This window comes from Papilio machaon, chromosome 10 (assembly GCF_912999745.1).
Source record: "Papilio machaon chromosome 10, ilPapMach1.1, whole genome shotgun sequence".
Taxonomy (NCBI): domain Eukaryota; kingdom Metazoa; phylum Arthropoda; class Insecta; order Lepidoptera; family Papilionidae; genus Papilio; species Papilio machaon.
This window is the reverse complement of record NC_059995.1, coordinates 6,584,627-6,727,550: the sequence shown is the minus strand read 5'-3', so window position 1 is coordinate 6,727,550 and position 142,924 is coordinate 6,584,627. Positions and strand designations below refer to the sequence as shown.

Sequence of the window (142,924 nt, the reverse complement as noted above, 5' to 3'; positions counted from 1 at the left end):
CTATTTTAAATCTGTCTAAGGAGAATTATGGACCGTTAAAATGAAAAATATAGTTGAATTTAATATGATTTTTCTCACAGAACTGAATGTAGATACTTGTTGATCATAGTACAGAATTATAAAGACAGTTTTCACTGCCGAAGCATCTATATAAAAATAGACTATTATCTTCAAATTTATATGTTATCTAATTTCTCAAATACACAGTGATAATCGATAACTATACATCTCTCCAACAAAATTAATATGTCTCTTCTTTTGATTTAAATCTGAATTGTTTTCATTAAGCATAATAATTACATGTGTTATTGGTATAGAAGTGTATGAGTAGTGTGAGCGGACAGATGTGCTAGTTAAGGTTATGGCTCGCGCGGGACGCGGTCTCCCGAGACGTACTAGGGATATACCTCGTTATCATGTCGATGAAAACTAATGTAAGTGGCTACAAGTATAAATATTATTTAGTGATATTAAGCAAAGAAATGTCAAATGGTTTTGATAAGGCACATTGTAGATGTGAATGTATAAACCGACAAGGATATCTGATCCGGTGGACACAAGTCATACTAAATTATGACAGATCAATAGCGCCCTCTTGACAATGTCAAAAAAGTCACAAGATCCTTTTCGTATTTTGTACGACATTACTAACCACTATAACTTGGCCTCTCTCACCGGGCTAGATATCCTTAGTTGACATGCAGTCACGTAACAAAATATTTGGAAATTGTTTGTTAGAGCTAATGTTATATTTATTTAATTAGTAGTTAAGCTTCTTTGACCCCAAATATGAAAAAGATTACATTAAAACCTTTTTTATTACTACAATTTTGAGTATCAAGAGTGACAGGTGTCAACCATAGAGCTTTTATTGGCGCCAAATAAAGATAACGGACTCTATGATCGCCGAAAAGTGCGGTAACAGCCGCGGCGACACATGTTTCAATTATTCTTATCTGTTATCTTTTTTTTTGGTTATTTCATTTATCATGTTGTCATGCTGTCGGCAGATAATATTACGATCACAACTTCTAACTAAATCTAGCGTACGATGTATCTTTTGAACGAGTAATTTGTTTATTGTAGAGAAAATTTATCTTTTATCTTGTACTAGCTTTTACCCGCGACTCCGTCCGCGTGGAATAAAAAATATGAAACGGGGTAAGAATTATCCTATGTCCGTTTCCTGGTTCTAAGCTACCTGCCCACCAATTTTCAGTCAAATCGATTCAGCCGTTCTTGAGTTATAAATAGTGTAACTAACACGACTTTCTTTTATATATACAGATTATTGATTCTCTCTATAATGTGCAAGGCGTATTTCAAAATGTATAAGACTATCCAAAGAAAGAAGTGTTAAACCAATATGAATATTTGTATCCATAACATACATTTCTTGATAATGTAAGCACCGAATAGAACTTAGTACAGCATTGAAAATAAATCGTTATGGTCATATTACAATTGTCAAAACATATCTAAATAATGAACAACTTTTAAATGTTATCAGTCGGCTTTCACCGACGATCAAGACTTGTGCGCACATCTGCCAAAACACGGCTCTCCCTCACCGCACATTGTTAGAGCTAGTTGGTTTTAAATAAACTGTCACAAATCAAGGGTTACATTATTATTGAATAATGACGCGTAAAATTATTTAAATAATTACAGATTTTATTTTCCTTTACTGACCAAAGATTATAAATAGACAATGCATACAAGACATTATTTTATATTTCAATTAGTACAGTTATTATAATTTCAATAATAGTTCATCCATTTTTAGAAACAAAAGCGTTAGTTAAGTTAGCTACTGGGGTTAAAATAAAAAAAATATTTCTTATACCTAAAGTACCAACAATTCACCAAATATCACCCCTTATAATTTAGAACGTGCGACAAATCCCTAAAAAGACGTCACGGCTGTGTAGAGACGTAAAAAAATTATATATTAGGTCCTTACATATGAAATTGGCGTTTTTCGTACTGGCCACTTTAATCACGAATTTCTCGTCTTTGGTAAGGAATTCCAAATTCAAATTTGTACAGCTATAGACTCATGTATTTGTGGTTCGATGACCGTCATTCATTTGTTTTTTTTCTTCTGTTTTTTTCTGTTTGCGTCACTCATTTTACAAAATGGAAAACTTAAAATATCGCATTATTTACGAGTACGAGTTCCGCCGTGGCACTAGTGCTGCGGAAACGACTCGAAGGGTGAATGATGTGTATGGCGGTCGTGTTGCAAAAGAAAAAACAGTTCGTTTTTGGTGCCAACGTTTTCGTTCTGGAAATTTCGATCTGCAGAACAAGCCCCGTGGACGGCCTGAGACTCAAGTTGATAATGAAGAGTTGAAGGCTATTATGGAAGCGGATCCATTGCAAACCACGTCCGAGTTAGCTGCAGGCTGCGATGTTAGTGATAAAACTGTTTTAATTCACTTGAAGCAAATTGGGAAGATTAAAAAGCTTGAAAGGTGGGTACCTCACGAATTGACTGAAGCAAACCGGCAAACGCGCGTCGACTGTTGCGTTACATTACTAAACCGGCACAATAATGAAGGTATTTTAAACCGAATCATTACCTGTGATGAAAAAAGGGTTCTTTACGATAATCGGAAGCGCTCAGCGCAATGGTTGGATCCTGGCCAGCCAGACAAATCCTGCCCCAAGCGAAAATTAACCCCAAAAAAGTTACTTGTAAGCGTTTGGTGGACTAGTGCCGGTATTGTTCATTACAGTTTTCTCAAATCTGGCCAGACTATTACGGCTGATGTCTATTGTCAGCAATTGCAAACCATGATGGAAAAGCTAGCGGCTAAACAACCTAGGCTGGTCAATCGCTCCACGCCACTGCTGCTTCACGACAACGCTAGACCACACACTGCGCAACAGACGGCTACTAAATTAGAAGAGCTTCAATTGGAAAGTCTAAGACATCCTCCGTACTCCCCGAACCTTGCTCCAACAGATTACCATTTTTTTCGAAATTTGGATAACTTCTTGCAAGGGAAAAAATTCAACTCCGATGGGGCAGTCCAAATCGCCTTCAAAGATTTTATTGATTCCCGTCCGACTGTTTTTTTTAGTAAAGGAATCAATGAACTACCTATGAGATGGCAAAAGTGCATAGAAAATAATGGTTCATACTTTGATTAATTAAATATATTATATTAAAAAATATTCGATTTTTGTTCCTCCCATACAAAACGCCAATTTCATATGTAAGGACCTAATATAAAGGAGAAAAGCGCGCGCAAATTATGAAATATGGCCGCCGCTACGGATTTACGGCGCGTCTGGGCCATAGAGTATTGGGCGATGTCATTAGTGATCGTATTTTATTTTTGCCGGCCCATAGACAATGTTAAAGAATTTCATATACTTTTATTGTCACGTTTTATTTTCATAAGATTTTTTTTTGAAAACATTAAAAGACAATTTCAATACTTTAGTAGACGAAAGTAGAGACGAGAGAAGACGATCAAACAACTGCTACTTAGGCTCTTCGTAAACAAGGCAACGCAAATCTTCGAAACTCTGCGAGTTCAATCCCTAAGCGACTAACGAAATACAACATCATAGAGGTTTGTACACATCGCGCGTTGCCAACATTTCGAACTGTCATTACCAAAACCAGACGCTCGCAACTTGTTTGTCAAGATCGTCGTTAGAAAAGTCGCTGCGATTTTCAAGATGGCGGAGCAAATGTAAACATTTCACATGTAGTCGCTATGGCTGTGTTGACCGAATTGACGACGCGCATCAACGATTCAATCTTGTGTGTACGGAGGGCGCACAACGTGATTCTCGCAACGGAACCATATAGTATTAGTTTTGACGATTTACGTCGCTTGTGTACGAAGGGCCTTACTGTATAATAGACGACTAGCAGAACATGCCATTGATTATTCGTAGACATTTTTAATTTCTCAACCCTAAACATAAGAAAGCTACACCAAAGTCAAGAACAAACTTAAAACAAGAGACGCTAAAAAACAGGAGACATTAATATCAAAAAGCTAAATTATTTAATGTGGTTATTAGAAATTTGCTTTTAAACATATTATAAATTACATAAAACCAATTTTAGTATATAAGTTACGTTTCCACAGCCATATAAGGCTTTAAGCACTAAGCGACTTTTCATTTTCCCCGACGCGCTTTCCCCGCCTCTCGTTTTTATTTATTTTTCATCGCCCCGGGGCCGCGGCGCGATATAATATCGGCCATTTTGTTTATTTTTATGATGATATATACCCAAAAGCACTATTATTTTTTGTAGAATACGCAATGAAGAGGGTGTCTTTTTTAAAGGTACGTTATAGCGCAATCTATTTTAATATTTAATTCCATTTATTTAATAACTTAAATTGGATTGTCTTGGAGACGTCAATTTAAATTAAAAGAAACTTTAAGGTTTTTACTTTAAATATTTCCTACTTCTTTACCCGACCAACAAGAGGGTAACGTTTGAAGTTATGTATGTGAGTTTGTATGTTTCTTTGTGATGGCCTAGAACTTAATAGACTGAAGCGATTTAGTAGGGTCAGTGTCATTCGATTCCTCTTCTTCCCCGAATTGTCATAGGGTATATTAGATTGGCACAAATCTCATGTAGTAAACGTAAGAATTAAACTTTCAAATTACGCCTACGAGCTATGTCCCTTTATTTTTCGTCATCCGTTCGCATTGATCAATTAATTTTCGGTGAATAAAGAACCTTGCTTTTTTGAAAAATAATATTAATTCACTACTAACTACGACGATTTAGTTAATTCGAATATAATGACGAGTTTGAAAGATACATATCTATTTATTGTCGGAAAAGGTGTATTTGCATATGTGAAAGTGCGGGCGTTTGAAATCAGCTCACAACGCGTCCGGAGCATAAAATAAAATTGAATCGCGCAGGTTTTGCTGAAACAAGCTCGAACCGCGAATGTGTACTGTCCTCTGTTCACTATTCTAGTTTGGTTTGCAAAGGATAGGCTTATGCAAGACTACAACTATTTAATTTGACTCGAAGTTTTGGCTTACAGGAGTCTTTGTTGACTTACGTTGACTTAATTATTTTGAGGAATGAGGTTATGTAAAACACAATTACACGTGCATCTGATACTTAAAGTAAGAATTTAATTCTAAAACGTATAAATTATTTAGTTGTAATTACTCACCAATACATATTAGGTCCTTACATATGAAATTGGCGTTTTGTATGGGAGGAACAAAAAGTCGAATATTTTTTAATATAATATATTTAATTAATCAAAGTATGAACCATTATTTTCTATGCACTTTTGCCATCTCATAGGTAGTTCATTGATCCCTTTACTAAAAAAACCAGTCGGACGGGAATCAATAAAATCTTTGAAGGCGATTTGGACTGCCCCATCGGAGTTGAATTTTTTCCCTTGCAAGAAGTTATCCAAATTTCGAAAAAAATTGGTAATCTGTTGGAGCAAGGTCCGGGGAGTACGGAGGATGTCTTAGACTTTCCAATTGAAGCTCTTCTTATTTAGTAGTCGTCTGTTGCGCAGTGTGTGGTCTAGCGTTGTCGTGAAGCAGCAGTGGCGTGGAGCGATTGACCAGCCTAGGTTGTTTAGCCGCTAGCTTTTCCATCATGGTTTGCAATTGCTGACAATAGACATCAGCCGTAATAGTCTGGCCAGATTTGAGAAAACTGTAATGAACAATACCGGCACTAGTCCACCAAACGCTTACAAGTAACTTTTTTGGGGTTAATTTTCGCTTGGGGCAGGATTTGGCTGGCTGGCCAGGATCCAACCATTGCGCTGAGCGCTTCCGATTATCGTAAAGAACCCATTTTTCATCACAGGTAATGATTCGGTTTAAAATACCTTCATTATTGTGCCGGTTTAGTAATGTAACGCAACAGTCGACGCGCGTTTGCCGGTTTGCTTCAGTCAATTCGTGAGGTACCCACCTTTCAAGCTTTTTAATCTTCCCAATTTGCTTCAAGTGAATTAAAACAGTTTTATCACTAACATCGCAGCCTGCAGCTAACTCGGACGTGGTTTGCAATGGATCCGCTTCCATAATAGCCTTCAACTCTTCATTATCAACTTGAGTCTCAGGCCGTCCACGGGGCTTGTTCTGCAGATCGAAATTTCCAGAACGAAAACGTTGGCACCAAAAACGAACTGTTTTTTCTTTTGCAACACGACCGCCATACACATCATTCACCCTTCGAGTCGTTTCCGCAGCACTAGTGCCACGGCGGAACTCGTACTCGTAAATAATGCGATATTTTAAGTTTTCCATTTTGTAAAATGAGTGACGCAAACAGAAAAAAACAGAAGAAAAAAAACAAATGAATGACGGTCATCGAACCACAAATACATGAGTCTATAGCTGTACAAATTTGAATTTGGAATTCCTTACCAAAGAGGAGAAATTCGTGATTAAAGTGGCCAGTACGAAAAACGCCAATTTCATATGTAAGGACCTAATATCAGTTTCCTTAAAAAAAAATTGTCGTTATATTTCTTAAGTCGTGATGGTCTATTTGTATTTTTGTAATATATTGCTTTTATGACATTATTTTCATGCTTTCACTTTTTATTTGTAACATATAAAACACACTTAATATAAATTGTTAAATTTTTCCCTTTTGCATACATCATCCAGACTATTTCGTTTAGTTATCGACCATCAAAATTGTGTCCAATCCGTCTCTATTCGTTTGATCGCGACCTTTTATCGTTTTCATCTACATCAAACTATTTGGCCAACCTTTGCCTATGTGAATATGTAAAACTTTTATATTGTAATTGACTTAAATATAAGTTTTTACAAAAAAGAGAATAGTTTTAACACTATTCAAAGTTTTTAAAAATTACTAAGATAAACTATAATTTATTATGTAGGCCTCAAAATGGCGACTTTTGTCGGGATCTTAACAATTACACACGCAAATTCCATAGTCTAATTTATTACTTTACAGTATCATAGGATTGATCAGTAATTAAAAGAGAGGGCAACACTACTGGCTCGAGTACAGTCATGGAGTAAAGTGCTAATCCCGGTAAATCCCCGAGCACAAACAAGGCGGCGCGGCGGCCACGCGGCAGACACGTGCCCACCCATTACGTACACATTAAGATGATATTTCCGCCATTACTGGCCAGTTATCGCGTTATCTTCGCAATCGGTTCATCCCAGATTTCTGAGCGCCCTGGGAACTGAATGCAGATTTGTTTGTGCTTATATTGCTAAGCTAAAGTTTTTTTATTTTTCTTCATGTCGTTTCTTTTTAGTTACTACTTTAACAAAATTAAAGCATTAGTATATTTCACTAGCTATTTAAAAACCCTTTTCTGAGTTCTTTTCATGAAACGATGTATTTAGACATTTTCTTTAATTAGTACTATATTGAATGAACCTTTATTTCACAGGTTATAAATAGTATAACTGAACAAATATAGAAAAATAAAAAAGTTTACAAAATTATTTAAAACATGATTTTCAACGATAAAAATGAATCGAAAGTGAACAAACCAAATTAAAGACCAAAATAAAGAGGAAGTCAAAACGTGACTACAATAAGAAAAATCGTTTTCGAACCCTGACGCCGTCGAATTACGTAGGGGAGGACTCACTTAAATATGAATCATTTCATTATAATACCGTATTCAATCCGAGTAAACCTCACTTCATGTTGTTATTACAACAAGGGGAATGAACAAACATAAAAATGTATTATAGTCGCCTTAAGCCCCCGTACACACGATAACTGACACTTAATACCATAGAGCGTGACCGCATTACTCTGTGATCTATGGTCCGTGGAATCTGTGTGCGCAATTTTGTCTACGGATCGCTTCTGACTTGTGTCTGTCAAAAAATTGAGGGAACCTAAAGTGTTTCGCACGGAATTGTACCACTTTAGGCAAGTTTAGAAATAAATTTTGAATCTTAAAACGAAGGTTTATGGAACAATATTCTTTGTAGTTCGTTAAAGTATGAGTATAGTGTAACTATAAGGGATAATCGCTTTTATTTCGATGCAGTTAAGGTCTTAAATTAAATAAAAGTCATGATTTGACATGAATATGAAGGGGACTGGGAAGTTTTATGGGAACAGCAAATTCGGCACGTGTCATCCGATGGAATTAGCTGTAATACTTGCATTAATAAAGTGTGAAATTGCCACCGACCGCCCGTGTTTGCTATAATTCCTTATTAAGTTTTTTGAGCGCCCGCCCTCGAATTCTTTCACCGCGGAGTAATTTGCAACTGCTACTTTATAGGTCTGTTTGACTCATTTCTATAGATTTTTATTTATTAAACTAGACTAGTTTAGAGAATCTCTCTTTTATATTTTAACAAAATTAATTAATGAGTTAAAAACAATTTTCACATTGCCGTTTGACGTTAAATACACAAAAATAGTTTATATGTATTACACTAGCTGTCGCCCGCGACTCCCTCCACGAGGAGTTTAAAAAAAACTGAATACATATCCTATGTGTTCTTCCAGACTATGTTCTTCATCAAGATTCGTTGAGCCGCTCTGTAGATACCTTCATACAAACATCCATCCATCGAAACTTCCGCATTTATAATATTAGTAAGAATAAAGTAAAATAAGTTCATATCTATATACTATTAGTGAGTGATTTCTATAACTCGAAGCATTCAATAAATTTCTTTTTGTCGTTTATACAACAAATAATTACACCGCAAAACGCCTCGGAGCGGAACGGTAGGTAGGTACCCACAATGGCTATACGCCGTATTTAATTCCGGCGCGGTTTTACGGTCAGAGCGTTTTATTGATTGCACGATCCAGTCAAGCGAAACGCACCACACTGGATAAACAAGGATTGGAAAAAATAAAAAAGAAAACAAAGATGGCGTTGGTAGCACCGCCCCCTGCCGCGCGCCGGCTACCGTGGCCAAGTGTCATTCTCCACTGCTCCGAGCACATCACTGTGAGATAGCACAGCTAGTGACACAATCAGATCAATTTTAACAGTATCGATATCGATGTTTTATCTGACAAATCGTTAGAAAATAACAGAACATCTACAGTCCTTAATATGCAGCGATCAATATTAAACTACCTATTGTTATCTACTGTAGATGGTACGTGATTTACATGAACCATACATAATTTATAGGAAAATATGTTTTTTGTGGCGTTGTGGAAACTACTAAAACCCTTAAAGTATCATTGAACCCTAACTTTTACATGAGGAAAATAACTGAATCAACGGTATATAAAGGCACAACTAAATTTATCGATATAAATCAAGAACATCCTTTCAATTATTCACGATAAAAACTCAAAGATAACCGGTGAACTAAATCGTTTAATTTTTTTCAGACAATCGTCTTTCAATTCGAAGGTTGGTGATATCCTATCGACTTTATTCAATTTCGACAACTATTCTCATCGATCGTGGTGCGATCATTTCCGTTCCGATGTTTTTTGTCGATATTTTTTACGGTTCGTCTATGTCGATAGAAGCGACCGATTGGTCACGCGCATTCCTAGCGTTGTCGTCGAAGACGCTTGCCTTTTAAGATTTATTTAGAAGCAGTTAGGTGTAACTGTTAGCAATATTACATCCATTAATCTATCGATTTATTGGTTTGGAAGCATTTTGAATTTACACTTCAGTTTTCAATAATAGAAAAAAAATCTCCAGAACTTTATGTCAAGAAAGTCGTATGGAGAATGAACAAAAAGCTGAACTTGGTAAGAAGACAATTCACCCCGTAACAACGCTGTTAATTACGACCCTTTTTTTCCATTTTTACACTTTAAGCGTACAAATTAAATTAAAATCAAAATAATTAGAAAAAAAGGTCAGTTCGCGAGACATCAATCAAGGAAGAAATCATTAGTAGTCACAATTGATGTATTTAACAGGCTCCCCGAGGTGTGTCCCTGCATTAGGCTTGCGTCATCCGGCCGTGCTATGATGGAAACTATTAATTGAACCACTGTCAAATGATGATATCCTGCTGCGAGCAGGATCAAGATCGCAGCGTGACGTCGAGATACAGATAGAATGCACCAGATTTTTCAATGTACGTGACAGTGATACCTTGAATATTTCTATGCCTTCTTCTATCTCCATTAATGTACATGGTATTAGGTACTTTACATGCCAAAGACTTTATTTTTTAATCTACTACTTAATATGTTGAAAATCTTATTTTCTACAATTCTGCCGCACCAAAAAATATTAAGCATGAATTTCACTGTAACTTTGTAAATGTAACTAACTGTTCTTTAAATCATACTAGCTTTTACCCGCGACTCCGTCCGCGCGGAATAAAAAATAGAAAACGGGGTAAAAATTATCCTATATCCGTTTCCTGGTACTAAGCTACCTGCCCACCAATTTTCAGTCAAATCGATTCAACCGTTCTTGAGTTATAAATAGTGTAACTAACACGACTTTCTTTTATATATATAGATAGATGTAAGTAGGTACTTGTAGTAAGTATACACTACGTAATGCGTGTAAAGTATCTATCATAACATAATTTATCAATGAAGAGATCGGTACAACAAACCAAAGCCGGCGAGGAGTCAATGGAACGGAAGCCGGCGGGTCGCGACGGTCGGGTTACACTAACTGGGCCAGACACTTGATAAAACTTGCACACGCAATCTCGCCTCGCCTCCTTTATATCAAACTCTCGATGCACTAATAATTTGCGTATCGATATATTATCGAACTACTAGTAGATCCCTGCGATTTCGTCCGCGTAAGGGGTAAATTATCAGAAAACATGAAAAAAAATTAATAGTCCCATACAAACTTTAACTCTGCACTGTAAAGGTAATTAAGATAAATATTTCTAATGCTCGCGTAACTCTATGTTAAATTTCTAGTCTTTAGTCAAAATAGCTTTGGTCTAGACATTGATATATTAGTCAATCAGATTCATCTTTATATGTATATAGATTAAGTGATGCGAGCGGAAATACTTTATAGTTTTGGAAGTGATTTATGAGGTCGTGGGAGCAACACTTACTTATCGTATCGTAAGTTACGTATCAATTTCCGTTTCACGACTTCGTACTTTGATAAATATATCTAGTTCCATACATTGTATTTCTAAACAAAGTACATGCGTGTCACATTACATAACACATACTAAACCTACTTTGATTTTACAGGCAATACCTAATAGTACAAAAACAACAAACAAATAATAAAAATAAGAATTCTGAATCTGGAAATCAAAACTATTTTAAAAACTGATTTACTGATTCTATTATATTCTTTCGATATAAGAGCTATGACGTCAGAATATTGCGTTGTTTTTTGCTTACTTTCCTCCCTTACATAAGGAAGCCACGAAGTTAAATCACGTGTTAAAGCATCTTTGTATTAAATTTGCATTTTATCATATCGTATCTGCGTGTTAATTGGGAGAAGGTGTAAGGTGTTGTGCGCGGGTTAATTAACAATTGATTAATGATAGGCCGCTACCGGCGAATTCATTTGCAAGAGAATCGGCGCGGAAAATCGATTATTCAATATCGTAAGTGGATAAGCTCGGTGACAGTTCGTAATTGTAATTATAATAACTGAATTATAAACCAACTGGCTGTCGCCCGCGACTCCGTCCGCACGGAATTTAAAAAAAACATTATAAGTAGCCTATGTCTTCTTCCAGACTATATTCTACATCTGTACCGAATATCATCAAGATTCGTTGAGCCGTTCCGGAGATATCTTCAAACAAACATTCATCCATACATCTAAACTTTCGTATATATAATATTAGTAAGATAAATAAATAGTTTCACAGAGAGAAATAAATAGTTTCTCTATAGAGATAGATTCCTAATGCTACTTTATGATAAATCATAAAGTAGCATTAGGAATCTACGCTAAGCGAATGTTTAGTCAACCATTGAATACTCTGAGTACGGAGTATTTCGGCATTGAAGGAACATGGTTTTACGATTCTTAATTACGCTCACCATTTTCATCTCTTAATTATCTTGTCAAGTTAAAAAGTGCATTACTTCATTATTCATTTAATACTTTATTACATTCATGAAGTAAACCTTTTAAGTTTAACCTTTTAAGCATTAACTTGTTAAAATGGTTGATGGTTATTAATAAAAAAATATTTATTCCTCTTCCATTGTAGTCTAAACCCTTGTAGTCTAAACTGTTTGTCCGATGTTGGAAATGTGTCATACGTAATCTTCCCTAAATGTCCTTCGTAATGTCCTTAGGTTATAAGTCCTGATGTCATTTTTAACAGTGGTAGACGCCAGAAACAACATCTGTTGCACGAATTGGTCGGCTCGCCCGGTGAAATACCAACCACACAGAAGACAAGAATGAAGTGGAGATAATTACGCGTTTGTGTTGCCGGAGACCTAATTTTAGTCCTCTTTTCCCACCCTTTTCTTATGAGTTGATGGAAATGGAAAGTGGATTTGACGGAGAAGGGAATTCATAGGAATGATAAATATTCTCTTTATTTGTGTGCCCTCCTCTGTCGATTTGAGGTAGGCAACCTATCTATGGGCAGTGGTCGCTTCAATATTTCGATGAGTTAAGGTGGACGCTAGCTCGTTTGTCGTCCTAGAATGTAAAAAAAACTGACTTATTAATTATTTTTACATTAATTTGTTATTATTGAATAGTTTTATTTCGCCAGATGTTTATCAAATCTAGTCGTAATTATCTAGTAAATAGGAGCATAGATAAATAGGATGCGTTAGATGAATGGATGCATGTGTTTGTATGTGTTTGTATGTGTATGCTCAATGGACCAGATAACGCGGTAGCCGATGTTATTCAATGAGCTAAAGTAATAATTAGCGTACAGATATCTATTGAGGGGCACAAATCATTACTATCGCGTTATATTTAATGTCCAATTATATTTGTTTTAACAATGTTATGCAACAAGTAGTAAAGAAAATTATTCTCTATTCTCGGTATTTGAGCAAACGAAAAAAGTCGCCTCGTTCTTTGGAATTTATGAAACCAAAGAATCTGCACATAATACATTCATGGGATATTTACTAGTGTAGGTACTCTACACTAGTATAAAAACAATTATAATGATTCTATAGCAACGTAGATTTTAAAGCTTATATATATTGAGGAAAGATCTTAAGAACACGGGGGATAAATTACTTCTAAATTGTACTATTCATTTCTAAAAATAAAATGTTTACAGGATAATTAATACGAAACTTTGGATAAACTCGGTTATATTATAATTATTGTATAGCTAAACTGTCGCCTGTTAGTGTTTTATGATGTACATATGTGGCATAAAGTCGTCCCCGGGCGCTGTCGTGTCAAAGGAGCTGTCGGTTACTGCCGCTATCTCGAGTATCTCGGCCAGCTATTGCTCGAGGTTATCGATGTTTTCATTGAACAGCCGTCGCGCTGCATCCGTTCGTTGTGAACACCTACAACATCATGCATGCGTACATTGTAATTCATATAAGGAAATAACAGTTGAAAGTTGTTAAGATAAGTGCAAACTGCAAACGCATTTGCGATTCCTCTGGTATTGCAGATGTCCATGGGCGTCGATGAACACCTTGGTGTTCCCGCTGCTCGTTTGCCCTCTCTTGCCTTCTCTTATAAAAAAAAAAATTAAGTGGCAAATCAATCCGTTAACATAAAAAAACAATTAAAGGCAGTAATCAGAAGAAGGGAGGAGAGAATAGGTGGCTTATTCATCTAGAAAACCTTTATATTTTTGAATTTGTAGTGTTTGTTAGGTTTCCATATCAATCTACAATCTTGTTCTTCAGGTGTAAACAAAAAGAAAAATAATGATTTTAATTATTTGTAACTGCCTGCAACTTCGTCAGGGCAGAATTATAAAAAAAATAGTTTATAATATATCTGCGTGCGTCAGCTGATGCATGAACTTATCCATCCCGTAGAAATTGGTCCAGTCGTTTCGGATATTACCTGGAACAAATGCGGTCTTGCGGACAGACATATAGACAGGCAGTCAGATCAAATACACGACGTGTATAAAATATGATTTTATTTCTCAATGTTACCTACAGACACTCCAATTTTATTAAAATGTATAGATTGAAAGAACTATACATGCACTGAAACATTTACTAACGCAACATAAGTAACATTTTAATTTGTCAAAATAACCGTCATTAAACATAGCTATATAAAGAAACATCAGTTTACCCCAAAATGTACGAAATAGGGCAAATAAAGTCAATCTAGAGACCATTATTTTTCACTATGTGTTGCGACGCTATCGAGAGCCGGCAACCGTAAATCGTGGCCGGGCGACCGCCTCGAGCGCTTTTGATCTGCCTCCACCTAACTTATGTGTCCCTAGTGACTGCTCGACTGGGCCTATGCTGATGTACAACAAATGCTACCTTGTACCCATCTCTCAGTCCGATGTTAGGCTACACAATTACTAGAATCACGTTGTTATTTTCAATTTAATTATAATTTCAAATCTAGTACAACTAATAAAGATAATAATTGTTTATAATTTATAAGATTTATTGGTTGAATAAGTCAGTAGTTTAGATTCGAGAATAATTGCGTTTCAAATGTACACAATAATTGATTTGGCGCAACTAATTAAGTCATGACCAGTAAATTGATTAGGTAGTGGATAGAACTTATTCATGTACAATTTCAGTCTAAATTTATGGCTAAAAATCCATATTTACTAAGAGTCTCATTATCTTTTCTTTGATTAATACCTAGATGAATTCGTTTTCTTAGGTTTAATTAATAACTAAGGTTGCACTGCTTACACTGAGGTAAAAAGACGTATTAATACAGGCAATATATAGGTATGTCATGAAAATAAATCGTGCCACTAAGACAATCCCTTACAACTATTGGTTTATTTCAACACTATGAATCATGTTTATGGGCAATTCCGGAGGTATATTTTGGCAATTCGTTGAATTATTGCACTCCATGTGACTGGGAAGGCGCAGTATTGTTCCTTGCGGCTGTACAACAGCCTTTGTATTCGTCGTGTTATGAAACAGCTTGCTCTAAACCGATTTACTTAAATGCATTCATGAAGTAGTCGTATATATACGTTTAAATTAAACTTTATAAGATAATAACATATTACATTATTAATTTTTTATAAAAAAAAAATTAAAGATAAGTAATCTGTATGAACGAAGTATGTTGTTAAAGTTCACGTGTGTTATTAATGTTGAATATTGGGAATTCCAATTAAAGTTCTTGGTGTTCTTAGGAACAAAGAGATAGGTAATTAATTAATTAAGAAACGACTTAACTCACGGTGCCGTCACCGGACGATCAAAAGTGAGTTAAGCCGTTTCTTAATTAATTAATTATGATGTCTCACGAAAGTTTAAACAATTTAAAGAGATAGGTAATGTTAATTCAGCTGAATTTGATTAGAAACTTGATGGTTGTTTTCTTTATCCGTAATGATGACACGCTAATCATAAATCTTAATAACTAATAAGTATATAGGATAAGAGATAGATAGGAGATAAAAAGATAAGAGCATCAGTGGCTCCGGGATTAAGCACTTGAAATCTGCAGTTCTTGGGTTTGAACACCGCCATGTACCAATGTGTTTTCGATTTACATATGTACATTTATCCGACGTTCTTACGGTGAAGGAAAACATCGTGTTGCAACCTGCACATATCTGAGAAGATATTCAAAGATAGGTGTGTAGTCAATCAACACGCACAGGGCCAGCGTGGTTGACCATGGCCTAGTCACCCCTAACGTAGGGTAGGCTAAAAGCCCCTCGGTGGTGACGTATAGTGAGCTGATGATGATCTCCTTGACTTTGTCCCACCTACGTAGGGTCGGTGCACCAGGTTTCCGTCCGCCAAATCAATCTGTCTGCCGTCATCTCCATTGTCACCCCCTTCTCGATCATGTCACCTTTCACGCAATCCATCCATCTCTTCCTAGGCCTGATGATGATAATACAGGATAATAATATCTAAGCGGCTAAAGTGGTACTATTCTTGAACGTTGTTCCCAATATCGAAATACTTGTACAAAACCCATTGTCATCTCTCTTAAAATAGAAACAATACGTATTAATAAATGTCACTGAATTTTAAGGTGTATTAACCTATGCAAACACATTTTGCATTTTAACACATACGTGTGATCAAACACGTCCGATCGTGTTATACTTAAGGGTGACACAAGATGTCAACCAGAGATACATTATCTGGCGCCATTTGTATTTTGTATTACTTTCTCATTGCGTTTTAACGAACCGAGAATCAAATTAATAAACAAAAACTTAAATAAATTAACAATGGCCGAAATAATGAAAACAAACGATAAGGCAATAACATCTTGTTCCAATAATATAACAACCAAAACAAGCCGAGGTCACGGGTCCCATGATAAGACTCGTGTATTAATTTGCCGGTTCGTATGACGACAAAGTGTTCTGTGTAACGCGACTGCTTCAAATTGATCAACCGCTTTCGTGGTTGATGTGAAGTTTTTCAATATTAAGCAAACAGAATATAGGTTGAAGATTTATTGTGATGAAACTTTTTAGCTAAGTTACTTTAAGTTAGATTTTTTCCATAATAAGTACAGTAAGTAGTCAAAGTAGTTCAAGATTACAGTATATATATTGGCTTATTTGGGACTGCAACCGGCCACTGTATGAGACTTTGTAATTTAGTCAGTTGAGATAAATTATCATGTACGTAAATTCCGAACTATTAATCTCAAAACAAAAGTTTAAACGCTAACCAATATACTACTGGTTCTCTAAGATAAATAATTACATGAGAAGTTCGTCAACTCATTGGTGATTGTTTTAAAGTGAACACGTTATAAACTGAACAGATGAGTCTATGAGATATGAATGTTATTATCTTCAAAAACCCAATAAATAATAAAGAAGTCTCTATACATTTTTTTCAAGTAACCGCCATAGATAATTATGTTTATTGAATATTAATATCGCTTTCGACGCAATTAAAAATGAGGTTGGGAGTGTTTCCAGCTCACGATAAGCGTCACGTTGTTTTGTATTCGCCGACTCTATACTTTGAACAGAGATCAGAATTATCTGGAAGATATTTTTATGTTGCAACGTGTTTCATCACATTATGACAGCGTGTTAGCAAAAATAGTAAGTAAATCACAAGGCTGATGTTGCCAACTTGATATATGATAATAATTCAGAAGGCTAGTGTGATATAGCCCGTAGCATTAATGTATTCTACCAGTACATAACAGTGGTAGACGCCAGCACAAGGACATCTGTTGCAAGAATTGGTCGGCTCGCCTGGTGCAATACCACCACCATACAGAAGACAGGCGTGAAGGCAATTCCGCGTTTCGTCTGATGAGTGCCGGAGGTCTCATTTTAATCCCCTTTCTCTTCCTATCCTTTTTTTTACTAGGAAAGGGTGATAAGGGAAGGTGGATTTAACGAATGGAGGGACCCAAAAAAAGATAACATTTCCCTTGCTATTATCTTTTTTTCGCGTCCCCTACTCCATCGATTAACGGTAGGCCACTCATCTGCAATTGCGTATGTCTATGTTCAGCAGTCTCTTCGCTGTTTCGGCGAATCCCGATGGCCATTTGCTCGGTTTCCACCTAATTCTATAAAAAATGCTGCTGTACAATCCTCAGTGCACAAGACTAATTTGACTTATTTTTGGTGTGATTTAACCAGAAGACTAGTTTTGTACAGCCCTAGGTACATACCAGAAGACTAGTGTTGTCACCCCTAGGTGTTAACAAATGAGAAGTAGCACGTAGCGCGTTAGCACATTACGTTCACGTCGCGCCGTCAACGACAACAATGCTGCGCTACTCGTACAATAGAGAATAACAAAGGCCACAAATCACAGTGCAATGGAGGCGTGGACGTCTTATTTAGTGCTGCCTAGGGTTCAGACGACGTCTTGCCGTTGTTATTGTATTGCTGACTTACCTTGTTAGAATACAACTCATATCTTTTTATGTTCACTGTTATCTTTACCGTAGCCAATACATTTTTTAATTAAATCGTGAAGGATAAAGCCATTGCAATATTACTGCCATGTCAATCATTTCAAGTATACATTGACGAAATAAGCTTTTCTTAGATTTTACTACACTTAAAAGTACTTGGGCGCGATTGGTAAGATTCCTATGAACGACACAGAATCGTCATCGAGCGAAATTATTCGTCAGGCATCTTCCCTTATCTCTCCTCTCTTTTGCATCCAAACAAAAAATTCATTTAAAGCTAACGATTTAAAACCATCTCATTCCGAATATCCTAACCAGATCGCGTTATAGCTCTCTGTGAAAAACGAATGAAAATAATTTAAATAAAGAATGGAAACAGCATCGGCGAGCGGCGATATATGCACACGCTGCGTTGCCAACCGAATAAAAATAAATCAGGCTTGATTTATTTCAGCGGCAATGTCGCATAGCGGCCGTCGCCCGGCGCCCGTTGCCCGCCTGCAGTACCCACCACTCCTGCGACACCGCCCGACTGCCCAACCAAGACACAAACTCATAATGTTCAACGTTCAAGATGCAAACAACATTTTGCACCAATGTTTATACACATAATATCATTTCGTTTTTATTTTAACTTCTAAAGTTAAAACCCATTGGTGATCATTACATCTAAATTTGAGATAAAACATTTTTCATAAAAAAAAATAATATCTCGAGGGAAAAATAATGAAAATATCTATATTTATAGATATTTTCATTATTGTTCATTGTGTTATTTAACACTCAACGATTAACATTTTAATGGAAAATTCAAATCGCATGTCATCCGGTCGCCTGCCGGAAATTGAATCCCGGCTACGTCTCAGTCACTCTGTCGCTTGACCTGTGACGCCTACACTGACACCTGTCAAAGCCTTTGCACAACCATTACTGCGACCCTTGCCTATGTACCTTTAAAAAGACAAAAATATCTAGAGACTTGAATTCTATTTATACTGACAATACTGCAATCCAATACGTAACAAACGCAATAAACTATAAATCCTGATGGATCAATTCAAGAACGCCTATCCGTTGGTCTGACCAAGTCCAGACAATATTGGGGCTCAACACTCCGACTCCGCGGACAGAGCGGTGTGGAAGCAGCTCGTCGACACATCAGTGAAGGCACTTCAAGATGAGCACGACCTTCAATAATGAAGAGTACGTAGAAGAAGAAGAAGACGGTCACACTACCGATTCTTCGACGAGACGGTGTTGATTTGTTACAAAATGTTATTAAAATTCGAGTTAATAAAATAGAAACTTAAAAATCAATTCGTGACTGCAGAGGTCGAGTCGTAACTGATCTGGAAGATAACACTTTGCAGGTCGTTGTTTAGACACTAGATAAAAAGACGTTATATAAATGCCCATCAAAACTCCTATCAATATTACCAATAAATTATCCTCTATACTCTTTAGTGCCAATAGATAAAGTCTCGGGATCAGATCTTCCGTACTCTTCCTTGTGCTAACTAAATATCGAATTTTCATTAAAAATTGCATCTATTTTATGACCTCTTCATTCTTACATTAATTATCTATAATTTTTTGGGATTTATATAAGAACCTTTATGACCTAATATCGGAGGATTTAGTTGCATTAATTAAAGATCTTTTTTATTACATTTTTCAGCATAATATTCAAAGACATTAATGTTATAAGTGGAGCTAAAATTGGTTAATCGATTAAATTATTCCGTATAGCTTAATTAGATAATCACAATTATCTCAAACAATCAAAATAATTCCTTCTCCATGCTTAGCTCCCATGGCTAGTGTAATGAAGACATACTGCGAGGTGCCACGCCTCCTCTAAACAGGTAATTGAGACATTATAGTTACTCTCGGGCATAGCTTGCGCTCCATCGGCGATCCGGAGATAGTACCCGATACATCGGGCCCCGGGTATTTCAAAATGGACGCTAATGCAGACCAAAGATATCTCATAGATTTATTTTAATATGATAAACTATCTCACAATTATGTATTTGATAATATAACTAATATAGCATAACATTTATAAGATACTAGCTATCGCCCGTGACTCCGTCCGCGCAGAATTAAAAAAACTTAATAAGTAGCCTATGTGTTCTATGTGTCCTCAGACTATGCTCTAATTTTCTCCAAATTTCATCAAGATCCGTGAAGCCGTTCCGAAGATACCTTCAAACCAACAGCCATCCATCCATCCATCCATACATCCACACATCCGCATTTACAACATTAGTAAGTTGGTGTTTTCTTAAATGAGGATTTAAGCTATTAAAGTGTATATGATACTGGCCGTATACAAACCTAACGATTGTCGACCACTGACCTCTTTGTTCCACTGGACAGGCTATTATCCGTGGTATTTTGTTCCTAGTTGATTTTCGCCATGTTGGCGCTGTCGGTAATGGTTGAAAGCGGTATTTGAAATTCGAACTAAAAATATACAAAGAATTAGCCGGAAGTAACAGCAACTGGCGCTTTTATGTCAGAATAAATCAAAAGCTATTATTCCCAAGGAGAGATCTATCCAGCGGTTATTTATAAAGAATTAGACTGTCAACATGACTGTCAAATAAAAAGTAAATCTTTTTAATTTGACATTATAAAAAGTTTTCTGAAGACCCTCGGAGTGTAAAACCGCTAGACATTATTAATATAAGAAATATTTTAAAGGTATAAGTTGAAGCAAGCATGGATAATTCTGATACGGGTATATTTGGTGATACGGTAATAGACGGTATATGGTTTAGAGCGAAAAATGATACTGGTTTTCCAACTCCGGGCCAGTATAATCCAATTTATATTCTAACCGGTGTTTTTGGTGGGCTTTTCATTATATTACCATTACTCGTACGGAAATCTCCTAATAAAGTGTAAGAAAATTTCATGAAAACTTTATCATAGGAACTCAATCCTACTATTACTATAAAATCAAAACTTTAGATGGATGTTTGTTGGAAGGTATCTGCAGAACGGCTCAATGGATTTCCATGAAGTGACTGGCTCAAATGTACCATGATAACAAATTCGTATTATTTGACTAATATTATGATTGCGAACGTTTAAATGGATAGATGAATGGATGGATTGAGGGATAGATAGCAGTTTGTAAGAAAGTATCTCCAAAACGGCTCAACGAATCTCGTTAAAATTTGACACAGATGTAGAGCATAGTTTGGAAGAACACATACGATACTAATTAAGTTTTTTTTATTCCGCGCGAACGAAGTCATTGTCAAAACCTTATTATTTTATAATCCTGCTTATTCTACTATAATCTATTTGATGTTGATTTGTATTTTCAGAATTATCAGATGCAGTATTATGCTGTCAATATTCTGCATATGGATCTTGTAAGTTTTAATTTCATAGTTTTCTTCACTCATTAAAAAAGCGTAAACCGTTTCACTTATCTTCCATTTATGATAACAAAGGAACTGTATTCCATACATGAAACCCACGTTTTTACGGTGAATGTAAACACCGTGATGCATCCTGCATCTTGCGAAATAATTCAAGGAGTGTTTGACACACAACCAATTGTTTGTTGAAATAAAACCAATCGGGACCGGCGTAGTATTAAGACCTTGTCACTTAACTTACGGTAGACTTACTCTCGTATATTTCGGATTTGTATGAGGTGATGATCTCAGCTTATATATTATTTCAGCTGGGTAACCGTTTACATAGGACAGATGAATCCTATCATGGGTCCACGGATGCATAACACTACTGTTGCTTGGATTGCTCATGCAAAGGTTATAATATTCTGTTTCTTTTATAATCTCGTTCTTAATTACAAAACTTTGTCACAAGAGCTAAGTTAAAATAAATAAAAAAAAGTCGGAGTCTAGATCCATACAGTCTTTAGTTACTTGGAATCATACATCCATTCATCCAAACTTATTTTATAATATTAGTAAAATTTCGGGGTTGCAAAAATTGTTTTTTAAGATTATTGTTACAATTACAGGGAAATCCATTAAAAGCTTCCGACTTAAAGGATGAGGAGGTTTCGGATTACTAGTAATCCTTGTAAACTACTAATGACAGGTGAGATTTGCTTTTTACACTACTACTAATTTTAGTAATCTCTTAGTGGTTAAATTTATTACTAAGCACTTTAAAAGAAGAGGGTTTTGAATAGAAAGGAAAATGGAAAGAAAACTACGTCTTTCTGAACTCATAATCGTTTAATAATCATTAAATAACTTTTGGTGTAGATTTTGTATAAGAAATCTTAATTTTTTTTACTTACAGGTGACAGGATGATCTCAAAATAGTTGTCGCTTTTATTATTAACTAAACATAATTTCAATAAAACTCTTCTTTAAAAAGTTACTTGACAATTTAATTTAACAATCGTGACTCAAAGATTTAGTTTAAAATTTACAAAGATACATTTGAACATTAGATCCTTCATTGGATTCTGTAAGCCTGTACAATAATATAAAGACTTCCATAACATAAAACAATACTGTTCTTCGTAGTAACTCTTCAGCATAGCAACATTGTATCAAACATCTGTGTAAGAACGTAATAATTAATACCTATCTCTGTATTTTACAGAAGAATAAGAGCCATGTCAATATTGATGTTAATACATGTTTCAGGACAGTGGAAACACAAAAACAATACCTATCAAGCACACTTAACACATTAGACTTGTACCATTTGCTTACCCCAAGTGGCACAAACACAAAGCAATCAAAGTATCCGAATGGAATTGTAATGGCGCGCGCCCAACAGCACCCCCACAACATAGCAGAGGATATCGCTAAAGATCAAAATAACATTTGTACCGAAATCATTTATCAGCGCTGATTCTGTTTCCATTTGGCGTCCCCGCGCCGTCCCGCGCCCCTCGCCCCAGCTTGTTAGCTCGCGAATATAAGCCTATTACTCCTTTAGACATAGAATAGCGATTTCTGTCTTTCACCAAAATTATCAAAGGTTTTAACTATATCTTTTTTTAGTTCTTCACTAACTTAAATCACTATTAATAATTGCCTTAATACGTATTAAACGATTTGCATACTTTAAACTGCATTCAATAAAAAAATGTTGATCAAAAACTAAAAGAAAACATGTAATTTTTTTGTCACTTCTGGTGCCACTTTGTTATGTTTTAAGTTTCTTTAAATCACATTTGTAGTAAGTAAGATGTACTTAAGTGACATAGGCTGGTGGAGAATTAAAAAGAAAATAGTACTATAAATATTAAAATCGCTATCGCTTATGATAGAGTTTCAGCCTCACCCCATCGGACGGCAGACTAATGTGTTCCCGGGGAATAGCTTCTTTGTGGGGAGATCGTCATTAATACTTGTTGGTGACGACGAGACGTTTACATTAACATTTTATACTTGTATTAAACCTCGACGATTGTTATGAATACACAAACAGATTTCAATGATGCACAGCGCAGTTTTAATGTCGAAAAAATTAAACAAAAGTAGAAATTCAATAGAACCACATGTCAAATTTTATGTTTTATGTTTCCGTATATATGGTATACAAGTTTTTTTAGTAAATTTAAGTACGTAGTTTCTGATTTATGAGATAAGAATGGTTTGACACGATAAATCAAAAATGGTTAGGCAATTATCAGTACTTTCTTGTGCTTGTGAAGGTATTTTTATGTTTCTTTAACACTATATTTTTATTTTTAGGTGTTGAAACTGATATACTAAGCTACTATCGTGATTTGATACACGTTGCAATATCTTTTCGTGAAAATAACAAAACACAAAGTTGCAATCAACTATCGCAATTCCCAAAATCCTCGAAAATCCCCATTGCAACCGGTCATCCCCGTGCGTAACTCAATTGACGCGTCGGCTGTTTGCCGATCTATTTTTTTCTGCCCCTCAGCCAAATTCGCGCCATATTGCGACGCTCCCCATCTAAATGATAATTCGAGGGCCCTTCTTACAATAAAAATTATTGCGGCCAGTTTATTTTATTACACTTTGTATTGTATTCAAATACCCGCGAAAAGACAACACTTGTTTAACATTTAACAAATACCATATTAAAGCAAAATAAACCTTATTCCGAGTGCCACAAGATAAGTAAGAAATTTTTCGGCTTACTCATTTTTTTATTACCCCTTTTTTCGATCGGTTGTTTTCTTCTTATAGCTAGTGATTTCTACGTCTTTACCCCATCGGCCAATTCCTTTTCCGATTACGGACAGAGGTTGGCAAATCCTTGGTGAATTTGCTAAGGATTTACATGTTTACAACTATGTTTCAAAAACAGTTTATATGGAAAGAAATATGTTAGATCAGGGTTTCCTTTACTTATTTAATTGGGGAAGGAAACCTAACTTTCATCTCACCCAAAATTACTTTAATAAACAACAAAATTGTCAATTAGAAGATTTTGGTTACAATGATTTAAAAAAAAAATATTGTAACATACTGTAACACTGGTTCTAGAGTTGCCATGTTAGTTTAAAAATCAAATGACATTAATCTATTTAAATAAATCAATATAAAATCGAGCGATGACGAGTAACTTTGCTGGCAGATACTCATTTGGCATTTACACAAAGCGACGTAATAGTCATCAACCGCAAGACAAAGCTAGCCACCCCATCGCTATCTCCCTTTCAGATCGCAATCAGTGCCGCCATGTTTGACGCCATTATGAATCAAATTCCCGCCTTTTTACTTTTTTCCCATTCGCTAGGCACAAGCGTCAGATCTCACAGCCGATAACTTCTTTATTATCCTGGATGATTTTTTAATCTACGTTCGCACTCGGGTTTCACATTAGCGAATGCATTGTGTGTTGCATTAAAATAGAAAATTGTACTTTTTTCAAAGAACAATTCGAATTTACTAGTGTACTTGAAGTTCATAGAAACATTTGTTAACACTAATCTCTTTTTAATTCTAACTTAGCTAACAATGCTAAATACTGCTGGATTGTTTCGAATCGTACGTAACTAGTCACATAAATGAACATTACCATTATAACTGGCTATAGGAAGGTAATTAAAATGAGAGAGATGACCTTAATCGTGAGATCTATTCGGTGTACACAAAGGACGTTGCTTATGGCAAAGCTAATATTTTCCACCACCTTTTGATAGATTAGGTGTTAAATAAACAATTGCCACTTGTTCACTCGAACACAAACATTTAAAACAAAAGACAATCGTAAATATATTTGCTCGAAAACAACTCCCTTGATTATAAATAAACTAAGACGATGTATGCGTACACAATAATGTGTTGCGAATTTTAAAACAAAATAACTCTGTCCGGAAAACTTATGTAATACCGAAGCCGCAGTCCGTGGAGAAAATTGGTATAAAAAGAAAACAAAAGAGTCGGCGACGCAAGTTTCCGAAGTTAGCTCCTAAGTAGATTTTCCAATTTGAAACTCGTTACAAGAGATGGCGGGTACACTTTGATCTTTTTCACTTGAACTCGACACACGATTTATTGGCAAACTTCTACTGCAACTGGAGAATGAAAAATGTTTGATATTTCAGCATTCGCAATAGCTTTTTAATGAATAGAATAACGATGTTATGCAATAAAGCTTCTAGCTCTGTCGGCATTTAAGTTATTGACAACCACCCTCTTCTTATTCAGATTTCATACCCGACTCATCATCATGATTTCAGTCGGTGTTCGACTACTGTTAGACTCATCTATTCCTGATTATTTACCCTCAATTGTTTCCATCACAAAGGTGGGTAAAACAATAGAAAACGTCTAGCTTATGCAGGTGTCAAATTACAATACATTACGGTACAATAATACCATAAAATTTCATCGTTTTACTCCACATTTGTCTACTTTGACTTCATTTTATATCACTCTTGATTTTGCTACATTAATATCGACTTTGCAGTGTAAACACGTTGCCAAGTTAATTATTTGAGCAGCACTAGCGCCGTAATGGCGTCACTTCCGGTGCGGCCGCCATTAATGGCCATTTCCTGTTAACTTCCTGTCGCCGCTAGCGCCACACTGCGGGCTTTTCAAGTGACTTTCGACATCATATTAGGTCCTACATATGAAATTGGCGTTTTGTATGGGAGGAACAAAAAGTCGAATATTTTTTAACATAATATATTTAATTAATCAAAGTATGAACCATTATTTTCTATGCACTTTTGCCATCTCATAGGTAGTTCATTGATCCCTTTACTAAAAAAACCAGTCGGACGGGAATCAATAAAATCTTTGAAGACGATTTGGACTGCCCCATCGGAGTTGAATTTTTTCCCTTGCAAGAAGTTATCCAAATTTCGAAAAAAATGGTAATCTGTTGGAGCAAGGTCCGGGGAGTACGGAGGATGTCTTAGACTTTCCAATTGAAGCTTCTTCTAATTTAGTAGCCGTCTGTTGCGCAGTGTGTGGTCTAGCGTTGTCGTGAAGCAGCAGTGGCGTGGAGCGATTGACCAGCCTAGGTTGTTTAGCCGCTAGCTTTTCCATCATGGTTTGCAATTGCTGACAATAGACATCAGCCGTAATAGTCTGGCCAGATTTGAGAAAACTGTAATGAACAATACCGGCACTAGTCCACCAAACGCTTACAAGTAACTTTTTTGGGGTTAATTTTCGCTTGGGGCAGGATTTGGCTGGCTGGCCAGGATCCAACCATTGCGCTGAGCGCTTCCGATTATCGTAAAGAACCCATTTTTCATCACAGGTAATGATTCGGTTTAAAATACCTTCATTATTGTGCCGGTTTAGTAATGTAACGCAACAGTCGACGCGCGTTTGCCGGTTTGCTTCAGTCAATTCGTGAGGTACCCACCTTTCAAGCTTTTTAATCTTCCCAATTTGCTTCAAGTGAATTAAAACAGTTTTATCACTAACATCGCAGCCTGCAGCTAACTCGGACGTGGTTTGCGATGGATCCGCTTCCACAATAGCCTTCAACTCTTCATTATCAACTTGAGTCTCAGGCCGTCCACGGGGCTTGTTCTGCAGATCGAAATTTCCAGAACGAAAACGTTGGAACAAAAAACGAACTGTGTTTTCTTTTGCAACACGACCGCCATACACATCATTCACCCTTCGAGTCGTTTCCGCAGCACTAGTGCCACGGCGGAACTCGTACTCGTAAATAATGCGATATTTTAAGTTTTCCATTTTGTAAAATGGCGCAAACAGAAAAAAACAGAAGAAAAAAATCAAATGAATGACGGCCATCGAACCACAAATACATGAGTCTATAGCTGTACAAATTTGAATTTGGAATTCCTTACCAAAGAGGAGAAATTCGTGATTAAAGTGGCCAGTACGAAAAACGCCAATTTCATATGTAAGGACCTAATATTTATTTTATCTTCTTCCAAATATTATAAATGTTTAGATGGATGGATGTTTGTTTGAAGGTATCTCCTGAACGCCTCATCGCAACTGGATGAAATTTGGCATGGATAGAACACAAAGTCTGGAAGAACATATAAGCTATTAATTAAGTTTTTTATATTTTCGCGAGGACGGAGTCGCGAGCGAGTTAGTTAGCGAGAAAGCTATCTTACAAACAGCGCACATAATTGAAGTCCCATCCAAAACAATTTGATAAATTATAGGTACTTAACAAATGTTTTAATTGAACTGTAGTTAATTTACGACTTATTCTACGTATAACATTTACGTAAATACATAAATAACAAAGTATTTCTTTATTTATTGAATAAGGTACCTACATGAAAACTGTGACAATGAATTGAAATCCTGCTGACTATAAAAAGAGCTCAGTTAGAATTTACCTTAAACCACACTTGTTAACCTATTTGCTTTCATTACATTTTTTGAGAACATATGAATTTGTATCCACTCGACAGTGGCTAAAGTGAGTTCCGGGCGACTTCCTGACATCCTGACTTAATGGTTCGCGGTACAATGTCATAGCAAACACCGCTAAGTGGCGGAAGCGACCTCTACCGTGCTAAGTAACGAATACACTCAACTAGGTAACATAATACAGATCGAATAAAATAGATCATAAACAGGATGAATGTTTTCATATTATTTTACAGCATGTTAATCTTACTAATATTATAAATGCGAATATTTAGATGTATTGATGTTTGTTTAAAGGTATCTCCGGAACGGCTGCACTGATCTTGATGAAATTTGGCACAAATTGTAGACCATAGTCTGGAAGAAGACATAAGCGATTTTATTAAGTTTTTTTTTTACTACGGGCGGACGGTGGCGTGGGCAATAGCTAGTACGTAATAAAAATGTAGACAATGAATGAAAAGATTGCTGAAATATCAAGACAAATTCGAACGTGGTTGTCTAATGTAGAATCAATACACAAGCATATTATTAATTATTAACTCTTATATATTTTATCTTATTTATTGTGAAAGCTCTGTTATAATTTAAATATTGAACATTGTAAAAATATGAAAAGCGAGCTTCGATGGCTTCGCGGCTCAATGGCGCGCTGCATCGCTCGCAGCGCAGCGGAATTTTAAAAAGATCTTCTAATATTTTGTTACAACCTTAGCTTCCTTGTTTAACAGTTATTAGTATTTTTTAATGTTGTTATTCCTTAACACAGCGCTTTGGAAACAACGATAGTTATTTTAATATCTCTAATATTGTTCAGTCCTATAAACAATAGTTTTATGCGGTTTACGCAACTATTTCTAATTTAGATACAAGGTGAAGAACCAAATAGTTAGTCTGTTTTTAACATGAAATTTGATATCTAAATTTGGAATTCAGAATTCAGAATTTTATTTAAAAATAATTACAATTTCTACTTCCTCACATTTATATAAAAAGTATGTAAGTGAAAAATATTCGTTTATCTTTAAATCTAATTTGTGCATTACAATCTTTAGTTGATATTCATTATCCAAATAAATACATTTAAAACTGTACATAAAATTTTGCAACAGCTGAAAATTAGTCAATAAGCTTTGAATGATAATTGTATCCAATTGAAAAACAATTATGTTCTAGTACAGAACACGAGCGCCACCAAATATTTTTACCACCTAATTATTGCCGATTGAAAATATAAATGTTCTGTAAGCGATGCAACGACAGCCCTCATTATCGCGCTCGCAGTTTAAACTCAATGATGTTAAATGAGCCAAACCACAAAATGCGAATATGGCGCTGGCCGCTTCACCATTATATTGATTTCGACGCCATTAAAACGAACCGGAAATTAAAAAGAAATAAAAACATATTGCCTTCCCGCGCGCACCGAACTTCACCCAATTTGTACATGTTCCGTTTTCGAACGACGACGGCGCCATTTTCATCAAAACAGAAACGTCACAATTGACGTTTGTACTTTTTAAATTCTATACTCTATGGTAAATGAGTTTATAGTTTAAATCATGTTGAAACTTTTTGGTTATAATGCTTGATATTATTCGTAATATAGGGTAGGTAGATTTTATTTGGCGTGCCATTATTGTCAGCATGATATGATTATTATATTATTGGGCGATAAACGGGCATAAAAAAGATATATCGCGCCGGGGCAATCATCTCGAGCGAAGATTACGATGTTATTACACTGTTTCGTGTGGATTTATCGGAACGAGCCGCTCTAATTAGGTTTGTGAAGCGTACACGGGGAGTACATTAATCATCGGCTTAGAAATTAGACGCCGGCATTAGTTGCTAGTTGCCACTATATTACATTAAAACATTACTTTTGTATTAGCCATAAAATCAAAACGAGATGTGTTTATAATTTTTTTTACTAATTCAACAAGATGAACTATCATCGTTAATTAAGCTGATAATTTAATTTGAAAAAAATAATTCTTCACTAATAAAGATTCATGAACTTCACAGCACTTTATTTGAATTTGATATGAAACTACCTGACCTTAACATGTCACGTTTTAAAATATAATCCCAAATTATGAACCGCATTGAGAAGAAAAAGTAAACTCAATTTCATATTCCTGATAAATAATAGTTTCTGACCTTTGTTTATTTTCCTAGTCACCGGCGTGTTACGAGTCAATACCTCGCATGTCGCATGTCACATGTGTGGTGACATGCGACAACACAATTCAATATTGTCACGTAATATTGTTATCCGAAATGTTTTCTTTTTATTGGAGTAATAATAGTTCAGTAGTCTACTTTATACGTTAGCTGACGATCGAAGAATCAAATTGGCAGCTTAACCGCTTACTCAATATTCATCTTACTCTCTTACTAATATTATAAATGCAAAGTTTTGCATAGATGGATGGATAGATGAATGGATAGATGTTAGTTTGAAGGTATGTCCAGAATGGCTGCATGCATCTCGTTGATATTTGGCATAGATGTAGAACATAGTCTGGAAGAACGCATAGGCTACTAATTAAGCTTTTTTTAATTCCGCGAAAACAGAGTCACGGGTGATAACTAAGATAAAGGAAGTTGTATTTATCTGATAAGAGGAATGCATAGTAGATTTCAACTAAAAATACTCAACTCTTTTGCAACGAGCAAATTGCTTTAGCTATACAAATGACTTTTCCACCGGTAACAGGATCGTCCACCAATAAATTGGCGGCAAAATGTGACAGCTTGGAGTACTACATGAAAAACACATTAGACAGCGTAATGGCATTAATGGACGACAAATATTTGCATTGACTCCAATTGATAACGCTCAAGTGCTGAGCCCGGCTTTAGATATAAACTTATTTATTGCGCGCTTTTTTCCATTAAGTACTTAACTTCAATATATGTAATTATGACTTCACCATAGTGACTTTCGATGATATTGGTCACAGCAGTAACGAAACATACACTTATTTAATTTTCACGAAGACTAAAATAGAATGGTTTAGATAAATATCTACTCGATAATTATAAATATTGGGTAGAGTTTGAGATATTTATGATAATATGTAATGAATTATGGGTTTTAATTGTTGATCTTTTACAAGAATAAAATTTATATTCATCTTTAACAAGTTATAACTTTTTTATACGATCGTGAAAGTTTTACCTACTGCCATCTATCATCCAGTAGCAAATATAGAAACATAACGGAAAGCTATCTGATACTAGATGTCGCTGTTTTCAGTTTTAGTTCGATGTTCAAAAATGTTAATTTTTTACTATAGATGGCGTTTATCCCACTAAAGTTAAGTGCAATGACTCAATGACAGCTAAGTTCATACTTGTTCGACAAGTGTTCGTTTTTTTTACCAGATGCATGCAAACGTAGCTCGATTGAAGTTGGTTGTGTTTTATTTTGTTTAATAATTGCGTCAAACGTGTTTTACACCTGTGTCAATTCATAAGAGACATTTAATTTGAATTATTTGTACGGTTAAAATTTTATACATTGACTTTCTTTCTGAGGTGTTATTGTTTAGACGAATTATGTGAAAAGTAAACTAAGTTTTTGGACGTATTGAGGTGTGAAGTGTGACAAAATACTTTCTCGCTTTATCAATTTCGCGCTACTCGAAAAGCGAATTCCCCGAAAATGAGTTAAACAAACTTTTATGAAACTTAAATATTTAGTTTATGGACTACTACAACTTGAATTTTGTGTAATTTTCTGTATAAAATGACAACGGATAGATTTCACAAGTAAGTACACATTTTAGACACTTAAAACTATTTGCCTTACCTGCTTTACAAATAGATAAGATTGTAACAAGGATTATATATCAATAATGCAATCTTTTTTAATATTTTAACTATCTTTAAAATCATTCTTCGATATTTCTTCGAATCAGAAATATTTTCGTTAACTCTGGTAAGTTATTAACCATTTCATGACTAATAATGCCGCTAATCATTCATCATATCTAGGACAGATATCAATAAAATGCGATACGTCATTATTCAATCAAGAAGGAAATAAAACTTTGTTTATTAAATGCTCATTTGGCCAACATGAATGCTCATCGACGTTTTTGTTCTGGTTCTTTCAACCTATATTGTATCTTTCATTGTCATACTGTGTCTGCTACATATCGTAGGGCCAATGGCCAACCTAGCTACCACAAAAGAAAGGTCGAATTTCCACTGCCGATTTAATTTTATTAGTCGAAAACAGATAGAAATATTATTGATTTTTGAGTTCCAGCAGTGGGAACTCACGAAAACAACACCTAATTATATTTCGAATTAATTAATATTGAAAAATGTGTTCTGTGAACCCCTTACTACCTGCGAGACATTTTTTCCATGAAGGTAAAGCTTTATTTACCATTTTTTTTCTGTGTACACAAACAATGTTAAATCTTTCTTATGCTATATTGTGTTAATTAAGCTCATCTTATTAGGTCAAGTAGCAATCAGCTATCACTGAACAAAAAACGTGAGAATTATTTCCAACAAAAATGACCAAGCTTTACAATATATAAAAGGAAATGTCATTGCTCTGATATATTACACTGGTTTATTATAATGTAAAAACAATCAGTGTAACCCTGAGCTGATCTGCACCTGGTTCAATGTTAGGAAGTTCGCGGAAGCGGCAGGAGACACGCTCGGACGATGTTGGTTCAACGCACTGACAACATGATGTGACGTACCGTAATTAACATGTCAGTTTTACTTATTTCTATTTTTGAATTTATAAGTAAGAAAATGGGTTTTTGGTTTTCAATTTAGATCAATTGTCCAACCACAATGCCTTTCCCTATACGTCTTTCTCTTTCTGAATGTAGTAATCCTTATCCTTTGTGAACGCTGTCCTTTTTATACACCTAGTTTTCTATCATTAAAACAAGCTGCAGGATCTTGCTTGCTATTATATATATATATTGAATTGATTTAAGTAATTACTGGTAATCACCTAAAGGGGCCATCCAACTGTATCTAAATATATTTGCTACTCAACGAAAGGTAAGGAGAAAATATCTTGGTTAACAAAACTAAGTCTACGATCAAAACAAAAAAAACTCGAACAACAGAAAAGGTAAAAATAGGTGAGCTAGGCTTTAGAAATCCGAGACGATTTTCACAGACATCCGGACTAACCTGTCTTTGTAGGCAACTTGATATGTGTACGACTGTTTCGGTTTGGTGGAAAAGAAATGAAAACTCGCAACAAACTTGTTAAGGTAAAACGAAGAATCGTTTCTATTTCACTTTAACACATTAGTTACGTCTAAAGTAGAATAGAAGCGTAATATATACGTAAAGATGAATTTTTCTGCTTTTTTTGGATGTGATTTTTCATTTTAACCAGCCTTGTTTAGACATTTTTATAGAATCATAGAATCATTAATTTAATTCAATGCCCTTACAAAAAATAGGGTACAACTGCAAAGAAATGCAAGGGCATCATATTTATTATCAGATGTCATGGTTGCCAATGGTCATAACCTTCCTGTGCTAAGGATGTTGATGTCTCATAAGACAACATAACGATACCAGATAGTATACCTTTCCAATTGAAATTACCGGCTGAAAGGTCTCGTAACTCGTACATCAAGTTGTATTTGATGCGCAGCTCCATGTACACTGATTACCAACATGCAATTAAATCATAAATTAAACAGCCAGTAATTTATATTAATTATCAGTAAGTAATCTAGTAAATTTTAATGACGTAGCTGTAACCACGTATAATCTATTTGCCTTCCCACCTTTATCTTATGCTAAAAGATGGCACAGAAAGATGGAATTGTCGGGGAAAAGGACAGATAGGAAAAGTCTGTTTATCCTGACTTCTACTTTGTTCATTTATACAACACATTTTGGTTATTGTAAATGTCTGTGGATAGAGGTCAACGAACATCTGGTGACTTGTATGCTTGTTTGGTGCCTCCTCGAATAAAAAAGTCAGATCCAGGTTTATAATACGGCAATATACCGCTAAAATGTACAAAAACTTGTCGCCACAATACCAGCATATCGTACCCGCACCTTCACGCTCGCCTGACCCACGTAAAGAGGGTAGAAATTAACATTACATAACATTGCACTTAAAACTTTACGGCCGTTGGTTTAGAAACTAAATTCCAATTGACGTGAAATCGTTATCGTATCGATTGTATGCATTGCCATTGCCAGGTGTCAGGTTGTCAGTTGCCAGGCGATGGTTGCGATGTTGGCAACACTAATTAGGGTTTGCACAACAATGGCTTCATAGACCTAGTTACAACTATTGACGCCTCTTCATAATTCAAAATTTAAAGTGGGTACTAAATTTTATGTGCATACTGCATAAATTATAAATGAATTGATAATGAAATCTAACTTTTTACTTTAGATGGATGAATGGATGTTTGTTTGAAAGTATCTCCGGAACGGTTTAACGGATCTTGATGAAATTTGGTACAGATGTAGAGCATAGAATGGAAGAACACATAGGCTACTTATATTTTTTTTATTCTGCGCGTACGGAGTTACAGACAACGTCTGGTCCAATCATAAGTATTGAATTCTTTTAACGCTCAATGCGTATCTAATCGATTAACATCTTATCATAAAATCAAATGATCCAGGCCTAAGCAATGTATAGATTAAAATCTTATCTAATACTTTTATAGATTTTAATTAAAAAAACTCGTGCACTAAAACAACACCTTTGATGACGTAACATATAGACCTGGTGAAGAAAATCCTAAATTAAATTTTAATCAAAAATAAAAATTAAATTTAAAATCTCGAATAACCTTACAATTATTCGGTCCAGCTCGCATCGTTTCTAATAAAGTAAATAGACAGAAGAATAAAAAAGGCAAAAAAATTAGGAATCTGTTCAATTTTTTTTTTTTTGTAATTTTTAAGTCTCTTAATATAATTAATTATAATATACCAGTTATGCTGCAATGCTTATATTCGCTTTATTGGTGTGTCGGATATTATGATCCAAACATCTCAAGCTAGGCATAAACAAATCTCTGATTAAGCCAAGTCTTTACGCAGATGACTATATCCTGACGAAGGGTTGCTGACATTACATAAAGGAATAGATAATATTTTTTGAATATCAGTTTGTAAGCAGTGTTGAGTTGTGGTCTAGAAACTTCTTTGAAAAATTATTGTAAATTCCGTTCCTATCAGCCATGTTGTAATCCAAATGCCGTTGAAAAGTAAATTAACATGTTCTTACATCTGTTCATTGATTTGGTGCTAAAATACGTACGTATAGTTTAATATTTTAGGTCAATTTCTTTGTTAATAGTACAATAGGCTCTAAAATGCTTTGTTATTTGCTAAAACAATAATAAATCAACTACGTACATAGGTATTTCCTATCGCTACTTTATCTTAATAGATAAGTCAAATTTTTGTTGTTGACCGCCATCGATAATGTCCGTGTTTAGCGAAAAAAATATGTTAATAACACTTTAAATTCCTGACTAAATATATTGATAGAAGCAAATAATCGATCCTTAAAATTTATCTGAAAATTATTTTAATTAATTTTTAGGAAAAGTACAAAAACGGATCGATCGCAACCTTCTAAACTATATTTTGATTTACTATTGCGATGTCCTTTAGATCCCTTATTCAAGCGAATGGATTAAATTAGATCCTTGGATTGCTTTTAACAATTAATCCGCATGTAATTGAAGACATTAAAAATTTTACAACCGTGTGACGTATGTTTGATAACTGCAGTATAATAAAGTTTATAATACTATTCTATTGTAATTTATGTCTTATTCCCTGATAAGGATCAAATATGATACGTAATTAGCTAAAATTATAATATGATGAGTCATTCAAAGAAATAACTTATAATAACTTTAAAAAAACAGCCTAAATTGAAACTATATTAAAAAGCAGTCGTCATAGAAGTGTAATTAAGGTAAACACGATTTATTAAAATTCTTAAAGTAAATTTCCACTGCTGAAATTTATTTTAATAGAACATATTGTCATCCAGATCAATTTTTATATTATAACAATAACGCAACAAGTGTTTCAGCATTTGAAACCCATGGTTATAATAACACGATTTTCTTCTAAAGACTAGCTGTCGCCCGCGATTCCGTCCTGGCGGAGTTAAAAAAAACTTTATTAGTAGGCAGTTCTTCCAGACTATGCTCTACATTTATGCCAAATTTCATCAAGATCCGTTAAGCCGTTCCGCAGATACCTACAAACAATCATCCAGCCATCGCATTCGCATTTATATTAGTACGAGTAGTAAGTTTAGGTTAGGCCGTCATACGTATAGAAACATGATTTCTACTCTCTCCTGTCGATTGTTAAACAAAATACTAATATGTAACACTAACTACAGATTTAATATGGTCTCACTTTTCCTGTGACCTGCAATAGAGCAATAACATTGTGTTGCAGTGACTAAACACAAATTAGAGCAGTTCACACGTGCGCAGTGACGCGCCGTATACACGAACGGTGAAAGTCATGTACAATAGTTTAACTGTTTTATTTTTATTAGCTGTCGCCCACGACTCATTCTGCACGGAATTAAAAAAAATAGTAGCCTATGTGTTCTTCCAGAATATGTTTACATCTGTGCTAAATTGAGCTGTTACGGAGATACTTTCTAAAAAAAAAACAACAATTCATCCATCTAAATCTAAACTTTCGCATTGATAATATAAATATTGGTCACATAGTACGATGTATTTCAACATATTAATTTGGTTCTCATTACATTTTTTTGCCTGCAATTTGTCATTGTTAAATTATTTATTATCTATGTAATTGTACCATTCTATGTCAGTCATTGTGAAGGTAGTTATAAATTTATTACAAATTGTAATCTAAATCTCGCTAGCAGTATTGCTAGATGTTTATCATATAATTTTGTAAACAAGTAAAAATTTTAAACCAATACGACTTGTGATATTTCAGGTAAACAGGGTCATTTCTGACACATTTCAATTTGGGTATTGTGGATACCCATATGCTTACTTTACATAACATTGGACTGTCCCTATTTATCGATGCTCTCTTATTAACAGGGCAGCCAAAGACGGCCTCCTGGACGTGCTGCGAGAGGCGACGCGCAAGGAGTGCAACAACAAGGACGAGTCGGGCATGACGCCCACGCTCTGGGCTGCATTCGAAGGGCACATATCTGCGTTAAGACTACTCTGTGGTAGGGGGTAAGTACCTTCTTTCGCGGTATGCCAGTTTCACAAAAATGTACACTTCTTAATTTAATCAATTTGAGAGCTGTTGATATTTTCATTCAACAAAAAAACCACTGTGGGTTATCTGCACTGTACCCCTGACCAAAGATGATAGATAACTTATGTACCTTTTTCGTGAATACATTCGGAACAAATTTGGAAGAATACGTTTTCACTAACGCTATATTTTTAATGTAGACAATACATTATTTCACTGTCACTTTTACGCAATATCGTGATATGTACCTAACTATAATATACTATCTACACGCGCTGAGCGTTGCTAGTCACTAATCGCATGTTATGTGCCGTGTTTATCTACGCAATATCCTACACTTTCTAAAGCATGTCGCATATAGACGGATTACATTTCGTAACATTTAACACAGAAAAGTACAAGTTTGAAACAATTGCAAGCCAATATTTAGAGATTAGACAAATTAGTAAAGTCAGATATAACTTTTTCTGAATTTATACGTAGACGGTGAATGTTTACTACGGATAATATTGCTTTTTTTCTCTTTATTTTTATAGAGACTTTGGTTCTTATGAACATGTCAGTCACATAGAAAACAACTTACAACATAATTACAAATACATGTACAAGAATATAAGAACAAAAAAACTAATTATTATAACAAGAAAAAGCATTTACAATTTTATAAGGCCTTTAACACCATGCTGCGGACTCCGTCTGCTAGGTCCGACAATGTTTGGGCCAAAGAACACAGAAGTCCGCCAACATTGAGTCTCGACAAATTGTGCTTTTTAAATAATTCTCTTCTCAAATAATATTGCTTGAAACTGTATATTATAGCGTTATCTAAGCTATTGGTGTGGCGAGGTCCTTATTGCTCGATTTCACTTTCATCGCAATGAATTAACCGCTGTTTACGCTGAATTAACTCGTTAACCTGCCGCGTGGGGCCGCCAGGGGTCATGTCGCTTATTGCCAACCGTAAACACTTTCTTTAGCTTGTTGTCTTTTTCTAAACGTGATGTTATTTCTCACAGCTCCAACGCTAGACGTTAGTTTGTTGTTACTTTTTGTTGAATTAATCTGCGAGTCCGAGTTGAATTGTAGTCATTTGTGTGCAATTTTTAAACCACAACGGTTTTGTACACAACTAAGAATACTACATAATTCCACCTGGGATAAACGAAAAACTCGAGTTAGAGAGAAACCTCTATGAGAGAGAAAAATATCGCGGTCCTAGGACTCTCACTTATCCAGTCTCGACTGTGTAATCATGTCTTAATTTAAACGCATCGGATCTGTCTTTTATAATATTTTGACAGTGTAATTAAAAATACCAGCGGCGTGCGGTCTATGAGAACAAAGAACTGAACGAGTTGTATCACCTATGCTAGTGCGGTATCAAAACATTAAATTTAATTTCCTATCCTACACATATTCCCTAACCTACAATTGATATAGTCTTCTTTGCTCATCTTTATTCAATTAATTATAAATTTAATTTCAGTGGAGAGCCAGACAAAGCGGATTATTTCGGCAATACGGCACTCCATCTGGCGGCGGCGCGCGGCCACAAGGAGTGTGTGACCTTCCTCGTCAACTTCGGCGCTAACCCGTACGCGGTCGATGTCGACGGTCACACAGCGCAGGAGCTGGCCGCCATCAACAACCGCGAGGACATCCTGCGACTCCTCGACCAGGCCACTGCCAAGCTGGAAAACACTGACAAGTTAGTTACGTTCGATAACCGACGAAAAGAATTACATTGTGTAAAACTGCCTCTTGGGACTATATTTTAAGATACAATTTAACAAGTTTAGTCGACTATGATTGTAATTTTTTTAGTCGATTATATGTCTTTTGCAAAATTGTCTCGAGAACAAAAGCGATGTCAGCTATTTCTCAAGTCGAAGACCGAGTCTTTAGATAGTTTAACTTTAGTAATATCCTGTGACAATATTAGAAAACAATTGATGAATTGTCAAATATTAAATAGATTTGTAGTGGAAAAAAGTTGTGCTTATAAATAAAATGGTATAATTTTTTTTTCTTCAGAAAAAAAGCGAAATCATTAAAAGAGAAGGCTCGAAAAGATCATGAGAAAATGCAAAAGCAATACGCGAAAAGACAGAGCAAAGCAGAAGTGATAGCGGAGAAGGAATTGAAGAAACTGACCAAAGATTGGGACCAAGGGTATACTGAGGAGGTGTCCACGATGCCGCACCGACCCAGCAATGTGCTCATGGCGCTCAAGCAGAGGATGATACGGTCTACTAGTCAAGGTAAGTGTACAATGACTGGAACTATCAGTTCACAACTCAAGGTAAGTATGAAGACTAGAGTTAGGTAGATAGTGGATAGCAGGATTAATGAACAAAGTCTGAAACCAGCGGCTCCTAGTACAAAGATTACTACTAAAAGAGGAGACAAAGATTGAGACCGGTGGTTCATTAGTCATGATAAGGTGGTATTCGAAATAATTTAGCTCAATGTAGAATCATTGCCTCCCAAGTAGGGTTGGCGACAGGCAGGCGGCCGGCCGTAAAAACTTAAGCCAAAACTTTAAGGTTTAAAACACCTTGTGTGCTGACCCCGTGTGTGGGAAAAGGTCCGGGAGATGATAAATGTAGGATCATTGTTTCCATCAATCTTGGTTTTAATGAAAGTTTAAAAGTTTATTAAGTCACTGTGCGTTTATCTTTTATTTAAATCACCATTCGGCCGTTTTATATTATCTTATGCAAATATCTTCATCAAAATATAATTAGTTATGCGTGCTTAAGAGAAATTTAACGACTTAGAAAAATAATTAATTTGGGACAAGAAAGACTACTTTCATTTTTTTGTTATATTTTATAATTAAGGAAATTTTCCGATTGCCAAAACTACGATAGCCCAGTCAGTAGTTAGCTAGCAAAACTGCCACACGTAATTCACGTGTTTAATCGTCAATATCAGTCGACAGCCCCTTAGTTCTCAATAAATTTACACTAAGTGTACCAATTAACATCTCTTGGTTAGTGAGTGTGACAATTAGGTATGTGTGTGAGTATTTTGTTTAGCTACTAGTGGATATTGTAGAACTATGAGAGAGGAAACATAGACTTTTTATTAACAAATTAAAAGAAAATTGTTTTGAATTTAGTATTAAAATGTTTATTACTTGCAAGGTAACCTTTTGGCGGAGGAACAGCCGCGGCCTACATACAGCGCGCTGGTGGGCACGGTGAGCTCGGGCGCTCGCGGACGTGGCGCTGTATACAAGAAGGCGCTCGCCAGCAAACTGCGCAACGGCACCCTCGGCAAGAGCAACAATAATAACGACGACTTCAAGGTACTATCATGTTACTGGTGAGACAAAGTTGTATCTACTCGATATGTCGCATTGTATTTTACTGATTGTGTAGCAGATTAAAGTGTAAAAAATTAAGGTTGAGGATTTATTACAAAATATTTTGAGTAATTGCGTAGGTGATAACTAAAAATGTAGTAGTTTTTTTTATTTTTTGTCTGTCTGGATCGATTTTGACCGTACATTGACGGAAAGATGGCTGATGCGCGCCAGCATGTTGTAGTATTTTTTAAAAATTCTGCGTTGAAGTCGCGGTCGACCTCTAGTGTTACATATTTGTGTTAGGTGGGCGAGGTGGAGCGCACAGGACGACGCTCGGTGACGTCACTGAGTGGACTGCGACGCGACTCCGAGGTGATGTACGTGGGTACATTCGGCGCCGGCCCGCAGCCGCACCAGCGCGCCAACGTCGCCGACGTCTTCGCTGATACAGACCCACCTCACAAGAGTACGCTCGTCAGGTGAGGACATGTCTCTTACGTCACAGAGAACGCATAAAAAGTACTTATTTAGGCAAAGCGCCATCTTTTGGTTGAAACTTAAATTAATAATAACCATTTTCTAGTCTAAGTAGGTACTTAAAAATATTAAATATTTCTGAGATAAGTTCAATTGTAAATTAAAATAAAAAAATGAAGGTCCGCGAGCCAGCCGGACTTCCTCGCAGCAGTGGCGGGCGAGGACAGCGGGCTGGGGCAGGAGGTGCTGCTGCAGGAGCCCGCCAGCATCTTCGACCGCCCCGGCTTCGGCAGTGTCGCCTTCAGGTAACGATCAGAGACATCAATTGCGGTTGTGAACAAGTACTTTAAGTTGCCATAGATTTTAGAAAGGTGGTTTGATTTTTTCTACTCTTGTTTCATGTGTTTTTCTCCAGACGGTCTATAACAGCAACTTTGAGTGGTCTGCCGGGCGTGGGAGGTCCGGGAGAGGACCTCTCCATAGGGTCAGCTGGTTCTCTAGCACGACACGCATACCAACCTGCAGAGTGGAACTCTGTGCATTCCGGTAAAACTAACTTACGTCATTAAATTTTAGTGAACAATTTGAATAATTTTAGTAAATTTATATAGCCTGGACGTTGTCATCTGATATGTATATGAGCACTAAAATAAGTAGTTAGTGGCGTCAACATATACAATGTTATTTTTAATTTGCAGGAAGCTCAACAATAACATCAGACGAGGAAGGAGAGGTGGAGGAGTCAGGGTACGCGTCGCTGGAGAGGTTCTTGATCGCGTGGGGCCTCTCGCAGTATGTGCACAAGTTCAAGGACGAACAGATCGACCTGGACGCCCTCATGTTGCTTACAGAGAGCGACATGAAGTCCCTAGGCCTGCCCCTAGGGCCCTACAGAAAGTTGGTCACCGCCGTACAGGAAAGAAAACAGGCCCTTTCCCATCCAGGCCCTATTATAGATACAGCTATATAAAGTTTTTAACACTTTAACTGCCACCGACTCACTTGACACGAGTTCACTTTTGAATACGAAATACTAAGATGGCATGGAAGGTGTTTTAAAAGATTAAATAAGGTTTTGAACTGTGTGAAATGTCATTTTTTTGTCATGTTTTATCTGATATTTTTATAAAACATATTTTTTTTAAAAATACATAGGCTTCATTTTTGCATTAAGAGATGAATTTATAAATATTATTGTGTACATGACGTTTTCCGCCAAGATTTATGAAATGTAGATGTGATATACTTTTTAAATATTAATCATTCCATCCAATGTCGCCATATTTAAATATTTTGTACAGATTTAATAAAGGTTTGTTCTATATTTCACGTTTATCTTTTATTCATGTTTAGAACGTAGATATTTTTAAGGTGGATAAAAACAAACAACAAATATTTTACAATTTTTATTTTAGTAGTAATTTTAAATACAAATTCGAATTGAAAATATGGTAAAAAAAAACACCTCACAACTGCACAAATAAATGATACATTTACAAAAAAAAAAACCTAAGATAACTATTCCGTCTAAAGCGTAGAAAATATTTGAACAAAGGTTTCAAGCAAAAAGTTCGATGTTGTAAGGACGGAACTAAATCCTCAGTCAGTTTCTCTTGTCCTTTATTCTAAGACAATATAAAATTATCAAAATATAATACAAATTATGTTCACTAAATCATTTTCCTACGTCTTTAGAAACAAATAGACATGACAATCGATTATAAAAAATACATATTGAACTAAACTAAACTACTTTAGGATATGTATATTCTAAATAATAAAGTAATAGAGTGAGCATTTATATTATCGAAAGGCACTAATCCGAATTACATTCCACAATCACCCGTTACATTCATATGAAGAGATATTATATCTATCAAACATCTTAAAACCTATAATATTTTTGTTCCTCGATAAACTTATGGCGGAGTCGAGTGCTTCGACTTACTCCTAAATTATTTTAAATTCACCCATCGCAATAACATCGATACGTCTCATATTAAAATCTAAAACATTCTCGGAAATAATTTGTTCGAAATCGAATACGTATTTAAATCAGTAAATTCTAAAGGTCCGGTGCCGTTAAGAGTTTCGTAAAGCCGTGCCTCAGAGGTCCGAGCGAAGGTCCCTTTAAAAAGGTCCTTCGAGAACATTCGAGAAGCGTTTCAAACGGATCTTCGCTAACTTTTATAAAATGGTGCCAATGCAAAAGTATTTCGTCATTCAACCAGATTCGGGTTCGCCCATACGAAAGCAGTGTATGATTGTTTTGCAAAGCGAAAGACGAGTTTGATATGGGCTTCATACACTGTACGGCGTTCGATCGAAACTCATAACATGTAATAACCGCGCGTTTAATACATGAACGCTAAGAAAAGATTGTTGGATTTCGAGGTCTTTGTGCCTCTGTTGCGCTTCCACTTGTAGCGATTGACGCGGCCGACGTCATCCTGATAGTAGGAGTACTCAGGGTAGGGGATGTAGGCGCCGGTGACGGGGTCCAGCGGGATCATGATGGGCAGGTCGGTCATGGAGGCGGGCCGCTCGCACGACGACGAGGAGTCGTAGCCGCGGGGCTCCGCGTACTGCGGGCTGCTCGTCTCCAGCTGGTTCTGCGTGCTGTAGCTGCAGGCGGGTATGCTCCGACTCGTGTCCATAGACATGTTAGACCGAGAGCGCACCATCGGCCGCGTCGATGAGAAGTCCGTGGAGATCTGCAGACTCTTGGAGCGCGGCCTGGTCTGCGGCGGCGCCTCGTCTATCCTGGAGAGCGTGTTCCGCCGCACCGGCCGGTACACTTTCTTATCGCCGAGCTTGGGTCGTCTAATTTTACGGTGGGAGTTGAACGTCTCTATGGAGGAGGGGATGGAGGCAGGTTTGTGTGGGGCGTTGTCGGGGGAAGGGTTGCGCGCGGGTGCCTGCGGGGCGGCCGGGTTGGCGAAGGTCGCCGCCACAATGTCCCTCATCTGGTCGTATGCTCAGTAGTTGTAGGGCCCGTACTGGGAGCCGTGGTAGTAAGGTCCGGGGTACGCTTGAGGCGGCGGGTATCCAGCGTACGCGTACTGCTGTTTTTGTGGGTACACTGTAAGCGGACGATTATGTTAGAAGTTAAGAAATATTTGAAAATATGAACGATTCGTCAAAATATAAAACGTATAACAGTTTCATTAAACTGCATGCACCCTGCAAGCTCGTTAGCAAAAGGTCCGTGTATATTTACATTAATATCTGCACGTATGTAAAATGGTATTTAAATGGGATAATAAAAACATGAAACGTTTCCTGTAAATATGATATTATAGATGATAAAGCTGTTTACCAGGCATGAGATACTGCATATTAAGAGCCTCCTCTCTTTCTCGCTCGCCGCGCAAGCAAATGGCGGCCGATGAAAACAAAATGGCCGACAGCAGCGACAGACCGACGCCACACCACGCGACTATGTACGACCAGTCGTACCAAACGCGAGCGTTATCTCGCAATATCTGGTTTATACCAAGATATTCAGCATCGAGGATCGATATGTGTAGGTGCGTGTACAGTATTCATCAATGTATTTTGTGTATGTATGTACAGATATGTTTGTGTTGAAAATATAAATATAGGTTATGTTAATGATGTAGAATGTACAATCCCAGAGAAGATGTTAGTGTTATTTGTAAGTAAAAAGCGTGTTAGTTCCGTATAACATGGGGTAAACCAGATATATTAAGACAGAGCGCGATTATTTATTGATATTTGCGTTAGGGACGATCGTACATTGGTCGTTTCGTTATACGCAGTAGCCACGTTTTATAGAAACATGAAAAGAAAGAGAAAAGCATTTTGTTAGTGTGAGATACTTACACGTCAAACGATTAAGTTATGGTTTAAATAACCCTTTCATATGGGATCTCCTAAACCATAAAGTAAATGGCAAAGCCTATAAAAACCTATATATTTTTTTTCATTTTTTATACAAATATCAAATATAAATACGAAAATATACATCCAGGATCAATAAATACACAAGAAGTCCACCATCTGAAAGGAAAAACATCCAAAACCGTGAAGCGTTAATCAACCACCGAGATGTTGGCAAGATGGCGGCCGCAATGGCGGTCTGACCTGGCATTATGTACTGCACATTATTCTGTTGTTCGCGGCGCTTCTCTTTGCTGAGGCAAATGGCCGCCGAGAAGAATAGTATGGAGCTTCCGAAGGAGACCCCGACGGCTAACCAAGCGAGTATGTACGACCAGTCGTACCAAATCGCTGAGTTGTCTTTTAAAACCTGTCACGAGTTTTGTTACACACTACGTAATATTTACTTTTACTGTTAACAAAGTATCAGAATACAATATTTTTTTCTTTCTTAATTCTAAATGTTTATCTCGTTCATGGGATTAGGTAAGAAATGTTTTACAATTTTAGAGAAAAAAGGAGTGTCCAACAAAATTGTTTTTTTTTCAGACCTGCATAGATGCTTTTGATTTCAACTGTGAAAGCTGTAACTTCTTATTTACTTACTAGCCTCTTAAACTGTCTAAAATTTATTGAAGTATCTATATCTAAGATATAAACTACAACCTGCAACTTTGGTAAAACATGATAACTTACATTGGGCCACTGCTGATAGTACTCCTCACCAACGACCTTCTCCTTTTCGTAAAACTCCACTCCGTGCCACAGAGCCATTGCACCCGCTGACAGCAGACCTGGAAATACAACATAAATATGTCACTGAAAAAAGTTTATAATTTCTAAAAATCTACTTTGATCCAGAAATTTCATCATCTCTCCATTCGATTTTTTATTTCTGTAACACGTACAATGCCTTTTTTGTTCAAATACTAAACTAAACTCGTATGGCGAGTCGGTGATCGTATTAAATTTTCTTATACTTTAAAAATGAAATACTGTTAGATAGAAAATCAACACTGTGCCGGTGTATTGGCGCAACACTAGACATAGTGAAATATCAACGCTTACGTCCCCTCACTACAGCTATCTGACACTTGGTTTTGTTAACTTTAGCGGGCAATTCGGCTCGAAATGATCTTAATGAATAATGTCTAAAAACACTAAAAGAAAATACGGTCTAGATTATTATAAAATTATTTGATAATATTCAAGTTAAATAAAGGGTATAAAAATGGTTTGACGGTTAAATTTAAAAAGGTGCATTCTTGGCAGTCCTATAAATAATTATATTGTAATACTATTGGCGGTGGTTCAACATTTAACAGATTGATTTGAATTGAAGGAAGCAACAGTCATTTGTAACTGATATTTAAGGTATCAAGAATGTTCTTTGAAACACATTCATAACAATTGGTTTCCACTCCCGATATAAAGGTACAAAAAACATAATGTCACTATGAAAAACAAGTTTCGGCAATGAAAACCCACGGTACCTTGTGTTATTAAATAAACTACTTGTATGTTATTAGTATACATATGATGAGTTTTTTCCTTAATTTAAAGAAATTAACTCATAACTGAGTTCTTGAGTATGGAGGTAATATTGTCGGCGGATGTGTATGATAATTATTAATTACAATACAATGCGTGTTATATAAGGTGTGGGCAGAGCTGTAAGCGACTATCTCGATATAAAAGGCGCCTTGAATTATGCGTGACGCCAGAAAATATTTACATCATTGTTAGTCCAGGTTAACTAATTCAAAGTATGCAGTCATCAAATGAACATTATAAAGACTTGACTGTGAGTCCTTGATATTTGTTTTACGTGAAAAATTAAAAAAGTGTGGTTAGAAACTAAAAAATTCTTCAGCATCTCAGACAAAATGAATATCAAATCAGCAATTTACCTTTTTAAGTATAGTCTTAAGAAGTATACGTGTTAAAATGAGATTGTTTGGAATTCCAACGATATTTATAGCCGAATATACCATGAATATTTGATAAGCCAATTATATGTAAACTTTGTTAACCGTTTGTCAAATTAGTGTTTGGTAAATCCCCTTACCGACTTTAAGTGCTGTCGTAAGCCTATTCGTAATCAAGTAAATAGAAGAAGAATAACTATGTAAGAGTGAACAGAAGTAATGTAAGAGACATGTGATATCGCACTTACATGTGACAAGCATGAGTATAGCTGTGGCGGTAATATTGCCAGGGCTGCGCTTCCAGCAGCCGACCACTCCTGTCCAGAATGCAATGAAAAGCACGAGGAATGCCACTATGAACAGCGCCACCGTCGACCGCGCCATATGCAACCTGTAATATAACAAAACCAATGAATAATACAAAAACGAATTAGTTTATTTTATAAATTGTTGAGTGTGCCTGCGGTATTAGTGGCCAGTATGCTTTTTTTGATTGTCCTCTATATAGGACAAGGATATTCCGTCAATGTCACTGGTTGTTTTAAAAAAAAAGAAACTTGACTGCCTGACTGCCTGAAACCCTAGGAAAAATATAAATCTAATACTGTTGACAGGCTAAAACCGTTTAGGTTACAGTGTAAATTATATTCTTTGATGTCAGTCAGATAATAAATAATTTCAGTAAAGACTAAATAAAAAGAGCTGCCTAAAACAAACGAATGGAACGTGCTGTGTATAGTAAAGTGGACGTAATATCGAACATTTTTTACTTGACCCACTTGTTTTTATTCGACGTCGCATTGTACCGTTTGAATGCTCATATATCTGCTAGGTGTCAACTTTGCAAATATATGGTTACAACGCTATCTTAGGTCTTTAACTCAATTGTATTGCCACTTTGCTGCTACAAAAGTGCTTAGAATCAAATGACTTTATAACTGTCGTACAATTTTTAATGAATGAAAACAAATGAATAGTTAATTTAAATACCAATACAGGTACTGTCGCTGACATCGAATGAATAAATTCAAGGACACCTCGAACATCAATTTCAGTTTAGACATAGGAAAGGACAAAAACATAAATATTCCATTTGAGCTAGCACGAATATTTGTCACAATCGCCTTATCTTCATAGTCAATTTTGTAAAAATTAAGATAATTTTTTGGTGTACTATACTCCCGATAGGGGGCGCTACACAAGTTTTAATACAAATGTTGTCGTTAACGATACGTAACAATTGTCACAAATATTCGTATTAGGCCCACAGTACTCTGCTAGTTGGACAATTCTTTTTATCATATTATTTCGATAGCTAATTAGTTTGTTAACAAATGTAAAATTTACCTGTTCATGGCGTCGTCAGAGAATCCTTTGGTCTCGTTGTTCTCGTCGGGTATGAAGTAGTCAACATTGCTGCAGTGAGTCTCCACAGGCGACAGATAGATCTCAACTGGAAACAATAAAAACAAACATCTTATTACCAAATTATATCTAACTTAAGTCAAGCTAACTCTTCAAGAAATATTCACTAGCTTAGGTTCGTTTCAGCAACATTCTATTAACGAATGTGTAGTCATTCTTTCTAAAGAAAGATAAAGTTAGTAGCGGACACAAAAAGATTGGCAATGGAGTTGATTCGTAGCGTAACAGATGCAATAAAAATACTACTGTTTCACGTCATTTTATGTAGTCCTGGAAATCCCCGGTCAAATGGACTCCAGTAAGATAAGTATTATATTTTCGATGTATTTAATTTTTCCTTATAGTTTAAAATGGAATATACGTCTTTATGTTGTATTAAAACATATTTAACTCTTGCCTTTTGACAACAGACAAAAATAACACACATTGTTAGTGTAAACGCGACGTATAAATCTATAAAGACATGTTACTCATTTGCAAGTGTTCAATGATCGCAGTCTATGACTCAGTACTTTGGCATTTATATTGATAATATTCCTTAGTCGAAGCGGATCTTACAAATAAATATATAATTAAATTTAATTTTAGAGAAAATCAAAGTCATTGAAACAAATAACCTGAATTTGGGAGCTGCAATATAATTATTCCGTTATAATTTGCTTAGAGAACATATAGAAAGTACTTAATTAATATGGTAATAAAATATATTAAGAAATCGATCTCAAAAAAAGAAATAAAATATTTAACATGGTAAAAAAAATAATTAAAAAATCAACAATAATTAAAAAAAACAAACGTAATTAAAGACATGTTGTTTTTGCTTACGTTCCGTTAGATCACGCAACTAACAATCATGCCTCTATAGAATGATGAAGCTAAATTAAGGGGAGAGGGGCCAGGGGAGGGGATAAAATACCTGCAGATACAACGAACCAGGAAGATTACAGCCCCAGGTAAACTGACTACGCCCGAGTAACTCGGCACATTCTATAAGGGTCAATGTACACGAGATGTTTTTTATTAAAACACACGAACATAACTAACTTGTACTTAGGGTAATGTGTATGCTCCTTATTAAAATGGCATACTATACACACACAATGTTCCAAATGTTCCAACTATATAATTATCTGAGTTTGAGATTATTGAAGTCCTTTGAATAATATATAGAAAATAAGAAGGCTGTCTATTTTATTAGAGATCCGTAAATTTTAATTTACCTTTAAACAAATACTTATGGCAATACTTCATGAATGTGATTCATGTGTCTCAACTCAACTTCATTTGAATTGACTATTGTTTATAGAAATAAAGTAGTGTAAATAATAGCTGATACTTCAACTTTTGTTCTTGTTGAATACTTGTAAACATGACTGATCAATTAACATCTAGCACATCGAATAGAAAAAAAATTATATTGGCTAGTAATATTACTAACTGTACCTCTATGACACTGGGGTTCGGAAAAGTATACAAACAATTATGCATAGCGACAAAAACATAACCCATAGGTGAGTCAATCAGAAAAAAAACTTATATTTTAAGAATTGAATTAATCAAAACTTAAATCTTCCAAATATACTGAATACTAGCTGACGCCCGCGACTCTGTCTGCGTGAAATTAAAAAAACCGTAATAAGTAGCATATGTGTTCTTCCAGACTCTACATCTGTGCCAAATTTTATCAAGATCCATGCAACCGTTCCATAGATACCTTCAAACAAACATCCATCCATTCATCTAAACATCCGCATTTATAATATTAGTAAGATTATTTAGCAGCAACTTGTTGCAATATTAACTAATACACTACTTGACGATTGAAATCCTGCAGTATTTATTTGAGATGTGAACAGAAAAAGCTAAAACTTTTTTTATTACAGACGTGTCCTGTAAAGGTGACGTCACGCGACCGAACACCGAATAGACACAAGGTTGTTAAATTATCAATGTGCGAATGAATATTCAATTATCAGGCGACACACGTATTGTCCGACTTGGCTTGGTATGCGGACCACTCACATTTCTAAATACTAATCGAAAGGCGCGAGATCTGTCACCATAGAACTGTGTCGAGCATTCAGCGATTTGCATACTCGTAACCATTAATAACAATCATATACGTAGAGGTAACAATACTAGTAATTATTACTCTGTGTCTCTTAACACAGACTCTAACTTACGAATTCATAGTTGCATACAGCTATAGGTTAGTAAGTATAAGCAATGGGTTTAATCCGCCCCTGCATCCCTTTACGACCTGCTGTTAGGTAAAATTTGTATTTTATACATCGTCGCTTGAGAAATTGCAAAACACCATTAAGTTTGGATATCACTATACGCCAAATCATATTAATCCGATATTCGCTTTTCTCTAAAGCAATTAGTAGTTTACGTAAGTGACAATTATTCTTCTAAATGTGAAAGTTTTACATTTAAGCACATATGTCCAATATGGAGTCGTCTCGCTATAAACTATTCCTGAATTAAATTTAGGAAAATATTTTTTTTTTATTAAAGATCATTAAATTATTTTTCACGGCTGACCGAAGGCAGACCTACAATATTATTTTAGTTTATTTTGTTTTATAGGAGTACAAATATTTGTGAAAATTCTATTAATATTAATTGATAAAACAAAAGGTTGCAGGAAGATTTATGCGACCGTTTTCACCTAAAATTAAAGTAAATAATGTATTAATACAGGTACCCTACTAGTTTTGTATGAGAATATAAGCTTCCCAGTCATACCAATATTTCATAGCCAAACAAGACGTAGAGAAAGTTGAAACCACGTCCTTGTTCAATGCGCGTTCACAGTAAGTGTTGGTAATATTGTAAGTATTTGTAGTAAGCTTACAAACTTTAGTTTGACCTATACTGAAGCTAGTTTATTTTGCATTTATTATTTAAGAAATAACTATAATAATAAATATAAAAATATACGTGTATGGCTTCCTTAATTTATTTTCCTGAAAAATAATTCCACAGAAATATACAAATTTGCATAAATTTGTTTACCACCAAACTTGCAGCAAAGAGAAATAAACAAAAGAGTCAATAAAGAGAATTCAAATTATCTTTTTCTAGGAAACCAGTCACTTATTAGATAAAAGAATAATTAATAGAGAAATCAATTACTTTAAAACTTGTATTCGTCGAGAACTGCAAAACATACTACTAACATCTAATGACGTATTTAATATTCAAGCTTGAATCTCACTTGCTATCAAGTATTTAATTAGCGCCTTATAACACTTTCATTTGGCAAAGGAAAGTCAACGGTTACTAAGGTCACATGTCAGACTTTTGAGGTTAACTTGAATGCAGTGGTAAAGTTTCAAATATACTCGTCTCTCTCATTTATTATAAAATAAACGGGGAAAGACTATTACTATTTAATGCAACTGCTATTTTACTTATGGACGTTTTAACATAGGCGCTTTGCTATAACAATTTTTTGTTACCACTGTCCAAGCACTTGTATAAAAACATCTCGTCGAGGGACTCGAGGGAGTCCATGAGAGAGAGTCGCGCTTTAAAAAAAATAGAGAACAATATAGTTAAAACAAGTGTAACAACGTAGCATTTCAAGATAAGGTAAATAATTAACTAAAACAATAAAAATAATTCAAGTCATTCAAAATAAAACAAGAATTTGATTATGAGATATTTCTATGTAGTTAAATTAGCACTGTAATGATATTATTATGCTAATGTACTGCAATATAAAAACAAGTTTTTTTTAATTAAAAGATTTTAACAATTGGAAACAAAAAACAAAAGTATACATAATCATAGGTTATAAGAACATACGAATGCAAAAACGACTCGAGTCGAACAAAACGGCCTTCACTTTATGACGAGGCACGAAGACGTTTATTCCATGTTAATTTTAATATTTGCAAAGTTCCTGTTAAAAATAATTTACAAATTAAATACGTAATGTGTAGAGTGAAGAGTGAAATTATCTTATGTTGATGTTAATCATAATATAATAACAAAACTACGAGTATTAATCTATAAAAGAGGCTTAGGATAAAGCACTTGGTAAAACATATATAAGTTTATTTTGTCGACAAATATAGAATGACACTCATTTATGAAAAATATGACTGCTGATAGAGATGTATGGAAAAATAGTACATACTATGAAAACCCTTCAAGGGACCAGAGCTGGTTGATTATTACTCAAAAATGATCTTTAATTGATTTTTCTTATCACAAGAGACAAGAGTCTTATTGTTTTATTTATTTTAGTGAACAATAGTAATATATAGATAGGTTTTAATTTTTTTTTTTGCTATAGACAGTCACGTCTATCAACAAATGAAACACAAATCTTCTTTTACTACGACTATTTTTAAAACGCAATATTTATCTTCACCAAAATTCTAAAACGACTGAGTCGTACAGTAAAATAAAAATATTACGTACAAATGTAACCAGAAGTTCATCAACACAGACGAAAATTTAAATTTCCTTTGCATTTCTATTGTTTTATGCATGTCTGTTATATACTAGATGGTTATATGCATTATTACGCAAAAAGGAAGTCTTAAACTTTGTACATGTTCTTATGCAAAATTGTAATGCCTTACACAATGATAAATTTGTATATTCATATTAAAAACTGTTAATATGCGTTAAACATGATATATTAAGTCAAGGCTCTATGGACCAGTAAATATGAAATAAAATTTATCAATAACACATATACTAATCGTACATACATTCACATATGTATATCCAAGTGTAGATAACAGGAAAGAAAATCTATGATGGCCGCGTCAACGTCTCACTTTTCCCGCCAACCGACCATTGACCGGTCTCACTTTCGCGCCACTTTTCCGCCTTACTCTAAATGGTCCGTCATTCGCGGCTACACTTTCGACATGTGTACGGGATGCGAATTTTTAATAAGGCACATTTTTAATTGATTTCTCGTCGCCAAATTTGGCGACCTTAAATGTTACGATAAAAGTTATCATTCGTTGCTTTCACTATTTCAAGAGGAATTAAATGCTAACCACCTATTCCAAACACAAATAATATTTATACTTATAAACGTTAAATTCCATCTCAGAAACTCGGAACAAGTTAACACTATGTAAGTATTACAAGCTCGAAAGCAATTGGAACGTGATTTCGTGAATGCCGTTGGCAATAGCCACGGAATCTCTTTGAGATCCAACACACGCTTGCATTGATACGTAATCGGGTTAGCGTGTTGCCGCACCGGCCAAACTGCTGATACAGAGACATTAACTTTAAGAGGGCGAATACTATTACAGCCAGTAGCCGTAACATAACATAGTAGCCCTAAATACTAAAGGTATGCCTTTAGTATTTAGATAGGCGTGGAGCCCCTAAGTAAATAATGATGAAGGGGTACTAAATGGTTCCAGACGAAACAAACTTCTATCGGAAAACAGTCTTCTGGCCATTGATGAAGAACTCTTATCAATTATTCCAATGATAAATATAAATCGGTGTTTGATTGTTTTGAGCCCTAGAATAATCTAGGGTTAGCCAAAAAGATCCGTAGCCAGAAAATTTTGAGAGCCGCTGATCTAATATAACTACGATATATAGATGGTACTTAGAAATTTATTTTGTTAAATAATTTTCTCGTGGAGGTAATTTTCTGCAACAGATCATTAAAATAATTACCGATATATCTATTTATAAGACATGTACAATTGCCTTGCGTGCGGTTGTGCACTGAAAGTTTAATGCCGTTGTACGACCGTTGGTAATATAAAAACAATTCTTACTTACTTCTACTGTCCTCACTTGTTGCAAATATACAATTTGAACATAGAACGCCACATTATTCTAATATGATTCCAGTGTATAAATTGGCTGAGTGTCTATGTGTGTTATAGTAATAGTATATAAACATAGCCGGATTCCAGTGTAACAAGACCTACATGCGGAGCGTGCGGTGCTGTGATGAGTTGTTTGAAAACCGGATTAGAACAACCAGGTCGGTATGAAACTGTCAAACTAAAACCAGTATACTAAATGGGACCGTACGGTACAGAGTCATGCCTGTGTATGACGAATTTAGATAGACTCGTTTACAATATTATTATTTAAATGCGAATTCATTATGGCAAAAAAACTTAATTTGTCATAAAATTTCACACTCATACACATACGCACAAACACATTGCACAAATAAGTATCCAGCTATTTAAGACCCAGAATAAGAGAAGGCATTACCTCCAGTAAAATATGTCTCCAACTAGCTCAGGAAGCAATGCCAAACACTAGTAATCTTTTTTTTTTCATAAAAAAAATTAAAGGCGAATTAAGAATAAAATTAGGAAACAATCAAATCCGACATTTGAAAACGCAAGTAGCCTATAGAAATTCAATGAACGGACACTATAAACAAGTGGGACAAACAAAATTTAATGTAAAGGAGCCTCTTCAACCGACTAACATACATCGGGCGTGAGGCATTCCTTCACGTTGTAGGAACGTTACAAAACTGATATTGGCTTAGAGTCGACCGGCGTTTGCGAAACGCGAACGCTCAACGATTGCTTCGTATATTCGTCGGTTTTGTAATAGAAACCTGTCGATTATCCGTCCATGTAATTGCGGTAAAGAGCACCTGGAAGCTCTCTTTATGAGTTAATACATTGTTGGTCAAATATCTTTTGAGAAGAACCAATTCTGATGAATGTAAAGATCACAATAGATATTAAACTATAGAATTGCATCAATTAATTTACTTCCAACCTGAACTATTAATGAACAGTCATACAAAAAATGGAATTCGTTTCGCAGCAACATAGCTATAATAGACTTCGTACAATTAAACACAAATTCTCATAATTATCCACACTATTGCAAGGAATAACTGAAAAACACTGGCAAACAAATAGCTCATAAAAATCCTCAATACACCACATACGTTTAATACTCGTGTATTAACATTCACAAAGATAAGACATGGTGATTAAGTTGTTATTAACATCGCAAGGTTGAATCCTCACAATGGAACATTTCAAGGATACTACGATCGGTTTATTGCGCTATAAAATACATGTTAAGATCTCTTAGTGCGTAAATATTGACACAGATACCAAACTACGGACGTAAAACACAAACAATCTAATAATGAATAAGTAGAATACATGTACTAACAAAAGACAAGATTTCGATGACGTCAGAGCGGCATGAATCTAATGAAACGAAAGACAGGACTACAGTCTATAACGCTATTGTTAGGACAAGAGTGCATACAATGGCATGGTCGTCCTGTTCTACGGTGAATCTTAGGCCTTGTTCAAACCGAAGCTTGGTAATCACTGATTGCGTGTTATGCTTTAGTCCTTTTACAAAGACTGACAGCATCTACAACTGATTAATGCAACGATGAGCAAGCGACTGATTATCTTTAAATCTATTATATCATTGGACGGTGAAAATAATAGCCGTGATGTCATCGCAATCTTCACAACGGACATATGAATAAGACAAATGTACATCGTCATACAAATATCGCAATAAGAGTGAGGCGAAACAGGAAACCTTTAATTGCAACTGTTGCTCGTTACTTCTTCGAAATCAATGAAATTGAATACACTACCAATATAGGAACATATTACGAACTCTAATTCTTAAATCAACAGTAAGTGCCCAGTTAACTAAATCTTATCAAGACGTCATTTATCAATCGACTTAGAAATTACGATAAATATTATAAATACGAGTACTACTGAAGCTTTAATGAGACCTAGGTTCGAATACGTCAACTGCACCTTTAGGAGATTTATAACGAGACCAGCTGTCGCCCGCAACTCCGTGCACACGGAATTTAAAAAAAAAACTTAATTAGTAGCCTATGTTTTCTTCCAAACTGTGTACTACATCTATACAAAATTTCATCGAAATCCATGAAATCGTTATGGAGATATCCTCAAATAAACATCCATCCATCCATCTACTCGTAAACATCCGCATTTATAATAGTAGTAAGATTGATAAAATTATAAGTATTGTATTATTATTTTTTTTATATTGAAAAAGTTAGCGCTTGACCACGATCTCACCCGACGATATGTATGACGATATATTCACTCTACTCTTGAAGGACTCCACATCGTACTTGGACGGAAAAACTGACGCCGGCAACTTATTCCAATCTTTAGCAGTACGCACAAGGAACGATGGTTCAAACTTTTTCGTTCGAACGCACGGCACGTCAACTACATAAGGATGGATTCCAGCCGTATATCTGAATGTCCGATGGTAAAATGGTTTTAAATTAGTTGATCGTTCATTGTAGTAACAAGGATGCACCAGAATCAGTGACAAGTGGGTAATTGCATTTTGGCTAAAACGATAGTTGGGGATCATTTTGAAACATGTTCTTCATTACGTGTAGATATGAAACGTAAATATTTTTTAAAACATCCAAATAAATTACGTCCCAGCTAACTGAGGCCAGTACTCCGTATAGAATACAATACAATTACGATTGATTATTGACAATTTTACTGAGAGATGGAACAAAGGAGGTAGCCGTGTGACGTCATTTCCTCACAACACATCAATGACATAAACGGTTACAGCATTCGCAACATTTTCTGTGTTCAGACAAAATAATCAACGAAGAGTAACATTTAACTGTATAATTATGCGCAATGTCAGTTGAAGTTCAGTTCCCTGTATACAACCTTTAAATAATCTATAAGGTAATTTTAAGAAGGGTTAGGAATTAAAAGAAGGAGGCAATTAGTTTGTAAGTGTAAGATTGTGAAAACAGGCAACATTACGAAATATTATATATGGTACATTTGGCATATTATATTTTATTCATTAACATTACCTATGTGAAAAGGAACAAATCTAGAACATTCCGCGGCCTCGCAACTACACCTGCATTATCCGATTGGTATGCCGTATTGTTGCTATAAATTGCATATAAATACAATTCTCTCAGCACAAAACAACAACTAGCTTTGTTCGAAATGATTCGTTCATAAATATGTATGTGAAACATTAGATTCTGACGGGTGATTAACCATTGGTTTCTAAGATCAAAATCTCTGTTTAAAACAAATCCTCACATCATATGGAGGAGATTTAAAAAATAAAAAGATGACTGGTACTAAATGATGTATGTCTGCCTAATCATTTTTTTATGATCATCATGAAATGAGTAAATAATGAAATGTCAATTCAATAACCAGAATAACGGTTGCTGTGAAAGTGTGAAGTGAGTGTAGAGTATGTCTATTAAATTGCTGTCTTCGTGGACCAGACCTATCTGGATTTAGTTGTGTAATTGTTAATTCTCAGAATATTACATGTACTTATGTAAAATATTCCACGAAGACAGCAATTTAATAGACATACGGTCACTCGCTGAGTAACTTTCACGGATCGATTGTAAAATGTCTCAATAAAGATAATATTCCGGTTATTTACAAAAAAATGCAGTTAGCCACACCTCATATTGCCTACTCACAAACCACTATCATATAGATTAACTAAAATAAAAGCTCAGACGCATTTTTTGTTTTGTTATAACTTTTTTTAAACTACATACCTTTAAATGGATCTACGAGTATAGTCCTTACTAATATTATAAATGCGAAAGTAACTCTGTCTATTGCGCTTTCACGCCATAACTACAGAACCAAATTTTATGAAATTTGGTACACAAATATTCTGGAGCTTGAGAGAGAACACATGCTACTTTTTAATGCGAAAAAAGGGGGATGAAAAGTTGTATGGAAGTATTGTAATTTTTAGAGCTAGTTTGAAACTTATTTTTTAGGCTGTTGATTCGATATAAATAAATATGACATTCAAAGTATGCAAAAGTTTTACCCTTAAGGGTTTAAGATAATAATAGGAAAAAGCTACTCAAACACGCTATTACACGAGGACAAAGTCACGCGTACAGATAGTACAATGTAACCATATCACTCTAGGTAAATTTTATACGTTGTCAATTAAAGTTAAGTCAATGTCAATAATTAAGCTTTTTAACATTGCGCAATTAGTAAAAAGTTGGTCTTTAGATTAAAAACATTTTACTATAATACCTACCTAATTTTAATTTATGACTGCATCTAAAAAACATATAAATGTGTTTGCAAATTATTTTCACACGGTTTGACTTCGTTAATTACTAAGTCATCAGTTATCCATGTGCTAAGGTAAACAAAGAATCGTATACCTCCGGTTTTATGCAATATCCAGTAACTTTTGTCTAGCTTATGAATGTGCTTAGTAACATGAGAACATAAAAGACACGGCTTGCATTTCTAAACCTTAATAACATCTAACATGAATTAGGTTGTAATATATTTTACTGAAAAAAAAAAAAAAAAAAATAACCTTGTCTACAGATTTGATTTGATTGTAGAATTAAAATTTTCATGATTACTAAGTTATATTGCAATTCTATAAATTTTATTATTTTATTAATCATCAAACTTCTAAGCCTTTCGACATCATAACCTTTGTGTTTACGTATTCTGAATTAAAAAAAAAACGCAGTAAGAGCACATCATTTAACAGATAAAGATTCACATGATGTTGTCACACGGGTTGGAGACCGGTCGTGCTTAGTGGAACGGCGATTTCACCTGCAGAAGCGCCATCGATGCTAAATATCGCCACACTTAATCGAGAAAGTAACGCGGACCGAATGATTTGTAATCGAGAATCGTGTCCGGTGGAATCGATGTATGATCGATGGTAATTGCACCGCTCTAGTTTTTGTGATAGCCATTCCTGTCTCACTCAAACAAGTTGACAGATGACTCATTTTTGAATAATTAAACAATATTTATCAGCTGATATATCTGTCACTTGGTTAAAATTGGACGATATAGAAGTGGTTAATACATGATGATGTAATCCCGGCCACGGCGACTGTCTTCAGCTCCGGTTTTGACGTTGGTGTGCTCGCATGTGGCTTATGTAGCCAATTTTGTTTGCGAAAATCTTCGCACATTGCGGACATGAGAGCACACCGTTCACGTATGTAAGTTCAAAAGTGTAATTGCAAAGGCAAAGTCTGAACACGTGGCCAGCATTGGTGAGAGGCTAGTGCGCCTTCCATCCGGAACTCGCGCATTTTGGTCTCTCGCCAAGGCTGTCCAAGGAAATTTCTGTCGCCCATCACTACCATCTTTGCGCAGGGAGGACGACTCATTGGCCCATACTGCAAAAGAGAAAGCCGATCTTCTGGTATCCCTCTTTGCATCAAACTCGACACTGGATGATAAAGGTAACTCGCCGTCGAAAATCCTGCGCGTTGAGACCTCTATGTCGGATATCCAGTTCATCCAGAGATCAGTGCGTAAAGCGCTGCTATCTCTGGATGTCAACAAGTCGAGTGGGCCTGACGGTATTCCTCCTGTTGTGCTAAGGACATGTGCTCCTGAGTTGGCACCGGTCTTAACGCGTCTTTTCCGGTACTCCTACTCCTTAGGCGTTGTCCCGAAATGCTGGAAGACTGCCCTAATTCACCCGATCCCTAAAAAAGGCGACAGCTCGGATCCAGCGAACTACCGGCCCATTGCCTTAACCCCTTTGTTCTCCAAGATAATGGAGTCTAGCATTAATTGCCAGCTTATGAGGTACCTAGAGGAGCACCAGCTCATAAGCGATCGCCAGTACGGTTTCCGTCAACGTCGCTCTGCTGGTGATCTTTTAGCGTACCTCACTCACAGATGGGCTGAAGCCATTGAGAACAAAGGGGAGGCCCTAGCGGTCAGCTTGGACGTAGCGAAGGCCTTCGATCGGGTGTGGCATAAAGGGCTTCTTTCGAAGCTTTCTTCCTATGGGCTTCCCGAGAGACTATTGGCCTGGATTGCCAGCTTTTTGGAGGGTCGGAGCATCAGAGTCGTTGTAGACGGTGCATGCTCAGACCCTAAACCAATTAATGCTGGCGTCCCACAGGGCTGTGTACTGTCGCCCACTCTCTTTCTTCTGCATATCAATGACTTGTTACATCATAGTAACGTCCATTGTTATGCAGACGATAGTACGGGCGACGCTTTGTACACGGCCCGAGCTAATGTTTCTCGGGATAGCGTCATCGAGTACCGGAATAAACTTGTGTCCGAACTGGAGACCCTTCTGGGTAATATCTCTGATTGGGGGCGACAAAACCTTGTCGAATTCAACCCCAAAAAGACACAAGTTTGCGCGTTTTCCGCCAAAAAAGAACCCTTTGTCGTCAACGTTAACTTTGAGAACACTCCCCTGGTTGCCTCAGCCAGCATTGGTATCCTCGGCGTTGACATATCGAGTGACGTCCAATTCCGTGGTCATCTGGAAGGGAAGGCCAAGCTGGCCTCTAAGAAGCTTGGTGTCCTAGGGAGAGCGAAGCAGTATTTCACGCCAGCCCACCGCTTACAGTTATACAAAGCGCAGGTTCGGCCACATATGGAATACTGCTCGCATCTCTGGGCTGGAGCTCCTAAATACCAGCTTCTTCCTTTTGACCGCGTGCAACGACGTGCCACTCGAATAGTCAATGACCGGGGTCTTACCGACTGGCTTGACTCACTGGCTTTGCGAAGGGATGTCAGTTCCCTTTGTATCTTTTACCGCCTTTACCACGGGGAGTGTTCCGAAGAATTGTTTGGAACCATACCTGCCGCCGAGTTCCGTCATCGCACGAGTCGACAGAGCGCCAAATTTCATCGCTACCATCTCGATGGGTGGCATTCCACAACGACGAGGTTTTCACGAAACTTTCTACCTCGCACAGCCGCGTTGTGGAATACTCTGTCCTCGGCGGTATTTCCAAACAGTTACGACTTAGGGACCTTCAAGAAGAGAGCGTATACCTTCCTTAAAGGCCGGCAACGCATCTGCGATTCTTCTGGCGTTGCGGATGTCCATGGGCGTCGGATCAAATAATTCTCGGTCCGTTGCTCGTTTGCCCCCTTCTCCTATAAAAAAAAAAAAAAAAAAAAAAAAACGTAATTATAGCTGATAGCCGCAGGTGGTCGGGCTTTCAGCTCGTCGCGTCTGGCATCTAGCTCAAGGAGCCGCCGGTTGGTTAATACAAAAGCTATTGTTAAAAGAATTAGGCCATTAAGATGTCCATGTTCATTAGAATGCTTTTGGACAGATTGTAGTTATACATAGACTATGGATACTTATGTAAATAATAATGATGGTAATATATTAACATTATCTAATACAATGAAGTTAAAAATAAATACCACAGATTTGATTTACAAATGTTCTTGCATGATTCACAGTCATTAAATGGTGCGAGACAACAAGCACTTAATCCAGTATTGCCCAACATGTATTGCATTGCCATCCAGTAACAATGTGGATTTCACACACAAACGCACACATACGTACACATACGCAGCATACATACACACACACTTGTATCGACAGGCAGTTTTGACAGTTTAATTCATTAATTTGACATTACGAAAGCAATTTAAAGAAGCCGACACTGCACAAAGTTACTAAAGTCAAGCACGTAATGACTACAAATTGCGTGGCTTAATATTCGCCACAAGGCTTTATAAGTTAATAATTTCTACATGTTATTCTGACATTGGTAAATAGAATTAGTTCCTTATGCTTCAAGTATAATGTTTATTTACATTTTGCCTGATATAATGTTACATGAACATTTAAAATTATTAAATAGACCTTTGCTCTGGCTTAGATGAAAAATAATTCTGTGAGTCTAGCATGAATATTTGTGTCATCCGCCTTCGTATCGTAAACGTTAATGATGTCAAAATTAGTATGAGATTTTTGGTGTACTATTTAAGGCGCTGCACAAATTTTGTCGAGGACGATACGACGGCGACTCACAAATATTCATACTAAAGTTTAGTATTACTATTAAAAACATGTTACGAAATCCCTACAACTTTTTTAATGTCTTTCAATCAATGATATTAAAGACTAGACAACCGCTAAGAAGTTAGTTAAAGATATCATTATTATGGCATATAAAAATACTTTGAATATTCGTAGATTTCAAGGTTAGGTACATAAAATTACCACTATTATATTCTTATTTTACTGATAATTTGTCCAAATTGATAAGTTAGCTTTAGATACTATACGAGAACTAACCTTTTCGACTTAAAACTTAAATGTACAAAAACCATGATGGTATTTGACAAAGTAGGTTAATTAATATCTAACAAAAACTGGTTGCTGTTTATCGTTAGGTTAAATTTCGTAAAAAATACTGCTACGTGAGGTATCAAAATTTACTTTAGCATTGTTTTTCAGGATTGCGTAAATAATATAATAAATTAAAATATAAAGCAAAATTAAAAGTAGGCATGTTTTATTTAAGCCATGTGTAATCCGGAATAAATCTTGTAAAATCATAGTATGTATTCAAATTTTTGTGAGCCTTTAAAAACATTTGATTAAATTTATTTATTTTTTTGTCTACATTTGTGTAATACAAGGTCTAATTGTTTCTTATTTATTATAATAATATTGTTGATGAAAATTATCATGACAATAGTCATTTGGAGGTCAGGGCTGTGACCTCAGTTTAACAAAATCTGTAGGTGACAACCTCTAAACGAATAAATTGATACTCTTTGTCACTTTTTAAGATTTGTCAATGGTTTTTCCGTTCCTTAGGTCACTTATATATAGCGAATCTAGAAAAACTGCACATGCGTTGCTGGCCTTTAAGAAAGAAATAAGCTCGCTTCTTGAAAGTTAAGAATAAAAAGTAAGTTAGATAAGTAAAAATATATGGAGGTCGTTCGTTAGGTTAGTCATTAGTAAGATCGGATATATCCTATTAAGGTTTCTTGTTAATTAAATTATAAGGAAATACACTCTAACGTTAATCGACTACTGTGAAATTGATAATTAAACTGTGACAAGGCAAACTTAAAACAATTAGCGGCAATGCCGATACCATACGACCTAGACATTATTTTGTATATAGTATTATATTGAGGTAAATAAATGAAAACATCAAAGCACAAAATAAACAAACATACCACAACTGAAATTAAAATTTACTAATAGCTGTGGCTGTTGAAATTAAGTTGGTGAGATGTAATTATATTGAAGGTGAGTGTCAAACAATGAGCGATGACGGTGTCTGATGTCTTCTATAATATGATAAGGAAGTCTGAAGGCAAATGCTGGGTCAATATTTGCATAGCCATTTATTATCGTGTCCGAACGTGACATATCCATATGTACCATCAAACCTTGACAACTCATAAAGAATTCATCACGTTTCTATTTATACATACATTGTAGAACTATATGTGCACATGTATAAAATATGATCTGATTTAGATCTGCCGTTAATCGAAACGCCCCAATTTTAATATGAAACTGGCGTGAATTTAGTTTGTTCCATTGAACAATTTGCATCACGAAACTGACACTAACGTTTGCAAACTGGGTTCAATTCGTTTTTATGTAATTCTAGGTAAACATTAAACGATTAAGTCTCAGCATTCCCGATTATTTGAACGTCACACAACGATAAATGTGTTCTATACTAAATAGCGAATTTAAGTACCTCACAAGTCTACAGGAAAAGGAAATGTAGCGCATGCCTAGACGTTCTATCAGCATTGACAATTCATATCCAAATTATGGTAACCAATGTAAGCCACTTACGAGGCATGAAAACAAATTAAAAACTCATTGAAACTCAATTAACTTTCCACTATTCAATGTATGGTAATATGAAAAGGACATGGTTAACATTGAAGCTTGAATTTTCAATAAGGAATTTAAACCTTAAGTCATAGACATCTAGGCTTAAATTACAAGGAATTCATCGACTGCGAGATTTAAATACCTGCCCTGAAGATAATGTAGAGTATAATGAGAGTGTACTTCACCTATTGATGATGTGTAATTTTCTACGCTCAGAAATAGACAACGGCTCTTTAGAATCGCTTACTCTGTGTGTACCTTTCACACCGGTTTGCAGTGAAACTATAGCCGTCTCATATACGAAACGAAAAATCTTTAAAAAAATGAAAGTGCCACTAACGGAATGTTAATTAGAAACGTTAATGCATTTGACTTCCGTATTTTGATACGAATTTTAAACTTCTTGTGCTTCTTAAACTATTTGTTGAATAATCTAAATATTATAGAATAATACCTAAAATGTACATATAGATTCAAGGCACATACAATATTAGATCCGTTAAATTATGGTAGTTCGTCTTTTCCAAATATAAATTTAAACAAATATGTATAAAGTATCAAATAGGGAAAATACCACTAAGAACCACTGTTACAAATACAGTTCATATTTTATCCACTAAGCTATACTGTTAAGCATGCAGTACATCTGCCTTACGAAAACCAACTATACACGCCTAAAAATAAAGCTTAAATTTGCAATGATGTGTATAAAGCAAACGTTATTATACGCTCCAATAGCTTGAGTAATTACCATGCATCTTAATAATTAGAATAAACACTATGGTTTTCGTGTTATTGTAAAGCCATTGGTTAATTAGAACGATGATTAGTAATTCTTGTTAACATCTGAATTTCAATATTGTTATTTCCTTATATTATCACGTATTGGTTACATGCTAGTTAGGTTTAGTTAATTTTTTATTACATTAATTAGAGAGTTAAATATCTCGGGAATTTATAAAAAACAGTGGTGATGGTTGATAACCAAGTCGAAAATTCACAACAAATACACTCGATAAAATAGCGAGCCACATGGAACCAAAATAAAAAAGAGCTCACAAAAAAATCACTTAGGACTTAAAGCCGCACTACACGGATAACTTCAAAAAGTTAACAGAAGTAGCATTGTCACCATTAAAAAATGCTGCCGATAGCATTCCGACTGCTTGAAGTCATCCGCGTACGTCAGACTTTATTACAATCGGGAACTAACCTGTAGGCGGTCTCTCCTTAGGGTAGCAGACTCGGAAAAGGCCCCGGGTACGCGTGTAGAAGTAATACTTGTTGTTGAGACTTTCCAGTATCGCCTGAGAGTTGTCCGTGTTACTCGTCACGTACGACTGAAATAAAACATAAACACGTCAGCAATTCTAGAAGAAACATTAATCCTATCATAGATAAAGTGTTTTTAAAAATTTTTTTTTTTTGAAGATTACATTAATTTGATTTGATTTTGGTATTCTGGAACAGTACTGTCTGAAGTTTATAAAATATGAACGGTAATAATAATAATAAAACCATAAAAACCATAACCATTAAAATGCGCTTTAAAAATACTGGAGCTTGTTAAAAATCTGAAAAACCAAAATTTTACCGAACCCTATCTAATCGTTACCCTTACAACGAAGTTGGGTCTACGAAGGATAATTATAAAACCGGTTTAGTTCCGGCATTCCTGCCTCGACCGAATATAATCGATTATTGAAACCGACTCGGAAAGGATAACTCTACAAAATTTGATTTAAAAATATTTATCCCTACCGTGAGTTTCCACTGCATAAACAGATTGTTGCTTCTCTTACTCTCTCAAAATAGGTAAGAGGACTTTTTTTATAGATTTTTTAGTAGCGTTAAACTGTGTTTAAAAGAAAAGCATTGGTTTATATCAAAAGTCAGCAATGAAAGCAAAATATAACTTTAATTTAGATTCTATTTAACATTTTGTATTTGCTTTGCATTAAAATGTCACAATAGGTGCCAGCCATAGATTGTGTGCGGACATATCGTATTGCAAACAGTTGCAAAATAGTCTGTAGTCAAGTTCACTCACAACTATTTGGGTTAAAGCCAGTCTAAAGCGAAGGCGTAAGGTATGGCGACTGGAACGTGAAATATTACTATTGCCTTCATCAAAATGAGCTTATATTTCGGTATAACAGCGGAAATATTTAGTAGTGAAGTGCCGTTGCGTTTGGTCCTTGATAAAGTGAATGTTAGAATGCATCCGGTCAAACGAAGGTTTATCAGTTCACATCCGATAAAATATAAACAGAAATTTATAAAAACCTGTATAAATCTTTTTATGTTAATTTTCCTACACAGCTGTATTTACTGAAGTCTACATCAGTGAATATACAAATATTGCTGGTTTTTAATACATTACTTATCAGAATTATCCGATAATAAATATATTTTATTTGTTGACAACAAATAAATTGCTTAGCAAAAATCAACTTTATTTTAGCCGTGTTCTTTACGTGGAAAAGAAAGTACAGTGTAAGGAAAGTACATTACGTTGAATAAATTATTTGCTTTCTATACACACGTAATTTGATATAGGTATTACTCATATCATAAGTTATGTTTTGTAACAAGCAAACAGCGACACCTGTTGTATGAATGTGGAAGTGAACCAAGAGGTATGTGGAATCAGGATGTAAAGTAATACATATTTACCCTTTTACGTGTTTTGACGTATTTATAAAACGTAGCTTCGTAAAAGAGATAAAACAACTTACAACTGATAATCCAATTACAAAGTGATCATCATTATATTTACACATTTAAAGATGTCTTAGGAATACACAGAAACAGACGTGAACTGTATTTCAATTCTCAAAATTAAAAGCAAGGCAAAAAAATATTGTAAGGTTTTTTTTTAAATATCATAGTAGCAGATTTTGTTTAATTGACAAATATTTCTTGTACCATTCTCTAAGCTGGAGGCTTTTACTAGGATATGGTTTACCACAATAGACAAATGAAGGGATTCGAACTCTCGACCACGTGTTAAAAAACTCGTACCTTTAACCATAAGACTATTGGCTATATTGACTCATACGTATTTCATATGTATAAAGCAATAAATAATATTCTTGAAACATCCGTTTTCCGTCTCATCGCATTTTAATTATTTCATACATATGCGCATTTATGAGTGCAGTGAACACAGGAAAATTAACTGACGTGAATAAAGTACAGTAATTAAAAATCAATTCAATACAATTGCTATATGATAAAAAGTATATTAGATAAATTAGAGCACCGAGTAATCATGAGAGTGTAGTTTTTTTAATAATTACACAGATGTAGAACGAAAATTGCATATACAAATACTGTAATGTTGCCGTCACGTGTCCTATGGTAACATTAAATCAATAAAAGTCCAGACATCTCTCTTTCCCATTTTTTAAAATTAAAATCTTTCAAAGATACGTCATTTTTACTATCATTGAAATGTTATTTACATCTATGAAATTCAAATCCATTTGATAAATCATACATGCCAAGCAAACAAGTCTGATCATAACATAGTTGGAGTTGTGTACAGCGTAATGGTTGATATTCACGACCAATGACACACGATCTAAGATCGTGTTAGTGACGGTCCAACAAACCGGTTGCAGTGATGACTGACGGTTGGGGAGGGGTGGGAGGGGGTCGACGTGCCTAGGACTGGAATGGAAGGGACAAAGAATAGGTTGACCAGATGTTACTTACGTTTAAAAAATATTTTAAATTCATACGCAAGGTATATAATAAGACTTAATCTTTTTATTTATTTCATTTCTTTTATTCATTAAGGTATTCCTATAACATATTCATATGGTTATTTGGTCAAATTATTTGCTCGAATCCATCATTATTGGATTGAATGGAATTATTAATGCAGGGTGTACTTATGTGTTTAAAAGTTCTATAAAAATAGAAACGTAGTTACACCCTAACCACACTTGTGTCTCTCAGAAGCAACTATGGCATAAGTGACTTATCTTAAAAGGCATCTGTGAGTGATACTATGCAGCTTTCAGTAAGCATTAGAAAAAACAGGAAACATGCAAAAGAATCAAGAGGTTTTTTCATCATCCTTCATTTTTCACGTTATTTATTTTGTTTTATCTGTCTATAATTATTTGTGTTTACGTCATCAAAAATGTATTAAATTAAATATTAGTCTTAGACTAAATCTTTGTTCCAATCCATAAAGTTCACTCTCATTTTCCAGTTCATTCGTGAATATTGCACAGAGCACTAAGTAAAAACAATTTGACATACTTTAATAATAAGCGAACAGGCAAAAATTTAGAACTGTCACACTTAGATGGAGCAATCGATAGTTTTTATAGAGAGACGCAATGAGTTTAATCGAATTCCCACGAGAGATTTACGTAAATAGAACGCGTTTAATTATATTTTGTATCGTAACGTAAGATAATAAAATCCCTTAAAAAAACAACAGCAATCCGAGTGATCAAGCAACGAAGCGAGACGTTCTTTCAACTCGAGTTCATCGATCGTCGTTTTTCTCGTGTTAACTATCGACTTGCAGTAATCGATGAGAAAGTCAAAGAAAGTCGCGAGCACTCATTACAAATTAAAACTTAACATACACGGGGAATCGATATCACGAGAAAAATATCAGAGTCAGTATCTTTATTGATATATCCAGTAACGGCGTAAGGGTGTGGGACGCGGTTGGGCGATCGCCTTGGCCGCTCACGTAACCCTGTAAACCCTGCCGCCAAAGGCATAGTAAAAAGGGGCGCCATAGAAATCTCGCGTAGGGTGCTGGTTGCGCTGCAACCGGCACTGGACTTCTAAACATAATGACGCGTCAGCTAAAGGATCTAATAGTAATTTCGATCACCATAACAACCAACATATTAAACGGCATTAACATAACTTACGGCCAGTAAAAGTAAGTAAAGAATTCTAGAAGAATACTTCAGAATCTATGAATTCTTGAGCTAAAACCTGACCACAATCTCACCTTTCAAATCCATTCTAAACTATCCACATAATCACGAAATAACAATATAATTATAAACAGCTTTAACGACACCTTTTCACTGATGGGGTGTCTAGAAGCAAACAAGTTAATTAAGTATTCGGTCAGTGTCGACACACATCCCACGGCCGACTGTCATTATGTCTACTTGCTCATTGTCTAACAACTTTCGCTATGAGCTTACTTTGCTACTATTTTCTATTTAGCTCTGTGATTTGCGCAGCAACTTAGCTAAGTAAAATTTCCGGTCATCATATAACAGTAAACCTCGAATAAGTTTTTGTGATTACACACCAGACGTATATTTAATAAGTCAAAGTTTCATACAATGTTACTTACTCCCGTTGATATCTTTTATATGAACGAATTGATTAGAAAATAGAGATTACGTATAATGTAGACAGATCTAGAAGGAATTATTAATTTTTCACAAAAAAACTTATGATTTACACGATAATTTAATAAATTAAGACACGTAAAAGAAATGCTGAATGCAGATTATTGCATTAATTTACCAATACTCCAAGGGAGCTTCATTTCAAACTGTATGTCAAAATTATACAAAAAACGGTTTAACGGGTTTTAAGATGCATTGAACGCATACGAATCGAAACGCGTCGGGACAATGGCCGTGATTTGAGGTCAGATCCTGCGCATACGCCGGGACACGCTCACCTTGCAATGCCGACGAGCCAGCCACCCCACACACACACACATCTTACCTGCACAGATATACGCTCACCTACACAAAAACTTTTTACATCGTCTCTGTTCAACCGGACCCGTTTAATGTTTTGTTCTTATTCATGTTAACCTTTTCAAGGCTGAAACAAGGCAGCGCTGCGGTCAAAGAATAAGTTTACTTGTAATTTTCTTTGTTTTGTTCTTATAATAAAATATAATCGCTTAGTATCGTAAATAACAATTTTGATTTACATATCAATACTGTTGCGTTAACAGCTGTAACATGAAATATTATTCTTGTTTTAAATCGGAAATATTTATAATAAAGCAAAAAGTATTTAGCTAAGATATCATTTCTACATCTCCGTACTTAGTATTGTATATACATACATAGACAACACTTTTTAACCACAGTAGACGCTAAATGGTCATCTCTCATTGGCGGGATATAAATAGACAGGCGACACCTGTATCAAGTAACAAGTTGCCCCATGGAAAATATCAGGTTGACTTAAACGGAAACGCATGGAGAACACATGGCATTATGGCTGATAGATAACTATTATGATGCAAACGTTAAGTACAAGAGAGGCTCTTGTTTATTCAAAATATTTAACTAAAGCAAATAACAGAATGACGACTTAATATGTAATTGAAAAATAATTGAAATATATTACTAAATTCCTAGCATGTTTAAATTTATGAAAAAAAGATGAAGTATTAACATTAACTTTGAAATCAGTAAGTAACTCGATTTTATTTCCAATAAAGTAATTACTGCAAAATATCAAGTCAGTAATTAAATGTTAATGTTTTTGAAGCTAGAATATACTCGTAATAGTCTTAAAAAGTGTATTAACATTTACGTATTTATTTCTTCCTGCAATCTTACAATTATTATAAACTAGCTTTTACCCGCGACTTCGTCCGCGCGGAATAAAAAAAATGCACACAAGATAAAAAAGTTCCTATGTCCGTCTCCTAGTTCTAAGCTACCTCCCCATCAATTTTCAGCTAAATCAGTTCGACCGATCTTGAGTTATAAATAGTGTAACTAACACGACTTTCTTTGTATATGAATACGAATGTTCAGATGGATTGATTGATGGATGGATGTTTGTTAGAAGGTATCTCCAGAGCGGCTGAACGGATTGCGATGAAATTTGGCATAGATAAAGAAGATAGTAACTATTATTTTTTTTTTAGTTCCGAGCGAATGGAGTAGGTATCGGGCGACAGCTAGTACAAACATAAATAATTTTTAATGGGTATATTAAGCAGAGAACAGCGTAAGTCACTGATTGCAAATGTCTCGTAATAACATGAATACATCGCCGACAATGACAACGACATCAATGACGTGCTGTACAATCGTGACACCAAGTTTCTCTCATCATATACATAGCTTTGACAAACACGCGATCTATTCAACATATTATGTTGTCATATACATAATTTTAATTACCTTATTTTCTTCTGTATTACACACTAAGAAACGATTAAAGGATGTTTAAGTGTGGCACTTAGTGTCTTTCTTTTCATATTGTGATTAAAAACAAGCTTCTCAATTGTTTTTTCATATTATATTTTGTTCAATGCTTACCAAACAAATGAATATGCATAAAAAAATAAACTAACGTATGTTGAAACAAAAGGCGAAAGGAATGCACGATTATTAAGCGGGAGAGTCAAAGACAATTATGAGAGAATTGTTCAGGAGATAAGAGGTTTAGAAACCGTTGGGTCATCGACAATTACTTTATAGTCTGCTAAAAATGGTGGCCTTTTACGGAAAGCGATATTCCCATAAACAATTTCACTTAACAAAGAATATTACCTGAAAGCTTTTAAACAGGCTAGTATTGGTATCTTTAAATTCTCAAGGCCTATTTAGCCTATAAGTATGTATTTTTATTTGTCTATTTTAATGTAAACATCTTTGGACTTTAATGGTTGGACGAATTCGGAAGATTGATATATCAGCATAGACATAAATTGTTTTTTAATGAATTATTAGATAATATAACAGAATATTCTCTCTGACACACTCAATGTTTTATTAGTTTAGTGAAATCTACTTTAATAGACTCTTAGTGACCATTTCTCATAATACCCTACAATTCAGCAGTCTCACAATTAAATATACTACAAATATAAGACGCTAGGAAGTTGTTAAAGTAAAATATACGAAGACAGAAGTAAACAGCTATAATCGTGAAATGGTATGATTGTAGACGAACGATGTTCATTAGCTACACTTTCCAAGCATTTAAATTCCAAACGATATTTGTTTTGTAACAATTCACGATTTCCCAATTCCATTCGCTTATGCAACAAATTGTTAAGTTTTTAAAGACTACGAGTATAATTAAAAATTATTATGTAAACGCCATATAGTTGTTTCATCAAAGAAGAGAATTTGTCATAAAATTAACTTCCTCTTTGACACTAAAAAAATAATATTCTTGTGTATAAAAGTTCGTAAGGCAGTTTCTAAAGGTGTCAATTTTCGTTGTAACTAATAAAGTCGATTTTAATTACTGGCAATTACGGTCAGCCATTAGCCACGCCAATGACGACATTGCTTCAAAAAGTTTATTACAGCGTACGTACATAATCTTACCTATAAAGAATCTTGAAATTGTATTCATCTACATTTTGTAATGGTTCCAAAATGATCTAGAAGGAAAATAATCTCTTATTTTTGCCATGCTACGTTTAACGGCTATAATTATTGTCCGCTATTAAAAGAACTTCCATATTCATAAATATAAAACTGAGTTTGAAGCAATTGGAGACGAAACAACACTTGTTAATTTCGTAAAACATCTCTCTAATTTTAATTTGAACTCAAGAACCGTCACGCAACAGCTAGGACAGAAAGTTATTGTTAAACTCTGAAACCCAGCAGTATTTCCAATTTAGATAAATTGTATGGTATAATAATTTTTTTTAAATGAAAGAAAGAAATACATTTATTCAAAAGAAAAGGTGTTCATTCGACATGTGCTGCGGCGGGTACCGCAGCGCCGATTTTCAATGAACCCTAAAATATGACATTTTAAACTTAAAACATTTGTTTTAATTTTTTATAATTTTAGCAATACTGTATATTTGAAAGCTTTTCTCACGTTGTAGAATGTTTCCCTCCATTAAATTCATATCATAATACATGGAATAGTCGATTACAGAGCCGGTAGCCGCATCTGATTTTAGAAGATAAAATTACGGATCCCGTTAAGAAGTACAGCTTAAGTGAAAGCCGAAAGTGAGGAGAATGAGAAATTGCGGTAATGCGAACATAAATAACTGTCTGATGGTGAGACGCATTCCTAAAATTGGTGTAAATAGATTTTGTCTCTTGACCAACAAAATTACGTTTGCATCTTGCAAAATGCCTAGAAATGGACAGCGACTTGTTCTAGATATTTTATTTATTTCAGCGGTAACATATATCTTGACTTAAAAGCTTTTAACTATAAATATACTAACAAATCAAATTATTTGTTACAGTACTATAGAAACGGCATAGTTTTTTAGGGCAAAGATAATCTTACTAATATTATAAATGCGAATGTTTTGATGGATGGATGGATAGATGATTGTTTGAAAGTATCTCCAGAATGGCTCAACCAATCTCGATGAAATTTGGTATAGATGTAGAACATAGTCTAGAAGAACACATAGACTACTTATTATGTGTTTTTTTAATTCCGCGCGGACGGCGTCGCGGTCGACAGCTAGTTTAAGATAAACATTAATAAACACATCACAAAAACATGTTAAATATCTACTGATGCTACTACTATATGGTAATGGTGAAGCAATCAGATAGAGAAAATGACGGAAGTCGTGAGAAGTGGGTATCACTACAACCGCGCCTCGAAAGCAGGTAGCATCTGTATAATGACGCATTGTTGTACTTCCACTTGTAACTTGCGCTAATTGTGAGTATTGGTTCTGAAACATCTGTACGAAAACAAATTGTCACCCTCACTTCTTTGAAAATATGTAAAGCCACTACCCACCCACCTTCAAACTGTTCGACTATTCAGTTAAAACTGATATGTTGCGGGATTAGTTTTTTTCGGTAGTGAAAACTTAGGGCTATTGATTGTCATTAATGTTATCATAAGGATTTCTTATATTAATGTGAATTTTATTGCCTTTATTTACCAACCACTTTTTTTTTCTTTGTTTCGAGCACTTTGTAGCAACATAGGATATCAATTATATTAAAAGTTAAAAATTCTCCGTAGCACTGAATCTGAGATTTGTACATAAGATTGTTATTAAGATTCTCAATTGTACAATTTCTTTTAGTTATTCTTTCACAAATACGTTGTAATCCGTAAACCAAATATAATGACATTCTGGGAAAACTTACCTATTTACCGAAGGGACGAAGTTTTTTTTTTTTCAACAAAATGACTTTACCGTTTATTCACGGAATAATCGTGACGTCCGGTCTTTCGGCAGGTAGCTAGGCCACGGAAATGTATCCAATATTTTTTTCTTTCACGACCACACATACTTTTATTAATAGTGTTCCGATATCGGACAATTGTCGTGTAAATTGATAGAAAATTTACATTTTAGTACAGGTGTATCTCTCGCAATAAACATCAGATATTTATTATACGACTATACGACGTTCTCAAGACTTCAAAAATCATCTCAAAATAACTATCGACAGCGACTTCGTCGGTGCGGAATAAAAAAAATAGTTAGTAGCATGTCAGTTCTTCCAGACTATGGTCTACATCTATGCCAAATTTCATTGAGATCTGTTAAGCCGTTCTGCAGGTACCTACTAACTACCATTCATCCACACTTTCGCATTTATAATATCAGTAGAATAAAATTCTATGAAAATTTTAAAATATTGATCAGTAGAAAAATATGAAAAGCTTTTATAAATGTAACATACATGAAACGATAGCAACGTTACCGGTTTTTATTTTGAACGTACGGAATTCTCAGTAACCGTACCTACTGAGAATTTTTTGTTCGTATTTTTTTTCCTTCGTATTCATTTTTTTGTACGTTATACTCATCCAGTGTGCGAAGCTTTTTCAAACAAAATCCTGTATTTCTCGAGGTAATATCGTGTTTTACCAAATAACTTCCTATACGGTGTAAAAACAGTTTAGTGACGTGTGGAATAAAATAAACATTGTATTATCAAATTATATTAAATATCAATACTTATTAAGTCGTTAATTGTCAATCTTTAGGTCCTCATATTATTACATTTCTTTACAACAAACAAATATTAATATTATTAAAAGTTTATTGCTGTCTAAAATGTAGTTTATCAAGATACAAAAATACAGCAAAATTTGTCCTTCAGAAAAAAATAATTAATAATAATATGGGATTTTAATATGCGTCGTACACTGGACAAACAAGATCGGAGCATGTTTACATTAGTAATAAGCGGGGCTTGGTCAAACTTCCGCCGCACACATTCTCTGTCAAATCTTCGTCACTTTCACAATTCGATTTCTCTCGCACTTTACGACTAAAACGCATCATCAAAGTTGAATAATATTCAAATTTCTGACAAATTTATCGGCAATGTCTACCCATTTATGTCAGGCTTACAAATATCACTTATATGTTAAGCTATTCAATCCAGTTTTTCACATATTATAAAGTTTCCGTATATACCTACATATTATTATAATCTGCAGTTATGTTCTACTTATAACTTTACAGTACTTACTTTTAAAGTACTTACTTTACGGAAATATTTGTCATTCTTACGTAATTTCATTCTTCTACGTAATAGGTAACTGCGTACATAAATTATTCTCACTAATTCCTTTTGAAAAAGAGACATGTTTCGTACATGTTCGGTAGAATTACCTTACTCTTAAAAATCCTTACATCTAATCAAAATTATAAGTAACAGAAGATAGTCTTCATTTTGTATGATTCTTCTTGTTCAAACGACTTTTTGATCCTTCATCCATTATTTAAGTTTTAAATTTACTCTACTCTGGTAGGGTTTGAAAAACAAGGTCATATTATTAGAATTGCCCAAATAACATTCCGATGACATATTTTGATTGTGACTAATATACATAATGATAATGACGTAATGCAATCACTTAATGTCAGTCAATAATTACAAATTAACGATAATTGATTTATACGAATAATGATATTATAAGAATAGTTTCATTAAAGTTAAAGAATAGCGTGTGTCTGACCATAGGCCGAATCCCTGACCGCACGTCATTTTTTTTAACTTTTACGGTATTATAACACCTTCCTAAATTATTTTGAAAAATTACTATCTCGTCAAAGACAATTAGTCATAGAGTTGAAGAATTTTATGGCTGAATGTAGTAATGATTTATGAATAACTAGAATCATACGTTGTTAGTGTTATTCAAATCTCTGAATCTCTTATTTAAATGGATGAATCTATTTATCGTCAGCCCGCCAGGTATCTGATATATCTGAGCAGGTACTCAAAGAACATAAAAATATAACAGGCATATGCGCCACAGTCCAAGATACATAAGATCGTAAGATAACAATAGCCCATACAAACACTACAGCTAAGTAAAAGCAAAGATTCTAGTATCGCAAAAAATTATGATCCGCCTCGATCCAAGCAATGTACAAAAACTTTGGTACAGATTATAATCAAATTAAGCGTGAAATGTTCCAATTGTAGCTGTTCTGGGTTTTGTAATTGGAACATTATTGTAGTGATGCGCCTGTGTTTTTGTTCGGGTGTATCGATAAAATCTTGGCATGCTATAACGAGTTCTTTCGAGTGGTTCTTTTGTAAGATATCTGTAGTAATTAGGTCGGTCGTCTTTATCTCCACGTATGGATGCGCAGGAGCGGCACGGTGCAGCACGGTGTGGTACAGTTAGGCACACGTTCGTGTCATTAATACGTGCATATTTATGCGTGCCGTGTCTACTATAACGGTCTCGTGGCAAGGACTCGATACTATGTGGTACAGCAATAGAACCTCGTTATATGATTTTATCGTTTTATCTACATATGCACGTATACAATAAATTATAAATAGTGTATAGATAAATATTTTGATATTTTAACACTTTCTGTTCTGTGAGTTTATTTACACGTTTTCTTTAAAATGATTGGATCACAGAGCTCTAGTACAGTGGTGTTAAAAACAAGTCTTGTTGACGCAGCTTCTCTAGACGAAAATCAAGGCTGTTGCGATTTTTAAAGAAAGTTAAAATCATATGGTAGGATCGCTTTACTATTTTTTTTTTGCATTTGTAGTGTGCGTACACCAGCTCCTCATTGTATATATACTACCCGAAATATTTTTTTTTTGAAAATACCCTCATAACATTACGGTAGATGAAGAATAACATAAGAGAATAAAAAAATATAGAAAAGTAAAATTATATTTACCTGGATATTACTCCGTTTAACTTCAATGTATAACCAGTTGTCTGTCGAAAACGCAATGGCCATCAAAGCAGCAGCCACGATTGCTGTAATGGTCGCTATAGACAGAGTTACCGCTGAGCAAGGCATTTTTACAATCTTTTAAAAGATTAGTTTAGAAGGAGTAGAATAGAGTAACACAATCACAACACTATGTTTATTCGAATAGTTCACCTATGCAGCATTTTTGAACACACCCTTATAGGACGAAGAACACGACAGCACTCTCACAATATAAAAAAAAAAACTCATATGAATGCGGTCATCGCCTGCAGCACACCGTGTTCGCGCGCGACACTTCGCCTACTTCGCTTTGGTCTTGCCTTGTCTTGTCTTGCCGCTCTCTTGCGGATGTGAAACTTTCGAAAGCGAACAACTCCTCCAAGTGGCGGGAATGTTAATTAAAAAAACCAGTTTTGTGATACCAACTCTTAAAAATGACTACCGAATTGGTAGCTTTCTATCTAAGTCAAAATATTTTTATAAACATTGAATTAAAAAAAAAACAGTTCAAAATTGCAAAAATAAAAATTTAAAAACAGCCAAATAATTTTATAAACCTTTAGTGGTTTTAAAACACTTTGAATGTTTTGGCCAAATTTTACTAGAACAATTTCCAAGTGATGACTACATTTTGTAAAATTTACCAAAAACTAACTACCTCTAACTACAAATTTAAAATAAACAAAATAAAGCAACAACACCAATATGACAGACGTCTAAAAGTAAATCGATTTTGTGTTTGTATTTGTCGTATTTGTAGAAAAACCCGTTGTTTTAATTATTACAATTTATTAAATTAAATATGTCAGACAGTAATAATATAGAAAAATATGATGATGTGCTAACATCAATTTTGGTCAATGAAAAATCTATATTGGGATTTCTATCTTCTATTTTCAATTTTTTAGCTCGAAGGTAAGACTATCACAAAAATCTACAACCTTTTATTATAACAAAGTCATTTCAAATTAGTTTAAATTATAAATTAATTTATAAAACAATATATACATTCTTACTGTATATTTAATGAGTTACAAAATGTTGTGTTGTACTGAGTTACACTTTCTATATTCCCAGAACTGATTTCTATTATGTTCCTGAAAATAAATATGAAAATATGGGATTTCCGCCGGGAGTTGCTGAGGAATTAGTAATTAAAGTTTTGCGATCTTGCGATCCGAAGAATTATAAATCCAGTAGCAAACCAACATCGGAGATAAACAATGAAATTATGTGTAATACAGTGGCTGAGGAGATAGAAGTAATTGCTGAAGAGGATTCCACAACCGAAGATGATGAAAATACTAAAGAAATAGCTCATAGTAGTGGTGATTCCTCACAAGATATAACTACAAATGAAAAAAATGATCAATTAAAAGATAAGAGTAAATTCCCCGAAGATTATAAGCCACCAGTGATACCGGTTCAAAAAAACAGTGAATCTTATAATGGAGCTGTGAGGGAAAAGTACACATGGGCTCAGACTATAACAGAATTAGGTATGACTTAAACCATCTCAAATTATGAAGTATAGTACCCCGCAGCAGCAACAATTTTATCAAAAAAATGCTGACTCTCCTAAAACATCAGTTCAAGAACTTCCTCTCATTGTCTTTGAAAAAAAAGATACAAAATGTTTATGGACAGGTGTTTTTTATTCATATTTTGAGAGGTACTTTTGAATTTTTGATATCTTTGTTTTCCAGATATAACTATAAAACTTCCACCAAATACAAAATCAAAAGATTTAAAAGTGGTCATAAATAATGGTAACATTTGTATACAATGTCGGAATGGAGAGGTCATTATAAAGGATAATCTGCCTTATAAGATCAAAGCAAATGATAGTGTTTGGAGCATAAGTGAAGGAAAATTATTAATTCATTTAGGTAAAGTTTAAACCTTATTTTGTTCACCACAGCACAATAAATAATATACAGTGAAAATATTTGGTCAATATTATATTATAGTTGAAATCAGTCACTACTTTTTAATAATATAAGTATTTAATACTTTTAATCTTTTCATTGTTTTCTATAGAAATATTTTTATGAGGAAATCTACAAGTTGTTGCATTATTTTTATCGTTGATTTCATTTTCATTTACGTGCATGTGTTGATAGTAACCACACAATAAATTCTCTCTTGTGATATAATTAAAAAAAAAAACAACAAATTCTTTAGATGTGTCTATACTTTTTTCCTTGTAACTGACATGTTACAGAAAAAGTACAAGAGCGTTGGTGGGATAGATTATTGAGTGGAGAAGAACCGATTGATTTAAATAAGATTGACGCTTCAAGGCCACTCGATGAACTACCCGAAGATCACATTGCAAAGGTAAATTGTATGTTATCAAACTTTAGTGATAAATATTTATTTTTAGTTATTAGTAAGTGTAAAATTTAGTTAACTTTTCAAACTCCCATCCTTTTTACGAAATAACCTATTCAAATATTTATAAACTAATAGTTTTTATCAATACTTTTAATTATCTTTTAAAATAAAAACATATTATCTTAGTATATATTGTATTTGATTAGGTTCGTGAATTGCAATGGAACCAAGAGCAGAAGCTAAAAGGCTTACCAACTAGTGATGAAATCCGTAATATGGAAATATTAAAAAAAGCTTGGAATGCTGAAGGATCACCTTTTAAGGGGCAAGAATTTGATCCTAGTGTACTACAAATACAATAAAATGTATAATTTTTTTGTGAGATTTTTTTTGAAACAAAACATACGCCTGCGTTTTATTTTAAAATCCTGATAGAACTAATTTTCCAACCACACGTCTTTCTTCTATAAGCCTATGAGCCTCTCTTAAAGTGGCAGCATTAATCGGTGACAAAGTTTTGGTGACTGTAGGCCTCAGTGTTCCATTGTCAAACATTTTTGATGCCACCTTCAGAATCTCATGATGTCTTCCTTTGTCTTTGGTGTCATAGTTCATATTTGTGGTCATCATCTCAGATACTAATACTACCTTTTTGTCTTTGAGTGGCTTTATATCAACCAATCCGCTATTATTAACAATAAGACATATTTTTCCTTTAGGTTTGATAGCTTGTATCATGACATCCCAATAAGGATAAGGATTATTATTAACTAAAATATAATCAACTCCATTGCCAAATCCTTTAGCTTTCAGTTGTGGAAGCAAATCTTTTGTGTGATTTAGCACAATTTGAGCACCATTTTTTCTTGAAAACTCTTCAGTTTCGCGACGTGAAGCAGTTCCTATCACTTTGAGTTTCAAATTAGCAGCCAACTGTGTAGCTACAGAGCCAACTCCACCGCCACTGTTTATTATAAGCAGGGACTTGCCCTTATCTTTATGAGTAACTAAAAGGCGGTCGTAAAGTGCTTCGAAAGCTGTTACGGTTGTGAATGGCATGGCAGCAGCTTGTTCAAAGGTCAGGTTTTTTGGTTTTGGACCAATGAATATTTGATCGAGAGATACATATTGAGCATTTGAACCATTTTTGCGTAGGTCTCCCGTAAAATATACGTCGTCTTCTAATTTAAAAATATTTACTGCTTTGCCAGTAGCAACGACTGTACCGGACCCTTCCCAACCAAGAATTCTGGGAAAAGTTTCAATGTAAGGTTTTGGAGCTCTGATTTTTGTATCTATAGGATTAACTGAAATAGCTTTAACTTCTACTAATACTTCATTTTTTTCCACTTTTGGTAGTTTTAATTCCAAATCGATAAGACTGTTCTCATCAGATATTGGCAAATATTGGTACAAGCCGACTGCTTTCATAGTCGGTTGAAATTTTCCTGAAACTGTCGGAAATATTTTCGTCATCATTCCATTTTCTTGAAGGTCAGAGCGACAGTTACTGTTGTATAATGATAATATCAAAGTCAGTAGCCAGCAATAAAAAATCATTGCTTGTAATATTCCCTTTAGTAAAGAGACAGAAAATATGAAAGTACTTTGAAAATTTGTATCTTGAAGATTTTCAACTGCTTTACGAAGACAACATGTGTGTTGTAGAACACTCCAGCTAAGACTAGGCAATGAATGACAAATCACACTTTTTAAATCGGTCAAGTTTAGGTAATTTAGGCGGTAACAATGGATTAAACATACATATAGATAGTCTTACAAAACGCATAAGGCTGGGTCTACACATCAGAGCATGCTTACAGCATTTGGCAAAAATTAAATAATTATTAATTAATTAAATGTCATAAATTAACGTTTCAAGTTTCTAAATTCGCTGATAAATGACTTAGTAAGTTTTGGTGGGTGAAACAGTTTTATGTTTTCGTACATGTCCTTGACTTCAAGATGTGTATACGTTCGTCTACACAAATAAATCAAACTATCATTTGGGTTTTGGGCATTTCGCTGATCTCGAAATTCATCATGCAGTACGAATAAAGGTATGAAGTAGGTATTATATAAAGAGCGAAACCGTTTGAAATAATCACACGGTCAATGTCATGCAACGTTTATGATATCATTTATTTTTAAAAAGGGCATGTTGATGTGTAAAGATTCGCCATCCCTAATCTATATAAAATTGTATTTATGAAGATAATCTGACTCACGTTTGAATGTCTGTACCCACCTTTAGTCTGTTCAAGTCGGTTGAAAACAAACTAAAACCTTTGTTTAAATTCCTTAAATTCATCTGATGTTATGAATTTTTGTAAGAGTCAGAGGTTCGTACAAATTTCACCAATGTTTATAGCGCCTGGTGAATCAAAGCTATAGAATACTTGGATAGATGTAGATATTTCAGCAAATGTTTATAAACAATAATTATAACTTTTTAACTGAACTTAAATTTGGTTGATTTTTAATACTTAGATTAAACAGTGTGATGTCTTTATTCAATAAAAAGTATTATCGTTTGTTACAAAGTTTATTTAATTAAAATCCTGATAGAACCAATTTTCCAACCATATGTTTTTCTTCTATAATTTTATGAGCCTCTCTTAATGTGGCAGCATTTATTGGTGACAAAGTTTTCGTGAGTGTAGATTTTAGTATTCCGTCATCAAACATTTTAGATACAATCTTTAAGATTTCATGATGTCTACCTTTGTCTTCAGTATCATATTTTATTCTTGTGCCCATCATTTCCGATACTAACGTTATACTTTTGTCTTTAAGAGGCCTTATATCTACCAGTCCACTACTGTCGACAATGAGACATATTTTCCCTTGAGGTTTGATAGCTTTCATCATAACATCCCAATATGGATAGGGATCATAATTAGCCAAGATGTAATCAACTCCGTTACCAAATCCGTGCATTTCCAGTTGCGGAATTAAATCTTGGGTGTGTTTTATAACCACATCAGCTCCATTCTTCTTTGAAAACTCTTCTGTCTCGAGACGTGAAACTGTACCAATCACTTTGAGATTTAAATTAGCAGCCAACTGTGTAGCTACAGAGCCAACTCCACCGCCACTGTTTATTATAAGCAGGGACTTACCTTTATCTTTAGCGGATAATAAAAGCCGATCATAAAGTGCTTCATATGCAGTTACAGTTGTGAGAGGCATGGCAGCTGCTTGTTCAAATGTAAGATTCTTTGGTTTTGGTGCAACAAATAATTCATCGAGAGCTACATACTGACAATTTGAACCATTTTTGGATATGTCTCCCGTAAATATTACGTCATCTCCTGTATTAAAAACATTAGTTTTAACACCTCTGGCCACAACTGTACCGGCCCCATCCCAACCGAGAATTCTTGGAAAACTGTTTATTTGAGGCTTGGGAGCTCTAACTTTTGTGTCTATGGGATTAACAGAAATAGCTTTTACTTCTATTAAAACTTGATTATTTTCCAATTTTGGAATACTTACTTCCAGATCGATGAGACTGTTCACATCAGATATTGGCAGATATTTATAAAACCCGACAGCTTTCATAATCGTAGGCAATTTTCCGTAATGATTGGGAACAATTTTTGCCATCATTATATCTTTAATTTCTTGAAGGTCAGCACGACATTGACAAAAGCATAATGATAATGTTATCAAATTCAGTAGCCAGTTAAAAAAAATCATTGCTTATTATTTATATTAAAATATAAAAATTATGTGATTTATAACCTACTTATTATTTTTAAAAACGGTTTAGGTACGTATGTAAACCAATGGAAATAGAGTAACAGTGTTGTTACTCTTATTTTCGCTTGTTTATAGCATGCAATGGAAGTCAAGGCTATAAAAGTGCTATAAAAAAATAATAAGTATTTTATTTTGGAACATTTTCATTAAAACCATTTTTTTTAAACTGTGCAAGAGGTTTAAATGTATTTTTGTTTCGTAAATATTGTAAACCTTAAGCTCCAATCGATTTAAAATATTCTAATAATTAATTTGAAATAAATCGTTTTTAAAGTAAAGGAAAAAGTCCGAAATAACTTGTGACAGTTAAAGTGTTAATTAGTTAAGTTTGGTTACTGGTGTTGTTAGTTGTTAGTTAGGTTAGATGTCAAAAACTGAAGGTTTGTGAAGTTTTAGCGGAAATAAGAATTAATGTAATTATATTGACTTCAATTAATATACGTTTAATAGAGGTCATTGATTAATACTAAAAGATTAAAAGCTTAGAGAATCTACAAATTAAAGTATTGGGCTAAAATATACATTATTGACGGTCGAGTTGGCGATTGTAGCTTTTATGGCGAACACAATTATATCTAAGGACTTACTATCCAAAGTTTAAAGTTGCGGAGAGAGGAGTTTTTATTAAATAAAATCGTACTTAGGTTAGTTATTTTCACTACTTTTGATCTTTGACTTTGACAGTTTTATTTTATAAGTGGTCAAAGGTTTTTATTTTATACAGCCGTAAGCAATGTATGCTACCAAAATAAATTAAAAAAAATACTCTATTTAATTCGATTAAAGTTTTTTAAACCAAACGTATTATTTATTTTAATTTTTATTGCGAAATGTATCTTAAATTGATTAAAAATAATAAAAATCTGACATTTATATTGTTTAATTATTTCATAATTTTGAAGACACGGAACGCAAAACTACGAAGTAGCAAAGAGTATGTAACCATTTCATAGTATACTAGCGAAATGTTTACATACTCTTTGGCATTATCTGTTATGGCTATTCAGTTGAGATTTAAACATACTTTTATGTTATGTCTGTTACTGTTATGGCGTCTCCGAATCCTCGAGATTTAGAATCAGGTGAAGCTGAGGTCATGATACCCGGAACATCTTCTGGGTCAGCAGTACGAAGAATAAATCCGTACTCGGAGGAATTGTTGTAAGTCACATTAACGGTAGTAAATTCTTTGTAAATTTGTATTGTAAGGTTGGATATGAGTCACAGAACCGAATCAGTCAACCCCGACACCACGTGGTACTTTCTGCCCTACCCCTAGAGTGTATATGAAAAGCCGGAGGCGCGGAGGGGGAGCAGCCCCCGCCCGCTGTAACAAGGCGCGGGGGCCTGTGCGAGCCGTAGCGGCTGAGGCTGGTCGCCGAAGGCGACCAAAAAGCCTCAGCTGCGGAGGCGAGTATAGGCACCCGCGCCTTGTTACGCTAGGGCGGAGGGGCTGCTCATCCCATAGCGCCGGAGACGTTGCAAATTTCTTTTGTTAGGGAACCATATTCTGCCCATTTCATATGATTGTTTTAAAAATTAAAATAAATTTGTCTTTTTTTTTAATTTATTTTAGTAAATAATAAATAAATTACAAACAAATGTCAGTTTTTTATTATTTTTAATCAATTTAAGATAATATTTCGCAATAAAAATTGAAATAAATATGTCTTTTTTTTTATTTATTTTAGTAAATAATAAATAAATTACAAACAAATGTCAGATTTTTATTATTTTTAATCAATTTAAGATAATATTTCGCAATAAGAATTAAAATAAATATGTCTTTTTTTTTATTTATTTTAGTAGCATACATGACTTATGGCTGTGGCTGTATAAAATAAAAACCTTTGACCACTTATAAAATAAAACTGTCAAAGTCAAAGATCAAAAGTAGTGAAAATAACTAACCTAAGTACGATTTTATTTAATAAAAACTCCTCTCTCCGCAACTTTAAACTTTGGATAGTAAGTCCTTAGATATAATTGTGTTCGCCATAAAAGCTACAATCGCCAATTCGACCGTCAATAATGTATATTTCAACCAAGTATTGCCATATTCCTACGGTAGCGCCAAAGAGTACAATAATATAAATATATATAGAAAAAGAGAGCCCTCTAAACGATTTTTTTGTCACTAAAAAAACTAACGTCATCTCTCGATGTACTCCATATACCTTAATACATGGGCCACTTATACTTTTCTATTATTTACAGACGACAATATATATTTAAAAGCATTTAGAAATTTATTGCACTTCGAAATTAAAATTATTTAAAATATTGCCGTGCTTCACAGATCATTACTTTTATTATACTTTCGTAGCTCTATTTGCGGTGGATTAAATTAATAATAAAAACAACATTCTTTAGTATTTCTTTTTTATTTCGAAATGCTTATGTTTGTTATAATCGGTTTGAGTCATAACTTTCAATTTGTCATTAACATCGTTATTTATTATTTTGCCACACAAAATCCGATTTATATTTATGCACCAATTGGAAATTACAATGTTTATTGTTGTGCCAACAAAAAAAATCTTTTAATTTTACAGTTTGAGACATTCCTTTTTAAGTAAGAAACACAAACATTTTGAATCTCTTGGAAATATTTTTTTAATGATAAAGAAGGGTAGCACAGCCACTTTTTATCAGAAAAATATTCTTTTGCCTTTATGTATGCATTGCTGCCATGATCAATTCTTGAAATCATGTCATTTCGGCATATTTCACTTCTTTTAACAACTCTTTCAAGACATTATTTTTAGGACTCAGCCACACACATAATTTCTTTGTCCATTATCTATTGTGTCTTCTTCAACAACAATAGTAAAATCTTCCCTTAACGAAATATTTTTTTCTTTGGCAATATAGGAATTAGACGAAGACCCTTCTTTAAAAAAGATATACGTAGAACGTTTAGAAAAGATAAACGTTTATAGGAATAATGTTTAAATGTTTCATGGGGTATATCGAGAGATGGTAGTATTATTTTCGCGTTGAACCACAAGTATGGAAGATTCCTGGGCCTGGGTAGCGCCAAGCCAAAAATTCCAAATACATATAAATGGACGAGCCTCGTGTTGAAAAATAAAATTAACAAAATGTAATTGCTGAAACATTTATTTCAAATTAGGTAGGAATATGATTTCTATAATCCATTATATTATAGTAAACATAATATTACAAGCAGATCGATGTATATCACAGAGTATGCGAAACAATTCACATTATGCAAAATATTTTAGTCATAGCCATTTAGAGTCAATGTTTACGTGAACAAAGTAAAAATTACAATAGGTACAGTTTGATGAGATACGTTCTAATTAAGTTTTAGTTACTATAATTACAAAAGAAATCTTCAAGACCAAAACATTATGAGCATATCGTAAATATAATCTATCCCTAAACTGTAGTCATCTTCTTTGCGTGATACAATGGTTAAAAATGTTTCTTTAAATCTAATTTTATTTTAAAATAAATTGTCACAAAACACTTCAACAAATTTTTATGATGATTTTTCTAATAGCTGCCAAATACACGTACAGTTGTTTTTTTAGGATATGGCAGTTACAATATGATATGAGATATCGATTCAGGTACATGTTATCTCGTGTTTTATTAGATTTATTTTATTTACAAGATATTATTTAAAACACTCGACGTTTAACATATTAATAGACGAAATAATTTTTGCTATATTTTTTCTCAAAGCCGAAACATTTACATACTTGTTTATCTATTTTTTCTGTGTGTTATTTAAATGAAATAGTACTTTACACTTTTAGTATATTCAAACACAATATGTCAACGAGTTCATACATAATCATTTGTAAGGATTAAATTACGAATTACAAGAAATGTATAATTTGTAACCATCAAAACTTTGATGAGTTGAAACGGTTTTTCTGTCATAATAACGAAGTTCTTTCAGCAAAATAAGTTTTAGTTACGGACAAAAATAAGTTATTACATTGTATAGTAGAGTACTACAGTCGCAAAACAGTTTGCTGTTATTCTGCAATATTTGAAATAAAGTTTCCAAGTAAGTATTAAATAAATTCGACGTTGAACACAACGAACATCAAATATGATATGTTCAAACATATTTCTGATAAAACTCTTCAACGTTTTCAAAACGTTTATACATTTATAATACTGTTATTTAATTTAAGAGAACATTTGTGAATATTTCAACATTTTATTTAACATTTTGAAAAGACAAATATATTTTTGAAGATTATACATTTTGAACGAAGATTTAATACATTTTGAAATGTTATTTGCAACAGAAACCTTTGTATATATTTTGTTAACATTCTAAACAACTACACTATTTTTACTTGCGTTTTAAATTCACTTAACTACTTTTCTTTATTAATACATACATACACTTATGAATATACGCATTTTTACAAGAATGATATTTAACAAAAAAATCATTGCTAGTTTGTGTGTAGATTTTTCACCACATTTAATGTATAATCAAAATTACGTATTAAATATCATTATTATAAAAAATCTTATGCAATACCAAGCATTTATTTTATATAGGGGAACCTGTGGTACCTTGAACATGGTTGTACCTTGAACAATCGTTTATTTTGAAAATATCGCGCGCTGTAAATTAATCTTGTCTATCGCATTTAAAACATCATTTGTCCACTCCCGCGTGAAGTTAGTTACGAAACGTTGGCACCGCGTCAGTGTTTATGTAAAAGGTAATTATTGATTTTTTGCTTTAAAAGTACGATAATTAGATAGAACTTTATGCCAATTTATTTAACACGATATTTATTTGTCAAAAACATTTTGTTTGCAATTTGTTCTTTTTTTATTCCTCTATTAAATGCTGTGGTAATTAAAACCTAACATCAATTCAAAGTGTGCTTACGAAGCCTATTATAAATGAACCCTCCGCTGTTGTACCTTGACCACCCAACTGACGTTGTACTTTGGACACTGGCCAAGGTACATCAGGGTAGTTGTACTTTGAACAGTAAATACTTCTTATTGTTTTGAATTTATTTTATCATGTAACAAATATACATTTTGTCACAGTAAAAATGCCGCGGAGCAAAAATAATTTTAAAAGACCTTTATTAGACAGAAATATATTGGAAAATGCTATAAAATTAATAAAAGAGAAAAAATTTACCCTTTATGGTGCATCTAAACATTTCAATATTTCACGAAGCATTTTGAGGCGCTATTAAAACAATGTTTCCGATGAGGGTGTTATGACCGATCTGCATAAAAATCTTTCGGTGAAGAAAGTTTTCAATGAAAACCAGGAAAAACTTCTCGTGCAGTATATAAAAGAAGCAGCTAATCTCCAGTTTGGTCTCACTTTGAAAGACGTCCAAATACTGGCATGTCAATTTGCAAAGTCTAATGGAATGAAGTATCCAACTGAATGGGATTCAAACAAAATGGCGGGGATGTTTTGACCTTCGAAAATTACAAGAAAGCACTTTCTCAATGCCCATCTGACTTGCAAGCAGCTGCATGTCCCTCCGAAAATTTTGGCACCGATCGGTGTTAAGCAAGTTGGATCCGTAACAAGCGCAGAAAGAGGGAACAAGTAACACTAATCGCCGCCTGTAATGCTGGTGGAGGATTCATACCTCCTATGCTAAACTTTCTCTTAATCTCAAAATAATCACAATAATTTAATGTTTAAAAATCGAGACGATTCTTTATTATTCTTGTTTAAGTTTATATATTTGCTGCTTTTTTTTATTAAAAATGTTAACTGAATATTTCACTTCAATATTGTTGATGTAAATAAGTATAATATTTATATATTTAAGGATAAGTTTTCATTGTGATACTTCAGTGTGTATTACCTTATAACAAAAGACTGATACCTAAGAGAATATTTTTGTTAGTTTAATGTTTTAACTATTTTGATTGTTAATTAGTGTTAATATGATAATCTACCACCATTTGCTATTATTAATATAGCAAAAAGTAAACCTGTAATTGCAAATTACAATCTTTTTCTTAATTCAGTCTTTGTGTGTCCAAGGTACAACAGGTGCGGTTTAAGGTACATCCAGTCTGTTGTACCTTGGACAGTTTTCCCTTTTTTCTTCAGAAGCTTAAAACTCTCAACGAAACAAAAAAATCTTTCATTTGATACATGCAATAAGTAATTAAATAACCGATCTTTACACATGTGTATATTTGGTCAATCTTGACCTCAATATTTATTTTTAAAAAATCAAAATGTCAAAAACTGTCCAAAGTACAACAGGTTCCCCTATATTTATTTGTTAGGCACGCGGCATTAAAATTTGTACTAGGAAATATTATAGGAATAAATACAATCTATTTTACAATGACTAGAAATTATACAGTGTTTTCAATAAAAAAAATTATATGACTAAAATTAAAAATTAATCTAGTTACGGAATATCAATTTTTTTTTCAAACTGTAAAAAATGTGGTTGATATTTTGACAAATAGCTTTATACCTATCTTTGTATTGTAACATCTAAATATCCAATTATCAATAGTTTACTATAACAAATTCCACAGGTGGGCACAGTTAATCGAAAAGTTAACTTCGTTAATCGTTAATTCGTTAATTAAAAAATTAACTTCGTTAATCGTTAAAGCGTTAAATTCTTGAAAAGTTAACGCAAGTTAAAGTTAATCGTTAACAGTTAACCATACCAAAATTATACATACTAATTTCACACTTATGTGGCGACACTTGTTTAAAATAGTAATTTGACTATACATATACATTTATAGAAAGTACACATTAGTATTAGAGACAAGTATGAATGCATTATAGTATATTTCATTACTAGTGCGGAAAGCCTGTCATTGCAAAGAGTTTCGACAAATGTCTATAGCTGGAACAAGTTGTAATGACAGTTTTGCACGTGTACTAAACAACTATTTTTGATACAGTTGCGAAAAAATGAAGCAATTTAATAGAACAATAAAAACACAATAAACTCAATAAATCTGATATTGTAACAAATTAGTCTTCATTTTAAAAATATTTGAATGAATCATAAAAACTTCAATTATTATTTTTTTTTGTAAAAACTTCGTGGTTGGTTTTTCTTTTTAACAGACATTATTTTGACAGTTGGGAAAGAGAACGCACGAGTTTGGAAAAGCTAAAGAAAAAGCACGAGTAAAAAAGTGTTTTAATTTAGTTGCTCAAAAAGTGGCGTATTGCAGGGACGAAGAACGTTCGGAATGTGGGCTATTCTCATACTCGTAATGAAATATACTATTTGGAACCTTCTTTTGATTTTGTCCTGTTGGTCACGTCTTTCCCGGATGCTCTGATACATCACACTTGCACGCGAACTTTACATATATCAATTATCAACTCATTCGTTCACCATTCGAGTAGCCGACAGTCGCCCAACATAGCTGAACTTACGAGCGTGGCGTGGCGCGTAATTTAAACAAAATGACAGCACGTCTCCAAGTTTCTAATTTAACGATTAACGGACTTTTATTAACGGAAGTTGAGTTTAACGGAAGTTAACAAAAGCGTTAACACTTTTTGAAGTTAACTTAAAAGTTAATCCGTTAAGCAAAATGTTAACTTCGTTAATTAACGATTAACGGATTAACGAGTTAACGCCCAGCTCTGACAAATTCCTTGTTTAAATATACCCAGTTTATTTACTGTACTGCGTATGCGCAGATGTCATGCGCGCCGGTGCATTCGACGCTGGGGCGATGCGTAGAGTCCCAGATACCAGGGCCGCAGCGCTGACACATGCTCGCCAGGGTGCACGGAATGCGCACCAGCTGCCGGAATTGATGGAGGAGACCTCGAGCCTTACGCAGGATTAACCGACCGTCCATGTACATCGCTATGGAAGTAGATTAGGCGTTAATTAAAAAGAAATGCATGCCGAATGTATAAAAAGTTTAATCGCTTATTATTATGTAGGTAACCCATAGCCCGTTTGCCTCTTTATTCTATAAAAGTTAGTCGTCAAATGTCGTGTTTTATCAGCGAATTTATAGATATGATTTATGTATGAATTATTTCATATAGAATAAATAATCTAAAGCAGTATTAGATAATACGATGGTAAATTCGTAAATTTGGTCTTTGAAAGATGAATTGGGTGAAAGAATGAGCAAGAAACTGTGATCCTTGTGAAAATTTTCGTCAATAACAAAATTAGTAAGAGATTTTTAATGTACTTTACGCCTACAGGGGCGCTGCACAAATTTTGTCGATGATGACACGATGGCGCTAGTAAATATTCTTGTTAGGTCCACTGCTTTATGTCGGTACTAATTTTTGGTATAAATAAAATAAGAGACAAACAAATGAGTGCGGCTTTACCCAGGGAACTGAAGTGCAGTAACATTTCATCTGTGTTGAGATCCTGTGCGATGACGTCATCAGCGTAGACCGCGATAATAGCGAGGCAGAGGAAGAGATGGAAGTAGTCGGTCTGGTAGGTGGCCCAGCATGCCTCCCACATACGCAGCGCCACAGCCTCCGTGAACTCACGCTTGAAACATCTGCAACGTTGTTTTAAAATTTTCTCATTGAGCAACAATCAACAAAATATTCTTGTCTAAAAATAATTAATACTCAATTAGCAAATCAAAGGTTTAGGCAAAGACGTGAACTTTCCACACACGTTCCGCTAACATCGTCTCTTTGCATGTCATTATTATAGTTGCCAAAGACAAAAAATGTATATTGTTTAGTATAGCTTTGTATTGTCTTCGTATTTCTACGCGATTTATTTAACTTCTCTGATCAGACATACTGCCTAATTTTATTAATGATCAACTGAGATAAACTTTCTTAACGTACAATAGTATCCACCGATGACAGAACAGCAACTCCATGGCGTCGACATGCTTCTCCAAGTGTTTGTAGAAATGTGGCAACATTATCCTTATAAGCTCCCGCAAGAAACTCTGTAATACAAATGTATAATGAGCCAACAACAGCTGTAGGATGAATGAACTCATTCTATGCCTTTCTTATTAAAGCAAACCAGTAATCCAGTAGCAAAATAAAAGACATTGAAATTCATATTTAAAAATTCATCATTGTTAAACAAAAGTAGTTCACAATTTAATCAATATGCGCCGGGAAGTAACAGGTCAAGACCCTCAAAAATAATGAACCGAGGAACAAGATGCACAAACTGAGTGCAATAAACATAAGTCAACAACCCAAAAAGGTGGACAAAGAAAAGTGATTTGGGCGCAATACTAGCACATCTCTCTTGCCTCTAAATACCGTAGTCACGTGTAGTGCTGTTTGTGGCCCATGTCTGTATTAAAATGCCTCGCGAAAGTTTTAATAATTAATTTTACTCACAAGGTTGTTATCCATGTCATTGTCGGTGGGCGTGCAGACGAAGATCGCGCGCTGCATGAGCCCCACGAAGCACCAGAACGCCTCTGCCTCGCACTTGATCTCACAGAGCACTGGTGCCAACAGGTCACTCATGCCTTGCGTGTACCTGGTATAAAAATTACAACATAGCACATGATGGAAGCAATACGTTATTTAAGTGCAATTAACTATGAGAAATCTACACTGAGGATCTACCTTAGTGCCCAGTTAACGCTTCGAAAGCGGCAGTTAGAGATAAACGAGAATCAGAAATCTGGACTGATATTAATTTCTCGGCCAAGGCGCATTACGAGGCAAACGTTTAACCTCTGAACTGGCCTAGTTTTAACTCATGATAACTGCAGGAAGGAAATGTTTACTTACCCAAGCACCGGATTGTAAACAGCGTAATTCAATAAAATGTTTTTCATGATTTCAATATTATAATTATTCTCGCCAGCGAAAAATGGATTTCCTCTGTCCGTTCTGACCACGTCTTTTTCTATAACACACTGAACCGTCTTCCAGAACACCGCATGCTGTTCCGGTGTCATTTTCTCCAACCTTCTCTTATTAATTTCTTCGTATTCTCTTGTTCTAATTTGTAATATTATTTCCCTCTCTTCGTACGTCGAACTATAAGGGTAACAGTGGAGAAGAAAAGGCCATACTTCTCTTCTTAATTCTTTGTCTAGACCTCCAAAGAAGACACACTTCCTCAAAAAGAGATCATCTTCTATAATACCTTTGCTGTTCATAATCTTTCCATAGAACAACTCCGGAGTTATTTTCGATACCTTCCCTTCTTCCGGATGCTGTTCTGATTTTTGTACTTCAGGACGACAAACCATGAAGTGTCGATACGGTAAGTTAGGTTCTTCGGAGCCTGAAACATTAAAAAATAACATGAATTCCTACATTATTGAATCTTTGCTTACAATAATATCGAAGAACAGAAAATATTTTAAAACGTACCACGTAAAACACATGACCAGTATAGACCTAGGTGATCGATCTTTGTTGCGATACCTACTAGAGGTTAGATAATGATCGCAGTTTAACATTTATAAACTTACTTGTTTACAGAGGTTGAGAACAAATACGTAAACATCAAATGCTTACAAATAGGATGGTACCTGGTGTGAGTTTGATGTTGTGCAGCAAGGAGTGCCACCTATGAAGCACCTGGGCGAGGTGGTCAAGCCCGCCGTGGTGGAAATGCAGAATCTTGTACTGCGATTCCCGCGACGCCACCACCAGCTGCCCGCACGTGCAGTTGTCATCATTGAAGAAAAGGCGAAGAGATCGCATCTGGCTCAGGTCCACCGAAAACCTGGTTATAATTTTAAAAAAAACTTTTTTTCTTAAATTGAGTACAAATCCTCTGAAAGCCTAGCATTTCTAAAAGAGTTAAATAAACCAATTAACTGTCGCACGAACCTTAAGTTATCAATAAGGGAGTCTCGTACCGTATATTTAGAGTACTTGACATTCACTTGTTCAATTAAAATTAAAAAATACTATCTAACAAAAAGCTATCCTCAATTAAAATGATTTCTCAAAGGGTCCTAAACAAAAAAATATTTTGAGTCTGTCATCTTTTCGTGTCCAATTTTAAAACAGTTGTTGAAAAAAACTTGGCAGACTCATGCAATTTGTGTTGTGACTTTAACGAGGGTACTCGAAAACCGACAACGAATATAAAATTCACGAAAATAATTTGAGTCTTTTTTCGAACAAGATAACTTTAATAACATTTTTTCAACCTACGGTCATATCATATCGTATGGTCAAAATAAAAGCCCTCAAGATATCGAATTTAAGACATATTTTTGAAACAACATAAGTAATATTATTTAAATAAAAAGGAGTTATCGAAATCATAAACACAAACTTAAAAACACATTTTAAATTTCAGTATTACAAATAAATAAATTTAATAAAGATAAGATACAGGATGTAATGATATGCACAGGAATAAAATTAAACCATCATCACAAATCGACGCAGATAACAAGGAAATGTTTTTGTAATTATCGGAATTAAAACGTAACACTCATGTCTATAATATATACGCATAACTAATAATAACTGTTATGATTAAAAATAATTTTTAAAGGTTTATTTAAACTAGATTCTACGACATCGATGACGCAAATATAAATTCTACTTTAATCTAGAAGAATTAAAATTCTCCCTAGTATCTAACTATTTCATAAATGCTGCATAAATTCATGGCATGACGCCTTCTTTCCAGTAATTAAATTCCGAAAGCTCTTAGAATAGTATAAGGCAATAGAGCCGCCTACAAATTAACTGAATATTTATAAGCGACCTGGATATCGAGAATTTTCCCTGAACAATATACTCAAATGAATACTATATCTAACAATTTGGTCAACTGAAGACTATTTAACAATAACGTTTTTTAGACATCATCAAGCTTTGTGATCAAATCTTTGAGAAATTAACGAAAGCTCTTGAGTTCCATACTTCTGTACATCCAGTCTGATTGAAACCAATTCTAATCAATCCAAAAAATCTATATTTCAATAGTTAAGGTTATAAAAAACTTGGGAATGTAGTCTCTTATAACTTGAGCCAATGTCAAAGTTAAAAGTACCAACATACATATGTAAATAGTTTAAAACGTTTTACTAGTTCGTGTGTAATAAGTAGCTTTTATCGTACATATCGATAACGTTTGAAAATTAACTAAAGAACTTACTAACGCTACATTAGCTGACTTATATGTTATCGGTCAAAAAGGAAACGTTCGAGTAAAACGATGATAATGCAAGGAATCCATTCCAGATCTAGTGGGATCCAATAGGATATTTATTGATGGGATCCATTTGGACACCCTGCAACATATGTGTCCTAAATAAGTGTTTCTGATAAATGTAAAATATATATAAAATACTTTATTTTAAACTCTCTCCAGAGTGTATTCGAAAAAATATTTTGCTTGTATTTTCACTCTCGCGACATAGGCTCGACGCTGCACTTCACATACCTAAACTTTTATCCAGGTCACCTTTAGTATATTTAGTTACTATGAAAACAATACCTGTATATTATGATTTATACATTTTAATTAAATGCATTTCAATGTAAAGACATTTTATAATAACACATCATATATTATATTTTGAGTGAAAAGTAACGTAAATTAACTATTTCCCCATTCTAAACACAGTTCGAAACTTATTAAACGATTTTATTTAATTAAGCCTTTTTATAGTTACGGAAAAAGTCATTTGAAACTGTCCGATAACAATGATTTTAATAATCCCTGCGGACTGGAAAGTCCAATTCGGTCATTTTAAAGTACGCATCATGTTGCAGTATTTACGTAATTGCAAATAAGGGCTTGCATCAGCAAATAAAGTCTAGATTTAAAAATAGGCAACATCGTATTACATAATATGATAAATATAATATGATATACGTTTTATGATGGCAAACAAATGTTATTAAATAAAAACATCGCTTGCATTCCTGTTAATTTGCGCTTCATAATTGTTGAATTGTTGAACAACTCAAAATATTTCTTACTGGTTGCTTAGACTTTGAATTCTATTTGGAGTACTTATTTAATTATTATGCTGCCTATCGGAATTCGAATCGAATTGCAACTGTTTATTTTCAATGTTCGGTTCACTAACTTCTGTTACATCAGGGCAGTGATTCTCAACCTTTTTTTTGTTGCGGCACATATTAAACAATTTTAAAATTTGGCGGCACACAAAATAAAACATAAAAATTACCTACTTACTACAACACACTGCATAAATTATGGATTTATATGAAAGCGATAATATTTAAGACTAAATTAGGTAACCGAGTATTTCAGCAAAAAGTTCTATGATACGCCTTTAATTTCTGTTATTCTTGTTTTTTAAATTTTTGGCTTAGCAATTATTATAGTAATTAATATACAAAATTGTTATTTATAAATAAACAGTGCGTAAAAAGTGACGTTTCTGTAGAAGAGCATCTGGAAAGAGCACATTATTTGAAAATTCATATTAAATACGATAAAGAAAATAAAATTGCAGGCAAACATTTAATGAGTATAATCATTTGGGGATCGCTTATTATTATAGAATTATGCTACAGCTGGAAGGACGTGGTCTAGGAGGGCAAAAATAAGGGAAGAATGGAAGGGATTGGAGGAGGCCTATGTCCACGGGGCAAACGGATAATATATATATTATGTAAATATAAATGTATAATAAATCAATTTAAATTAATGTCACGAATATTGTATCCGAATAAAGGCTATATTATATTATTATATTATAATATATTATTATTATAGAATTAACTTTATAGAAGATTCACCTTCGACATTTTATCGGCGCTCGCCGCTGCGGCACGGGGGAACTGTGTACACTGTCCGGGAAAACTAAATTATGCTTCAGCGCCAAGAACTCGGGCGTGCTCATCCAGTTGGGATTGCACTCATCGCACGAGCTCAGCGATAGTGACCTGATGAACCTGTCACTCGACAACGAGTCCGGGGTCAAATCGATATTCTCCACGTTTGGATTAGCGATCGTTATATTAACCGACGTCATTGATTGTGAACGTACGTGGCGCTCGAACTCGAAGATTTGCTCCTTCGATTCATCCTTCTCTAAACGATAACCATTCTTATTGATATCCGAAGATTTTACAGTGGGCTTCGAACTGGATGACATGTCCGTTGTATCATTCTGTGTAAACCGAGTATCTGTCGATTTAATGCTCTGCTTATCAAAGTTGGAATTGAGGCTTGTAGTTTCTGAGGAGTCCGAGAACGCATGTTCATTGTTTGCATCTACTTTTGCCTTCTTCCTATTTGTTTTTTGACACGGTATATCTTTCGGATTTGTCGGTTTATGAATAGTGAGGCCTAGCTCCTCACTAGGACTGCTCTCGACTGCCGATGGGCACTTCTTGAGCGTGGAATTAGGTATCCAATTTAAAAATAGAGTTGGCCGTTTCGAGTTGTTGTGCTGGTCAGTAAATACCTTGGTGGTCACAGTTAAGTATCCAGGATGGTGTACGATATCTAATTCGTGTCGCGCAATCGTTGGAGGATGGACGCAAACATTGTTCTTGCAAAACAATATTTCATTGTCGACATAATCGGGCGGTTCCTCGTTGTCTTCGAAGTCCAAACCTAGGAAGTAGCTGGACGCTCTCTTAATGAGGTCGGGCAGCGGCATTTCGATCACATTTCCTTGTCGCTTGTGGAACTAAAATATCGTGTTATCATTCGCGACGTGCTCATTTGAGCGACGCTCCGTGTGTACTGAGAGCGCGCATGTAAACACCCACACAGCTTGATAAGACGGTATTGATCGGGGCCAAGAGAAGCGCCGGGCGCCGCCGCCGGCACTCGCGCAAAACTCGTTCGAGTGACACCGACGTAATCCGAACCCCGTATTCGGTTATATTAATTAACCACGTTGTAATTGTACTGACCTGACACATGAGTACATTTCATATTACTTCAATAATATTATTACGAATAGGCATATACGAGTAGGTCGGTGGTAGGTAGGTAATTGACATTAGGTATAAGAAAATAAAGATTTTTCAATATGTAATAAACGAAGCAACTAAAAGCTCAACTATGTAAAATTTGGTAGATACAATCAATAGATCATCTCTGTTCATAAAGCAACGTTTTCCCTCATTTTTTTCAAGATTTGTTTCAATAATAAGAAATAGCCAAGCCAAGCACACCAGCAACACGCGTATGAGCGATATCAGTTTTAGGTGTGATAGCATCCTGGGCGAGATTACGGCGCTTTCTGTTTTTTACCATACATTTAGGGTGGTTAACAGGTTTGTGGCACCCATCTCTATCCAGCGCCCTGGGCGGTCGGTCAACCGCGCCCAATCTTAACGCCGGCCCTGCGTGCTAAGCTAGCGTACCATGTTTTAGTCAACCTCAAGCGGAAAAATATTCAAGTCCTAGTTTATTCGATATAAAAAAATTAACGTATTATTATTAATTATTCTTCTTCGTCGCTGGAGTCTTTCCAGACTGGTCGGGGTCATTATGTATCAGCGAACCGCTTCACAAGCCGCCGCCACTCCTCCCTTACTTTTTCTGTCTGTATGTCTGTCCGCAAGGCCGCGTTTGTCCCGGGTAATCCCCGGAACGGCCGGTTTGACCGATTTTGTAGTGAAGTTTTGAATACACACAAATACTATCATGAAAATTTTTGTCATTTTATCAAAAAGTATTTATGATTTAAAATAGTTAAAAACTTGCGTGAAACAAAACAAAGTCCTCATTTTTTGCATTGAAATCCGCACGATGGCGTCTGCGTTGCATAATGAATTGACAATTCTAATGTTTCCAGATAATAATATTTTTCCCTATATTAAAGGAAATAATAAAAAGTAAATTTTTCACATAAACCTCTGTCGATTCAATAGAAATTATGACTACATTATTTACTTTCGTCAAAAAACATACAAAATAATTTTATTCGAATAGAACGATTTTTCCAGGAAAATATTTTTTTAAATAATGGAAAGTCATTGAAATTTTTTTGAAATACCAAAATAACAGGTTCTATAAAAATTCGTAAGAAATTTTTATGTTACGCATCATTACGACATTATTAATCTATAATTTTTGAGTTCTTTGGTACGGAATGGAATGGGATACCCCATCCAAAAAAATAATTTAACCGACGACGTTATTTATCAGTTGGTTAAAACGTTAGGAAAACGCGTTATTTTATTAAATCGTGATTTGGAAAACGAATTATCTTATTGGAAATGTTTTATTACTCTTCCGAGCTCGGGAGGGGTATTTAGTGTCTGGGAAAATAAAATGCAGATACAGGCAAAATTTCGTATGCCCCCTTTGTAGACAGCGCATGCGCCACACATTGCAATCAGCTGTCAGAAAGAACATAATCACGTAAAAAACAAAATTATTTGTGTCCTAAGATAATTCCCGTCAATATGGCGGGGCAAAATCCAGGCTCTCCTACTGATTTTCAATATTTTTACGAGGATGAAGTGTATAAAATCAACAATCGCGGCCAAGTCGTATTCGGTCTTGTACTTGAAAACTACGAAGCGAACTCCAGTGATCAGGAGAGCGACATTGAAACACCTATCCAAAAAGGCGAAATTCGTGTTGTGTGGCACCCTTCGGGAACCGAACGAGTTATTTCTGAAAAATCGGTAAGTAATCAGACAATAGTAAAATACATTGTCCTACAAGTACATTGAAGCATGCTATTGCAGTGCGATTTTAATGACAGATTTGAAAACCGTTACAAAAATGTGAGTTTTGCATAGCATAAGACTGATTTGTATCCTTCAAGGAGCTTTTATAATTAAGGTATAAAATATTTTATGTTAAAATTATAAAGTACCCACATGCATTATAATTCTGTTAATAAATTTAGATGCTAACTTCTGGAAAATTAATTGCATTTACCAACTTATAACAATAATTTAGACACTTGAATTAATAACTTTAGTATTGATTGATTAAATTTTTTTATCACCTTTGCTTGAAGGATTTATATTGTTCCACACAGAATATTATAAACCAGATCTTTTATGTATTCAAATAAATAAGACTATGCAAAATTGTTAAGGCTACTATGTTCCTTCATGTATTACTAATAGCGGGAAGGGATGATATGACTAAGTTATGCAACATCACAATATTAGTGCTGAAAAATTACTGAGAGTTTTTATTAGTTAGATTTGGGCAGTAATATAAATTGTGAAGAATTTCTACTATCTCTTTGTTTAAAAAAATCTTATGGAGATTTAAATATTACAAATGTATTGAGGTGTTCAAAAATTCTTGAAACATCAAATGAGTTTCTGTGCCGAGTGTAGAGGGATGAGTGGAAGGGCACTGTGTAGCATTCAAATGGCATAGATTCACCATAAAGGTTCAAACAGCCCATACTATGAAACCATTAATGAACATGATCAAGTCAAATTATTCATAATAATGATAAAAGCATAACATATTGGCTGATAACAAATTAAAACATATTAATTTGCATTTCTTGAATCTTATAATTCACAAACAATGTGGTTACATTGTATGCTATGTTATCATTGTGTTATGGAAATTCTCTATAATTTAAACTGGTACACACAACATTTGACTCCCACAATGAACATAGGGTGAAATTGTGATCAAATACTAATTTTATATGAAAAGGATTGATAAAGGGCTCAAGAAATACTAAACCACTATAGTGTGGGATAAAAATATAAGGTCTTGGGTTTGATATCTCTATTTAAAAATTGTCATGAACTACCTAGCACAAGCTTAGGCTTAGTTGAAGTGTTGAAAAGAAACATTATTAAATTATTCCCAATTTTTTTTTGATGTTTGTGTTGACCTATATATGTATAATTGACAGGTCGGTCTAGCAGACCGTTCGTTGATGCCAGGCGATGTTGTTCGCCGCCTCATAGCTGGAAAGGACACCCAGCGGGGATATTGCCGTGACATAGTGATGACAGCAGCATTGCAGATTGTAGGAACTAAACATGTGATACCCAGTGTTGCCAGTGAAAGACTACAACCGTTAGAAGAATTCACACCCGATCTAGCTGTGTGCCTTGACTCTTGGGTTGGAACATCAAAGGTGAGCTTGTATGTTAATGATAAGTATTGACAACAAGATACTGGATTTTGGTACGAAATTCCTTACTATGGATGTTACACTGACATTGCCCAGGCTAAGCTGAACCCTATTTTATATGTTAGACCAACCAAGTTTGAAGTCAACTTATATTGAAATTTATCTCCAAAAATATTGAATTCAAATGACTTGTCTCTTGTTATGTATAAATTGAGATATGTATTTTTGTTTAGGCTGTGCACAGTAAACTTCGTCTCGTGTCAGCTGATGGTTCTCGTCTTGAATACCCAGACCTGGACAGTTGTCCATTGGAGGACTATTCCATGAGGCGACGTCGATCCACCCCTTACTCTTCGTCTGAGTTCTACCCGGGGCAGGTTGTGTATGGGCCCTTGGGAACTCTGGATAGTGCCAATTGGCTCCATGTCACCAAGGAAATGAAAGCTGCGAGGAAACACAAAATGCATGACCATAAGGTAAGTTAAATTTTAATTATGTTACTTAATGTTATTGTTAAAATCACTAGTCAGTTATTGAAATAGTTTTGAGTTTTTACATATTTGTTTATTGTGAATTTAAAAACGAAATGTCACTATAATTTGACATTATTTTATTAGACTTTTTTATTTTTGGTGGCATTGCAAAGCCCACATCAGCTCGTTTGATTAAGAAGTTATATGGGTGACAATGTCTTAGTTCACGGTGGAAGCTGTGGTGACTGAAAGTGTCAGCGTGCACTGGCAGTGCCGTGCGCTTTCCACTCTCGTCACTGACTCCAATGCACCGCAGCAGCCCAAATTCCTTGTTGAAGGTATGTTATTGTGGGGTTTTACTACTGTTGTGTGAAAGCATATTGATTTCCGTCTTCATCATCAACCTGCCCTTATCCATATGAAGGGTCGGCAAAGTATGTACTACTCCTCCATACAACTCTATCAGCCATCATATCTGAATTAATACCCTTCTTACGTATATCCTCTTTCACACAATCCATCCATACTTTCTTTGGTCTTCCTCTACCGCATAACATTACAAACAACATTTTATTAAAAATGCTATAATTTTCTCTATATTTTCATTTTTTATCAGGTGAAGATTTGAAGAACTTAAAACTTCTGAACGTGTTTGAACCCTGTACGCTGCAGGTTGGCGACAGAAATTTCCTCACAATTGGCCCCGAAGATACATTTGTTAGTAAAAAACAGTGGCGAAAACATCAAAGTAAGTATTTATAATATTAGGTACTTATATGTATGGTTCTTTTTTTAATTTAAATATTTAGCTTTATAAATTATTTAATTCACCCCATTGAGGTACATATAATATGTACTAGGTCCACGCGGTATTAAGAAAAACATAGTAATCTATGTGTTTTTCCAGACTATGTTCTACATCTATGCCAAATTTCATCAAGATCCGTTCAGCCGTTTCTGAGATACTTTCAAACAAACATCTATCCATCTAAACATTCGCATTTTATAATATTATTTTTTTTTTAATACATTTACTAACATTCATAGACTTATTATTTTGAAATAGTTACTAATAAGCAAAACATTTTCAGGTAAATTCTACAGGAATCTTCGTAAACAGAGCCGGCCAGTGAAAAAACCTTCAAAGACTGATGCAAATTCAACAGAACACATCCCTTCGAGACCTAAAAAGCGTGCCTCTTCACATCGCAAACTTAAGTCCACAGATGTAAGTGTTTTTGGATTCATTTAGAAACCAACATTAAGAATAAAACTCCTTAGTAGACATAGCACTTTTTAAATTTATTTAAATGAAGTATTTTTTGTTACTTTGACGTTTTAATGACAGGACCTCTCAAGGAAGTACAATCCCCTGTGCTAGTTTTGTGTGTGTAAAATTTGGAGACAACATGCACTTATAAAGAAATGTTAGCAAGATAATATGTACATTTTATTTACCTCAACTAGCACAAAAATTACAATTTATTTAGTACAATGGTGACTCTGTCTAGTCCATTATTCTTTAGTCAAAGGTTTGTTATAAGACAATTTTAAGCAGTCATGCAAATATTTGTTAGAATGAAATGGAAGTGGATGGTGGCGATGAGAAGCTGGAGTCGCTGGACGAAGCTCTGAAGGCGGACCTCAACTGCCCCAGCATTAAGATAGAGCCAAGCGCAGATGTCACCATGCCCGTCGGCAGCAGCCAGGAAGACACAGCCACCGAGGAGAAGAATGACTCTGGCATCAGGTAAGAGTCACTAACCTTTTTTATATTTTTTTATTCACAATTTTCTTTCTGTCTTCACAATTATAAATACAGTCGAGGACGTTAATTTCCTACCCATATCGTTATTTTTTTTTAACGCATTAGTACCCAATTATTCTCAACATCACAGCACTGCATCTTCAATTTATAATCTAAAATTCAATAATTAATAATTTTCATTAACACATTCAATGCCACCGACACAATATGACTCAATTTTTTTGCGAAAACTTCGTAGTGGCATACAACGTGTTAACAATACATGTTATATATGTTATATATGTTACTAGTAGATGTTTATTAATATATTTACAATAAAGTGGGCTAAGTAAATCCCACATTCGCAGTCCGGAGCCGAGCAAGGAGGACAGCCAGCTGTTGAATGGGGACAGTAAAGTGGGTGACTCCTGCCTTAACGACGACGACTCTGATAACTGGGAGAATACCAGCAGTGATGGCAGCGATACTGATAGGTGACTGACTACTGATTTATCACTTTACCTTATTTAACACTTTTTTTTTTAAATGTTATATTATCTTTGTTTTCAATTAGTATGAGATTGACGACTATATAATACTAAGCATATCTATATATTTTTTTGTTTACAACAAAGAAAATAATTTAAAAAACGTGAGCCGTCATGGGATACCTGGCAGATGTGAAACATCGTGTGTGTAAAAGTAATATGCGTAAAATATTAATAATTTTTTTTCAAGAACTAGATATAGTGAAAAGTGTTACTTCCCTAGTGTTTTTTAATAGAAGAAATAAAGTGTAAAGATTTTTATAATTTGTTATAGCGGTGCAACGTGGTCATCACGCTGCTCATCCGCGGCGTCGCAGCGTGGTAAACGGTCTCCGCAGCTGGCGGTGCGGCTGTTGCGTGGCAAACGACTGAAGAGAACTGCTCGCCGCGCACCTCCCGCACCACCACCGCGTCTAGGTGACCGCGTTGTTGTAGAGACTCTGCACACCACCAGTCGCGCTAATGTCGTATGGCAGGTATGTACTAATCCATATTACCATATAACACTATTGTTCCAAAGTCCATGAAAGGACTTTTACAAAAAAAATATGGTGTATTTTTTTTTCGAAGTAACAAAGTATTTCAATTTGTTTTTTTTTTTTGCAGGATGGTACAATAGAAATGGGCATACCATCAACCCAACTCTATCCTATTCACCATTTGGACGGTCAGGAATGTTTCCCGGGTGATTTTGTTGTCAGCGGCGCGGCTAATGTTGAAGAAAATCAACAAGTAAGTTCTTTGTAATATGTTATGGCACAATAATTGTTTATATTATATAGGAAATGTTCAAGAAAAAATTTATATCAATACTTCACATGGAAATACTTTGAATGTTGCAAAAATATAACATAAGAAGCTTTCATATATACAGTCATCTTTTTTCGGAGTGGTCGAGTTAAATAGAAATTATGTAAATATGAAGTTACATATTTTATACCTAATAATATGAATTCCAGTTAAAACACAGAGAGTACGGCGTGGTGCAGCGCGTGGACCATCACGGGCGTACGGCAATTGTGCACTGGTACCGCACCTACACCAGTGCTGACGAGCCTGTGTGAGTACACATTCACTCATTCGCGTGTTATCTTTTCATTCACTCATTCATCTTTTCACATTTCATTCGTTCACATTGGTTTTTTTCATTAATTTATCTATCCTAAAAATATACGTGAAATTAATCTCCACAGCGTTTTTTCCACTCATCCTTACTTCTTTCTGTAATTTAGAAACAAGGAATATATTTTTAATTATTTTTCAACAGACCGCAAATGTTGAATGAAAGCGAGATGAGCGTGTATGATCTGAAAGACCACCCGGACTTCCAATATCGACCCGGCACTGTAGTCATCAGAGTCGCCAACTTTACTGGAGAAGACGCCAACTGTACTGCCGGACAGGTTGGTCATTTATTTTGTAATTTATTTTACTAATAAATTATTTAGTTAATTTTAACTTGTATGGTAAATTTTATTTATAAGGTTATCGACAACTTCCCATCGGGTCGCGTGAAGGTGTGGTGGGTTGACGGTCACACCAGCATGTGTTGGCCACAGGATCTCTATAAGGTAAAATTCTTTACAAAATTATATGTCAATCATATTAAAAGGGAATCATATTCAAATGTAATATTAATTTTGTACAGTCACCAACATTTACGAAGATCCTTTTCATTAAAATTTAAAGAAAAAAACTAAATTTTCGAAACTTACTCCCATGTTCGCAGGTCGGGGAATACGATTCTGAGGAGGGTGAGCTGTGGGGCTCTGATGCATCCGGCTCGGAGGACTCCTGGGAGACGCAGAGCTCAGCTCGCGATGAGCCGCGCACGCCCGACGCCGCCCCACAGCCGCCGCCCCCCACTCAGCCCCCACCACACGCCCCCCACGCCCCGCAGCTGCACATCCACGGCAGGAGGAAGATCAGTCTACCCGGTCAGTGGCCCAAAATTTAGAGCATTTTCACCTTCACATTGATTTCATAGGAATACTAGCTCGCCAGCGACTCCGTTTACACGGATAATAAAAAATAATTAGTATCCTATGTGTTCTTCCAGACTATGTTCTATGTCTGTGCCAAATTTCAAGAAGATCCGTTCAGCCGTTCCGGAGATACCTTCAAACAAACATCCATCTCTCCGTTCGCATTTATAATAAATAAATAAGATAAGATAGTAAAGCGTCGGGTTAAGCACTTGCCTTGCAATCTGCAGGTCCTGGGTTCGAATCCCGCCATGTACCAATATGTTTTTCGATTTACATATGTACATTTATCCGACGTTCTTACGGTGAAGGAAAACATCGTGATGCAACCTGCACATATCTGAGAAGAAGTTCAATGATGTTTGTGAAGTCAACCCGCACTTGGCCAGCGTGGTTGACTATGTCTTAGTCACCCCTAACTCAGGATAGGCTCCGAGCCTCAGTGGGGACGTTTAGTGAGCTGATGATGAAGATAGTAAAATTACATTAATTAATTGCAGTGTTGGGCAACAGTCCTAGTGAAGAGACGACCCCTGAGTTGGGTAACAGTGGTACCGCGGTGGTGCTGAGCAGCAGCGGTGTGCCACGTCTGCTGGAGCCGCGTGTGGCGGCACACATTGAGCGCGGCCGTGTTGCCATGCGCCGTCTTGAGGAGATGTTTGCCAAACATCCCACCTTGCAGAGCCAGGAGGTATGTACTACATACATTATGTGACAAATGTATATATAGACACAAAACTGGGAATTGTTTTTACACCGTTATGATGAACTAGTAGTGGCACGCAACTTTGTTTGCGCGAAATTAAAAAAAAAATAGGAATATATATAGCCTATGTTACCTGGGGATAGTGTGTAAGTTCCCAAAAAAATCCAATCATTTTATTAGTCTATTCAATGCAAACAAATAAATCTTTCATATTTATAATATTAGTTTAGAAGATTTTTCTTTAGTGAACCAACTGTTTTATACATCGATGAAATCAGCGATTTGTTAAAGAAAATCTTAATTTTTTTTTTATATTAAAAAAAAATTCAAATTTACTTTGTATTCACCTCGTTTTACCTGTATGTGTTAACGTAAACTTCGTACAACTTACCTACTTGTCAAATACATTAAATATGTGTATATTATTTATTTGACCAGAATTTAATGTTTTGATTTTTATAGATAATGAGAAAACTGTTGAATCTCTACAAAGACTGCCGCTTCCTCGATCGTCTGATGGGCACTTCGTTCTTCCATGAAGATCATTTTTTGGTAAATATGTGTACATAGTTTTTATAGTAAAATTCATCATCAGCTCACTATACGTCCCCACTGAGGGTCTCGGACCCTACCCCAAGTTAGGGGTGACTAGACTATAGTCAGCCACGCTGGCCAAGTGCGGGTTGACTTCACATATATCATTGAATTTCTTCTCAGATATTTGCAGGTTGCATCACGAAGTTTTCCTTCACCGTAAGAACGTCAGATAAATGTACATATGGGATAATGGGATTCGAACCCAGGACTTGCAGATTGCAAATCAAGTGCTTAACCCCTGAGCCATCGAAACTCTGACAATAAAAGTACTTAGTTTTAATTAATAAAAATCACTCTTTCGCAAGTCATATTTATTTCAATTTATTATAATTAAATATGTAACCAGGGTCTACTAGAGCGTGTACGTGAACGTGGTGCTAGTACTCCACGAGCTGGCGAACGTCGCGTGCACGAGCAGCTCGCACGTCTGTTCACGCCGAGCGAGACCAGCGAGACCGCCGAGACCGTGGAGACCAAGGAGACCGACGAGCAGGACTCCGCACTCGACGCTATGATCGTCGACGATGACAAGACCAAAGACCAGAAGCATACTATTATATCTGCTAATGTTACCCTCGAAGCAATGGACGTGAGTTTTTTTTTTTAAATTTCAATACAACATATTAATACTTTGGTGTTTGCGTTATTTTAGTTTTTAAATGTATGTTGTAGGTTGAAAGCAATTCTCTGAAAAAGCCATTGCATTTAAACATTGAGGCGATACAGTCAGGCTCCAGTGCTGTGGCCTCTGAAAATACATCCGCAGATAATGGTAAGTAAATTATTTAGACATTTTATATATATTTCTTCAATTAATATTATTTGATACTAGCTTTTACTCGCGACTCCGTCCGTGCGGATTAAAAAAAATGCACACAAGATAAAAAAGTTCCTATGTCCGTCTCCTAGTTCTAAGCTACCTCACCATCAATTTTCAGCTAAATCAGTTCGACCGATCTTGAGTTATAAATAGTGTAACTAACACGACTTTCTTTTATATATATAGATAGATGTTCAGTACTTTACAGTGTTTGCTCTCAGTTTGTTATCTGAGATATGAGTTAACTAAATGAGTATATTGTATAGTGGTTGGTGAGGCGGGGGTTGTGTCGGGGGCGGGGGCGGGGGCGGAGTGTGAGGCAGAAGGTGGGCCGCGCAATGTGTGCTACAAGTTGTGCTCTCTCATACACACACAGCTCGTAAAGGCGCACGCCGAGGTCAGCCGGTACGTACTGTAGCCATGACAAGAAAACTTTGTCATTTTTATATCATGTAACATTATTAATAACAAAATATGGGAAAATTGAGATAAAAGAAATATACATTTTCAGTTTTTTTTTTTACGCAGTTAAATTGCAAATAAACGTTGATTTCGAATGTATGGAAGCTTTGTATAAAGGCTGTAATTTGTTTTCCGCAGGAGAAGGCCGCAAGAATTGGCCGAATTCCTTAACAACTTAATGAAAAATTCAAACGCGAGCGAAGAGAAGTTACCCTACCACTTTTCAGTGTGAGATTCAATTATATTTTTTTGGCATTTCTTATTTTTTTATTTGTATAAATGGAAATCTGTACAAAATTTTTTTTTTTTGAAGAAAAAAAAATGCAAAATTTCGAATATGTAATAGTACTATTAAAAAGTTTTTTAAAGACAAATAGGTGATATTCAAAGTATTTTTTGTTTTACAGTGAAAATGGTCCTTCGAGTCAGATAGGTAAAATTTTGTTTAGAAGGTTAAATTTAAGTATTTTTTTTGTTGTAAAATAAATTTCATAGTAAAAAATTTCGTGTGATTTTGAACAGATTTCCATATATATTGTTTTGCTATTGTATTTAATTTTCGGTTATACTTACCTTATTTATTTTCAATTTTCACATACAACTGGTACATTTATGTGAAACTTTTTAACTTTAAATGTTTCCATGTCCTTTGATGTTTAAATTTTTGAAATCTCCACTAATATCTTAGCACCGCTTAATTTTTTAATCGATGTTTTTAATTGTTGTGATGAGTTTCATATTTAATACTCGAATTCGCAATACTTATATTAAACAAAGGATAAGTATTTTTTTTTTAGCATTGAGTCATTTTTATATTTCATTAATTGTCTATTTTTTGTGAACATTAAAATGATTTAGCATTTTTTTTTCATTACTAGTTTTCGACGAATTTTTTTTTTAAATCTGAACAAGCACAGTTTTTTTTCTTTTTTTTTATATTTTTAATTTTATTATGACTCAACAAAAAGTGGTAACCTAATTTCTCTGTTTTCCGATAGATTTAGTTTGTTGAAGTGTTCTTACTTCTAGTATTCGTTGCGTAGTTTCATATAATATTTGTTTAATGTAAGTCTTGCGTGCATTAAAATGTTTGTATGTCTCTGTGTGATATTTTCATGGCTTGAATTCATCAAAATTTTATCCCTATGCATTTCGAAGAATTACTACCGAAGTAAATGTACATGAAAACTGTGCGCGTATAAATTATTGATCATTGTTTTGTAATCCGACTAGTTTAATTGCAAATTTATAAATAACTTTAATTGCATGAAGTTGTTGGATGTATTAATACCATTTGGTTTAATTTCATTTGTAAAGTGTAAAATATATTTTTAATTTTAAGTGTATGTCAAAAAGATGAAAAATCATGGCAAAAAACAAAAAATAAAGTCGATTGCGAATTGTATTTTGAAAATTATGTAAATGTAAATTTTGTGTCAATCATTTCATTAGTTAAGTAGTACAAATATACAGACCTAAAATCTTTCTACCTTATATTACTAGCATTCGGTTAACAATAAATAACTCAATAAGTGTTATCGTTTGCGATTTCTGTTAGTTTAATTATACTAGTCATATTATAAACTGTCAGTAAACGAATTGCAAATATTATATGCAAAAAGAAAAAATACTTTCACTGCCACAATTCGTTCAGATATCTTGACTAGTTTTGATGTGCTTTGTCCAAATAAATTGGCAAAGTTCGCAATCGTTCGGTAACATATTGTGTGTGTAAGTGTACGTGTGAGTGTTACCATAAATAAAATCATTGTTATTCTAATCAAAGTTCTAGTACAAACATCTGTCTAAAACTATAATAAAAATTACAGTCAATATGGTGCGCTGGTGGTGAGCATGGCTGACCAGGAGGAGAAGGGCCAGGCCAAGGCTGTGCCAGCTGACGCTAAAGACAACACAACCGCCACTGCTGCTTCACCCGATACCAAAAGTACGTTTAATTATAAAAATAATATTGAATATAAACTTTGCAGTTACTGCTTGAAACTTATTTCTGATGTACTCGCAACGCCCCCCCACCCCATTTCCCTTTAAAAGCTAAAAATGATACAATCCGTACGTTTCAAGAACTAACTTGACTTTTAATTATTACCAGATATGCTGGCAGCGGAGGCGGCGCCCCTGGCAACCGCGGAGGTGGAGGCGGAGGTGGCATGCGGGGTGGTGGAGGCGGAGGTGGATGCGGAGGGTGGTGAAGGTTTCTGCGTGCTGGAGAGTGCGCCCGCCGCGCACCGCTTCCGTCTGTCCATGCTGCAGCCATCAGAGCCGCGCTCCTTCTACTCCGCAGTCAAGCGGGAGATCAAACTGCTCAAGAGTGACCTGCCGCCTGGAGTCAGTATAGCATGCTAGTTAAAATCACCTCCCCTAGAATTTTAGCCCATTAACTTATATATGTAAAAAGTTACGTGTTTTTTATTTATGGTCCTTCTAGCAGGATTTTTGCTTTCATTTTCGAATGAGAGGTTACGCAGTTGCTAAATTTCTTTAAAAAATTATTTAAAAATTGTCAATGATACGGTTTTGTCGTAAAACGTGTCTATTACTCGTACTATTTTTTTTTTTTGACATTTTGCTAATCATTTATAAGTCTCTGAATGCTATGAAGTTTTTAATGAAATAGTAATATATTGTATGTAAGGTGTGGGTGCGCGGGTTCGAGGACCGCATCGACCTGCTGTCTGTGATGATAGCGGGTCCGAGCCGCACGCCGTACGAGGGCGGGCTGTTCGTGTTCGACGTGCAGCTCGGCGGAGAGTACCCGCGCGCGCCGCCGCTCTGCCACTACCACTCCTACTGCAGCGACCGCCTCAACCCCAACCTCTACGAGGATGGCAAGGTATATACACCCTCACACGGCAACCTTAAGTCAAACTAAATTGTCGTAGTCTGCTTGTCAAGTTTTTTTTCTTCTTTTATTTATATTTCTATATAGGTTTTATATTTTAAATAAGGTTATCTCAATAATCACTGACATTGACATGAGTGAATATTGTAACTGATGTGTGTAGGTATGTGTGTCGCTGCTGGGCACGTGGTCTGGTCGCGGAGTGGAGGTGTGGGGCAAGGACAGCTCGCTGCTGCAGGTCATCGTCTCGCTGCAGGGCCTCATCCTCAACGCGGAGCCCTACTTCAACGAGGCCGGCTACGAGAAGCAAAAAGGTCAGCCCTTTTTTTACACCTAGTTCTGTACTACGTAAGTCTAAAAATAAATCACTATCAGACTCTTAAATTTATTTATCGCGTGCAGGAACTCAGCAGGGCAAAGAAAATTCTCGGATGTACAACGAGATGGTGCTCCTGAAGCTGGTGCAGTCGATGACGCGCATGGTGGTGAGCCCGCCGGAGCCGTTCCGCGAGGAGGTGCTGCGGCACATGCGCGGCGCCGCCAGCGCCCTCTGCCAGCGCCTCGAGTCGCTGGTGCTGCTGTCCAGCGGTGCCAGCACCGAGCTGCCGCCGCCAGAGTACCCGCTGCTGCCCGCCTCGCGCGGCTTCTGCCTCACGCTGCGCTCCTCGCTGGACGCCTTCCGCGCCGCGCTGCGCCGCAACGACATCGACGTCCCTCCCTCCGTCTTATAGCCGCTATAGCCGCTCGCCCATTAGGTATACCTCTTTTCAAATATCTTGGCAGCTCGAGGTCATCTGCTCACTTCGCAATGTTCCGAGCCGCCAAGATATTTGACAACGTCAATACGTCACCTCACGTCACGTCACGCACACAAACATATACAGCATCGTAAAGCGCTCCACGGATTTTTTTGTTCTCATCGAACTATTGGGTTTATGCGAGATTAATCTTTAAGGTGCTACACATAAAGTACTTTTTTCAATAGCATTAGAGATATTGTTACTGTAAGACATTTGCATGAGAAATAGAATAATTACACCCTTTAGTGACGGAATTTAGAATATTGGTTTTTAATATCGTGGAGCTGCTTCTTTATAAGACGTTTACGAATGATGGAATAAAAAACAACTTTCAAATAAACCTATAGTCATACATTCACTCACTCAATAATACACTCCTTATATTACGTATAAAGTAATAAATAAAAAAACCTAATAAAACATTTAATCGTGTATATTTTTACATGGTTACATGTAAATGATTAAATCTATTTTTATTTTATTATAACATGACTTTAATGCGTTTTATTTATACATTATAAATAATACGGCATTACTGTATATTTATTGCATTTTGTTATTGTTTAGCTTTGAATGCTCCTAAATTATTAATATTTTCTAATATTCTAGACAAGTTCGTGGAAAAATCCTGATATTTTATTGTCTAAAGATACTTTCTAAGAGTATGCTTTTTTTCCTTTCATATCTGTCATATTGCTGTCTCTTTGTCATCTATGAAGGGATTATAATTGTCCTTTATTCATTTTTACGTAATAATTTATATACAATCAGGTATATATATATATATATATATATATATATATATATTTTCACACCGCTTCTGTTTGTATTTTCTAATTCACATGTCTATGTTAATAATTTCAACTTTTTACGTAATAATCCCTTTTTCTATTCTTTTAATCATTCGTAATCGTCTAAAACAATGCAGTATTTATTTAACTAAATTCTAAAGGGTTATTCATTAATCACGTGGGTTTTTTTTTGCAACTTTTTAACTCCAAACCTTCTGGTAATATGTGATGATGTTTTAGACTACTCCTTAGTAAAATTACATCTTATTTTGCAATTCAAATAATATTTGTTTTTTTTTAAATATTTTTATTCCTTAAATATACGTCATCAGTCAGAGAATCACGGGATATTCTTATTTTAGTCTCTCCTTGTGATGTCTCGTGATTTTTTTGGGAACCGTTTTGAATTTCACGTGATTAATGGACTATTCCTAACCAAAGTATGTGGATAATTTCAGTCGCCGTTTGCGAGGCGTTTCTTAATATATATGTATGTATGTATAATAAAAAAGTCTTATAGTTATAGTATTTATTATGTACTTTTCGATTATAGAAATGAATTAAGATATTTGGAAGAGCGATAAAGGTCTCGGTTAAATTGTCGAAAAAAAAATTACGATTTCAAAATGTCGAATCTGTCTTTCATATTGTAGGTCAATATGTTAATGAACAGTTTATGTTGAGATTCAAAATGCATGCGATTTTTAATTATTACAATATCCCCAATCCAATATACATTCGTAAGTTTTTTTTTTTAATCAATAGGTTTAATTTTATTAATTTATAATTTAAAAAAAAAGATGCTTCTTTTTAATTCAACACAACTTTTATCTATGTATGTACTTATAAATTGGAACCAGTGAAATTTCATGTTTAATTATTATTTTTTTTTTTTAATAAAGACAATTTACTTTAAATGTGGCGTCTAGTGTATTTTATGAAATTTCATTAATAAAAAATTATATAGAATACGAACGATAGATTTTTTTTTTACTTTTTCTAGTTAAAATTAAATTAACGATCCTATCTCATTTTAATGTCTCATAATGTTGCGTATGCGCAGCTCCTACTCAATTAGTTTTTATTTTATTTTATACAATGGCATATATTAATTTATATTGTAGGGTTATGAGGTGTAAAACTATTTTCTTTCATATTTCGGCTCAGTTATAATAATACGCAATTCACTTATATTGTAGTTACCAGTGTTTTTTTTTTAATAACTAAAATATAGTCTATCTTTATTTGGATATTTTTTTATTTCCTGTATGTTATAAATTAAATTTTGTTGCAACTCTAGGTAACGTTAAATCACCATTTTTATATCTGTAAATTTATAATATACAGTAAGTGACAATATTATTAGAAAATATTTAATGAATTTCATGAGTAAAATTAATTTAAAAGTTTTATTTATTTCATATATACGAGCGTAACAATATTTCTTTTCCAACTCAATACATATTAGCTTTTAAATAAATAATAAATTATTAGTTAATTATAAATTTGTAATATTTAAAATTGTGATGCTCGTAAGAAAAATTTGAGCAAAAAAAAACAGTTGTATGGAACGAAGTATTTTGCTTATATTTTTTACAAGCGTGGGAACATAGAAATGGCAACATTTAAGTCGAATCCGAATACATCGCTTGCTGCGGTTTGAACCACGTTGATATTTGTTTCCGCAATTGTGCTTGTATAGCGGTCCGGTCCTCGTCCGCACAAATGTAACATGCCAAAGTCAATTGAGCTATGAAATGGTAAGGCTTTCTGTCGCTTGCGTACGCGATGAGTGACAAATATGTGTAATGATGATGATATAATAAATAATTCTTCAACCTTTCGTGTTTTTTTTACTAACTGTCGCCTGCGACTGTCCGAGCGGAATTAAAAAAAAACTTACTAAGTAGCCTATGTGTTCTTCCAGACTATGATCTACATCTGTGCCAAATTTCATCGAGATCCGTTGAACCGTTCCGGAGATACCTTCAAACAAACATCCATACATCCGCATTTCTAATATTAGTAAGATTATTTTATTACCTTTATCCTGTATTCATTTAAAAGTACGTTTTTTTTATTTTTTTGCCCGACTCACTACATAATTACTCCCTGTATTAAATTATTGTCCGCTATTTTATAACCGAAAAGGATATAAAAATGAAAGACAAAATTACAAACACACAAAATAAACTTTAATATTAGTAAAAAATATTTTCACACTATAAAAATGTACATAAATCAGTCGTTCTTTTAACATTCACCGTTCTAACAAAATGGTTATTCTATCACAGTCTTCAAAACGACAATCACACTTGAAACAACGACAATCACACTTGAAACAACGACAATCACACTTGAAACAACTACGATAAAGCAATTTATTTATTAAAAATATTTTCTTTTTTTTATTGAGTCTTACAATAAACCGTTATTATTTGTTACTAATTCCAATAATAACATGACTTACTATTTTCCTTATTCCTTTATTATTGTACTTTAAACATCGCAAAATGCAAAACAAGCTAAATTTGAACATAAATAGCTATTATGCATAAATATGAACTCCATGGTCTTCTAGTCAAAACTTAATTTAGGCTTTTACAAAAACACATTTCAATATTTCGTTTTTTCTATAAATTCTTATAAAGCTATATACTATCAAAATATATATGGTTTAGAAGTACGCCAGTTTGACGTCATCGAAGCCAGACTACACGTTTTTGTGCATGTATAGTACATAAATTTTTCAAAGGAAAGAGATACAGTTACCTACTTATTTAAACACAACAAAGAAGAAACCAGGTTTTTTTTTCATTTAAGTAACACAATTCTAGAAATCCAATAGAAATAATATAATAATCTTAATTTAAAGTACTTCATTAGACTGAGACTTGATTAATACATATAGTAGTCCCTTACTTACTCATTGGAGAAAAAAAAGACTACAATATTTACTAATAAATGTCACTCCAGTCGAAATACTCTAAACGAAATAATGCTATAAGAATGTACTTTTAGATTTTGGTGTCGTAGGATTTTTTTATTTTAAATTACATTCATATCACACTATGCAAATACATTTATCTTATGCTCTGTATGTTAGGGTCAGAAACTGGGGCGAAAATCAAAGTAGATTTTTAGTAGCAAACAAAATTGAGCTTTATACGATTGCACAAGGGTTGATTTAACTTTGCACGTTTTATCAAGAGCAAGAGTAAGACGTCAAAATTAATATAAAACATTGTTTAAATGATATAAAGATCAAATTAATCTGCTCTACTCTCCGACCCAGCCTGTGTGAACGGACCCTTAAGAAATCTCAAACGTTCCTAGATTAAAAAAAATATATTTGTCACATCTATGTGACAATGTGGATTGGCAAGAATATTAACATCACTGTATATTGAATCAGATTTTGATATTTTAAAATATTTTTCCAGAAACTAATATAATTAAATTAAACTATAAAAGTGAAATTTTACACCTTTCTTCATTCAATCATCAACTAATATTTGAAATGGAATGCGCTAACTAAAGTGTACGTATAATAATTGGGAAACTTTTGCCCAATGCGGCATTATTTACTTAAAAATAGTAACCTAGCATATTATGTGTATATCTGATCAACAGATAACAAAATATATACACGGTTATTTTATATTTACCAGAAAAAATATTGCGAACTTATTGCCGCCAGGAATTACTGATCATAATTAAGAAATAAAGTATATTAAAATCAAAAAAATATACAAAAACATAATCATTGTTAGATTGCAATAAATAAAAAAAACAAAGGAAAGACTTGTAATAATACTTTCCCTCCATTTTATTCATAAAAAGCCACAGACATTTATTTACTCTCCGTCCCCACTCACATCAACCCACTACGACCTAGCCATTTTCAAAAATGACTCGTAATATTTTGTTCGTAAAACAGTATTGTCTATGCATTTACAAGATTTTTTTAATTTTTATTTTGTTATTAACTACATCATCGATGAGTAAAAAATAATGAAAATATATTTAAAATCTTAAAATATGTATTCCTCAGTAGGTATATTTTTTCCGGTGATTAAAAAATTACCGTGTATATTACGGAATATCACATAATTTTATTTTACAGTGTGGTTCTACTGCGGTGACACTATTTTGTCCCTTTCATTCTATTTTATAAAAACAGAGACAACAGTAAGTGTCAATACAAATCACAGCAGTCGACACCTATATACGAAATCTACTCGTAAAAACATTAATTATTGTCATGCATAATCTATGGTTATAAAACTTTTATTATGTACGTTCATAAAATATGCTAATTAACAATCACATGCTAAGCACACCTAAAAATCACATTAAATAAAAAAGGCAGTTTTACAAGATAAAATTATATCTTGTATTAATCATATTAAAAAATGAGAAAACAAATATAGAATGTCATGCATAGTGCAAAAGATAAAAAAACTCTGACTTACTATTTTTTTATAGTCTATAGGATTTTTTTTGTCTGTGCCCGAGGTTTTATTGTTTGGTAGTTAATGGATCTGTTGATTTCACTCCGATTGGTTAAATACACGTGACGTCATCGCAGCCAATTATCATTGGTCGTAATTTTTTTTTTTATTTACGACTTTTGGCAAAAATGAGTGAAATCTATAGGTATGTACGAATGTTTTGTTAAATACCGATTCACAATTAATTAGTAAATACCGTAACATCTGAAAATTTAATTCAAGACCGTAAAAATATTCGGCAATACAATCGATTGTTACCTCTCGAATGAAACACGACCCCAATAACCTTTGGTACAACTTTGAGATCATCAACGTCATGAATTTTTCTCAAAAATATTCACGGACACTAATATAATACACATGAAAGACCAAAGCAAGACAAACACAGCCCAGGCTATGTGCGAAAAAGGGCTCTTGTATTTATTAACAACACCTAGACCTAACAAATTTGTACAGTGCCGTCTCGCAGAAAGCACTAGAAATGTGGGCATCAGATATTGAATACCGGTTCCCGCATACGAGCCCGTAAACTTAATTAGAATACCGATATCCTCTAAGAAGTAGGTCAACAGTAGCGGCGGCGCGACTGTTATTATTGGGAACAGTAACTTTCTCAATATAATATTATACGATTCTAGACGCGTCGTATCCAAAAACAGACTTTGTAAATTATTTCTAAGGGTTATAGCTATAATTGGAAAGCTCGTGGAGAGCGTGAACACGGGAAATAGAGCTAAGAAATATTCGACTATTTCTAAAATTATATTTTCATTATCCGTTGGTACGAAATTGAGAGTGTATAGATCGCTCAGTTTGGCGAAAGCAAACGCACCGGTGAAGGCTAGAAGGAGGTAGAAGATGCTGATGAGGGCGTAGTCCAGAGCCAGATGGAGGCCGAGGCGGTTCTTGCCGCGGATGGGGCTGATGAGTCCGGGCAGCGAGTGGTGGCACATGAAGGAGTACACGCAGGCGCCGAACAGCGTGGGCATGCCCGTGAAGTCGAAGGCCGGAGGTTTACCCTGAGGCCCGTGACCGATAAGCAGGTAAATCGCCATTGATATCATAATCGCAAAAGCTGCAAAAGAACATGGGTTAAATAGTACATAATAAGTAAGTTAATTTAAAGTATTATCTTTTAGTTAATGTAAACAGTTTATATATATTGTACACATTTTTATAAGATTGATGCAGAAAAGATATAATCGTGTTTCATCGTAAACAACTTTTGTTAAAAACATCAATAACAACAAATTGATGATCTTTACTTTTTTGCGTTAAAAGCTACCTCTTAGTTTAGTTAACAACATACATAATTTAATACACTAAGCAAAATACATAATTACTGGTGTAAATGTTATTTTTTACTGAAGTAAAACGGCATATGCGGCCTATTTTCCTATATGGTTGAAACTTTAAGAGCCTCTCCTGAAAAGTTGTTAATTTGTACATAGGACCTTATTCGTAGGAGCCATCGAAATAACGTGTTTCTAGTAACATATGTAATTTTATAAATGGTTATATATTAACAAATAAATGATATGAAAGATTAAACACATTAGAATTATCGATGTTATTTATATTGTAAATAACTGATAATTATATTTATCTATATTATTATGGTAACTATGTACGTAAATAATCGATGGAAGAGAGCGATTTTGTCGTAAATCAAAATATCTAGTTTTACACAAGAGCCAAAAAACTCTTTCAAAAAATCATAACTCCTAAATTAATAAAGATAGGAAGTTGAACTTTGGAACATATTTCTATCAATCTAAACGTTATTTGATGCCGTTAATTTGTATGTACTAAAGTTACTACTTCATTGATTTTTTACTAGTTACAGCAATTGATGTTAACTTTTTTGGGCCAATTTTCGAGATACATTTTCGCTTTCTGCCGTCGATATAGAAGTTACAAAGATTGTCAACTAAGTGAACGTAATATGTTACACACATGGGTGGGGCTAGAATGCATTAAATATGGAAGTCTTAACCTAGATAGAACCGATTTTACACACTTTACTATCTATGGGAGTAAATTAGGTGTGGTTCAGCAATATCTATAGGTCCTAGTAAGAATATTCGTGAGAACGTTTTAGTAACTTAATCGACAAAATTTGTATTAGGATATGTAAAGCGGATTTAAAGTATACCAACAATTCTCATACAAATTTTGACAAATTTCCTCGATGGCGTAACGAAGGCGCGTGTCTTATTTCCTTAAAATTCCTGTATTTACATATATATCAGCTATAAATCGGCCAATTTTGAAATGAAAGAAACAAACAACTTACCGAGCCACCTCATGCCCGATGTAAACAGCTGGAGATACTTCGTCTTCTGCACATTAGAGAAGATGAATGGTCCAGTGACTGCGAAGAACGTCAACAACGCGACCCGGTAGCAGTCGAGGCGGGTGTACGCGTCTGGCGCTGTGGACGACACATTGAAACACGGCAGCGCGTCCCAATCTGTTGTGTTGCTTGCATTAGCTGGTACTGTTGAACTAATAAATAATTTTATTTTTATATATATAGATATTTATTCTTCCGATGAGGACATCGTAGACAGAAGCAAACTGTCTAGTGTAATGATTCATCTATCCATCTTAACATTCGCATTTATAACACTAGTATAAAGAATGAAATTGTATAAATCTCCCGACATTTATTCTTCGGGCATATTCTTATTCGAAACGGACATTGCTTAATTCAACATGGAGCATTGTTGTAGAGTATTTTATATAAAGATTTTGTCATCGTGTAGATCGTTCGGTCGACTAACATCTGACGTCACTTCAATGCAGTACCACTTGATTAAACAGAATGGAAACTAACAATGTCATAGCTAAATCATACACAACTGCATTTTATTATGTTCTGGCAGTATATTATGTGAATATATTACGTACTAGATGACGCCCGCGACTCCGTCCACGTTAGCCTACAGCCTGTTCTTCCCAAAACTAAGCCAAATATCATCAAGCTACGTTAAACCGTTCCAGAAATACCTTCAAACATCCATCCATCCAAACTTTCACATTTATAATATTAGTATTATTAGTTATAAAACCGAAATATAAGATACCTGGCTCTTCTTTATACAAAGATATTTACTATTTTTTATAGTAGATCTCATTTTAATTAAGTTTTTATTCGTGTAAGAATGAAAATAAAGAAATTTGTTGTCCAAAAGGGCGTCGAATCACAACAAAAGGTCTATTGTATTTACTGTTAACTACCGTTAACTATGTTCTAGGCTATAAATTTATAAACACTTAACTTATTTATTAGTACCGACGACATTTGATTCATTTAGGGTTCCGTTTCTAAACCCGGAAAACACGTTCACATATTCAATCGTCTCGCATACTAATTATTTAATTTCGGAACTTCCTTACTATTATAAAAATAACCGTTAATTTTTTATTCATAAATAAAATTAACTATTATTAAACGTATTCAGTAGATCGTTGATTTAAAACGTGCTTTAATAAAGTATCATAATTTCTTTACATACATAAAAACAACGTGTGTTCAAAGAAAGTCACGTATTGCTGAAACTGCACTAAAATTGTTAAGTGGTAGTCTTCTTACTAATATTATAAACTAGCTTTTACACGCGACTCCGTACGCGCGGAATAAAAAAAAATTGCACACAAGATAAAAAAGGTCCTATGTCCGTCTCCCTAGTTCTAAGCTATCTCCCCATCAATTTTCAGCTAAATCAGTTCGACCGATCTTGAGTTATAAATAGTGTAACTAACACGACTTTCTTTTATATATATAATAGATAGATGTGAATGTTTGTATGGATGGATGGATGTTTGTTTGAAGGTTTATTCGGAATGGCTCAATGGATCTTGATGAATTTTGGCACAAATGTAGAGCATAGGCCAATAATTAAGTTTTTTTTTAATTCCGTACAGACGGAGTAGCGGGCAAATGCTAGTAACATATAAATATTAATGATTTCTTTTATTAATACTCACCATACAATATCCATCATAGATTTGGCTACTGCAGCTGAATATATTGAAAGATCTCCATACAAATATACACATAAAGTGCAGTAAAACATTGTGCGTCCACTTTTATTGAGGAATAGGTTTGCCATTTCTCCCAGTTCTACTCTTTTATCCAGACTGTAATATCTGGAGGGGATTGATTCACCGCACACAAGAGGGTCCTCCAGTTCACCGTAATGGTGCTGTGAGGAACTCGGCTCTTCATCTGATTCATGATCTTGGATCTACAGAAAATAGGAATATCAATTCAGTATCATTTCATTGTTACTTACGATGAGTGTCTAATGTACAATAATATATAGTCCTCTCTTGGTTGCTGGGATTCTTTGGAGAGTTGGGTTGGCTGGAGTGAATCCAGATCCTGCTCACACGCAAAATACGCGCCAGTCGTGGAGTTGCGGAAATCGAGCCCTTACAACTAACTATAGCCTTCTCTCATTCTCATTAAAAAAATATAAATAACAATATGTTTTTGGACAGTTGTTTAAGCAGATGGAACTCAATAATGATAAATACAGATATAATTTTTATTGCCACATAATATCCTCATCCAGTAGTAATGATTTTAATGATAGCTACATCTATTATCATAAATGTTAAGGCACACTCGTAAACTGTGTGTTCCCTACACCAACCCGACTATAACACAGCTATTCAAGCAGGGCTGTACTGGGAGAATGAAGAGGTACATTGTCTAAATCTTACATCAATAATATACTTACACTATTCCTTTTAATGAATTGTAATCTTTTCCATTTAAATACAGCATTAGCACATGCCAAAGTCTCTATAACATATGTTGCGTTCATAAAGCTCATGAATGCAAGAAAGAGAAGAGATATTGTACTGAGTCCCCATCCTGCTCTAGCAAATGCAGCAGGTAGTGTAAGAGCTCCAGTGCCCACAATCAAATTAAATATATAAATTAACCCCACCTGAAATATAAAGTTTAATAAATTCAAAATTGTTATTTTTAATATTTTTTGAATATGTAATTTATTTAATTAGGTTATACTAGGATCAACAATATTGATATGAAGTATAATTTCAAAATTAGTTCCTAATTGGTATTAACATAATGTTTCTATGTTTTTATACCACAATATGGTCCTAAACTACTGGACAAATTTTAATGAAACTTTGGTAGGGTATTCTTAGGTAATGTGTTATTTTGATTACAGATTATTTAGATAAATAAGAGAGAAAGGCCCAGGTCCTGGTGTACTTATTCAAATTAGGTTCCCGCCTCCTCTCTTTGTCAATGTACAGTAGTTGTAAATTTTTAATAATACAAAGAAAATGTTGCATTCGAATATGTAAGAACAAAGAAACAAATTTACTGAAGTTACCAAACTATCAATAAAAGTTATGAAATAAATTTCAATAGCGTAGAGACCCAGTGTTTTATATACTTATACCGTATGGTAACTTTTTAATACAATACATACCCAAACAGAATATTGATCCCCAGTCTCAGTTACAGGCATTCTAAATAATCTTCTTACACCTAGTAAACGACGCAACATTTCATATAGTTAATTAAAAACATATCGCATCGATGTACAGTAAAAAAATGCAAAGAAATCTATAGAAAGCACGTTATTAAATGATGATAATGAAGCGGATGATCAACTTAAGCTAATTTTGATCGATAAATTTCCTCTTATTGGTTGAATTGAACTGTTGTGACAAATGTCTAACGTCAATGTCATTTAACTTTTTTTAAACAACGGCAATTACGACGAATATTATTCAGCCACTTAGATTTATTACAGAAAATAGTTTGATAATTGTAAAAATCATAACGTTCTGTACTTATAAAAAGCAACAGCATTATGTTTCTTAAAAAATAATCTATCCTCAAAAGATATAACCTGTATTTTTACTGCAGGATTACAATTTATCCTACCTTTATCACTAGAAATTCTCTAAATCTAGCGTTTACTGTCCTGTGCTTCCTAAACAATTATTGTTTAGGAAGCACAGGACAGTAAACGCTTCTAATAATACTCTGGGGACACACCTTAGAATGAAATTTATACATACTATTACTAGATAAACTCGGCACCCGCTTTAATGTAAAATCAAATAAATAATCAAATATGGTACTCTTCCACAATTTTGAATTACACTTCCACCACAATCTTTAATGTCCCAAAGTTTACTGGCTCAAAAGGAGAGTAAAATTTTTCGCTAGTATACAAGTATGTTAGTATGTTGCTTTGTATGTATGCCTGGTCAAAACTCATAGTAATAGAAAAATAAGTAAAAATCAAGCAAAAAACTTACACTTACACTTACATATCACTTACAGTTGGTAAAAAGGCTTAAAATAATAATGCTCTTAATATATGATATTTTTTTTGTTTTTTACTACATTTTGTTTTTATCTTTTTGTATGAAAATAATCATACTCTATTTTTATTTAACCCCTTTTGTTAAAATACTAACAAAACATATCTTAAAACTGAATCATTGTGAAAAATATGGTTAATTACAATTGAAATTATTAGGGTTAATGCATTCAAGCGTTCTTGTTAGCTAGAAACACAAAATACAGGGCTATATTCGTACATTTAGGACTGTTTATTACCTATTTAACATCCAAATTGATTAACTCATTATTACGGCATGGTTTGTTTCATAGCCATTAAATTGTTCAAGCATGTCGTAGCATTTCATCAAAAAACATAACTTGAGCCGTATCTATACAGTTAACTTATAGCCTATAGAGAATACTTATTGGTATGGCGTATGAGTACGGTATTAATGTGACTATACTACATTCAATACTTAGTTATGGATACTAAATTGCTATAACCCGACTATAGCAAAAAGTCACATTTGTGTATGTTCTGACATGAAATCATCGACCATCTTGAGTTAGTGTAGTTTCGTAACACTTCGTGAGAACCCCGACGACGAAATCATTCCATCCAGCCGTCGAAGCCGTGTTCTCGGGGGTTTGGGATTGTGATTTTGTATAAATCTATGTAGTTATTGTGCCAACAACTATACAAAACGAAGGTATGAACATATATTTTGTATTTTTCGCTAAGTACTTCCCAAAACCTTTGTCGATCATATTTAGCATTTATGGCATCGCTTTCTCAGGCATAATTTTTGTCTCGCTCTAACACGCGGTACGTCACCATCGCATTTATTTTCCATCCTTCTCTATCTAGTAATATAACACCGTTGTGCTCGATCGTGTCACGTAAGAATTTTGTATTTTCTCTAGCACAAATTATATATTTCACTTACATTTTGAGTTTCATATGAAGTGTTACCGCAAATATTCAAGTTGTTGTATTGAATTCGGTTGCAAACGCTTAATTTGGTCGATAATAGGTCGTGTTAACTTTCACTCTAAGTATAGATAGGTATATTGTAGATAAATATACGTAGCATAGATATATGTATATAGAGTCTGTAGATATTCAACATCGAGTCTCAAGGCCGAAATACACAAATACTAATGTACCTATACGTACCTGCTGTTCGAAGAATAATTCTATAGTTCCAATAGAAATTTAAGATACTAATATTATCATTGTGGAGCTTAGTTATATCAAGTGTGATTTCGACGAACATGGAGAGGCGAAGTCGTCAAACTTCAATCCGATTCCAATGGTTATACATTTCAAGATACATTCTTATCGCATCAGTAAACGACGCAATTTCATGTCTGCTTTATAATTACCTGTGCCACTTGGCAACAACACCGCATGCAGAAATATAAAGGTGTACTATGATGGAGCACTAAAGAATAACCTCAAAATAAGCTTTTACTATCTGTGATAATTTCGATCGATGGATATTACGATCAACCGCGGCGAGTTAGTTAAGGTGCGACTTGTGAAGTGTAAACGTTAAAATGGTGTCACTTTTGTTGGTGCAGATAACTAAATCGTCACGAGCTATCTGCTAAGCTGCTCCAAAGGATCTGCCGAGCCCGCATTATCTGTGATATACAGCTCAGCCTCTCGTCCGTCCTATAAGGTGGGTTCTTAAGTTTTCTTACTGGAATATTTTTTTATGATTTCAAAACAGTGAAGATACTTAAATGTTGCCATAATACATCTAGTTAGTGACTATTTATAAACAATATTACGTTTTTAGATTGTATACTTGCAGAAAATGTTAACAAGTGAATTTTGGTGGGCAGTTTGATTATGTAGAGTTATTTATTATTTTGTAGGGCTGGGCCAATTGGGGCAAGGAGGCGCATCCACAGCAGCTAAGCGGTGATCTCACCCTGCCCTCTGCCATAGAGGCGTTAAACACTGCTACCTGCTTTTTGACTGCATCACTACGAACCATTGTTACTTAGTCTTTAATCGAAACAATATGCAATCTGTGAAAATAAGTATAATTCTAGGTGGATATTGTAGAAAATTATTCTATTTATAAATAATTGTCTGATGTCTAATGTTTCTGTAATATTATGTGTTCCACATTTAATTAAGGATAATTGTTACTCCAATATTGATACTGTTACCGAACCAATGCAATGTAAAAACTCCACCTTAATGTTGGTGGTGAACACAAATAAATTTGGTGCTTGTAAGCGAGTCGAAGAGAATGAAAGTCAGCAAGTTAGTGTAAAAATGGTAGATAATAATATTTATAATGTAGAATTTGTTGATAGTATCCAACAAAACCAAATGATTGGCGATATGCCTAACTACTGCATTCCTTTAACGATTAACGCCATAACAGTCCAGGGTATCTCATACAGTGACCCGTATTTCAGTAGCTTTAACTTAAAATATAAGATGGCGTTGGGAGCGCCAGAATATATGAACAAGTCTGATTACGCTTTTAAATCCTCAGTTTGTATTATACATGAACCTTGCATGGATAAGACGCAACTACTTAATGAAAAAGCTTTTCGTCTAAGCAAAACGAAAACTCGAATGATTACTTGTGACAACAAGTTTGTTGAAGCAAAAAATGACAATAACACATCGAAAGTTGATGGTCAATCTACTTCGAAGCGAGCAATGAGAACATTTGCGAATGGTGATCTCACATTTGATGCGATGCTAGAACTAGTGGACAGTGAACAGAAGATCATAACCGATTTGAAGAAAAGTCACCAAGTTGACTCGTGGGGAGTTCCTCGACGTTTCCGACTGTGCGGTGGCGGGGAAAGCTCTTTGAATGCAGCGGCTGGATGGGGCAGTCCACCCTCATCTAATAATGGTAAGAAATGTTTATTTACAAACTAAAATATTAACTTTCCAGTTTTGCCAAAATTTACATTAAAATTTTGGAGATAGGCTCATAGATGTATGAAATGACACACAAAAGTTATTGTGCAATACACTTAAAAAAAACTCACAATAATTTTGTCAAAAGCTAGTGATATTGCAAAATTAAGTATGGAAAATTTTAATTTTATGAAATGCCATAATAATTGTATTAAATTTTTTGTTCTAATTTATAAATTGAAAATATGATATTGGTTTCAAAAACATTGCTATTATCTTTCAAACATAAATGGTCTGAACACTATGTAAGATTGACAATGGTACAGTAGTTGTAAGATTTGCATATGTGAAACAGTAACCAAATAAAAATAAAAGATATATGATAAATATGAATTTTCCACAACTGCACGGAATTTTAGCTTATAAGAATTTCTTTAGAATTCACTATAATCAACTAAGATTAAATTAACCTTAATTTTGAGTTGTTTGCATTTAATTTTTTTAATGCTGATACTAAATCAGATTTTAATAACCATGGTAGAACTTTGTGTCCCATCTCCAGCTGGCAATTGGGGTGGCAATTCCAGTGGCCAAACAAACAATGGGACAAACAATACCCAGCAATGGAACAATACGGCGCAACGGCCGCCAACATCACAAGCTGATTGTAAGTTTTTATTCAATATAATATTCCTTAAAATAAAGTTGAACATATTTTTATATTATATGTTATTTTATAGTGAACAGCAACAAGAGTAATGGAAACCAAATGCCACCTACGAATGTATCTACAGCCCAAGGTTGGCAGAACTCTGGCCCAAATATGCAAAATGCTCCACCCAATAACAATGGTGCACCTGCAAGCAATGGTATAAACATTTGACAAACATATTTGGTCAAACATTACTTATGAGATAATTTTAAAAACACACTATGTTTTAGGTACAAATAATGGAGGTAATGGAAACAATGGAGCTAATAATCCGTCTAATCCATCTGCCAATTCAAATGGGCCATCTGTAACCAATGGTAATAATGGCAATAATGGTAACAGCACATCATCAGCTAAGATTGAACAGCTTAACTCCATGAGAGAGGCTTTATTCAGCCAGGATGGCTGGGGTGGTGTAAGTACATTGATTTATAGCCAATTTCATAGTCTAGTATAAGCTGCCTTTGTATGTAATTTTAATTTTAGATAGTCCCAGATTTATAAAAATTTATGCAATTTAACCTTGCTTTGTTTCTTGTTGTTTTATAGGCAAACTGGTTTTTGTTTGTTTATTATATGAACACCTGCATTAAACATAGTACTGCTTGCAACCATGTATTTAATTTAAAAAAAAAAATTTTTGTTATTGAGATGTTCTTTTGTTACAGCAACATGTGAATCAAGACACCAACTGGGATGTTCCTGGATCTCCGGAGCCAGGGTCAAAAGTTGAACCTACTGCTGGGGGACCGCCTCCATGGAAGCCTAACATTAACAATGGTGCATTCCTGGGAACAGACTTGTGGGAGGCCAATTTGAGGAATGGAGGGCAACCCCCACCACAACCAGTCGCTAAGACCCCATGGGGACATACACCTACAACCAACATTGGTGGTACTTGGGGTGAAGATGATGATGCTGCAGATTCTGCCAATGTTTGGACTGGGCCTCCACCGCCACAGCAGTGGCCGGCCGGGCCTCCGCAACACGCACAGCAATGGGGTGTGCCAAAGAAAGACGATTGGAATGCCTGGGGCGAGCCCCATAGACCGTCTGATCCTAGATTGGATCCTCATCGTACGCAAGATCCTCGACAGCAAGCCTCAGACCCGAGACATGATCTCCGCGGGGGCATCTCAGGCAGACTTAATGGTGACATGTGGAGTCAGCATCACCAACACACAGGTGGTCCTAGCAAGATGATGACATCCGCTGGAGTCAATCAGTGGGGCTCACAGGTAAATAAGTATAAACTTTATTATTTCAGTAATTTTTTATTGCAAGTAACTAGGTAAAGGATGGAAAGTTCTAATGTTTATTGATTTCTATTGGTATATGGCTATGATGGTCATAAGTTGTGTCAATTGATCTGAAAAAAAAAAAACATCTTTAGTCAATAAAGACAATGGTTATGTCTTGAATTGATGTCATGTATAAACTTTTGTTGTCTCAACTTTTACAATATACAATAATAGATTTCAATTATGTGTTACTAATATATTTTTAATAATGTCTGATTAATGTGATTATGATCTATGAGTTAACATTTACTGATGATTAATAAAATGGACATGATAGTTCTTGTTTTTAATGTTCATTTAAATGTCTATTTTAATTTGTGCTCCCAATATAATTAGTTCAAAAAAACATTCTTATTGTACTCTTTATATACGTTTGTATTCATTCTTGGATTTATTTTTTATGTAGTAAAGCAATCTATGGTATAGTATATAGATCTATATGGTAGAGTTGTATGTTTTCGAATATTTTTTTCTCAGTTATGAATATCTGAGAAAGATATTTCTTTGAGAAACATCTAGAAGAACTCATGTTTGACACATGTTTTTCTATACCAATCAAAACAATGTAAATCAACATATAAAATTGCCATTAAAAATAATTCCATTGTTTGCTAACATTGGGAATAGAAATTAATTTGCTGAAGTATTAACAATCTTTGGTTTTACATCCACTGTTAGTTATAAGAAAATTTGTTACTAAGCAAATTTTTTTACTTTTTTATCTAATGTTAGTATTTTTTTTTGCTAGGGTCCTAAAGATCCAATCAAAGCGACAGGATGGGAGGAACCTTCACCGCCAGCTGCACGTCGCGGATTTGATGATGGTACATCACTATGGGCACAGCGGGGCAGTATAGGTGGAATGCAAGGCCGTGGGGCACCGCAAGGACCCCCAGTGCAAAGGATCCCACCAACTCCTACCAAGCCGGACGCAGTCTGGAGCGCACACACACAGCGCAATGGTTCCTGGGAGGAACCTCATACACCCGGGTGGCCGGACCGCGATGTGGCCGGCTGGCCTGATGCATCTGGCCCGGGTCTCTGGCCGGTGCCGAAGCCTAAACCTGCATGTCCCGGAGGAGGGTGGCCCGATGATATCGGCGAGTGGGGCGGACCGAAACTGCCCCAGAGTGGCCCGCTCGGCAAGCAAATACCCAAAGAAATGGTGTGGAACAGCAAGCAGTTCAGGTATTTTTAGTTTTCCTAAGTTTGAATATTACTTCTATCTTGCAACACTTTAAATAAACATGCTATGAGATATGTAAATACAGTTTAGGGGAACAAATTAAGCTTTTATTTGTATGAAAAATAAGTTACAAATTATTTCTAATAAAATATGTTGTCACAGATACTTGGTGGATCTTGGATACAAGAAGGAGGAAGTGGAAGCGGCTCTACGTAGCCGCGACATGAACACCGAAGAAGCTCTGGAACTGCTGACGGCCGCTCGCAGCGAGACCTGGCGTCGCGACGATCACTTCCACCACACTTCCTTCCAGCCGCCATCCGTACCCGCGGTATCGCCTGCTGTCGTGCAGAAGATGTTGAACCAACCGCCGCCACAGCCTGTGCAGCATCATCATTCCTACAACCCTAACAGGTCAGTACAACCAAGGTAAAAGTGGTATTTAAAGAAAAATATATACAAATCAATAGCTAGAAGTATTTCTGGAAAAACACGTTTCGCATGTCGCAAGACAACTTTATTTATTCATATTGTACAGTTCCAATTTACTTTATCTCACAATTATTGCAAAATAATTAAAAAATGAAAAAGCGTTATGGCCTTGTCGGAGGAAGTCGGAGCTTTTTTTGTACATAATTTACGCGCTGAATTAAAACGAGATATACGAACAAACTACTTGATATTTTATAGTCGAGTCCTGTAACTTTTAAAATTACTATGTTGTTTTACAAGTTTGGGCAGTGGAAATTCAGTTATACTGAAATGTATATTGGTTGTGCAGTGGCAGTAGTAACAGCGGACAGCCAAGCACTGCGCAGCTGCGCATGCTGGTGCAGCAGATTCAGATGGCAGTGTCTGCTGGCTATCTCAACCACCAGATCCTCAACCAGCCCCTCGCGCCGCAGACCCTCGTGCTCCTCAATCAGCTCTTACAGCAGGTTTGATCATACACCAAAATATAACAAAAAATTATATTCAGTAGTTGTTAAGTGAAATACATCCACAGTAAAACTAAATTTAAAAAATCTAACAATTTCAATAGATTTTTTTTTACACAGAAGTGATAAAGATACTCGAGAAAATTAATTATTTAATCTTTAGAATTATGTTTACATTTTTTATAATACAGAATCTATAAATAAATACGTATACTTGTGTAAAAGAATGTCATTTGAAATTTATACAAGGTCTATTATTGGGTTAAGGATTTCTTGTAATTTTTGAGATTTTATTATACTATCAAACAATGGTCCAATATAATTATTTTGAACCTGAGATAAAATTAAGTATTTCAAAGTCTGTCTTTGTTAAAACTTATAAACTACATGCCAGTTTATAATAAATGTTAAATAATTGTTAGATCAAAGTGCTGCAGCAGTTGGTGCAGCAACACACCCTCGCACTGTCGAAGGGCAACTCCACCCTCGCGGTGCAGTACTCGGTGCAAATAAGCAAGGCCAAACAACAGATTACAGCATTGCAGGTCAGTTTGATATATTTTGTGATAAATCTTTGTAATTTAGTGTTTAACCTTTTTATCTCCTTTTGTTCTTAGTGTTTTTTGACACAAAATTTGTATATTGATACAACTTGTGGGATAATAAAACAACTAAAATATTCATCATAAAAATTGTTATGTTGTCAATGAAAAGGACGAATACACATTTTTTAATTTTTGCAGGATTTTTCGCAAAGTAAATAAAAAGTATCTTTCAAAATTTGTGTTGTACGAATCATCATACATAAGTGTTGCAATTTTCGTTTTAATCCTTGTGTAAACTTTAACATGTCATTTTGTTGTTTAGAACCAAATAGCGACGCAGCAGGCGCTGTACATGAAGCAGCAGGCGGGCGGCGCCGACCTGTTCAAACAGAACCACGATCCTCTCAATCATCTGCAAAACAACTTCAATGAGATCAGCATCAGCAAGGACTCGCAGTCTGTAAGTTACAACTATCTACACTATGGATTAGCTATGGACTAGCTGTCGCCCGCGACTCAATCCGCGCGCAGTTAAAAAAAAATGGGGGGGGGTATGAAAAATAGATGTTGGCCGATTCTCAGACCTACTGAATTTGCTCACAAAGTTTCATGAGAATCGGTCCAGCCGTTTCGGAGGAGTTCAAGTTCGAACCCCGTGACACGAGAATTTTATATAATACATTAGATTACCAGAGTGATTTCGTTGCCTATATTTTCTAGCAATTTTCGACATAATGATTGGTTTTTGACGCGAACATTCTGATTTAAAATGCATAGTGTTTTTTTTTTGCTTTAATTTACAAATCAATTTTGTGTCACCTCAGTATACTTCTAGCTGTATGTGTACTTAAAGTTAGTATTTATGTTTAGGCGTACGGTGCGAGTGGCAACCAGCAGTCCCGGCTGACTCAGTGGAAGCTGCCGCTGCTGGAGAAGGACGGCGAGGGCTCGGAGTTCAGCCGCGCGCCCGGCACCGCAAAGTCCGCTACTAGCCCGCCGCTCAACCAGCTCGGCTTGCAGCCGGACTCGTCAGTACTCAACATTACTAAACATCTTTTTTTACATTAATGACCACGATAATATTAATTGCCGTACTCAGAGTTGTTTAAAGCTTACTTAAACAGAACATTAGTATAGATTTTTCATACTAAATCTACGATTTATGACTCTGGTTGCTGCGGTAATTGTCATTAACCGACATATTATAAAACATACGTCTGTTCCATTGTGATTGTCTAAATGCCTTGATCAATTTAGAAGTGTCACGCGATTTGAATTTTTCTTGTAAAAATAGGTTCTTGGTTTTTAAATTAATTGTTATTGTACTAGGACATGGGGTGTGGGGCGCAGCTCGGAGGGTTGGGGCGACAGTGGTGCGGACGTCGCGGACGGCAAGGACGCGTGGGGCACACACGCCGTGCACCAGCCCGTCTATGACCTCGTGCCAGAGTTCGAACCCGGCAAGCCCTGGAAGGTAAAAAAATCTGTTAATAAAACTTGTTTGCCATTAAAAAATTTTATGTTGAAAAAAAAATTTACGGTTATTTAACTTACAAAAGGGTAATCAAATGATGAAGAACGTCGAGGATGATCCTGCGATGACCCCGGGCTCCGTGGTCCGCTCGCCGTTGTCTCTCGCGACCATCAAGGACTCCGACATGCTGGGCGGCAAGACTTCGCCCCCGGGCAGCGAGCGCTCCCTCTCTTCTTCCACCTGGAGCTACGCCCCTCCGGTGTCCAACTCTAGCGCTACCGGGGCAGGACTGAAGTCCGACGCCTGGGGTACCAAGCCGAGGCCCGCGCCCGCCGGAATCAAAGCCTGGCCTCAGCATGTTAACCAAAGAGTGCTGCCCACATGGCAGGCCTCTACTTGGCTGCTCTTGAAGAATCTTACAGCACAGGTAAGTTAAACATTATTGAATTCATTCAGTGAAGTCACCTCAAATGGATTTTTTAAAATTTTCTGAAAATATTATTTTTACAAAGTAACTTAGTATGTATGTACGTGTACACAGATTGATGGATCAACGCTGAAGACATTATGCGTCCAGCACGGTCCTCTGCAGAACTTCCACTTGTACTTGAACCAGGGCCTCGCCCTCGCACGTTACTCCACCCGTGAGGAGGCTGCTAAGGTAAGTGTACAATGTAAAAATATCAATACAATACGCCATTAAAAATTAAAATATAGATCCTAGTTATTCTGTAACTTACCAAAACAAAGAGAGCTTGAGGGATCGTTGGCTGAGTTGTGTTTGACATTCGCAGGCGCAGATGGCTCTGAACAACTGCGTGCTGAGCAACACGACGATATTCGCTGAGAACCCCGCCGAGTCCGAGGTGCAGATGATCTTACAGCACTTGGGCTCGGGCGGCGGTGGAGCATGGCGCGGCGGCGCCGGCGGCGGCGGCAAGGACGGCTGGGGCTACCCCGCGCTCTGGCCAGACCAGCACGACCAGCGCGCCACGCCCTCCTCGCTCAACTCCTTCCTGCCCCCTGACCTGCTCGGCGGCGAGTCCATCTAAAGCGGCATCGCCCTACGCACGAAGCATTCACTGAGTATCCGGCGATTTAGTGAGGTTAATGTATTTAATCAAATATCCTAATCTTATAGTTGATGTACAAAATGATGCGGGACGGGACTCCGAGTATTGCTAATTGTTTGTGTAGACAAAACCCTTGTTAATTGTTAAGGAGTTCCGTCTCCGCGGCGAGCGACATCCCGAGCGATAGTCGCCTCACCGACGTCTTAGGTGTCTAGTTTTAATTACGCTTCGCCGTCCCCCGTACGGGGACGGACTTATTTTATTCGCCTAGTCAGATCGTATCGGCCGCTTCGAGTCGCCGACGCGACTCGAAGCGATCGCTGTAGCAAACTGTCCACAATTCTATTATCTACTGTGTCGTAAGTGTTCATGTAGACTTAGTGTACATAAGAATTATACATATACAACGGCAGACATATAATGTATCGACGGTTATTGTACCTATATGAATGAAATATGTTAGGTTATGTCGAGGCGGGCTAAAGCGTGGGTGAAACTCAACCGGCCCGCTCGCTGTTCTATGTCGTTGTGTCGTACGCGCAGCAGCGCCGCACCGCACGTACGGCAGCGCCGCACCGCACGTACGGCAGCGCCGCACCGCACGTACGGCAGTGCCGCACCGCACGTACGGCAGCGCCGCACCGCACGTACGGCAGCGCCGCACCGCACGTACGGCAGCGCCGCACCGCACGTACGGCAGCGCCGCACCGCACGTACGGCAGCGCCGCACCGCACCGCTGCGGTTGCGCTCGCACTCGCGCCCGCGCCCGAGCCGCGCTCCTGTAATTACCAAATAACGTAAGGTATCGGATATAGAGTAGTTGCGTCGCGGGCTACCTCAGTCACTCGTCCCGTGGCCTTATTTTAGTGTGTATTTATTTTTTGTTGCGCTCGGGGGCTGTTGCTGTTTCGCCCTACGAGCTGTTGCGTTCCGAGTTTCTTTCGTGTTTTTTTTTTATTTTTTATTATTAATATTATTTAGTATTCGAGCATTACTGAGCGTATTATAATTATTTATTCTGTTTTTGAATTCTCAATCGCGATGAGCCCTCGTTTTCCATAAGTGATATTTGATCCAGCAATAAGCGTGTATTTGCATTTCGGACTGTATCGTATGTTTTTAAAATTAGTTTGTAATGCATGTTACAAAATGAAGGAATGAGATTGATGGTGCGGTGCACATGCGCCCGCTGAGCCCGCTGAGCCCGCTCAGCCAGCTCGGCCCGCTCGGCCCGCTCGGACAGACGCAAGGCAATCCGTTATCCTGTGATGTAAAGTATCTTGCCTAATGTAAGGATAATGTATTTAGTTGTGGAGTAGCAGAGGCCCCCGCCTCCGCCTCACCTGACGTTTCCCCAAATTTTTTCCAGTATTTGTGATTCAAGTGCCACTTTATGTTTAATATATGAAACGATTATCTAGATTATACGATTAATGTAAGGGTAACCTAATATATTAAATTGAAAATTGTTTTATCATTTTATATTACATACATTTGTGAGAAATGTTATAAAGTACTATAATTGACAGTAATTTAAATATTACACTTTTGTGTATAGGTAAGGATAAAGTTCTAACTTAAATTTAGCCATATCAATATCTATTTAATAAAAAAGATTTGTGGTATTTTCTATAGGCTCAATTTGAAAGTTATTCAAAGTGACATATGCTTTAGATATTCTGTTAATAATATACTTGTAGCTGTAGTGTAGGTCTCCCGGTATTACATCATCTAGTTGTAAGATTATACTTAAGCCCTATCCTAGGTTTCTATAAGCATACTATTGATATTTTAACGTCAACGATTCGCACGTGCAAATGTTCGTTATCATAAAGTTTATTTACATTTTTATTTAATTTTTAATTTATTACGGTGTGCCACAGAGATACTCTGCCAAAATATATCATTACCTATATGTTCGGGGAGCAGCGAGGGGTCTGCCCCCTCGCCCCCGGCCCCCTGACGAGACCCCGCGCCCCGCGCCACGCGCCCCACGCGCACCCCACGCCTTGCGCCCCGCGCTCGCCGCGACCCCTCGGCCCCTCGGCCGCGCAGGGCGAATGACTAACGTGTACATCGTGTCTATTGTATTTCGAGTATCTTCCAGTGATCTTACGATTTAAAACGTAACGTTTACGTAGACCTAAGTGTAGGCGTTAAGTGATTCTGTACCTTATCGGGCGTAAGCTCGAAAACTCTTCACAAATTAATCACATAAGTTAGGTGAGAGTGCGATGTTGAAATTATAGTGTGTTTTTACTCTTCGATCGCTTCTGACTTGTGGTAGATATAGTGTTAAATGTTTCGCTGTATGTGTTCATTTAGTAACAATGTTAGCGTTTTCACTCGATAACTAATTTTACCACGATGGAGGGACCGATGACGACTGTTAAAATGTCTCTATTTTTATTTGCGTATACTCTGTTGTCTTAATTTTAAATTTTAAAATGTTCACAATTTTCTAACCTTCTTACAAATAATTTCATTAGGAGAATATTCGCTGCATAGCGAAATGTTCGTGCCGTATTTGAGAGTAGACTGTACGAAATACACTATTTTGATGTCAGGGTTTAAGCAATAGGAACATGAAAATTTAGTTTCACTAGTAGGGGCCATAATGACCTTGTCATCGCGACGTTAATGTTAGGTGCCAAAGAGTGATAATCAAAGATATGGTAAAAGGTATCTGGAACAATATGGTAGCATCTGCATACATATCTTCCAAATTAATTTGAAATTATTTCGCGGTACGGGTTATCGATGTGATGTTCCTAAACATTCAGTTACTCGCGTGCAACAATAGCGCGGGCGATTACAAACATCCGATGTCAATTCTATTGTTGTCGAGCTCAATCGAGTAAGGGTGTTTTCATTTCTTAGAATTAAATAAAAAAATATATTATTTTTATCTAATGTTATTCTGTCCGAACTAAACATTCGAACGAGCCTTAATGGGCATTTTGGTCTAGTGAATTTATAACAGCAATAAAGTTCATAATTTTATAAAAATTTTCCATTTATAAATATTAGGAATTCGTAACGACGAAAAGTATAATGATCCAGTGCCCTTTAGAATATGTTGTCCATAGAATAAAGACGATAAAGTCATGCCTTGAAATTTTTAGTCAGTTTAAACTAAACAGTACTTAATGAGTATATTAATTGTAAAAGAGACATAATGTAAGCGTTGTGGTGTAGCGGTGTTAGGTTCTGATAGGAGTCGCGAGTAGGTCGTATGCCGCGCCGTCGACGCGTGCGCGGGTGTACGGATGGTACGTACGGCGAACGAGACCTGCGTACACGTGGCGACTGGAAGACTCGCCAGTTCGTAGTAACTGTTTTACAGTCGCTATTGAACCTATTTTTTGTGCGTTCATCCGTCTCCTGTACCGCACGCAGGGCGCCGGTCGGCAAGGTTGTGAGAAGCGGCGCTCGCGCTGCGTAACTGAATCTCCTCTCGGTTCAATGACTGCATCATTATTTCCTCTACACGATTGCGCCACGTGCAATTTATTCTGTGTTATTTTATTATGTTGTTGTATATTTATATCTTAAACGTATACTTGTAATATGTATATATTGTGAAATTATATTCTTAAAGGATTTTTAATACGCTTCACGCTTTCGATTCTAACAATTTTTTCGTGTCGTTTCTGTTATTTAGAATAAATTTATGTACCTAAAAGTAATTATAATAATTATTGTAGACGTATATTTAAGGAATATAATAATATTTAAAAAAAAAGAAAAAAAAAACGAAAAAAATTAAAAAGCAATTAAAATAAACCAATGATTGTGCCTCAATTGAACTGTGGTACGTTACCGTAGCCGAGGGCAGGCGCCCCGGCCGCGGCGGGCCGAGACAATACGGGCCGGGGGCCGCCCCCGCCCCCGCGCGCCACGCCCACGCCCCCGCCCCGCCCCGCCCCGCCCCCGCCCCCGCCCCCGCCCCCGCCTCGCCTCTAATCACAGAATGAGCTTAGCTGTTTTATTTTTATCTTAAGTGTTATGTCGTCAATCAACATTTTATATATACATACCTGTCTGTAAATATTTTTATGTATTTATTTTTATTTTTGGGTTTTCATGAAGTTTACCCGAATTATTCGCTAAGTTGTCTCTATATAAAGTCAAATATATTTGTTAGCTCCAGTTTATATTTATATCGATTCCATAACACTTTATATGCCAAAGTCGATGTCTCATTGCCGCTATGGCCGCTATGGCCGCTATGGCCGCTATGGCCGCTATGTCGTAAGTTACTCTGCGTGGATCTCTGACATCACAACGGACTATGATCGTACAAAAGGAGCCATTTATTTACACCGCCGTGGGGGTTGCTCCATCCAAGCTGCTCTGGTGTCTTATATTAGCTCAAGTACTCATTTAGTAGTTTGCTCATAATGTTGTTGTTAATTTTTTTTTATTTTTTTTTTATTAATTTAAAAATCTCCATGACATGGAGAGAAATTCTAAAATTATATTCTCAGCAATCGAATGTTTTTAGCTTATAGTATTTTTTTTTTTAAATTTTATCATCGGGACAATATGACAATCATATTTGCACAACAGTTAAGCCGCCTAGTAATATTTCGTTATAAGTATATATATTTTATTTAATGATAAAACATACCTTTAATTCCTGTGACATCTCTTTTAATTATAGCATATCATTATTTTCTTACCTTTGCAATAGAATAATTTCTATTTATATAATTCTTTGCCAAAATAAGATTAAATTTGCGAACACAAACGCAAAAAAGTGCAATTCAATATTTAAAAAAAAGCTTTTAACCATTTAACTTGTAAATTTTACTTTTTAATACGTCACCAGTGAGCCTAACATTTTCATTGTACAACTTCTAGTAGGGACCAAGGTATGAACCCGGTTTGCTTTCTTTTTGTAACAAGACGTCCATTTACTTTGATTATACTCGATGCGATACTAAAAGACATTCTCATTGATTTCCATTCGTTTTCGTTAAATTTGTTTCCGCCGTCGGCTTAGTGATAGTGTACGATACCGAAGGGCCTTTTATAATTTGATAAGGTTTAGCTTGTTGTCTTTGTTTATATATGATATATATTTTTGTAGGTTGAGGTTACGAAGGGCGACGTGCGACTTGCGACTTTCTCGTGTATTCGGAGGTTTAGGAGGCGATAGGTCGGTCGTAGTCGCGCGAGGTGATATCTACAATAAACTAGTCTTCCTTGAGTTTGAGTGGACGAGAGGACGAGAGGGCGGCAGGCGGCACGAGAGGCAATCATTCCTCTAGTCTAGTTACGTGGTGCGGTTAAGTGAATACCAAATATAAAATAACGAAGGCTTTGATGTTAGTGTGTAGGCGGTAACCATAGATTCGCTCCGAGCAGCTTGGACCCTGCGAAACTTAACAAGGGAATGGTTGGGTAGTATTATTATAATGCATTTATTTCTCTTTTTTGTCATAGTCACTCGTAAATATATTTAATTAATTGAGCTAATGCCTAAAATTGGAATATCAGAGTTTATTTAGGATGTTTTATATTTTACATTTTAGTGTTTAAATATCTAAAATTTACCTTAATTATAGTGAATGGATTTTGTATTATTGGTATATAGCTGTAAGACAAAGGTGTTCTCGATGAACACGAACAACTGATTAATACAAAATAATAAAAAAAAAATGTACTGAGTGACTTTACGTGTAAACAGAGCGGGCCATTGAAATAAAACGTTGAACTAAGCTAAATTTCTCTATGTGGTAATTCTAATAAATGTGATCGCTGCAAAATATTTTTAACTGCTATATGTATAGATATTATAGTTGAGTAAGTGTCGTGTATCCGTAGTTCACTGAGCAGTACGCCAGCGGTATGTGCGTGCTGCAGAGACAGTGGTGGGCGTGACGTCCGGCCGCCCCGCCCCGCCCCGCCCCGCCCCGCCCCTGCCGACTGTGACAGCTTGTGCCTTACGTTGTGACTGGCACATTGGCAGGCAGACCACCTTCGTTACTATCGGTACTACCACCGATGCCATCTAGTGGCACCTCATCGTCGGAATATATTTTTTAAACTTGTAGCCGGTGAACATAGTTGCATTTGATTCGTCGTATTTATGTATATATGTATGTGTATCGAAGCCGACCCCTCCCCGCCCCACCAGCCCACTCCCCACCAACGTGACTGCAGTTAATTGATGCAGTAGACTCGGGCGCAGCTCGCTGCCTACACAAGACACTGCTTCTCTAGTCTGTCTCGCATTCGAACATCGCTATAGACGAGCTTTTGATATTCGAGCATAATTTTTACGAAATCTTCGTAATCCTAATAAGAAACTAGTTATTATTCGTATTATTTCTTTCATTAGATCTCTGTTGTACCTGTGTCGAGTTGTTTTATATTCAATATTCATTTGTGTTCGTAGGAGAAGTGAACCGGTCTCGATGTCTCCGTACTCTGATATACGTAAATGCGTAGTTCCAACGACAGAATCGTGTATTTTTCCAGAAAAAAAATAAATAAAAAAAATTCTCTCATTGTCAACGTTGATAGTAAAAAATTATAAATACTCTGCGCTCTTAAATTAGTCACATTTGTACCTTGAACATACCTGCACATGAATAAAGTAATGAACCTCATGTACGCGAGGATCGACTAATCCAATTCTTGAAATATACTTAATTTAAATTTTGACAGACTGATAGCTGTGATTAAGAAAATATTTTTAATATTATCCAGTGAGTCGGATGAGAATATTTATTTTATTAGATGTTTCCTACTGCCAGAGACACGTATCTATGTGACGAGACATAATCGCTTCGCGTATTTTTTTACTTTTAGTATTGTATCGTAGTGTTGTAGAGAGCGAACAATTGCGCCCACCACGACCACAGCGCCATCTCGCGGCGGTCGCACGCACAGACTGACAAAAGAATCGATTATCAGTACCACCGACGTCATCTGAAATTCATTTCCTAAATGTTTGATCTTTAACGTTGCATATCGACTAACATTTCTATTTCGAATGATTTTGTTGTATTCATATCCGTAATTTTTCCATAATATTCGTTAGGTTTTGATATTTATAAAAGAACTTAAGTTAACATAATAAACGAAACTTAATCGGTCGCCTTTGATAAGTGTAGTGAGTGACATCTCTCTAAAGTTAATGTACGATTGGAGTTGATTTATAATAAAATATATTTTTCGGTACCACCTTTGAGTTAAAGTACAATGTAGTTATATAAAAAAGCGTGTTTCAATGGAATAATTCATAACAATATCAGAATAAAATTAATCGATAAGTTAAATGTAGATTAAGGCTGTCTCGTCTCATATTACAAACAATAATGTCAACTTCTCCATTTTCGTACTGTATTGGACATGTATTAAACTAGGCAAATACTGAATTTTTCATTATTATATCGGTAAGATAAATATATTAAAAAAATAACTTTTCTGTGCAAATCTCTGTGATGGGAAAATTTAATTCTAAAGATTTAGTATTAATTGTTGATGTCGCGGGTGCGATCACGCGGTCCCGTCACGTCGGCTTCGCTGATCGTGCCCGTTACGTTGCGCTCTTAAAAAGTTGAACTTTTCAGTCTTTTCGCGCAAAGGGTTGTGTATTAATTTTTATGTAGTACAAATGTGTTCGCAATTTGATTGCTGCTGTAGTGTTCCTTTTTTTCTTGTGTAATTTTTCGGCATTTATTTGAAACTCGTTTTATTGTCGGTAATATGAATTGTATATGTAAATTGTCGTCAGTGTCGGTGTCGGCCGCGTACCAAATAAGAGCCGGCAGTGCCGCCCGACCTTGTCACTCTCTTTGTGTCTTTATTACCTCATTCTCTAACCTCACGTGTAAATCAGACTACTATATAACGCCTTTCCGTACTTACCGAACGCACAGCACTGTTATTTGGTACACCCACCCCTATAAAATTGTCTTAAGTTATTTTAAGGTTTATCATGAACTGTATCGGCATATATAGTTGATATATTTTATTGTTATTTTTCTGAAACTATCTAAAAGCAATGTATTTTACAAACAAAGCAGGAGAACAATAATTATTATGTAAGTGTAACAGTTAGTGAATTTGTGTGCTATTTTCCATTCCAGAACTCAACGATATCAACGTTCTTATAATACTTATGTTCGGGTTTAAAAAGATGTTATTATTGTATAATTAAACTAAACCTTATGTGATTGAAATGCAATGTTTAGAAGTATTTTATTCTTTATTTTTTACCATTAATAATAGTTGTAGAGATCTATTTGAGAGTCTAATGTATCAATTATTTGTAAAGTTGGCTGTAACTAATTAGAAGTTACAATAAGTAGAAATATTTTAATATAAACATTTGGAGCAAATTTTTATGTAGATTACAAATAGTTGTTTTGATGATTATGTAAAGTGTTGTAAGATGTGTCGTGTCGTATGTCGTATGTCGTATGGTATTTGTATGTGGTTAGCGCAATGTACGCACAACGGCCGGCTGGTGGCCCCCTACCACGCGACCCTCGACTCTCACTGCACAGCACTGCTAGGCTAATTCAGTTAATGCGTAAGGATATTTTTTCTTACATTTCATAAGAGTAATGTTTATAGTATAGGCAATAAATAACGTTTAACAAAAAGTCCCTATGTAATCGAACTGATGACAGAAACGCGTGTAATATTTGTGGCCTCTTTATAAATAAGATCTAAGTTACATGTTAAAGAAAATTAATTTTGCTATGCACAGAAATGATACTCAATTAATTGCCAAAAAGTTATATGTATATTCATAGTTCAACAATATTTCTTTTGGGCATATTTACTTTGATGATTTATGCAAAACTTAGATTATGACTAAGTAGGTTGTAGACTATATGTAGAGTGGATGCATATATAATATATCTATATATTTAAATAAGGTGAATTTGAGATGTATCAATTTCTTGTATCGTTCGTAAGTTTAGATAATAAATGGGTTTAGCCATAATTCGGCTGGTTTGATATGTATGTTATCTGATTAATTGTAAAAAAATATAAAAATAAATAAAAATGCGTTTTTATTTCAAACCCTTTCCCAACTTCCCTCTTATACAAATAGACGAATACTGTGTTTTAATAATTTCAGAATAACATGTTTGCAA

The 142,924-nt window shown here is 35.2% G+C and overlaps 11 protein-coding genes across 14 annotated transcripts; 5 read left to right on the top strand and 6 right to left on the bottom strand.

Annotated features, from left to right (window-relative positions):
• The first annotated feature begins 20,645 nt into the window (after window positions 1-20,645).
• LOC106718195 (V-type proton ATPase subunit e 2-like) lies at window positions 20,646-22,059 on the top strand. The gene is made up of 4 exons (XM_014512205.2): window positions 20,646-20,878; window positions 21,311-21,358; window positions 21,676-21,763; window positions 21,979-22,059. Exons 1-4 carry the CDS (start codon window positions 20,697-20,699, stop codon window positions 22,030-22,032), a joined length of 372 nt encoding a protein of 123 aa, XP_014367691.1. The 5' UTR covers window positions 20,646-20,696; the 3' UTR covers window positions 22,033-22,059.
• Window positions 22,060-31,209: 9,150 nt separating this feature from the next.
• Window positions 31,210-42,070, top strand: LOC106718080 (Usher syndrome type-1G protein homolog). Its single transcript, XM_045679678.1, has 9 exons — window positions 31,210-31,567; window positions 36,883-37,026; window positions 38,538-38,759; window positions 39,086-39,312; window positions 40,201-40,364; window positions 40,668-40,843; window positions 41,021-41,146; window positions 41,257-41,387; window positions 41,540-42,070. Exons 1-9 carry the CDS (start codon window positions 31,545-31,547, stop codon window positions 41,809-41,811), a joined length of 1,485 nt encoding a protein of 494 aa, XP_045535634.1. The 5' UTR covers window positions 31,210-31,544; the 3' UTR covers window positions 41,812-42,070.
• Window positions 42,071-42,328: 258 nt separating this feature from the next.
• LOC106718216 lies at window positions 42,329-43,807 on the bottom strand. Its single transcript, XM_014512244.2, has one exon. The coding sequence runs from the start codon at window positions 43,805-43,807 to the stop codon at window positions 43,196-43,198; it is 612 nt and encodes a 203-aa protein (XP_014367730.2). The 3' UTR covers window positions 42,329-43,195.
• A 12-nt stretch (window positions 43,808-43,819) lies between these two features.
• Window positions 43,820-77,281, bottom strand: LOC106718214. 2 transcript variants are annotated; one of them, XM_014512243.2, is made up of 7 exons: window positions 76,884-77,281; window positions 64,992-65,118; window positions 48,020-48,125; window positions 46,921-47,063; window positions 45,441-45,538; window positions 44,949-45,114; window positions 43,820-43,923 (listed from the first exon to the last, which is right to left on the bottom strand). In XM_014512243.2, the coding sequence occupies exons 1-7, from the start codon at window positions 77,007-77,009 to the stop codon at window positions 43,820-43,822; spliced, it is 870 nt and encodes a 289-aa protein (XP_014367729.1). In that variant the 5' UTR covers window positions 77,010-77,281. The 2 variants fall into 2 exon arrangements, with proteins under 2 accessions (XP_014367729.1, XP_014367728.1); XM_014512242.2 differs by lacking the exon at window positions 44,949-45,114 and adding an exon at window positions 44,161-44,326 and having other exon boundaries at window positions 76,884-77,280.
• Window positions 77,282-77,702: 421 nt separating this feature from the next.
• On the top strand, window positions 77,703-79,655 carry LOC106718103 (nudC domain-containing protein 3). Its single transcript, XM_014512108.2, has 5 exons — window positions 77,703-77,837; window positions 78,000-78,421; window positions 78,629-78,811; window positions 79,147-79,262; window positions 79,466-79,655. Exons 1-5 carry the CDS (start codon window positions 77,725-77,727, stop codon window positions 79,619-79,621), a joined length of 990 nt encoding a protein of 329 aa, XP_014367594.2. The 5' UTR covers window positions 77,703-77,724; the 3' UTR covers window positions 79,622-79,655.
• On the bottom strand, window positions 79,623-80,844 carry LOC106718102 (zinc-type alcohol dehydrogenase-like protein SE_1777). Its single transcript, XM_045679568.1, has 2 exons — window positions 80,475-80,844; window positions 79,623-80,249 (listed from the first exon to the last, which is right to left on the bottom strand). The coding sequence occupies exons 1-2, from the start codon at window positions 80,817-80,819 to the stop codon at window positions 79,680-79,682; spliced, it is 915 nt and encodes a 304-aa protein (XP_045535524.1). The 5' UTR covers window positions 80,820-80,844; the 3' UTR covers window positions 79,623-79,679.
• A 926-nt stretch (window positions 80,845-81,770) lies between these two features.
• On the bottom strand, window positions 81,771-82,966 carry LOC106718109 (zinc-type alcohol dehydrogenase-like protein SE_1777). The gene has a single exon (XM_014512114.2). The coding sequence runs from the start codon at window positions 82,959-82,961 to the stop codon at window positions 81,813-81,815; it is 1,149 nt and encodes a 382-aa protein (XP_014367600.2). The 5' UTR covers window positions 82,962-82,966; the 3' UTR covers window positions 81,771-81,812.
• A 7,696-nt stretch (window positions 82,967-90,662) lies between these two features.
• LOC106718072 (TBC1 domain family member 16) lies at window positions 90,663-97,711 on the bottom strand. Its single transcript, XM_014512068.2, has 7 exons — window positions 96,727-97,711; window positions 93,516-93,712; window positions 92,764-93,265; window positions 92,362-92,506; window positions 91,846-91,952; window positions 91,363-91,544; window positions 90,663-90,877 (listed from the first exon to the last, which is right to left on the bottom strand). The coding sequence occupies exons 1-7, from the start codon at window positions 97,593-97,595 to the stop codon at window positions 90,684-90,686; spliced, it is 2,196 nt and encodes a 731-aa protein (XP_014367554.2). The 5' UTR covers window positions 97,596-97,711; the 3' UTR covers window positions 90,663-90,683.
• Window positions 97,712-99,095: 1,384 nt separating this feature from the next.
• Window positions 99,096-112,421, top strand: LOC106718011 ((E3-independent) E2 ubiquitin-conjugating enzyme UBE2O). The gene is made up of 25 exons (XM_045679883.1): window positions 99,096-99,582; window positions 100,794-101,021; window positions 101,252-101,494; window positions 101,715-101,829; window positions 102,108-102,239; window positions 102,583-102,719; window positions 103,069-103,241; window positions 103,580-103,732; window positions 104,061-104,262; window positions 104,393-104,518; window positions 104,746-104,846; window positions 105,054-105,189; window positions 105,271-105,357; window positions 105,516-105,723; window positions 106,272-106,462; window positions 106,940-107,029; window positions 107,421-107,663; window positions 107,747-107,846; window positions 108,161-108,299; window positions 108,495-108,584; window positions 110,186-110,304; window positions 110,470-110,705; window positions 111,013-111,210; window positions 111,383-111,533; window positions 111,622-112,421. The coding sequence occupies exons 1-25, from the start codon at window positions 99,358-99,360 to the stop codon at window positions 111,948-111,950; spliced, it is 4,152 nt and encodes a 1,383-aa protein (XP_045535839.1). The 5' UTR covers window positions 99,096-99,357; the 3' UTR covers window positions 111,951-112,421.
• A 4,882-nt stretch (window positions 112,422-117,303) lies between these two features.
• On the bottom strand, window positions 117,304-123,024 carry LOC106718081 (transmembrane protein 104 homolog). Its single transcript, XM_045679689.1, has 5 exons — window positions 122,802-123,024; window positions 122,076-122,288; window positions 121,318-121,577; window positions 119,621-119,832; window positions 117,304-118,399 (listed from the first exon to the last, which is right to left on the bottom strand). The coding sequence occupies exons 1-5, from the start codon at window positions 122,877-122,879 to the stop codon at window positions 117,639-117,641; spliced, it is 1,524 nt and encodes a 507-aa protein (XP_045535645.1). The 5' UTR covers window positions 122,880-123,024; the 3' UTR covers window positions 117,304-117,638.
• Window positions 123,025-124,114: 1,090 nt separating this feature from the next.
• Window positions 124,115-134,393, top strand: LOC106718207 (protein Gawky). 3 transcript variants are annotated; one of them, XM_014512227.2, is made up of 17 exons: window positions 124,115-124,380; window positions 125,255-125,355; window positions 125,555-126,561; window positions 127,132-127,236; window positions 127,310-127,438; window positions 127,512-127,696; window positions 127,950-128,519; window positions 129,331-129,770; window positions 129,931-130,182; window positions 130,550-130,706; window positions 131,129-131,251; window positions 131,574-131,711; window positions 132,122-132,279; window positions 132,581-132,725; window positions 132,811-133,152; window positions 133,267-133,386; window positions 133,520-134,393. In XM_014512227.2, exons 3-17 carry the CDS (start codon window positions 125,778-125,780, stop codon window positions 133,775-133,777), a joined length of 3,906 nt encoding a protein of 1,301 aa, XP_014367713.2. In that variant the 5' UTR covers window positions 124,115-124,380; window positions 125,255-125,355; window positions 125,555-125,777; the 3' UTR covers window positions 133,778-134,393. The 3 variants fall into 3 exon arrangements, with proteins under 3 accessions (XP_014367713.2, XP_014367714.2, XP_014367715.2); XM_014512228.2 differs by lacking the exon at window positions 124,115-124,380 and adding an exon at window positions 124,536-124,570; XM_014512229.2 differs by lacking the exon at window positions 124,115-124,380 and adding an exon at window positions 124,747-124,986.
• The last annotated feature ends 8,531 nt before the right edge of the window (window positions 134,394-142,924 follow it).

What these genes read in the sequence shown, in the direction of transcription:
- LOC106718195 (XM_014512205.2), top strand. Translation starts at nt 20,697, where the DNA reads ATGGATAATTCTGATACGGGTATATTTGGTGATACGGTAATAGACGGT. An exon ending in ATATTCTGCATATGGATCTT is followed by an intron (nt 21,359 to 21,675) that starts GTAAGTTTTAAT and finishes ATATTATTTCAG; the next exon opens with CTGGGTAACCGTTTACATAG. An exon ending in CTTGGATTGCTCATGCAAAG is followed by an intron (nt 21,764 to 21,978) that starts GTTATAATATTC and finishes TTACAATTACAG; the next exon opens with GGAAATCCATTAAAAGCTTC.
- LOC106718080 (XM_045679678.1), top strand. Translation starts at nt 31,545, where the DNA reads ATGACAACGGATAGATTTCACAA. An exon ending in ATAATAACGACGACTTCAAG is followed by an intron (nt 40,365 to 40,667) that starts GTACTATCATGT and finishes TATTTGTGTTAG; the next exon opens with GTGGGCGAGGTGGAGCGCAC. An exon ending in TTCGGCAGTGTCGCCTTCAG is followed by an intron (nt 41,147 to 41,256) that starts GTAACGATCAGA and finishes GTTTTTCTCCAG; the next exon opens with ACGGTCTATAACAGCAACTT.
- LOC106718216 (XM_014512244.2), bottom strand. Translation starts at nt 43,807, where the DNA reads ATGAGGGACATTGTGGCGGCGACCTTCGCCAACCCGGCCGCCCCGCAG.
- LOC106718214 (XM_014512243.2), bottom strand. Translation starts at nt 77,009, where the DNA reads ATGCCTTGCTCAGCGGTAACTCTGTCTATAGCGACCATTACAGCAATC. An exon ending in TCTGACGACGCCATGAACAG is followed by an intron (nt 47,064 to 48,019) that starts GTAAATTTTACA and finishes GTTATATTACAG; the next exon opens with GTTGCATATGGCGCGGTCGA. An exon ending in TATACTCATGCTTGTCACAT is followed by an intron (nt 45,539 to 46,920) that starts GTAAGTGCGATA and finishes TTGTATTTCCAG; the next exon opens with GTCTGCTGTCAGCGGGTGCA.
- LOC106718103 (XM_014512108.2), top strand. Translation starts at nt 77,725, where the DNA reads ATGTCAGACAGTAATAATATAGAAAAATATGATGATGTGCTAACATCA. An exon ending in TCAGACTATAACAGAATTAG is followed by an intron (nt 78,422 to 78,628) that starts GTATGACTTAAA and finishes TTTGTTTTCCAG; the next exon opens with ATATAACTATAAAACTTCCA. An exon ending in CCGAAGATCACATTGCAAAG is followed by an intron (nt 79,263 to 79,465) that starts GTAAATTGTATG and finishes GTATTTGATTAG; the next exon opens with GTTCGTGAATTGCAATGGAA.
- LOC106718102 (XM_045679568.1), bottom strand. Translation starts at nt 80,819, where the DNA reads ATGATTTTTTATTGCTGGCTACTGACTTTGATATTATCATTATACAAC. An exon ending in AAGGGTCCGGTACAGTCGTT is followed by an intron (nt 80,250 to 80,474) that starts GCTACTGGCAAA and finishes CATAAAGATAAG; the next exon opens with GGCAAGTCCCTGCTTATAAT.
- LOC106718109 (XM_014512114.2), bottom strand. Translation starts at nt 82,961, where the DNA reads ATGATTTTTTTTAACTGGCTACTGAATTTGATAACATTATCATTATGC.
- LOC106718072 (XM_014512068.2), bottom strand. Translation starts at nt 97,595, where the DNA reads ATGCCGCTGCCCGACCTCATTAAGAGAGCGTCCAGCTACTTCCTAGGT. An exon ending in GCGCCGATAAAATGTCGAAG is followed by an intron (nt 93,713 to 96,726) that starts GTGAATCTTCTA and finishes AATTATAACCAG; the next exon opens with GTTTTCGGTGGACCTGAGCC. An exon ending in GTTTACAATCCGGTGCTTGG is followed by an intron (nt 92,507 to 92,763) that starts GTAAGTAAACAT and finishes TTTTTATACCAG; the next exon opens with GTACACGCAAGGCATGAGTG.
- LOC106718011 (XM_045679883.1), top strand. Translation starts at nt 99,358, where the DNA reads ATGGCGGGGCAAAATCCAGGCTCTCCTACTGATTTTCAATATTTTTAC. An exon ending in CCAACTGTACTGCCGGACAG is followed by an intron (nt 105,190 to 105,270) that starts GTTGGTCATTTA and finishes TTTATTTATAAG; the next exon opens with GTTATCGACAACTTCCCATC. An exon ending in AAATACATCCGCAGATAATG is followed by an intron (nt 107,847 to 108,160) that starts GTAAGTAAATTA and finishes TATATTGTATAG; the next exon opens with TGGTTGGTGAGGCGGGGGTT.
- LOC106718081 (XM_045679689.1), bottom strand. Translation starts at nt 122,879, where the DNA reads ATGTTGCGTCGTTTACTAGGTGTAAGAAGATTATTTAGAATGCCTGTA. An exon ending in AATTCATTAAAAGGAATAGT is followed by an intron (nt 121,578 to 122,075) that starts GTAAGTATATTA and finishes TATTTTCTGTAG; the next exon opens with ATCCAAGATCATGAATCAGA. An exon ending in TCTATGATGGATATTGTATG is followed by an intron (nt 119,833 to 121,317) that starts GTGAGTATTAAT and finishes ATTATTTATTAG; the next exon opens with TTCAACAGTACCAGCTAATG.
- LOC106718207 (XM_014512227.2), top strand. Translation starts at nt 125,778, where the DNA reads ATGTCTAATGTTTCTGTAATATTATGTGTTCCACATTTAATTAAGGAT. An exon ending in TCAATCAGTGGGGCTCACAG is followed by an intron (nt 128,520 to 129,330) that starts GTAAATAAGTAT and finishes TTTTTTTGCTAG; the next exon opens with GGTCCTAAAGATCCAATCAA. An exon ending in AACAGATTACAGCATTGCAG is followed by an intron (nt 131,252 to 131,573) that starts GTCAGTTTGATA and finishes TTTGTTGTTTAG; the next exon opens with AACCAAATAGCGACGCAGCA.